At 46.0% G+C, this 114,417-nt stretch overlaps 1 long non-coding RNA gene across 2 annotated transcripts; it reads right to left on the bottom strand.

Moving 5' to 3' along the window:
• Positions 1 to 15,354: 15,354 nt before the first annotated feature.
• On the bottom strand, positions 15,355 to 112,725 carry LOC138062105 (uncharacterized). 2 transcript variants are annotated; one of them, XR_011136124.1, is made up of 4 exons: positions 112,701 to 112,725; positions 24,189 to 24,262; positions 21,428 to 23,001; positions 15,355 to 16,505 (listed from the first exon to the last, which is right to left on the bottom strand). It is a non-coding gene; the product is annotated as an uncharacterized lncRNA (long non-coding RNA). The 2 variants fall into 2 exon arrangements; XR_011136125.1 differs by lacking the exon at positions 112,701 to 112,725 and adding an exon at positions 71,339 to 71,484.
• Between the last annotated feature and the right edge of the window lie 1,692 nt (positions 112,726 to 114,417).

Raw genomic sequence — 114,417 nt, 5'->3', positions numbered from 1 at the left:
CATATAATAGTTTATTGAAAAAAATGACTCATTCAGTTTAATAATGAGAGGACACTTGTGTAGCCACCCCTATTAATTCCAGGCCAGCCTGCTCACATCTCGGAGCCTGTGCTGATTCGGCGCTGGCCGTCTGCAGGCTCGCCAGCGTGCATGCATAATTACTGTGGCAATGCTACTGCATCCATGGTAAGTATCTTCCTGAAAAGCCACCAAAGCAAAAGGGAGCTCAGAGGAGATCTTTCCATCAAGCCAACACAGGTAAATCTAAAGGCCGCTGGTAAGCCAGGCAATGGTCCATGTGAAACAGCTGCATTAAACCTGCCTTTCCTCCCAGGCACAGAGGGCAGGAGGATAATTAAGGAAAACGTCTAAAAGAGCATATGATATTATTGGAGATTTTTTACTATATCCAGCATAGTAGGGAAGCAGCAGTGGTCACCACTTCACTCCTCCTGTTCTGCTGGATAAAAGAAGCTGCTTTCCAGGCTTGGCTTTCTGGTCTCTGAACTGGAAATTTGCTTAGTAAGAAGAAAAGATGCTGGGGAGGGGCAAGGAGGCTATTTTGATAAATATCAGCAACCCCTGGAAAAAATCCAAACGCTTGTGTGGAGAGCGATGTTGAGGTCCTACAGCGCAAAGTATCAAGAGAACTGTCCTGATATTATCATGCGTGTCAGGCTTGCTCACATTTAGCAGATTACTTCGGAATTTGCATTCAGGCAACGTGAGTTGAAATAGCAATCAAACTTGATCAGCCTAATATATAAGGTGATTTGCATAATTTCCTATTTGCATGGGGCTACTATTTAACTTTTTTTTTTCCTTGGATGATCAAACGTACCTACTTCCAGATGAAACACTTCAAGTTTAGAGGATTAACCTGCCTGTGCAGAGCAACAACACTTGACTGCTTGTTATCTGCACAATACGATTCCGCATCTCAGCATTCCCTATTCCTTGTCACAGGGAATTGCATCTCCACTTTCAGGGATTTTAGAAAGAAGTCTCTTAATGATGCTTGCCCTAGAGCCTCCATGCAAAGCTTTTCTCCCCCTGTTTTAGTGGCTGGGCCACATGCAGAGGTAGATGAGGATTTTGTAGATCATGGAAAGCTCGCCTACTTTCATCCAGAGATCCGCAGCTGGACTTACAAGGCTGCCTATTACCACAGGGATGCAGTTATGCATCTCCTAATCATAGAGATGGAGGTGGTTTATCTTTGCCAACATTTCAACTCCCTCTCATATGGGCAGGAATGGAATTCAAACCTGTATCCAAAGGAAAACACTTACTGGGAAAAGAGCAGCTCTGTAGCAAGTCTGAATGACAAAAAGTCTTAGGAGGAACACATTAAATGACTGCATTGGTAATTAAGTTTAGCACTGGCTCTGCTAGTTTTTTGAAGGCCACAGAAGAGCTGTGTTACCCCATCTGCCTCAGTTTCCCCATATCAAGTGCTAGGATGGCAACATTGGCTGACATTACAGACAGTGCAAGAAAAGGGGCATTGCTAAGTGTAATTAACATCAGGTTGCAAAATGTTTTGAGCTGAGTCGCTCAGCCAGTGGGCTCTGAGGGACCCCCAAGGCATCGCTAGAGAACTTGCCATCTCCAGCTGTTTCTGCCACCTGCCCCGTTCCCCGATCAACACAATGTGGATCAACATGGATCGGCCCAAAGCGTATTGCTCACTGGAGAAGGAGGGGGAACACCTCAAACCCCAGCAGTTTGTGGCTCGCATGTCAGCGACGCGCAGCGCGTGTCCCCACCAGCTGCCCCATCGATCCCGACCTCGTCAGCGCCGCCGCGTCGAGAGGGCCGCATGGATTTTCCATTTGTGTCGCTCGAGTGACAGAGACGAAACGGCTCTTTGTCTAACAGGAATTAATATTTAATGCAGGCTTCTTCACACCTGCCATGCGGGCCAGACAGCCTGCGTCTTCCTTCACAGGCAGAAAAGAGTACATTGATCTGTTGCTAAAAATAGGAACTCCACGTTAAAGAGACAACAGCCATCAGCTCCCCAAGCAACGCAGGAAAAGGGTTTCTGCGTCTGCTGTTGCCTGGCAGAGGTCCAAACTATTTTTCTGGTGTAAGGGGCTTTTCATGTATCACCAAAGAACAGAGCTGCTATTTTTAGCTCTAATAAGCATATTTAATTTCCTGCTGCCTCATTTCAACTGTTTTGAGCAACTAGCATTTCTGAACACGTCCCAGGGCACATGGGAGAGGGCCAGTCCAGCATTGGTCATAAGGTGTTCAAAGCCAGGCTGAACTCAGCATTTTGAAGCTGGACCCTATTTTCTAGCAAACTGAAGCAGCGATATTCTGCTGGTAACCCACCAAACTCCAGGATTCAGCAAGAAAAGAAGAAATGGAAATGCTCAAACGTCAAATCTCCTGCCGAAGCTCCTCCTGAGTGCTCGTGCAACACATCATGTGAGCCTGGTCCAGCACCCCCTTGCCTCACGCCAGCTTGATCATGTCTCATCTCCAACAGAGACTGCAGGCTCCTCTGACACAGAGACCATCAAACACAGCCTAGATTGCTATCTGGGGCACTGAGGCACTCCAGGTATGCGAATAACTAATCAACAAAACAAAGATCACTCATTTAAAGGCATTCAAATTGCAGAGTAAGGTCCAAATTCTGCTACTCAGCATCATTTCCAGTTTAAAAAGAGCTGCATTAAGTATATGAAAAGTAGAGTCTCCAATGGGTGATCCAATTGGCTCATTTTTGGGTCCTCATTTATTGCTTCACAAAGAGGTGAGCAGACTGATGTAAAATGCTTCCTTTGCAATTTGCAAATTATTTTGGTATAAACACTCATACGGGTTGCAACACAAGACTTAGCAATAGAGGTCCCTTCTCTTATCTTCAGTCTTTCTCTTAAAAGAAAAAAAAGTTGTCTGTGCAGGAAAAGGAGGAATTTGCATGGAGATACAGCACATGCTATAACATATATAGCAAGATGCAAGAAATACACTTGCCCCTGTGAGGCAGCACCTGCTCCTTTAAAGCAGCTAACAAGGAAAGAAAAGCTCAGGAGCGCTCAGAAACCAACAGGCCCCTCTTTTCTGGCAATCTCAGAGCAAGGTCATTTGATAAAGGCTTAGAGAGTTACACTGCAAATTGTTCCCTCAGATTAATTCAAAGGGGAGTTGAAGCTTTTTGTTTCTTTTCTTGCCTCTGCTGTGTTTTTCCTTTTGTTTTGCAAAGAGCATATGCAATGTCTACTGCAGTAATCTGCTTTTCTAGCCCAGGAGGGAGGAAAAAGAATTTTTAAAAATGGTATTTCAAAGGAAAAGGAGCAATTTTGTTTAAAAACAAAGCCAGAGCAACAAGCAAGCAGGGTAGCATAAGTTGCAGCTTCTGGAGTCGCTTCACCTCTTGCAGCAGATGGGCTGAGGGACCACAGCAAGCCCCACATCATTGGCAGCATTTTCCCAAGAGATGCTTTTGCCATTTTTCCTGCTCCTGCACAGAAAGGCTTAGCAAATGAATGGAGAATGAACACCTTTAACACTTATTTAACTAAAAAAATTTTCCAGCAACAAGAAATGTAGTGTGCCACCTTCAGAGAAAGAGGCAGAAAGGCGCTGGGCACAGAATGAAAAATGCATCTGCCCTGTATTTGTGGAGATTGCCGTTCCTAGCTTTTTTCTCAGCAAAGCTGTGACTGCAACGCTATAGCAGCCTTTGACTTATGTATTCCAGGACACAGACTGGCAGAGCATTAACAACTATAAAAGTTTCTAAGATGGAAAGAGAGGAAAAAGTCCTAATCCAATCCCAAATCCTGAGGGAGCGAAACATTCATAAGGTTTGACACATTCATCAGAGCAAGGAAAATTAAAAACAAAACCTTATTGCATTCAAAAGAGCCAGTGAGAAAAATAACATAGACATCATGTGTTGTGCAGTTTTCCTAGCTGGTTCTGAAAATCATGGCGCAACAGTGACTGTGCCACAAGAGCTGCTGTTAACCCTTCCTGCACAGCCCATTGTACCAGGCACACGGAGACTGTGTCTCTTGTGCCCTGTAGGGACTTCAGGGGAACAGAAAGGAAGGTTAGCAGAAAATGGGTTAATCAGCGTTTTCAACACATGGATGCTTCTTGTGTCTGTTTTCAGAAAAATCAATTTCTCTGCAGGGTGGTGTGGGATTATTGACAGCGTGATACTCCCCGACAAATAAAGCAGACACAGGGGACCGCAGGTAGCCAATGTCTGAATGGGTTTGGTTGATGGAGGAGTTGAGAAGGCATATTAAATATGGTCAAGGAGAGAGGAGGCTGCTGTGTGTGTTCATATGAGGTATTAGCACAAAGTTAGACAGCCAAAACCCAGCCTCTGCTCATGCAATTAGGAACCTGGAAGCCAATTACTTCCTGAAAGCTTCTATGGAAATTGCTTTAACACTTCTGACAATTGATGGAAATATTTGGTAGCTGATTTGGATGTTCTGCTCTTAGTAGGAGGCCACCAGCAGCTGGCCATTGGCAGAGCTGACCAGGGAGTGCTGGGGACACTCTGCACAGGAAGGCCCTCATTTGGACGGCCATCCTCTCGCTCAGGACGAAGGAGCCGGTTCAATGCCAAAGTCCATCTGTGCAATTGGGTGGCATGTGTTCTTCAGACAGACAGAACTAGATGATTTTATTAATTGAACCAATTCCAATTTTCTACCAATATATTTCTATCCCAAAAGTAGACACAATTTCAAAGCAGGGACAGAGCACTCACTTATACCGCAAACACTTTCTCATTTAATGGGCAGAGACAAATAGAACAGAGTTCCTATAAACTGGTAATGGACCTTCGTTTTGAAGATTACTTCATATCTGTTATAACTCCTAAACTGCCACAGTCATTAGCTCATGAATGCACTGGGCTGTACTGTCCACCAGCATTATCTTAAACGGAGACAGCATTCAAAGCAGGGTCTAAATTCACTTTCCATCTATTATTGATTTTGGTTACGACTGAATGCAATGCATATGCTTAACTTTGCTTTATTTGAGAAGTAACGTAACAGCACACATCCTCACATAACTCACTGTCAAGTCTGGGCTGCAAATACAGATCTAACAACTAGACAAATAAAGAATATGGGCTGTTTATAGCTCAGTCCTTATCCTGTGGTAATCAATATGGCTCATTAGGTTTATGAGACAATCATGTCTTCTGCTATTCTGGCCCAGAACCTTTGAGTAATGGCTTGCCAATGCCAAGTAATTATAACGATGTCTTGCAAGTGAAGCAGAAACAACCAAGTAAACTGATTTAGAGCAGTTTAATCGGGCTGAATTTTCCTTGAGCTCTGTGCCTTTCCAATGTACTAATTCTAACTTTATCAGCCTGAACCTGCTCTTTATTAGATATTCTTATTAGGTTTCTATGTTGGGGACTTAGGGAGCGTTCTGCTTTTAGAGTCAATGATATATCAGGCTTATTCTCTCTCTGCTCCCTCCCTCCACTATTGCCTTCTCCTTTTGCTCTCCTCTTTTTAGGCTTGTTCCCTGTTTCTACATGTTGTCACCAGTATGCCTTTTGGCCCACGATGGCAAGTGGTCCATAATCAGCGTCACGTTTGTCCTCAAAGTTTCCTGTCAGAAAAATGACATTTTTTTCCCCACAACCACAGGAATAGTAGAACTGGAAACAAGGGATAAAAAAGTTATACCCTGTCCCCAAAATCCTACAGGGCATCGAACCCAGACATTCCTGGCCAAGGCTATTCCTAAACCACCTTCCTTGGGCCGCGAGTCTTGTTCTCCTATCCAAGAACACCGCTGCTGGTAAGAGAAGGAGAAACACAACAGAAGACACCAACACTGCTGTGACTGCCAAGACAACATGTGTCTAAAAGCAATGCCAGCACTTTTGGCACTGCTGGAATCATTCCTCCTTTCTAGCTCTCTACCTACGGACCGTGTCCATATCCCAACTGCAGGACACCAGCTTGCATGTTTTCACGCTGTGTTGACTCAGGGAAAGCTGCGTGGCTCTTCCAATCCATGAGGATAGCATTAGGTTAGCAGATAATATTTTTTCTTATGACCATGACTGCAAAAGGTCATTTTTGCATTAGGGCACAGACTCCTTCTGAAAAAGGCATTCCTCTGTCAGCAGCTTGGCAGTAAACGTGGGACACTTTGGGGACACAGTATAATGATTAAAGCATCAGCAATTAAAGAGCAATGCAATTAACCAGCACTGAAGTGCTGGAGGTGGTCAGGCCTGCAAGGGAACAACACTCCCCTCATCCTCTGCATACGCTGCATTCCCCGACGCAGATTTTGGACATCAACTTTGTCCCTCTCCTAGGGCTTGGGGTCTCATTGTCCTGAATGGAGGATTTAATCACTCCTTCGTTCCATTCTCCTGGACATCATTTATTAGTCAGAGCAAAAAGGGCATTAGGGAAAGATAACCACAATTCTCTAGATTCAAGGGCGATGCATTCTCAGGGAAATGCTCATAGCTTGCTCACACTGGATTTGAGATGCATGAGTGTTGGCCCAACATTTGCTGCAGAGATGGCATATACCACCAAACTGGGGGAGAGGAGAGAGACTCATGTTTGACCAGTGAATAGTCTCTAGCTATGACTGATTCTGGAGAAGCCTTAGTACATGAGATCTGGAGACTTGCCAAAACCTTGCATCTCATCAGACATACTCAATATTTTATACCACTTCACATCTCAGTTTCTTGTCAGGAAAGCAGCTACTTGGAGCCCTACAGCGTCTGCTGGAGGCAACCTATTCAAAGCCTCTGCTAATTCCCTTTTAAGTCCTCCTCTCTGCAGCTTCCCGTGTAATGCTGGTGCCTATCTCTAGCTCTAGCTATGCTGCAGTTGTGATGTTTGCCCTGAGAAGGGTGAAGTGCTTAATTTCACCACAAACGGGGTACTTGGTTTAATAGCCAAGGTTAACTCCTTTTCATCTCTGAGCAAAGCAGCCCCTCTATCCACTAACAATATTTATCAGAGCAGGGCAGCGCTTTCTATTTTGAGTTTATTCTGCTGAGGAAGAGTTCTGATGTAATCTGAAGGTGATGAGGAAAAAAGGAAGGGGGGGAAAAAGTGACATAAATTTATCTGAGCCATTCAACACCTGCAGAGGGTTGAGCCCACAGCAGCGGCTGGCAGATGGGCAGGATTCCCTGTGCGGGAGGCTCCTCTCCTGGCCGTTTCCGAGGGCTGTCGGCCCCATCCATCCCCGGCCCCGCTCTGCACCGCTGCTTGGCACAACTCCACTATCGCACCCGACCACCTGCCCTGTGGCGTGGGGAAGATACCCAGCTCCTGCCAGGGCTGATAACTGCAAGTATGCTGGGGATTACTACCTTGGCAGGGCTTAAATGTTTGCTGCAGACATAAGCCTTGACATGGTTGATTTTATTTATTGTAGTATAAGTGTATTTTCAAATAAAACAGAAAGCGAACAAACAAGCTGGTTGACAGAGCTATAAAAACCATGCCTGCTCATTCACTCGAGGAAAAGCCTGCCTCAACTAATTAACCTGCGCAAGCCTCGCACTGTTCATAAACAAGCCATGAATTAATATTGTATTTTTTCAATGGCCAACGTATGCCGCTAAATGTTTATTGGGCAGCAAAAAAGAAATACTCTGCTCCCCTTCCTAAGTTAGGGGAAACAAGAATAACACAAGGTTGAGTTGTTCAAATGAGAGTGAAATATTAGAAGAAGTTTTTCCCCTGTCTGCGCTGAATACTTCTGGAACATGGAACATGCTAAAGAAGCCGAGATCTGGGCACACAAAGGACTGAACTGCAGAGGGATTGGAGGAGCAAGCACCAAAACAGTGATTTGCTTTGCACCAAATCTCCTTGTATATTCAGTGCGAGTCTGGATTACACTGTATTTTAGTACAAGAAGCTGAGGACTTGCTTCATTTCAATTACAGCAAAGAAGAGCATAGAAACAGAGTAAATGATGCCATGGATTTGTGGGGAGGCCATCCACGAGACATGCTAGTATCATCTAAGAAAAATACATCCCTGGAAAAGCTGGCAGATGATGAGCACTGGGAACACAGATTTGCTGGCCCTGCACACTCAAGTGTGCCAAATGACTGCTTTCATTTAAGACAAGCCCTACACATTTACCGATCATACGCACATAACAGGAGACTCGAAGAAAAATAGAGAAGGGGCAGAAACACAAATCAAGGAGTAACATTTTTGAAGGAGAAATTATAAATTGCAATTTAATCACATAATCACTTTGACACTCTCAAGCAAGCTAATTTCTTCCCTTGCCTCATTTCACCCACTTGGCAAGATGAATCTTAATGAATAATGTCCTATGAATATTTAATTTTTTGATCAATTTGAATTTTTTCCCCTCATATCCCTACCTGCTGGATGGGTAAACCCATTCTCTCCCTCTTTCTCTCTCTCAGATATACAGAGACCAACAGCTCCCTGTTCAACTTCCTCCCTCCCCTGTTTGTTTGTTTTTTTTTTTTTCTACCTCTCTCTTTCTCAAGAAATGTCTTTTCCTAACAAAACAAGCAAACAAGAGATACAGCAAAAGGAAAGTTCAATATTTATGTGTGTATTTGGCCGCTGCAGCTAAGCGCTGGGCCCCCAGCTCAAGCTCAAGCATCCTTCACTGCAGAGACAAGCACGGAAACCGGCATCATCCCTCAGGGACACCAACTAATCTTACCCTGCGCACCACGGGCTAATTCACAAGAACTTAATTCCTCAAACCCTGAGAACTTTGCAGACAGACAAGCAGATTGATTGCCAAGAATTACAGATCTTTAATGTGAATTGATTATCTCTAATGGTTTTAAAGCAATTTAAATATAACTGGACTGTTCGGGTAAGAATTTGGAGTCTGAGGAGAGGGCAATAACAATCTCTTTGCTAATGACCATCAATTGGCAGCATCTTTGCAGGTAGGAGGCCGGAGAGCCCGACAGTTCGCTCCCACGACCCCTGTCCTTTCCTAGAGCCAGGTTGAGACCCTTCGCTAAAAACAGCCTGAGTATACAGATATTTGGGGAAAGCTGTGGGATCCCTGCCATTGCCATTTTTTAAGGAATAAGCTAAGGAAGTGTCTACTGCAGATCATCTAAGATTAGATGATCTTCTCCCAGAGCAGAGGCTAAATGGCTTACTCAAATCCCTGCCTATTCCATTTGCTGCTTTTCTCTGGGGACTGTTTAATCAATATCTGCCTAAAATTACACAATTGGAGAGATCTTTTCTAAGTTAAAATTGTTTCCAAGCTGGAAATCTGTGCCCTTGACTACATGCGTACCACCTCTGCCTGCGCAGCACCTCACGTCAGCCTGGTCCATAACAGACAGGACAATAATGGTTTTATAACTACCTGACTGACTGACATGCAGAGGTGCTTGGGGAAATGCTTCAGCAGTCAGCCCATTCTCATGGGCAGTATGAGAAGGTTGTAAGGTCCAAAGTTTAGCTGGCAATCAACATGAAAACCATTACCAACAGCACCATTATAGCTCTCGTTATTATGCAAGGTCTTTAGGAACTTGCCTGCCTTGTTACTGAGTTACAGAGACGCTCCCAGACACACAATGCTTCAAGAATACAGTAACTTATGCATTTATATTTTTGTTCACTTATTTTATTAAATGAGACATTCAGTCCAAGTGAAAGAATTCCAGGAACTTTTGGCTTTCTGTTACTCAAGCATCAGGAATGATAACACGCCGTTGGCAAGAAAACCATATTTATTGGACCCTAGTAGGTTTACACAGGCTCTAAAGTGCAGCTTCTGCAATCGCTGTCTGCTTGAACTTGTATTCTGTGGTCTCTCACGCAACTCTTTTAACACACAGGTAATTACTGCTTAATGCAATTTGCACTTTCCATAAATTATCCAGAAGAAATCTTAAATTACAATTTGTAAGCATATTGCAAAAGGTAAGCAACAAACTGTTTTGATCAAGAGGTAAACAAGCCACCAGTCTTCTGAGAAAAAAAGGCACTTTCAGGTATGAGCTAGCACAGATGTGAACTTACTGCATCTTGGCCTTTTTCTCCCAATCACTGCCTCTGCAGTCCTCTTTGGTAACAGACTTAAACATCCACTCTGAGCTCACAAGACACACATGTACTGCCTTTTAGGCACCTCAGGTTACCCAGGACAAGACTTTAATTGTGACCCCCCAAATCCTTTCCACTCCCTTTCAGCCCCCTCAGACACAAACTCACCCCAGAGAAGTGCTTGCAAGCAAGGAGCCAGCGTTTGCAACAGCTTCTCACAACACCCGCAAGCTCCAGCACCAGCCCTAGCCTCCACAGATCCATCACCAGGGGTCCCAGCAAATTTGCTTTACTGGTTGCAAGCAACGAGACAGAGAGGAGCCAAGCTGTGCACCCACCTGGGAAGGGAAAGACTACTGGAAGCACTGCAGTTCCGTGGAGAAGCTTTCATAGCCACATCCCACCTGGGCTACCTGCTCCCAGCTGGCCTGCTTTAGCCTATTGCATGAGCAGAAAATTAGCAAATCAGGAGAACTGCTGCACTTAGGTTCATTGCCCAAGTATTCCAAACCGCCAGCTGGTCAAGCAAGCGATAGGCTTTAGGAGTGGTTGGCACCTGCCGGCATTGGTCTGCTTTGTTTATTAAAACTGACAGTCAGATCACTAGAAATGCAGCCAAAGCACCTCAGTGAATTTAAAAAAGGAAAAGAAAGCCTGACCTGTGTGGTAGAAAAGATTTTAGGCTCTGAGATAAAGCGACAGAAATGAAATGCCAACAGGGTCTCCCATGGTGGCAGGAGTGCCACAGTGGTGCACACCCTCCTCCAGCCATTTGTCATGGACGCTTTCACCCTCTGACCATCCCCAAGGAGACCACTTCAAGCCTCATGGGCAATGGTTAGGATGAGAATTTCACAGAATTCCAGCAATTCCCTTCCCCTGTGTATTACTTGGCCTCACGCACATGCACACAGATCTGCAGCAGGAAAGGCAGGATGGCTTTGCTTTAGGAAGCTCCATAAGGACTCAGAAACAGTGTCACCTGCTCCTGGCTCCACTCTGAATCCCTCTAGGGTTCTGGGAAGTTGTTATGTAGGACCCTCACTTCTTCTGCAAAATGTGACCTTTCTTAGAGACTGTCCTTGCCTTGAAGATCTTGCACGTTAAACTGATTCTGTAGTTCTCCTACAAAGAAGTTCAGATCTAGACTGGGGTTTCCAGGCTGAATAAGCAACTAATGCTTCTAACCTGCTCTTGAACATGCACATATTTTCTCATTATCTTTTTTTTTTTTTTTTAATAGAAATAAGCATTCATTTACTAGCTCCTAATTCATCCCCTGCATTAAAAGCAGCCAAGCTCTTGGCTTCTGACATTCATCATCTCCCTGGTAGCATGTTTGGGCATTTTATCAGGATCTTCCAAGCAGCACAGAGAAGAGCGAGTGACAGTTTATAAACAGAGTTCAGTCCCTTTAAGATGATCAAAGAAAGAGACAACTGCATTTTATCTCTCTCAGATATACTGGAGCACAGAGTTTGTCTCTGATGATGAAGATCCTAAAGCTGTCTTCCGGAGTGGGTACCAGTGGAAAATGGATTGTACAGAAAACCAGCTGGAGCTGGAAGACAGAGAAGTAATTGCTGTGCTTGAGCATATGCTGTTTGGGATAAGTGCAGCCTCATGCATTTGATGGTAGGGATGATCATTACAATTCTGCTGGAATTCCTACTGCATCCAGGAGTAAAGCAAAACAGCCCAAAAGGAGGTTGGGCAGCAAAATCCCTTTGCTTTCTGGTTTCACACCATTGTTGTCAGTTCAGTGACCCTATCTTGTCAGTGTGTGAAAATGAACCCAAAGGAAATGTGAGTTAAACTGTTTGTGATATGCCACTGCCTAAGGGTATCATCGCGTTTGATTACTCTGCATTTAGCATGAATCGAGGTGCCACAAGGTGATCGAGCGGGTTGGCAGTGGCTCAGCCCACCTGAAACCGGGTGCTGTCCTGCTCGGAGCGTCTGCGCTGGCAGGGAAGCAGCGAGGATGCAGCAGCCTGCAGACACTTTGCATCATTGCGGAAATGAAGAACAGCTCCACAGGACATGCTCCTTTCCTGTGTTTCAGCATTTTCCAGGTATGGAGACAGCAGGAGGGAATTTGGACTTAATACAGGTCTTGTCTGCAATAAACCTTTTCTGAACTGTGAAAAGCCGAGAACAGATCTCCATACACAGACCTACACCCCATTCGCCCATCCAGTGGGTGATCATGCCTTCTGTAGGCTAGAAACAGCCAACATTATACTTAAAAGCTTTTAGGAAAATCACTGCAATACATTGGACAGAAGAACAGCTCAAACAGGCAGGCCTTTCCGATCAGTGGCAGAGAGAGCAAAGCTTGGCATAGGATAAGCAGAGATCCGGAATTAATGGGGGAAAAGGGAGATGGGAGCAAGAAGGAAGACAGACTGTCTGTGCAAGGAAGAGTGAGAGTTAAACCACGATGCAATTAGACAAGCCATTCCTGCTGGAAGTGAATGTACCCGTACAGCCTCCCAGACACAAACACATTGAAATCTGCAGAGAACTTGGCCAAAGAAATCTAAATTTGGCAACAGGAGAGAAGTCTTATGACAGAGATTCACTTCAAACAACTCTCGTGTTAAAGAAGAGAACAAGAAGAGAGCCTGTCCTGGAGTCATTTTCAATTCACATGAGTCTTGTAATTCTACAAAGCCAGCTTATTAATAATTAAATAAGTCAGCACATTTTACAAGCTGATAAAACATGGGAACTTCCCCTCCTCATATCCCTTGGAGCCCCCTTGGTGGTGGTTTGGGAGAGATCCCGGCCGCATCCTCGGTTCTGTCCATCCAGATAACCTCTGCTGTCCAGAGCATCTCATCCAGACCAGCTGCCTGCCTCCCCCTCCTCCTCCTCCAATTACCGCCACAGCACATCTCTCAGAGCTCTTCCCCACGACCTATGCCTCTCGACATCTATCTCTCTGAAGTTTATACTAACATTAAGTTAGTCCCGCACAGACTTTGGGGGTGAAGAATAACTTCTGTCTATGAAAATTTCAGTGCGGATTTATCTCTGTGTGATTTTAAAGCCTCATCACTGCAGTTCCTGGGTGCTGCTGCTGCGCTGAATTGCGTTGCTCTGAAGTCATCTTAACTTTGGAGCCTTTGCTGTGCCTCTCCAAGCCGAGCCGAGTTACGCGCTATCTAAAGCATTTTTCTTCATTTGCAGAAGCAGTGCTACTGCTTAATGAAGGATACTGCGTGCTGACTGCCCCTGCTAATGGAAGTCAGTTCATTATAAGAAGGGCTCTTCTTTAAAATACAGCTTCATGCTATGCAAAGACCTAAATTTTACCACAAGGATTTTAATTTGGGATTAACGGATCAGGAAATTAGATCATTCGTTACATCAGTCATTCTGCACTTTGTGTCGCTTTCTGCTCCAGATGGCTTCACTGCAGAGGGGTGGCAAGCGCTGGACACCAGCGCCCGACACCAGCGCTCGCGGGGACACTGCCGGCGGGACGGCGTTGCCGAGCCGAGCAGGGGGGTAACTGGCAAAACATAATTCAAATCCCAAACTCGCCTCTTTGGACACTGTTTGCTAGCAGTCAGTGCTTTCCTCTAACACTATCTTTGTTTTTTAAACTGTTTCCATGACTTTCCATTCTTCTCTATAATTTGCATGCAATTGGTTAGCTGCTCAACCCTTATGTCTTATATAGGAACCACTTACATTACGTGGCGTGTCCCTTTTCCTTGCTGGATGCACCTCTTCCTTAGACTTGTATCTTCTTACTTATGCAAGTAAATTTTACTCAGAAGAGTAATCCCTTGAGACTCAATGAAACTATCTGCAGGCGTAATTATTTGCAAATTGTCTCTATCCATAAAAAAATGACTGCTTCCATGAATGCTCCTGTTACCAAACTAGTTTGCTAATACATTCATAGGGCAAAAACATACAGGAAGCACAGACATAGATGAAACAATTATGTAAAACTTTAGGAGAAGACTCGTAGAAAGGTTTTTTTCATACTTTCACTACAGATATGGATTCAACACAAAAAGTTCTCTGAAGGTTTTTGAATCTACAACTTACTTTTCTGCAGTCCAAATCAGCTTAAATTTCTGCAGAACTTCTGCAACCTGACTAATCTTTGAGGCTTTTAATGACCATGCCTGGAATCAGCAGGCAGGGATAGTTAGTTGTTTGCTGTTGACATTAGATTTAACTGTCTGTTGTTTTATTTTTGGCAACTGGTTTATGCAACAGCATAATTTTTAAGTCAATCTCCTCATAAATCAAAATCAATAAATAATGATGCTCAATATTCTGTAATTGTTTGGTGTATGGGTATATCATAATATGTGATTATTCTTCAGTTTAAAAGTCAGGAAATCATACCTATATATATTGGTATATACATATATATTTGGGTCTCTCTCTGGATATACATGCCTATGCACACACAGACATACACACACACACACACACACACATATAAAGTGAATTCCTGCTTTGTATTTTCATGTCTAGGGCAACATTTAATAGAAGATGTAGCATAATAGAAATCACAGCTGGTGAAGTCATGATACAGCCAAGGTCCCAGAAAGTCAATTGCACTGTAGGAAAGGATGAAGATAACTAATGAGATTTGCATGGAAATAACTGATCTCCTGATGCCAAGGATCACACAGAATGTGCCAGCAGAGAGTTACTGAGGAAAAGGTAAAGGCAGAGGATCAGACTACACCAGACATGGCTGTTGTAATAAGTGTTTCTTTATTCCTTTGTCAGAGGCGGCTACACATGAGACTGTGAATTGGTGGAGATCTGGCTGCATTCTTGCAAAAGCCACTCATTGAAAATTAATGACAGCTTAAGTTTTCAATTAAATTTTAATGTAAAGTCTGTGACTGGTGCAAATCAGCATAGTTCCACTTGTGTCAGTGATTTATGTTAGCTGAGGATTTGGCCCGACGTCTCAAATGAAAGCCCTGCCAAAATATGCTGCAACAGAGATCCTTAGGCCAGATTCTTAGATGTGTTTAAGCCCTGAAAGGTGCAGATAGGCATGAAATCAATGCGAGTCGGGCACTTCTGAAAACTCCATTAGGTGCCTGTCTGCATCTTCTGGTGTTTAAAAATCTGGCCCCAAGTACTACCTCACTAAAAAAAGAAGAAGAAAAAAAAAAACCCTGCAACCTCGAAATCCTCTCTTATTTGCCAGACAGGATCTATTTTAAGGCACTGTTCAGGTTCCAGATTAAGATCTCTGAAGCTTGAAGGTCCCTGCTTAGGACATCTCTGATTTGGCTGAAGGAAGCTGAAATATTCAGGAGGGTAAAAGCCTCTGACCACGAGTCTACGTAAAGTACAAAGCCTAGAGGAGTTGGTCTGTGAAACATAGGCCTGGTTTCTGCAGCTGGCTCCGCGCGCCTTTGCAAGATTGAGCCCATAGCTTGCTCTTTTGGTCAAGAAGCAGATTATTTGGAGGTCAGAGTCTAGGAAAGGAAGATAGGGACTGCTGGCCTCTAACTCTTTCTGTGTCATTGCCAATTTTCAAAAAAGAAAGAATATTATATTTATTTTTGCAGTCGGTATATTTTTGTTATGAAAAGTACTGGCTTTTCTGCAGTCCCTACCCCCTTTGTGCATGCTTTGCCTACTTTAGCATTAGCCTTTCAAAACCTAAATCAACCCTGGGATAAAATCAGCAGTCAGACCTTTTAAATGTTTGAAAAACACCTCTCCCTCCACCTTTGTACAGGTAATAAGATAATTAGCCATTCAAAGACATTAAAAATAATGAATAAGCCACGACTGCCATATTTTAGGTAAATAATACATTTTAATTCACACATTAGCATTGGCGAAGGTGCGGGGGTGGGGGCTGCGTGTCCCCCTTCCACGCCTGGGCCCTTGCACCCCAGCAGGTACCGAAACGCGGCTGCGTCCCTGGAGGGGACCAACACGCCAAAGTGCAGAGCCTGTAAAGCAGCGCCAGCAGCTCTCTGTCCCGGCCCCCCGGGCAGGCCACCGGTGACTGGCTGAGGAATTTTTTGCCCTTGTGCAAGGCGTAACGTTGCTATCGCCAGCATGGTTAAATAGAGACCATCCTTCCCACTCAGACCTTTCAGATTCATCCTTTGGGGGGAGAAAGCAGCCGCACAGATGCCTCATGCTGGATAACATTTCAAAGCACTCCAAGCGATGAGCAATCTTAACTCTTCTGCACGTCTATCAGAGCTTCGGAGCTCACAGCACTTCAGACCACTCATAAAGATGTGGGTACATATGGATTTCAGCGCCCAACTTTGTATCGCCAGGCTTGAAAATACTGTTCTGGGTTCCCAGCTGGTTACAACTTTGGCAAGCAAATGCTTTGGGATTACGCACACAGCTCTGAAACATGCAGTGGATGTTAAATAGACGCTCCTGCTGTATGGCATCTTACCCTCGTTGTGTTACCTAAACAAAGAGCATTTCAAGTAATATTAGGCATAAACAGCAGTTCATGAATTGCAAGTACACAGTAGATCTATGCCTTAAATAAATATTGCTAATGGTTTGTGTTAGTGTGAGTGCTGTTTCTACTAATTTCTTTCTAGGATGAATGAAAGCTCTCAACAAATCTCTCAGAGACAGCCAGCACGTTGCTATCCAAATAACAGCTTGAACCTTCCTTTCTTGCGTGTTTGTGGGGCTTTTATACCAGTGCAAAGCGCCACTCCAATGGTGCAAAGGCAGCAAAAACGTGGGGCCCTTTTCCTTAAAGCATCACTGGGCAATGCCGGAAGAGGATGAGTTTGGGCAAAGCTTCTAAGAACGTCACCCCACAGCTCGGACAAGACGCCCAATGTTTCTCTCTGTTGCGAAAGCCCCGCGATGCCCCACCACATCTGGAACCACTGGAACAGCCCGTGCGCAGAATACGCAATTATGGAGGAGGCAAAGCAACTGAAAACATGCAAATTCTCGCCAGGAAGCAGGCCCCGCGCAGCGCCTGTGCGCTCGCATCTCAGCAATTCATTCATTTGCGGGAGGCGTCGAGCTCTCCTGCAGCGGAAATGAGACAGATTCCCCAAGGAGCAAAATCTCAGCGTAGGATCTCATCCCTGCTATGAGGAAAATGAAAATGAACTGGCTATAAATAAACTGCCATATCCTGTACGTGACACCTGCTGGGAATATTGACAAGGCAGCTTGTTTTGCAGAGGAATGGCAAACAGAACGCAGCGAAACATGCTCCATGCCGGGAAAACTCTTGGCCCGGGCTCTCCGTGACGCTCCTGGAAGGCTTCGGTTTTACAGAGGCATTTGAATTTCAGATCAAAACATGGCACTGCATGGCCAATCCTGAAGCTGCAGCTGTTTTCTCTCCTGGGGGTCCTCGCTGTGAGATTTTAACAGTTGAGGAATGATATTTCTGCACATTTCACAGTGATAACTAACGCCAGGGTAAGAGGGGAGGATCTGCAGTGCTGCACAGCCTGATGAGGTTTAGAAATATGTACTGATCATGACAAAGATATTAGAAAGACAAGAAAATTATTTTAAAAAAGAAAAATTAACAAGTTTTCCTAGTGTGCCAGTTTTCCAGGCCTTCCCTCTGCCTGGAAATGACCACTGTTGGATTTACCTTCTCCGGTGCCATGGACATGGGTAGCAGTGCTCCGACCGAGGAAAAGGCATTCTTCACTGACACAAAGCATGTAAGGAGAAGAATAAAAAGCCCTGAACGCTGCAAAGATCTTCAAGGATTGTGCTAGAATAATTTAGTGAGCTGCAGGGGTGGGAGAGGTGGTCTCCAAGAGCCCAGGAGACAGGAGCTCCCACTCCACAGAGCAGGAGGAGAACGAGGATAACGTGGGCAATTGTCACCTTTACGTTCCCTCTGCACACTGCCCGCGAAAGCACACAGCCCTTCACCATCATCCGTGCCCGGGTATAAACCACCGGTGGCAAACGGGGAACTGCAGCAGGGGAGAAACCTGCCAGATGACTTTGTGCAAGAAGAAGGTTTTGTGAGGAATTCAGGAGGACTTTGTGGCTCCTTTGCATCTCATTTAATAGATCTGTGGCAGGAAACTTAATAAGCTAGGAAGTTTTACACGCTCTTTTTCTTTTTTATATTTAATGTGATCATTTCTCAGTAAGCCTTTCTCAAGAGGTTTTTTTTTTTTTTTTCCTTCTTCTTACTGTTGAAATTCAGCTGGATTGAATCATTATTCCTGATGTTCCACAAGTTCTGTTCTGAATATTTTTAGAAGAAAAAAGCGAGATTTCTGTTCAGGATTTTTTTGTTTATAAATTTTGCATACATTTCCAATACAAAAGCAGCAAAAGGCATTTAACTGAATCTTTTCAAGAAAAGGAACAGCTTGTGATGTATAGAGGAGCAAAACCACTGGGTTTAAGAAGCTGAGAGGCTGGAAGAGAAGGAAGCAATTAAGGGGAAGAAGGCATGTGGAAATGAAGGTCACTCACACTTTACAGGAAACCAGCACATTTACGTATCTCTTAAGCTCCGAGGAGTTGGTGAGTCTTGAGGACAGCAAGGCAAAGAGCCTCTTGACTTGACTGCTTACATTTTTCCCAGGAATGATATTCAGGGATAGTGACAGAAAATGCAGAAAACAGCTTTAACCCTGAAAGTTTATGGTTTGGTGCATCAGGCTGGAAGAGCTGGTTACAACTCATTAGGTGATAATGTAGCTGCACTAATCTTATACAGAGCAAAAGTTCAGGAGGAATGAATCACAGCCGCCACACTACCCAGGATTAACGGTGACATGACAAACTTGACTCATGCTCACACGCTCGGTGATATTCATTAAGCACCTTGAAAAAGTCAGTGACAAGTCATATTTGTCAGAAGCCACCTCTCTATTTTTGTTTCTTCCAGGCTAGTCCTCAGCACTGAGGGCGCCGCACGGCTCTCCCTCCTTGCCTGGACTCTTCTCGGCCGGTTTTCCAGCCGCTGCCCACACGGTCCAGCCGCAGCAAGGACAGACTGCGGGAGAAGGAACACAGCGTAATGGAAAGCTCTGCAGCTTTCCAACGTTACTGCTTCATTTCCCCATTACTTTTTCAGAAGATACTGACTCATAAAAATTTTAGTGGTGAACTGAGCTACCCCATAAATTCACAGGGCTGCATGACTCCAACCTTGGCTGGAAGTAAGTGTCCATGGAGCTTTTGGGTGAATTCTGCAGCATTTCATTGTTCGTATGGAGGAAAAAAAACACTGTTTCAGGATTAGTGGTGTTCATGGCTCATTTGCTCTGTTTAAAAAAACATGTTGCAAGTTCACTCTCACTGATGCTTAGAAAATTTAGACCTAATAGCACTGACATGTGACAGGCAGGATAAGAGTGGGCTGTGCCAGCTTCTTCCAGCCAAGATGGAAGAAATCAATTGCCAATTTTTTTCGACCTTGTGCGACTGCAGCTTTTGCTATCCCAGGCCCAGCTCTCTCCCAGGTTGCAAGGACAGGGATCACGTGGGCCACTAGGTGACAGTACCCACTGCGGAAAGGCTGGACCCCCGGATCCAGCGGGAATTCTAGCTGGGAAGCTGCATCCGTGCTGCCGCTGTGATACAACAACCCATTTCTGTTAGGGGGGCACCGGCATTTCCTGCGCTTCCTGACCAAGAGCAACACCGACCGGCTAAGCTTTACGTGCCCTGGGCAGCATATTCCTGAAGCACTGAGAGATTTAGGGGCCCGATGCATTTTTTTGTCACCAGCATGATTTGTCCTGCCCATGGGCAACCTGCTAGAAAGCAAGTCCCAAACATGCACAGGTCGCGCTATCACTTGGGTGTTGATGGTGACGCACTTCTGCACACACACCAGGTGGGTAGCTGAGGTCAAAACCTGCCCTCAAAATGGAGGTATCCTTAGGGATCCACTTCTGGTCTCAAACCAGTGCTATTTCATGGGGTCAACAAGATCAGATTTACGTGCAAAGCTTCCAATGAACCATCTTTCACATCCCATTACAATTCTTCCTTCTTTCTTTGCAACTATTTTCTACATACATTTTTCTTCTGCCCCTCATGTGTATCTTAGGTAACTGAGGGTTTATCAAACTGTTTGCCCAGAATCTTGATGTGAACTAGTAGAGAAAAAGAGATAGCTGGGCAGATAAGTAAAGAGGAACTGGAAAGCAGGTGAACAGCAACAGAGATTGAAATTAGTTTGAAAAAAAATCAGTTTTTCTCTATCCAAATCTGACCTGCCACTGAAAAAATGCTTTCCAAGAGTAACATGGGACATGATGCTGACACATGAACTGTAGTAATCTAAAACGCCTCCTAATCTTCGGGAAACTGGCTGTTTTTCAGTGAACCGTGCAAAGCAGTTGCAGCCACAATCCCCCTCCGAGCTGCACAGTCTGACGGCTTCACGGCCTGCTGCCCGCCAAACCGAGGACCTCCTAACTCGCCTGCTCCATAACTAATGTTAGATGTGGCCCGGCCTCTTGGGGGAGATGGGAATGAGCTACAAGGAGAGGAAGTAGTGCAGCATGCTCAGTAATGCCAGGTTTTGCTAATTAGAGAACCGCAATATCAAAGCACTGGTGAGCCAAACGGCCGGCGATGAACTCCCATGTAGCAGGATACCAAGACCCTCTTCCCACCCCAAGCATCCTCCTATGGCCTTCTGAAATCAAATAGGGGGAGCAGGGAGCTTCTTCTCCCTTTTGCTTGCCCCTAAGGAAGGGTTAAATCAATCGCAGCTAAAATCACTGGCCCTTTATTAACAAGTGTATGAAATTTAAATAATTAGCATTTTTATGTCACTTGCCATATACAGGGACACCAAAGGGATAACAGGTGCTGAGCAGAGCCATATGGTCCTCTGATTAATAATGTCAAGCAGAAGTAGGCAGAGCATTCAAGAGAAAAAAATATGCAGGTTGCAAAGGTAATGGGAGCTCTCGCATGCCTTAAGCAGTGTTTTCCTTGCATAAGAGAGCTGCAGCTGCCCCGCAAGGCTGGACAGGCGCTCCAGGGGCACTGTGTATCACAAGGACCTCTGGGACTACCAGAGCCCTGGGGAGACCTGGCATCTCCTGCACTAGCAGCAGTCATCCCCACCGAGTGGCTGGTGCGCAAGAAAAGAAGAGTCTCGTGCACAGTCACTCTAACTCAAATCCCCTGACTTTAGCACTGAAGGTCACAGCTTTGCTACTGCTCTTCAGCTGATGTCTAAAAAAACCCCTGTATTTCTACCTTGAAGTGATAAATTATCTACCATACATGCTCGGTCAGTCTTCTGCACTATAACTATCACCAGAAAATCTGGTAGAAGTAGCATACTCTGCTAACAACTAACCATAAAGAACAGCTGTCTCCTGCTAACAAATCCTTCAATAACTTACGTTTTCCATGGTTCAGTTTTCTTATTCGCGGCTGGAACAAGGCTCAGCAGTGCCTGGTGCTGCCCACGTGACCATGGGCAGGGAGGACCTGGCAGTCGCAGCTGAAGCCAGACATTTCCACCATGCCAAGGAATCAGCTGCAGGTGAGGCAGGTCCTGACTGAAGCTGGGTCAGATCTGAAAGGGAGCCGTGAAATGGAGAGTCATGCAGGCAGGACCACTGTCTCTTCCCTTTCTGAGTAAGGTCCTCAGCAATTTATCTTCAGACATGACAAAGGAGCGCACTGTGTTCGTGGGAGAAGGCACGTGTCCCTCTCTATTACTAAAGGACAGAGACATGCATGTTGCTTCTGCAAAACTGCATATTACATACTGCAAAACTCTTGCTAGGGATTTGCTGGGTTAGGGAGAAAGCCCTGTCTCTGCTCTGCTGGAATATGCAGACCACTAACATGGAATCCAGCTGCAGCTAATACTGCTGTTCCCACTGGTGAAAGGTATAGGATTTACAAAGGTGAGGTTTCTGAGAAGGGGCTTATAGCTTTTATTGTTCCCACATCTCCAAAAAAGGCAGATAAGAAAGAAATGTGATTTTCCATCTGCCTGTAAAGGACTGTTATGTTCTCATTCGCACATAAAACAGATCTAGCAGAGAATGTTACAGCCTCAGTGACAACACTCTACAAATGTTAATATGGTTTTTAATTGGAAGAAATAATATCTTACTGCTGCACGCTTGGTAGAGTGCTTGCTGTAGCTACTTGATCCTATCCCTTTTCTAAGACAGCAGGAAAAAAAAAATTACAATTCTGCATTGCAGTCAGGATTTATTTTAAGTAGTGGAGGTACTTGGCAGACACAGATGGTGACCCTCTGTTTATCTCCGGGATGGCAAAGGCAGAGCAGCTCTTCTGCAGCAGGGAGCACCCGGAGCCTGCTCACACCTTCTGGAGGAGGACAGGACACTCTGAGCTGTCCTTCAAGCACAGACCCCAGCCTGTGCTGAAGTCGGCATTGCTGTTGCATCGGGGCTGCTCAGTGCAGCTGCAGATGAGCCTGGGAGCGTGCCCCAGCCGGTTCGAGGCCACACCACAAGCTGCAGCAGCACGGGGCTGACTGGCCGTGGCTACAGATGCTGGTGAAACCTCCGAGACCTCTTCCAGACCAGCCTCCAGCCAGGCAGGCATCCTCCCCGAATTTTAGCTTGCTCTAACTCTCTTGCAGAGGACACGCATGACTTACCCAATGCCATCTGCAGGCAGGATGCCGCAGAGCACAAAATAACCAACCCAGGTGCTCTGAGAGCTGGCGGAGTTGCCTCAAAGCAACTGGTGAATCTCACTGGAAGCTGCTGTGACACCGCTCAGAGGTGGAAGCTCACTGCAGTTTCACTGTGCTGTTTTATCTTGTCAAACAAATCAACCTAAACTCAGCCAAATATAAAAGATAAATACCAGTCACAGCAAACTACTTCACACTCCCTTGCTAGACTCGGTCTTGTGGGCAGAGCCACGTGGCCTCTTCAGGGCTTGGTCCATCGCCAAGTTCTGCTGAAGTTAACAAGGGCTTGTGTGCCTAAGGATATCAGGAAAATAATCTGAATTAACTTTTAAATGTATTAGCTAAATTGCATTAAATACCTTTGTAGATGCTTTTATTTAGAATTAAGGTGCACTAATTTGATTTCATTTACTTCCCTAAAATTCTGAGTAACACCATCTATAGGGCAGTTGAAAGCAATTTAACTAATCCCCTTGAAACTTGCACCTTAATTAGTCAGATGACTTTTCCTGAGCATCCCCATCAGAGAGCCTCAGGGACTCTCTGTAGCCCATGCGGGACTGAGCTCCCTCTCCGCTGAGCACTTTGGGAGCTTTTGCAATGTCCTCCCCATTTCACTGGGGGAAACGGCCTCTCCGTTTCTTCTCCTGCGAGGTGACTGCCTGGCAGGAGAGCACAGCGCAAAGCCTCTCTCTGCTGAGTGGTTTGGGAGGCCCTCACTGCCGAGGGATGAGGGTGTCTCCACTCCCCAAACCACCAGGAGCTCCATCAGGAGCTTTCAGTTAGTCTCTGAAGCTACTTGCTCTTCATATTCATGCCCAGGATGTTTAGATCGGTGAAATTTCAGCTGTCCGCCCTGCACAGCTAGGACATTAACAAGGAGAAGGGCAGAGATGAGAGTGTTAAGAAAAAAAAGGCAACCACTATTTTGGAAACTATCGTGGTGGAGATAGGCTGCAAACAGCAGGTGCACCTCCCATGGCAGAGGAAGATGTCCTGCAGCTGTGGACACCGTCTCCCTGAGCCGCTTTGCCCAGTTTTGTTTTCCTCCAGCTCGTGGTTGTGCAGGTTTCTTCCTGCTACTGTTTGGCTGGTTCAGCTTCCAGCACAAGGTGGGAACAGCATGTTGGGCAAGGGAGTCCTGGGCGCTCCCTTAGAGGAACACCAGCGTAAGCTGCAGCTCAGCCATCACCAGGGAAAAACATTCAATCACTGCAAATCAATTCTGCTTAACCAGTGACTCTCTCTACATCTACCCTGTGTCTTTCCTCCTCATTTCCACCTCTGGCAGATCTGCTCTGGTGACTGTTGGTGCGTCCCTGCGAGCCCTTGCCCCTGTCCGCTGCCAGTCCCGGTGCTGCGCTGAGCCTCCCTGCTGCCGGGCTAGTGGCCGTCTGCCTGCGCTGGCCCAGAAGGCGGCCAGGCTTTTGGGGAAAGCCTCCCTGGGAGGCTTCCTGCCTCCCTGGGAAAAGGTGAAATACCTGAATGATCGAGCTTGTTTAATCCGGAGAACATCCTCAATTAACTCTTCCATCTACCATAGACATTCTTCATCCTGGGGGTAGAGATGAAAGGAAAATTGTGAAAGAAAGAAAACAAACAGTTCTGTATTTTTTCTATTTTTTTTACCAGCCATAGCTGCCCATTACATCATGGATGCATGAAGCTGTGACAAAATGTATTTTAAAATAATTGCAGTATTTGGGGTGTGCAGAGGCCACTGAGCTCGCCCCAGTGACAGCACCTGGCATCTTGCAAAGTCTCTGCAAAGACGGCACCAGCCTTAATGGCGCTGCTGGTCTGCTCCACGTTGTACTATTATTGTGCACCTCAAAGACAAAGCGACCGGTTCCCTAAAAAACAAAGAGAATATCTTTTCTGCATTCGCTCCAGAAAAATAGCTCCCTTGGGGTCACCCTGCCAGTCGCACCCCAGCGCGCCGGCGGTCCCCCCCGCTGCACACGCTCCCGTGCTGGCAGCACTGCTCTGGGTCATCGGGAAGGAAAGGGGTTTTTAGAGAATTACTACGTTGGCTGGAAGTCGCTGTCAGCTGCCATTATTTCCAAGGACAAAGGAAATAATTCCTGACCGGCTTCGTTCACTACGTGGAGCAGTAAAGGCGGCCACATTGTTTTCACCCTTGCTGGAAAAATTACAGTGCAGCTAGTATTTTTAGTAAGAGTTTAATTAAATAGTCAAAATATTTCAGGCTGATGTTCATCAGCAAGTTCAGAATACAGGACAAGGAAAGCAGCTGTGCATTATTTTTCTAACTAATTATATTTGAATCTCTGTATTCAGAGACGGGGGAAAAAGTAAATTATACAGAAAATGCATTCAAGAAGATTTTAATGTTATTACAAACCTTCATTATAATGTATGATCAAGCATGTAAGTGAAAATCTTAGCACCCATGGTAACATATCGATTCTGGCGGACATTAAAATTTCTATTTGATGCTTAAGCAAAATCTAATCTGACTTCTGATTTTGCAAAATATCTTAGGGTAATTAGACATGTTTGTGCTTTATTGATTCTTAAAATGAACATAAGCATGTGGGGAATTGCTAACGCTCTGGATTAAAGGAAACTAGACTCCCTGCTTTGCTAAAGTTCCTGCAATTAAATCACCTTCTGATAACACGGCCCTCATTATTCTGGATGGAAATGAATGCAGAAAAAGCTAAGGGAGTTTGAAGTAATAATGATCATAAAAGTGCTGCTCTAGGGTTTAAAAGGAAGTTTGGTCTCTTGCACTTTGGCTGATCGTTCCCGCAGCCCTTTGGATAACGCTCTCGCCCCTAGGACCAAGCCCCCGGGCGGCCCCGAGCTGCAGATGACGGTGGCAAAGGAGCCGCTTTACGCTCATCCGACTTGGCTGTGTTTTGCCAGCGCCCCGGCGAGGGGAAGCTCCGCAGCGACGAGGCGCAACCCCAGGCGCGCTCATGTCATACCCTTTACCGCCCCTGCGCATCGCTCTCCCTCGGTCATTTAAAAATAGTTCTTCCTGATAAACAAGAGGACGAAAGGACGCTGGGTTTGCTGGCAAGGAGGGGGCCGAGCGCGTCGGGAGCCCATTTCCATGCCCGTTGCCCTGTCGGGCTGCTTCATCACGATGAGGGCTGGGGGTTTCCACCTCTTCGCCTTCCACGCGAAGCCGCTGGCCCCCGACGCTGCTCTCGGGCCCCACGGTCGCCTCGGCCCGTCTCAGCCCTGTCCGCCTCCGCGTCGCGCCGGTGTGCGGGGCTGCACGGCGGCCCCGACCTACGCTTAGCCTCAAGGTAGCGCTGCAAAGTACATAACAAAAACTTGCACCAAACTTTGCAAAAACAGCAGCAAAGCGGCTGTTGTGCCTCCCGGCCAGGAGGGTTAGCAAAACGTGCATTACTCAAAAAAGCAGCGGCTGAAAGATATCTCAGAAGACAGACTGCTATCTCGTGTCTTTTTGCTCGCCGCCATCACCCACAGCATTAAATAAAGTCAGGTGGCCAGAGACAGAGGGGTAAAAGCAATGCTTCTGCATGACATACTGAATTCGATGTCACTTGGCACTAAATAAGCCAAGGCAGATTTAAAAGCAGCACCACTGCTGAAAAAAATATCCTTAATAAAGTAGGTATAAATAACTGTACAGCAACATGTCTGCATGCTGGGATTGTTTATGCAGGTAAAATTTAATAGCAGAGGTGTGACCACATTTATAACGCAGTGATCAGTATGTAATTTCACGAACCCAGTGTGTTTGCTCACAGGAGACAACCTTAACGTTTTTTAAGAAGAGTCATTAGATTTAAATAATAGCCAACACCCAAATATTCAATTGGGGAGCTATAGAACAAATCAACTTTTACTGCTAGGCAAAAAGTAGAAAACCCAATTTCTCAGAAGCTAATAAAAATTTCATAATTTTTTTGAGTCAAATAGGTCCAGGGCTTATTACTTTGTAGATGTCTTCATAAAAACTGGAGCAAACCTAATCTAGACAAAAACAACAGCTGTGAGGCACAGTGTATTTGACCAAGATGGATGCCTCAGAGGTATGATATTCATTAGCTCACTAATTCAAAATGGTAAACAAGGTTTAATTAATTTTGATTTCAAGCTACAATGGTCTGCTGGTCATACATAGGTGTAAGCTTGGGATGCAGCATCAATAACTGAGTGTACAGCTGCAGCAGGAGCGAGCGTTTGCTGAATGATTTTGCACGTTCTGTTGGCATTTCTGCAGGGAGAAGTTTTGGGCAAAGAAGTGGTGGAGCATTACCTCTCCTAACTTTATTTTTTTGCAAGAACATTGCTGGGTGTGAAAGGCTAGCAACACAGCTTCAAGGAGGATTTTCCCTGATTAAGGACTATAGGATATGCTTGAACGTGTGTAAGTAGAAACTAAGTGCCTAATTTGCTAAATTTTATGTCTAATTTGTGCATTCAGTGATGGCGACTACATTTGAAATGTTACATATTTGCATAAGCTGTACCAGTTCTCTGGTGTGTAGTCCACAATAACTTCTATTGTTGCTATTTAAAACAGAGCTTAGATGAAGCAGTTATCAGTGCTTCATTGCAAAACATCTTGACCTAAAGCTCTGATGAAGACCTAATTTTAGAGAATGAATAGTTACTCAACCAGCAAATTTACATATGCAAACACTTACTTATGCTGCCAATTACACATCTGCATGTTCGGCTTCCCAGTTTTACATCCAGCTGCATGCGCAAACGAGGCCTGCTGTTGCATGTGCAGCTTGTCTGAAAACTTGATCCTTTCTTAGTTTCAAGCTTATCCTTTTTTATACCCCCGATGGATCTCCGTTGTTGCCCCTTTCCCAGATCATCCTCAGAGAAACTTCACCCTAACTATTCATTTGTACCCGCGTAAGCGCAAAGGGAATTGGTCCTATGGTCCAAGCAGCCTGAAAAATCAGTTTTGTGTTGCTGCCACTGGTGGTCAGAAAGAGAGAACAAAACATTCCCGCAGGCAAAAATCGGGTGCAAAACGAACACACGCAGGAAGAGCGAAGGAGAAGCAGAAGGCACTGCAGAGCGCGTCCTCGCGGTGATGCATGCCTCCGGCTTCCCAGGCCCTCTCAGGGAGGGCTACGCTCCCTCTCGGCATCATCGCTCATACCTCTTCCGCTGCAAACAAACCAAGGTACCAGCAGCAAGAATGCCCTTCAAGGACAAGCGCTTCTGCGGAAACGCATGCCGTAATTACCGTGATAAATGCCGGGCTAGATAAGGGAGAAGCAGGAGCACGTACCCGCGACACTAGGTGCTCGCTGTACGTGCACATACTAAACAGCATCTCCCTGCGCTCCCCCATGCTGGGCTCCATCCGTTCACCTCGGGCTCGAATCCCTGCCGGCCCACGGCCGCTTCGCCCCGGCAGGGCTCGGCGCCGGCCAGAGCCCCACTCTCGCGCCGCCCGCAAACGCCGCGTATGCATGTAGTACTGTGCTACAGGACACGCTGCGCTGTGCCAGTACGCTCGTCTCCAGTTGCACCTCCTCTTCATTATTTCACTTTTGCTTCCAAAATGAAGTTCACTGAATTTACCTAAATACAACAGGCAGTGAGGAGCACTGCAAACGCCTCCGTTCACCCGAGTGCTGCAGGCTGTGATTAATCTCTTGGTCGCACACACACACACACACACCAAGCAATGCTTTTCCTACTCATCTTTTCATCGTCCCAGAGCCAAAGACTTTAAAGATGAACTCATTTTGGAGCAAACCTCGAACACACAACTTGGGTTTTTCTCCTCTTGGTCCTGTCAACTGCGTTTTGCGAACCAATTCTGTCTTTTTTGCACAGAAATGTTTCTGGGAAAAGAAGAGCTGGGGTGTAAAGACAGGAAAAGCGCAGCTTCGCGGGTGCCCGGCCCTGGCGTTGGCAGCCCCGGGCCGGGGTCGCCCGCGAGCACCGCGAGGAGCGGCGGCGGCGGCGCGGGCTGCCGGCAGGCTCAGCCGTCGCGTCCCGGCGCTGCAGCCCGGCTCGGGGAGAGCAGCTGACCGCAGCTGCTCTTCAGTCTCCGCTTCTCCGGGGCCACCCCGCTTGTGACATCGAGGACAGGCACGGACAGGGCGGGCGCCTCGCCGTGGCGAAAGCCCTGCCAGGCCCCTGCGAGCATCCGGAAACCTGCCCCGTGCTCCCTCTGTGCCCCAGGTACCAGGTGGTCCAAAAGCAAAGAGGCCACAGCTCGGAGCTGAAGCAGCAGCCGACGCCACGCTCCGGGAGCTCAGGCAGTTTCTGTTCCCATGCTGGGCAGAAACTTAGAAAAGAATCGAGTGTCAATTAGAGGGTAGGACCTGACGGAAAAACCCAAACCCCCAAGCTGTAAAACCATCTTGATATGCTCATGGAGAATGAGACACTGTTTTGCATTTCTGGCAGAACCTCCTTCCGCGACCGCCCGCGGAAAGGATTCTCCGTCCTGGGGGAGAACTTCAGACGCCCCGGCCAGGACGCCGGAAGGAAGATCACCTTTGTGCCCAACGTAATTTCCCGGAGAATCGCTCCTCGTTTGCTCTCCATAACGCTAGTTGTGCTCTGCTTCCACCGACGAGCCCCCGGGGAAATCGAAAGCCAAGCAAAGAGCTCTCTGGAGACACGTCACAGGCGCAGACGTCTGTCACCCGAGCTGCTGCGCGGAAGCGCCCCGCGGAGCGGCGCGAAGCGGCATACCAGTTCACAGAGCGAAACATCTGCCTCGGCTGACGTTAGCGACGCGGACAGGGGTTGGGAGAGGAAAGGGAAGGACAACCCTAGCCAGGGCACGCGAGCTCTCCGAGGGCTCCAGCGCCGCAAGGCGATTCCTAGAAACACCCTCGCAACTGGCAGCTGATCGGACCTTCTGCAAACGACCTTCTGCTGGGCGCGTGTTTGGCTGCAGGATGCGAGCGCGCCCTGCTCGGCGGCCCGCCGAGGGCCCCTTGCACTGGTGCGCCGAGCGTCCTTCGCCTCCCCGGACAGCCCTAAACGCAGCTCTTACTTGTCGCTTCCCGTTACGCACGCGCCTTCTTTGTACGGCGTCCGCACCGGCAGCTGCTCCCAGAGGACGTCTGGGAGACTCGGTGCGCCGCCGCCAACCCTGCCGCTCGGCCGTTTCCGCCTCTGACGCGGCCTCTGGACACGCGCATGAATTAACTGAGCTAGCTACAGAAACAAAAGTAAAAAAGTAAGCTAAAGAACTCGCCAAACAATTCTGATCTTTTTTGCGGAGGCACCTCGTTTCTCAGCGCTTCCCTTCCAGGGAGCCCTGGCGCCGAGGGCTGGCTGCAGCCGCTGCCTCTTCTCTTGCGAGCTGCCAAGCAGCTAATAGATACAGCGATTTCCCGGTGCTGGCGGTCAGCCCCGCGGTACGTAAGGGATGCTGCTCTCCTGCCTGTCAACACTCGCTGCCACGTCCCCAGCCCGATGCTGCTTTGGGCAGCAAAGCCCAGTCCTGCAGCCCAGGCAGGACAGGAAGAGGTTTGCGCTCAGCTCTCAGGGACGGACCATTAAAACGTCACAATACGTAACGCCCTGAAGTACTGCATGACTCTCACACACGTGTATCGCAACTCCGTGAAAGGTCCTTCAGCGATACGCCGTTAGCAGGCCATATCCTCACTTTAACCGCAATTGCACGCTCGGAGGTATTTTGTTTCAAGGGCTAGCGGCAGCGCTTACAAGAGCCTCCGAGCGACACTAGGACACGCGCTTGTTTTGTACTGCTGAACTGGAAACGTATTTAATTCAGGCTCAAGGCAAAGTCATGGCTCAAAGCCCTCTGGTGCGCAGCTGAATTTGAAACCAGCTTGCAAAACTCTTCCAGCAATAACCTTGTGAGCGTCTTTTACCCAGAAAACTGCATCAGATACTTTTGCTCAAAGACAGGGCTGCGGGGGACGTGAACGCCAACGCTGTCCACGGAGAGAGGGGCAGAGGCTTCGGGCCGCGTTCCCAGTGCTGCCGGCCCCCGGGGGCCCCTCCAGCTCCCCCCCGGCTAAGGGCAGCCTGCTCTTTCTTGCTCGAGATCACAGCAATTCTTATCGAAATATCTCGTTTTCATCCTAAAGCACCTTTTCCTATGGGACCTTGAAGAATCAAGAGAGCGTCTCCAGCTAGGAGCCGGCGCTGGGGTCTCCCCCTGCCCGATGGCAGCGCCAAGAGCCCCGCGCGGGCTGGACAGGGTTTTGAAGCCAGTGCCCCACGTTTTTAGGGGCGTTTTTCCGCAGACCGCGAACGGCCGGTTCGGGTGCTCCTAGTGACCGAGCTCTGCAGCCCGCAGGCGCGTGGGGAAGCACGACAGGAATTAGCCTTACGTTCATTTATTTTTCCGCTCGCATCACAGATATAAACATATGCATTTTAACCATCACGACGGTCTGGCTAACTGTGGCTAAACAGACAGGACGGACACGCTGCATGCCTTACGCAGAATAATTTGCTAGACTGCAAGATTTCAAGTTTTATTTAAAAATAACCATATTGGAATGAAGCCTATATCCCCAAACCGTAGCTCTGCATTTCCAAGTGCTACGGCCGTATAATGAATACATTCGTCTTCTTCAGACCGTCACCCAACTGGTGGCTGCGTCCAACACAATCTGCTTTCAGCTAACGTCTCTCCTAACGCACGAATCCAGGAGCCGAAACGCGTTAAAAAGGGAACGGGTTCCCTCGCACGCCTCCCTTTGTCCGGTGGTTCAGCTGCCTACTAACAGCCCAGGGCGCAATTAGTTACGTGTAACTGCAGGCACCGTCCCGAGAGCCGCGCGGAGGAGGGCGGCAGCCAGCGCCGATGCCCGCCGGAGCCGGCTCCCGCGGAAACGAGCCGCCCGCCGCCAAGGCGCAGGACAACAACCCTTTGCTTAAAGGATTCAGGACGGTCCTCGTTAACAACGGATGCACCCTAGGAACCGGCATCGCAGACAAAACAACGGTCCAACGAATCGGTAACTCGATAGCGAGCAGTAACCGCGGCCGCTCGCGCAGCCTCCCTCGGAGGCGGCCAGCTCCTTCGCAGCACCGCGACTAACAGTTGCTTCATGTGAAGCTTTTAATTATTCCCTTAATTACCCCCTTTAATTATTCCCCTGCGGGACGGCGACTCGGGGGCGGGCCGCGCTCCCCAGGTCTGAGCAGCGGCTCCCGCCGCAGCCCAGCGGAAACGGCGGCGTTTTGCACGTTCAGAAGGACTTCAGCTATTTACAGCGCTCCCCACAAAACGCTCGGCCCGTGCTTTTTCCTCCCTCTCTTTCCACCCCTGCGTTTTGACAACTACTGCTTCCCGCGCAGAAGCGGCGCCCGCTCCCGGCTCCCCGCTCGCCCGGCCCGGCCTCGCGCAGGCGCAGCTCCGCCGTCACGACTAATGAGTTTGGCCTTGGGCAACCAGCTCCGCTGCTCCCGATTGTTCGTTCTTCCTTTATTTTTTGGACTCTTTCAGCCCAGGGTGCTTCTCGCGCCTCCAACATCAACAACATTAACAAGCGCTGACAGCTCATAAATTTCCCTTGATAAAACAAAGAGAAACAAATAGGAGAACGCGGCAGCACCAGGGGTTTGGGGCCCTGGCTTTTTCTTCCCTTTCCCGGCGTTGGATTTCGCGGCTGGAAGCAGCCGTTTTGTCCTGCTCGTGTCTCTGCTGCAGCCGAGCGGCTCTGGACAGCGCGGGAGGAAGAGGACGGGCAGAGCCGGCAGCAGCCAAGACCAGCGTGCCAATAGCGTCCTGCAAAACCGCCGCGGGGGCCCGCTTGCGGCCCAGCTCAGCCGGGGGCAGTCGGCGCAACGGCGGGGAGCGCCTTGCCAAAGCACGTCCCCGTCTCGCCTCGCCGGCTTCGCCCCAGCACCGCAGCTCGCGCTTCTCCGTCCCCCCTTTCCAACGCCATGCACAATAACGCCTTGCGAGGATAATAAAAGCCTTTGCTGCTGTTTAGCTTAGGAAGCGGGAAGTGCAAAGCGCAAGTTGATCGTTATTACCCTAACGACCATCCGCCGGACCGGCCTTTGCTGCGACGGCCCCGGCCGCCCCGCTGCCATTTTCCTCCTTGCTTTGCGTGACGTTTTGCCCGCCCTCAAAGCATTGAGCAGGCTTGCTTTAGAAAACGAAGGGTCGTCTGCCTCCGAGCCGGGTTTCTGCTCGTGAAGCGGGGCTACGGTTACTGCAGCTACGCAGGGCTTCCCCCTCCGCTCGAGCTGGGCGAGCGCGGCGCCGCCAGACACCGCGGCGGCACGGAGCGGCTACGAGCTGCCCTGGCTTCGCCGTGCTACCCGTTTCATTTACGTAACGTACCTCGGAGCACCTCAGAGACCCCTCAGCGACCAGGGCTCGCTCCCGAGAGCGGACGCCCGGGGAATCCGGCCGAAGCGCCCGCTGGCGACCATCCCCGTCCACCCCGGCGCAGGGGGAGGCCGCACCGCGGCGGGACTCGGCCGGTAACGCAGCCGTCGTCTCCAGCTGTGGCACTGCAGCTGCAGCGCCGGGGAAAAAGCGCCCGGTCCCGTGGGATTCGCTGTGCGGCTCCCGACCCCGGCTCCAGCTCCGCACCCCGAGCGCCAAGAGTTAATCACCTCATCCGCTCCTCATCTGTCTGCGGCTGGTTCACTACAAATGAAGAAAAATCAGTGCACGCTACATCACCCATCATCATATATCACATTAATATAATAGAAGAGGGTGTCTGCAGATCTACTGCAGGCATAAACTGTTTGTTATGAATCTTGTTGCTCCTGGGATTAGTACATTTATCGAAGTAATATGATTTAGGGAGAAAAGTTTATTTCTCACTGATCCAGTATAAATATAATCCGCGTTCAATCTACAAAAGCTTTTTGTTTAATACTTTATGTTCTGCTACAAAGAAAGAGGAAAAATATATCCAGACAAGAAACCCCATTGCATGAAGATCAGGAGCGAAAGCAACAGTCCTGTAAGCCACGATTTACTGATTAGCTCAACTCCAGGACAGCCCCACTTCGACTTGTCCTGTGTTTTTATGAGCGCACTAAAAGCAAACATTTCACAGCGCAACCATGAATCCTGATGTTTGGGAGACAGACAGTACATCTCTGTCAGTTTTATCGGCTCAGAAAATAAAGCGATCCGAAATAGCACATCTGATTAAAAAGAATAAAATCCCCATGTACAGCGAGAGACAGTGGCGCCCGAAAGAGCAGTCGAGGGGGGCAGCACCTTCATCGGTGCTGTTCAGAGGAGTCGAGTAAGGGATGGATTTTGCAGAGAAAAGACTGAAGGGTTTATCATCAAGTACTGTGCCCAAGAACATGCATATAATTAAAATTTTAATGTAAATTATGCACTCCATAAGAATCAGCCCTAAGTGTCAGAGTCTGTCACCTTTCCCTGAGCGTTCAGCCTGTCTCTGTTATTTAACCAGTAATATTCACAGGGGAAGAAACGGGCAGAGTGATTCCTGGGTGAATAGTAATTGGTTTGAACATGATTTCTTTTACCCCAAGGGAGACGGAAGTCACAAATAAGATAAGGCACATTTTAAAATTAATTCCCATGTAATTGCATAATGTGCAGGGGGAACGTGGGCACCAACGGATTGTTTCTTCCATTTTTGCTCAGATGGGGACCCGATTTGCTCATCTGAAGGGACACAGGATGTAAATGCCTTGAAATCATACCTAACCTAGGCCACAAGGAGCCGTTTGGACAACGGAGCAGCCCCTGTTTAAGGGCTAGCACAGCAGCAGCGAATCTGTCACGGGCAGAAATATGCCTCCTTTTGTTAAAAAAAACAATTTTAATAGTTTTTATTTCCTGACAGCAGAAACTCACCTTATGGTGAGAAATTTGAGGTGAAAATGAAGAATATTTCTCCATTTGTGAGCGTACTTACAACTGCACGAAACCCACTCTCTTCCCCACGTGAGCAGTCGCCCAAGTTGGCTGGAGACGCTGTTGGGCCTCTGATGGGAGCTGTTGCTCTGGGGGTGAGCCAGCAGCCCAGGATGGGTGCATACGCGCCGGTGCAGCCTCCAAGCTCAAGCTCCTTCCTCCAAGGTGATGTCCATGCGTGGACGGGAGCAGGAAGGCAGCAGCAGGATGCACCTCTGGTTTCCCAGCTGTAGCGAACAGGAGTTGGCATGTCGCCTTTCTAAAGCTGCAAGCCCACGAGGCTCCGATCTTCTAACATAAAGCCCAGTGGAAACAGAGCGGCAGTGAGTATCTGTAGCCAGATATAATTATGTTCACAAATAATAAACATGGGTATTTGGAACGAGGTGCTATCTACGTGATCTTCATATATTCCTAATGTCACACAGAGCGTAAAGAAATTCGTACCAGTGCATCTTTAAGCTGATCCTTTGGGCAAGCCCTACTGAGTAACAGGTCCCTCTTTGCGAGCATCTCCTTCAGTTAGGGGTCTCCTGTCTTCAACCAAGTTGGCTCTGTTTGCGCTCTCGGACTAAACAATGCAATTGAGGATCTGTGCGTGGTCCACCGGGTAGCTGCAGCTGTGCCCATCTGCTCCAGTAGCTCTGTGTCCGCTCAAGTCAATCAGGCTGCTCTGCTGAAGAGTAGGTGCCAATCAAAATAAGATTAAATGGGCAGCTAGAGAGAGCGAGCAAAAGTCATCTCTCCTGCTGGGAGTCCCTACTGCATTGCCACGATGCCACCGCATGTCTCACTGCCCGGTAGCAACTGCTGACCCTTGCTGTGGGCTCAGAGCCGCTTGCGGCTGCCAGGAGGACAGGTTGCATTGTACTAAATGCCAGGGAGACCAATTAAAGCCATTTGGTTTGTCAACACTTACACAACACACAAATACTATTCTTTGGCACTTCATTTTAAAAGTAAAATCCCTACAGAAAACAACGTCCTGGAATGCCACCATGCATTGGCACCTGCTCCTGCCACCCTTGGAGACAGCTGGGCTTGTGTGCTGGTCATGAAGGCTTCAAAATCATCTCCAGGAATTCAGCTAGTTGGGTATTAACAGAAAGCACGTGCCATTACCCACCGAGCCCTTTTATAAGGGGTCGTAGAAGCCTCTTACGAAGACGCTTAATGTAAAAGAAGATCAAGTCAGCAGAACAAATAGTAAGCAGAGAAGGCACGACAGATGGAGCAGCAGTGGCAGCTACTCAAGGAAGCACAGAAGAGTTGCCTAGAGCTAGAATAGGTGTGAAAGTCTGCTCTGACTTCTGGCAGCCTCCTGCACTTGACCCTGTCCTGCAAGCACAGCACCATGTCAAGGCGAGCAGCCTTTCTGCCCGACAGCGCGGGGGCTCTGAGGAGCGCTTTGCTGGAAACCAAAACAGCCCTCGTCCCCTCCTTCTGCCCTCGTAACGTGCCCCTGAAGTAGAGACATCGGCAATGGGAAACTCGTCTGAGAGAAGCATATTGCGCCAGTATCCAGTCAAAGATCATCCCTAGGAGTGCACTGAACAGAAATTCCTATTTTAAAATGCCCAGAAGAGACTTCTGCCGCTGATGGTTTCTTTCTGTGAATGAGCTAAAGACATCCTTGATGGAATTGGGCCTAACTCCAATGCAATTATTACAGCAAAGATAAGTTGTGGTCCATTCATTCAAAACGAGCAGGTACAAAAACTAACTCATTACTGAGAGGTTTGCCGTTTTGTGTACTCTGACCTAGCTTTTCTTCTCTTCGGTGCTTACATCCTTCAGATCATTGCTGGCATTTACATCTCCTTAGTCTGTGCTCTAACCACATTGCACATCTTTATACTCTCCAATTTCTCCCTTAAGCCTGTATGTTTCTTCTTCATTTCAAGAATCTATATTGCTCCTACATGTACTGTTGGATACAAACTGTCAAATATAAATTTGAACTCTGAGAGATGCAAAATTTTTGAGAAAAAAAAAAAACAGAGTCAGATGTATGTAAAAGCAATTCCTGAAGCCACTTTTGACCCAAAGAGGCATTTGGGAAGGGCAGACAATTAGTTCAAGCAGCAGCAGAGACTAAAACAGCAGCAAGAAGAGGCTGAACAAGTGGCAAGAAGTGGGTGTACCTATATGCACGGATACGTAGGCCTTAAGGGGATGGAGCGAAGGACAGGACATTTTTCTGAACTCTCAGAAACACTTGCTGGCTTTGCCAAGAGCAGATAAATTGAAAGAAACCAACAGGATTTGAAAAGGAGCTCCATACGAGGCAGCTTCGGCATTAAGCTCATCTTGGGAGCAGACGACAGCATGTCGATTATTTTGATCGTGAGAATACATCGACAAAGCCCAACGAGAGGAAGACGGAGAACAGTGCAGATGGTCGAGCGTCAGAAAGGAACGGATTTTTCTGCATAGATTTAGGAACTTGAGGCCCTTTTTTCTCTATTTGTTCAGGGATTCTGTTCAGTGTAGAACAATTTGGGCTGGATGGATGTGGCCTTACAGAGCAATAACTTCTGCTCTGAACAGAGAGGAAAACACCACATGAATAAAGCCCACATGGGCTGAGCAGCCCTGGAGGGTGAACCAACCCCTGCACACATTGCACAGGCGGCAGCAGTGCTGGTACCCGTCTCCAGCAAACCGTTCCCATTCAAGTTACCCTGGAGCTCCAATTGCCATTACAGCTGTAAAGAAGCAGGTATGTGGGGCTGGGTGCAGCCCTCACTTCTTGCTAGGGGGAGAGTGCTTGTTTGACTTTGCACTTGATCTGTAGCAGGATCTCCGGTTCAGACCACAGAGGAGCTCACAAATAACACACATCTCAGATTGCCTAGCACTGCAGGTAATCGATCAGCTGGGAATCATATACGCACATCTAAAATGAACTCATTTAATGTACTCCTAACTTATCCTCCATTTGTAACCAGTGCAGCTTCAGAAAAGCTGTTTGCGTCTGGGAAATAGATCATCAGTGACAGAAGTCAGCTAAAGCTCATTTCACTCATTGCCATTAATTCCAAGAGAATGCCGAGATTCTCCGTTTCTGCTTTTTTTTGCCCCTCCTGCTCATGCACTGAATTTGGTACTCCTGACAACTGCTAGGCAGATGCACCGCTCTGCTTTCTACCTACAGGGCAGGCACAGCCTGACTACTACTAGGCTGGGTCCTTCATGCCGGCCCACTCCCGAGAGGCAAGGTGCAGGGGGGAGAGGTTAGGCTGTGAGCTGCGACCTGGTCACTCACTGACCAAGATCTCATCTCCCCTGCTGGGTCTCGCTCATCATTCGTATTGGCGTAGCTGCATGCCGATCCGGAAGTCAGGGTACAGTAGCCAAAATGCTTTGAACTTCTGTGCTTTTTTGAGTGTCCTTAGCATACTGGTCGGTGGAGTTACCCTGCACTCGTGCTAGCACAACTGAGGTCAGATGCTGCCCCAAAGAACATATTTCCTTTCGAGGTCGGCACATATCAGCTGGTAAAACATAGCCAGGTTGTGCAAACACAACGTGGCTAGCACTGCAGAGCTCTGATCGATTTCAAAGCCTCGAGTGCTGCAGTAATGCAATTACTAACAATAAACTCTTCAAGAATACAGATACTTTCCCAAATAAAGAGCAGTGTGTAAGCCTGACACTCCTCTGATTACGCTCAATCCCCTTCCCTTCTGCACTGTTGGCTTCCCTCCTCCCGCTGCAGACCCACTTGCGCAAATCACAGTCCCTCAGTGCACGGAGCAAAGCCCTCTGTTCGTTCCTCCCCGCCAGCCCCCGAGCCCTCGGGGCAGCATTTCAGCACTTCCCTTATCAGTCTCACTTGATTTCTGTATAACGTTTAGTTTGGAGGTTTTCTCCAGAGGACCGTTTAAGTAGCAATGCTGCACATTCACACTTAACCTGCTCTTTCTTAAGGAGCTTGCTATACTTGAAACGTGCCTGCGCATCCACCGAGATGCTCCTGGCGGAGCAGAGCTGACAAAGTATTTTCCCAGACTACTGACCAGGTGAGACTCTCCAAAGGAGCACACTCCCAAAGGGTCGGGGCTGAGGGGAGCAAACGGGCCCGATTCAGTCTGCTCTGGCAGCATTTCACCATGGACAGTCTCCTTCCACGGGGCACAAGGGAAGACATCCCCATGGCAGCCAGAGCTCCGTTTCCCTCCAGGAAAGCCAAGAAAGCGAGCAGATATTCAGAAGTCCTCAGCAGTCCCCCGCAGTGTGAAAGCTGGTAGCGAAGGTGCGTGCTCTCCCTGTGCGCTTTGCTCGCTCGTCAGGGCGGCACGTCCGCTCGCGTTACAGGATCCAACTGCAACATCTGACAGGACAGCCGGGATGCCCTGCACCGCGCAGCAGCACATGAGCAGATGGCTCCTGTCTAAATACATCAGGAACGCGAAGCAGCATCTACCCACTAGCTAGCTACAAGTCGGGTCAAAATCTTCTAAAACTAAAAAGGCAGGAATAAACTCTGGAAAAATCTTTGTTCCTAATAAACAGCTTGAAACATTACTTTAATACTTGCATTAATTGTTCCACACTGATAGTACAATCCTTTCTAGGAAAAACAGGGAAGTAACGCAGATGCCTCACACCTCCCCACCATGAAATTCTCTTTTTCACTAAGCAAGTCATCAGACTTGACACCTACAGGATAATAAAAGACGCCCTTTGGAAAGTTGTTTGTGTTAAAGTTGTAACTGCTATGCTGGAAAATACTTTCCATTTCTCTTCCCTCAAGCACAGTTCAGGGGATTTTTTTTGTTTTGACCAGCCACAGCTGCCTTTAATAGCTAGGACATACACAGGAGACACGGCCCTCTTGAGCAGTGGCGGAGCAAAGGGGTGAAAATGCACAAGTCCTGTGAATAACTGGGCCCCTTTTTGAGATTTGTTGCTGTTTTTAATGCAACTTGATGAGCAAAGGTGTTGAGAAGCAACAGAAAAGCAGCCATTTATTGTCTGCTTCTGTCTTTTCTCACTCTTCATCTAAAGTTATGCTGAACAAAAGTTGCTGCCAGTGTTTTGGATACATCTGCGAGACCAATGAAGTCCTCAATGACATTAGTGTAAAGTCAGAAAGACGTCACAGCCCACAGGTAGAGCGCGAAGGCTGGGATCTTCTCTCCACCTAGTTTCAAGCTGCAGCCAAGATGATGTCAGGGCGCAAAATTGTTAAAAGATCACTAGAGGTATGAGCTCTCTCTTTTAGTATCTGCATTGATCTATAGTGAATGAAAACTAAATTTGTAGAAAGTTAGACTGTCTGCTTTCTTTTCTCCACCCCTCCAAGATGCTCTTAACAAGACTATAGCCACCACGTGAAGATAACTTGTACTTAATGACTTGGCCACAAGGCTCAAGGAAAGCTTCCTACAGACTCGGTTTTGCCAAATGCAAGGTAAAAAGCCACGCTGGCTGCGTCCTTTCCCATGCTGCCAATTCCCATGCGTTGCTCTCTGTGCACCGAGATCTCTCTGTCTGCGCTTTCTGCTCCTGACTTCAAAGTCTCTCTGCTCCTTGCTACAGTAAAGTACTGGGAGTTTTTGTACCTGTTCATTTTTTAGGCCTTACAAGGCTGGTGGAAGAAATTTTAATTAAAAGCTGTTCTGCTTTTATGTCCAACATGCTTCAGTAGGAAGTACATCTTTGTGATCCCCAAATCACCTACTTAGTATTTCTTACACCTTCTTCTAAGCAGCTGGTGCAAGGCAGCACTAGAATTAGGATAAGTGAGCTGGACGGAAACCGCGTGCGGTATGGCTGCAAAATCCTGTGCTCCTCCATTAACAATACTAATTATAGTAATGGCTGGGTTCCAGCTGATGCTCTAGGAAAAGCAAGATCATGGGCCTAGAGATTAGGGAAAACGTGTTAAAATCTAGCCAGACACCTCCTAGCTGGCAGCTCACGGCCCTCTGCAATCAGTGCTTCATCTAGTGACATTGCAGATGTCTCAAAGGATCATTCCTTGGCAAAGCCATGGGAAGAAAGTTCATAAATTATGACCACAGTGGAGCTTGTGGAAAACCATACATTTCTTTGCTTTACAGGAAGCTGAATGTTTTTCACAGCAATAGCTGCCTTGTTGTTATTTTGCCTTCATTGTACACAAACACATACATCTGAAGGGTGGTTGAACAGGAGAAAAACTAGATCTTCTAGGAAGCAATGGTATTAAAAATGTTTAGGCTCAGAAAATATGCTAAAATTTGAAGTTTTTCTTGCTGCCAAATTTCCACAGGGGCTCCTCACAGAAGCATTACCTTGGCATAAAAAGTATTTGTGAGGTTCTGAGAACATCCAGAGGCCTAATTTTTTTGGAGCGGGAGTCTTAACAGCACCCCAGTCCTAGGACTTGCTTGTTGAAAGAGACTCAGTATGTCTCAGCTTGCTGAAATAAATTTTTCAGCCTTCCTGGACCCTGCAAATTGAATTTCAGGACATTGCCAACACTAGCTGGGACATACTGCAGCTGTCTCTCCTCTCAAGCAGAATTAACGCGATAAGGAAGTGTCCTCCAAAATTTACATCTCCTTTGACCACTCCCTTGAGATTTACAGAAAACTCACTGAGATGCAACTTCCACTGGCTTTATATGGGTGTAACTTCATTGAGCCAAGAAACATTTTCTTAATTCATGTGAGCAACACTCAAGACAGCATCTGGAGTACCTCTTTTCCTTTGAGACTAAAAAAAAAAAAAAAGAAATTTGTCACTTCCGACTACTGTGTTTTATTGCGCTGTTCTGCTTCATGGTCTGCGGTGGGAAAAACTGCCTGTAGCATTGAGAAGGGCATATGAATTTGGCAAAAGAGAAAACACAGGGGAACATTTTTAATACATACTTGAACCAGTACATTACACTTTAAAGTAGCCAAATCTCCAATATTTTGGATGAGCAGCAAGTAGTATAAACATCTACTGAAACCTGTGGCACCTCTGGTCAGCTAAAACCAAATTAGGACTAGGATTGCTCAGCAGAGCCAAGTCTGAAAGCCAGCACCAGGCGGAAGAGAACAATAAATCAGAGGGACAAGGAGCTACCAGGGCCTCTGGGCTGCCCAACCTCCTGCCTCTTCCTGCAGGTCAGCTGGTTGGCTGTAAAAACACCGACTCCAACTGCCCCCTTTCATGGAGGGAGGAATCTCTCTGCCCTGTGCAGAGTTATGGGGAGCTGGGATGGCTTTGTGCTTTCCTCAGGGCTGCTTTAACACCCAGCAGCGTTGCAGGCCCTGAACCAGCTTTATGCCCTGAGCAGGCAAGACCCAGTGAATCCTGGCCAAAGCTGAAGAAACTGCATTTTTCCATCTCTTTTATCAAGGGAAATATTAGATTAAGCAGCAAGAGGGATTCTTTGAATCTTTACATCCTCGGCCTGCACAGCCTCCAAGATCTACATTTCTCGATTTGCAGGTCTCCACCTACACTTTTAGGAGTCCTCACTTAGGACCTGGAGTATGCTTAGTGACCAACAGTGGATCAAATTCCATCACAGGTAAAAAAAGCTGTCAGGTTTGTGTACTGGAACATATAAATTTAAGCTGAGAAACTACTTAATAAATTCAGACCTACACTTTGTGACATTTCCCACAAGACTTTAATGCTGTTTACAAATTCTGAAGAACACCTCAAGTCATTTCTGGCATGGACTTATGATTTATTTCAAAGAAAAATGGGATAGAGTGCGTGGGTCTGTGTTTAATGTGAAAAGGGATTTGGAAATGAAAAGTCAACTGGCATGAACGATTGCAGGGCAAATGTAAAAGCAGTAAAGCATGTGGGTGGTCCCTGAGCATGTAATAGGATATTTGTAAGGAACAGAAACATATTTGAGATTGTAAGGTTTAATAAAACAATTCCGTTTTACTTAATCAACAACATATGAGACAGTTTGCCTTAGGAAATGACAGCTAAGTTCTTCTTTTGAAGGAGAGAGTGGTGCAAGTGGGACAAGGACTGAGAAATTACTGGAACAGCAAGCGTATGTGCGTATGAACCTCCCTCTCCTGCAAACAGAAAGGTGAGGGCTATCCATGGGAGAGTGCTGGGCAGAAGAAACACAGCACGGGTTAGCTGACCTAGAGAGAAAGCTGTGCTGAAACTGAGGCCCAAGGCGTGCAGCCATTTATATGGGAGAAGATTATTCACATACTGGACTCTAGACTACTCTGTATCTAGTAGCATAGAAGCCTAAATTAAATTCCTAGCTGCTTTATCAGAGTCACTAGTGTATCATTTTAAAAAGTAATTGGAATAATCATTATACAATTCCCTTGCATTGAAGCTAAACCTGACTTCTTGTTTCAAAACTTAAGAGAGTAAGTTATTGTTAAAAATTCATAAAAAACACTTAAAGATGAAAGGCTCACCAAAGCATCTACGACTGCATTACCACTCTACAGCAGCTAATGTTGTTTAATTTAGAACAGAAGATACCGTATTTTAATTGTTATACATTAATGCATAGAGTGCCAGGCAGCTGGGCACACCTCTGGCTCAGGACTTGCTACTAGCTTTCATCTTTCTTTTGCCCTGCAAGAGTGATTTTCTTTACACCTTTATTAGCATGCATGCCAACACCAAATAGAGAGGATTATACAGGAACGTGTGTGGGTTTTTTTTTTTTGAGCCCTGAGGAAATAAAACACTTTTGATAAGAAGAAAACATAATAGCCATCAGATGTTCTAGAGATGAATCGAGCAATAAATACCAGCCACAAAGATTAATGCTCAGTTTGGGATGGAAGTAGGCTAGAATCAAGAAGGTTGGAGTAAACAGCAGCTCCAGTGGACCATGACTATCCTCAGACCATTAGTAACACTAACATGCAACAAACCGCAGTCATAAAAGCCAGGATCCCTGTCACCAACTCAGGAACATTTTACCTGGCAGGATTTCACGGCTCAGCCTGGGCCGGTCGGTGCTGCAGCCGGTCCCGAGGAGACGAGACGCTACCCCAGAGGAGCGCACCGCCGCAGCAGCACAGCACAGGTCCCTTTAGGCTCAAGCAGTATCCCAGCCTAACCACAGAAATTGAGCAGTGCATCCCCCTAATGCCTCAGCAGTAGGGATAGTCCAGGGCTCACTAATTATTTAAGGCCTAGATGTCCCCACGCTAACGAAGGCACCCTCCTCCCCCAGGACCCAGCAAAGCAACCCGCAACACCCATCAAGCACACACGCTCCCAGGCGCTGAGCTGAGCCTACTTCAGACAGAGGAGTGGAGCGACTCCAACCACAAGAAGCACCATCAACACTGACCACAGCTCACAGGCACCAGCTCCCTACCACGTTCCCTGATGTGCTGCACAGGGAGAGCAACGCAAGGTCTCCCTCAAAAAACCTTATCAAGTAAAAAGGAAGGAAGACACCAGCTCACAGCCTAGCCAGGCGGCAGTTCCCCCCAAAGCCCCCCCAGCAGGACAGCCCCACCGTGCCACTGTCTCACCTGGAAAGGCAGGTAACTCCAGCAAGCCAGCCCCACCGCCGCCTGCTGCCTCTTGCAGCCTGCCTGGAGGATCATCAGCAGCAGCAGCTGTGAAACCTCTGCCTGCTGGGGAAGGCATTAACCCTTTTCACCTGCTCTAGCCATTTATTTTTTGCAGGGTTTCACCCCTGCCACCAAAAATTTGCCCTTTTAGCAGAGAATAACCTCTAGTGTCCAAGCCAAACAACTTGGTGATGCTTTCTGCAGTAATTACATAATTTAAAACACCCTCTGCAGTCCATTTTCCTTCTAGATCTTGGAAGAATATAACAGACAGAATAATTATTATCAGGACCCTTTTCTTCTCCCCTGCCAACGAACCTCATAACTGACAGAGACTTTAAAGCATGGAGCTGCACTCTCAGGGAGAAGATGAAATGTTGCTCAGAATATAGATTTCGGTGCCAGATGGGAATTACAGCCCTGATCCATCCTCCTCTGTCACTGGAGTCTGTGTTGCTCTGTGGGCTAAATGGAAGTGAATACAGTTACTTTCCTTGTCTTGGGGGAAAAAATGACATTCCATTTTGTCTCCAAAAAATACACATTATTTAACTTATAAAATATTTAATCTATGTAATTAATCCTCTCATGACAGCGCTTTGCACGTTTTTGCTGGCAATCCATACTTTGAATGGCCTATAGTTATAGCTAACTTTGTTTCCTTTTTCTCATGAAATTAATCAAAGGCTTGTATTCTAAATTATTCACGAACTGAATGAAGCCTGTTTGCTATGGCTTCCAGCAAGAAAACTCCTATTTCTTTCATGTGCCAGCAATACGGCAAATCAACTTTTCCAAGGGGGAAAGTATCAGAAAAAAGGCAAACCGCAGTTTCCGGTGGCCGCGCAGGCCTGGACCGGGGCGCACCCCGAACCGCCGGTCCTGCCACGAGGGATCGTTCCCTGCTGCTCATCCGTCTCGCGCTACCGCTTTCCTTGCCAGGAACCTCTCTGGGCCTCTGGGTTTCCTGTGGACGTATTGCTAATAATTCAGACAAGGCAGAGGAACACACGCCTACAAGTTTTAGGGGTGATGTCCTAAACAAAAATAGATCAGGGACCTGAAGTCACTGGGGATCCTTCCTGGGCCTGCAACGGGCACTGCTGCGGCCCTGCAGCGCTCGCCTACCCCTCCGGCAACCGATCGGCTCCAAAGCGCTCGGACCTTTTAGGAGCATCAAAAGCGCAAAGCACCCAGCATCGCCCGCTGCGAGCTTGAAAGGTAGATTTCCTTCGCTCAGGCTAAAAGCAAGCTGCTCTCTTAGGAATCTGCAGCCCTATTCTGAGCCCTGAACACTGTTCAAACTCTGCACCTGCAGAGGTTTAAGGGCTTGGGATCTGAGACTCCTTCCCCAGCATTTCACTTAACCTGCCCAGCACCGCAGCGCCCGGGCCGCTTCTGCTCGCGTCTCCTTCATCTCTTTTGCACAATATGTTTGTGGAATTTCAAAGGGTTGGATTTGCACTCGGTCCCACCGGTGCTGACGCTTACAGAGCTGGCCAAAGACCCGTCTCCCGCCGCAGCTGAGCGGCAGGAGAAACCTGATCACAGGCTTGGTGCGGTTTTGAAGTGCTTTATCAACACTTGCTCTTCTCCGCTCCTGGATGTGCATAAGGCTCTTGCTCGTCTCAGAGTTCAGCCCCTTTGAAGTTTTCACCTCCAGGGCTTATTTCTTTTTTCAGCAGAAAATTCTCTGTATCGCCACGTGTGGAGGAGCCATATGGAGAGTTTCTGCAAGGGAGACATGCTTGCTGTTTCACCAGGAAGAGCTGCATATGAATTTCCTGATATCCTTTTATTTTTCTTACATAAAATATTTTCTTCTTTATCCGAGTGGCCACTACTTGCATTCACCCAGGAACCTTCTTTCTCCTCTGCCTCTTGCCCAGCATCGTTCAGGATTTTAGTGATTCCACTAAACGCTACCAAAGGGAGACCCAGCTTAGATTCAAGGACTCTAGAGAGAAGGTTTTTATAACAGGCAGAACATTTACTGCCCTGTTTCGTACGGGCTCTCAGGAACTTTCGGATCTCATAGCCGCTATCCCCTCCTGACTGACAAATCCTGTTCGCAGGGAGATAAATTACCACCGCTCAGCGCAGAACGGAGCCCCAAAGGGGGTTGGCAGTTCATTAGCTGTACCCAAGAAAATGTCCTCATCTACCCTTTACTGTTCAGACTCTAGTTTGGAACTTATTCTTTGTTACCAAATAATATGGGCAAGCTGATAGAAAGCTGTATTTTCTAGTCATTTCACTGCCCAGCAGGTTGTCCCTTGCTAGCCTTAAAAGCAATGCATCCCAGAGCACCCCTGAATCTAGTCAAGAAAAGGGGCAACGGTTTGTTAGAAAGCGTTCCCAGAAAGCATCTACATGTAACAGTGACAAATCCAGTAAAAAACCTTAAGATGGATAAGTAAACAGAAGGGTATTAGACATGGCCTCAGGAGCTAACAGCTGCATTGGCAGAACACAGTAAAGTTTCACTCTCCTGTATTGCTAATCAGCTTGAAAATTCATAGACAAAGACAATAATAATAAATAAAAAAAACAAAAGCAAACCCCTAATGAAAGCATATCCTGCTGTACAGCCAAGTTCAGTGTTAAGCAAGCAGCTTTGCAGTGCAGTGTTTCGGAGCATCAAAGCATCCAGTGCAGCACTGTGATATAGTTACAGGAAGTCTTTTAATGATGAAACAGACATTATGAGCATCACTGTTAATCAGGTTTTATGGATTTATGAAACAAATATGCACACTCATCTTGGTTAATATTATTTTCCAGTTGGAACATGATTTTAACAGAGATGCCCTGAAATTATACCATTCATAAATAACGTAAGCAATAAAACCTTTCTCTTATCCTCTAACACACAAATGCAAGCTTAAATGAGGATTTAAAAAAAAAGGGTAGAACTTTGGGTTCACAAATAATAAGGCATTTAAAAAATGCCAGCCATCTGAGACCTGGTGGCAAGCTGAGAAAGTCCCTGAGCTTCAAGGATAAGTCAAAATGAGAATTCATTTTTAGGTAAGAATTCATGCCCTTGATTTTGTGGTTAGATTTATATCATTAGGTCGTATTTGGCTTGTTTGTACATGCGAAATACGTATGTGCTCAAACTGGCAAGGGCAGCATATGTACCCACAACGGGTCTCTGCACTTTGTAGAGCTTGAAAGTCATTTTCCTGGTTTCACTGGTCCCCTTTGCACCAGCAGGTTGCACAGAGTTATCTGCCCTTCCCAGTGATGTCTTCTCCTGTGAAGGAACACGCTGCAAAAGAAGCTTTACCTACCAATGCAGCTAAGAATTACAATTATAGCAAGTGAAATAACGTATGCCAAGGAAGATCCAGAGCTCCTGATTCTAGATATGGGTGGAATATGTGACCCGACTGCGTATAGGAGCCTATCAGGAACGATTTCCATTTGTGAACGCTGAGAAGATTCCCATCTCCCTTTGAACCAGGGCTACAAATGTCTCCGTCTGTAAAGAGACACTCAGAGGTTATCCTCCTTTGCCCACTGAATTTTAACCAGCTTCCAAAGGGCTCCTGAATTCACCAGAGAAATGCTCTTTGGAGGAGAGAGAACTGCCGGAGAAGTTCCTCCAGGCTGATGGAGCTGGAAGTTACGGCACTGAGAATACTCTGTCTGTGTTAAAATCCGCTGCTGAATTCATTTGCTATGCATCTTCTACATAATTCATTATCTCAGAGATTGCTGAAAATCAGGAACAATAAATAAAGCAGCAAAAATCATATTTTTGGTCTGTTTTTCACAAGACAGAACACATTTAGAAGAAAAATGTTGTCTCTTTCTTTGCTTAAATTGGCAAAAATCTAACCACAAGCACAATTGCATTTCCAATAGAAAGGCTTTTGATCTTTTGCTTTTAAATTTTTTGGAAGAGTTGGTATGTCTTTTTCTCTTCAGAAGCCTAGGACCAGTTTTAATGAGACTGGGAGAAAGAAAGAAACAAATCCCTGACCTGCGGGGCGTTTCACGGGCTCGGTGCAAACAGGCTTAGGGAAGGCACAGACAGAAAAGCCAATTAGGTTCCACGCAGTCCATCTTCTGCCTTGCTACTTTCCCTGCAGCACATTTTGCAGTATTTTCTAGTAATTTCTTCAGCCTACTTCCAGTGTTCCAGGCAATGAGATCTTCACTTCTGCCCTTTGGATAGCATTGCCTACTAGACTAGGCTTTGGACACTTTTCTTGCTGCATCTTCGATTCATCCCATCTCTTGCTGCAACACGGTCTCACAATCACAGGAAATTCAGGAAAAATCAAGCCGGGAAGAGTCCGGAGAGATCAGGTGCTGCTGTGACTATGGACCAGGGCTGTCCTGCATCCCGGGAAAGGGCAGCAGACTTAGGGAGATGCAGGGAGGGAGAGTCTCCAGGGGATTTGTTTTGGGGGACTTAACCCAAATCTCAGCGTTGTCAGGGTGACAGCCCTTCTTTGCTGGTGGCTGAACATCAGCCCGGGGAAGTACGTTTCCAGATGCGTCAAAGCCCGGGCTCCCCCACCGCTGTGGCTGCCAGGGGCTGCCCCCGGGGTGCTTGTCCCCATCTTCGCCTCTTTTGTACCGCGCGGTGATTGCGCCTTGCTCCCTTCCCAGCAGCGACAGACCCTACCTGGTTGTTTGCTGCCTGTTACACGTGTGTGAGATTGCAGGAGTAAAATTAAAGGTCTATGTGAACATGCACACGTACATTGTCCTTCATCTTGCTTTTTAATCCACGCCGGTTCCTCTCCCTGCAGATGCCTGTCTGGATGGGAGGCAGGCGCACGCAAGAGATTAGAGCCTGATGTTAAGGAAACCGGTGCTGCCGAAACGCAGAGTCATCACTCTAAGCGGCAGCCTGCTCAGCCAGCAAACAAGGGAAGAAAATAGGCTCAGCGGCTTGAATAAGCCCCAGAGCCTGCATTTGAATGTACAATGAGCCGCTCAGTGGAGCTCCATCTGTCAAGCACCGTGTCCCATTAAGATGAAAATTCAAAGGTCTCAATAGAGCAAGCAGATAACCTCTTTTATTCTCCTTTATTAGGGGATGCTCGTGAGGCTGACAGGTCAGGCCTGTTTCCGATGGAAATGTTACTATTCCAGATGCTTTCCTGACGGAAAGGCCACCATTTAAACGATGGCGTATACTTCTTCTTGTTTGTTCGTTTATCTCTTGTGCTTTTAATACTTCTCCATTCCTCAGACTTGAATGTGCTTATTCCAGTGCCCAGCGTTATGCCGCTTGATGCAGTATTTGCTGGACTAACCCCCCTCACATGGGGTTTACCGAGAGGAGTTAAAATCGACCATGGTCCAGCCTCGGCTGCCTTTGGTGGGGCACGTGGGCAACTTAAGCTGTCCCACAAAACACGTTAGTACGGGCCAGTGTTTTGCTCTGAACAAGTCTAAAAGGGCAAAATGGGAACACCTGTGTTATGTCGTCACCTCCATCCCAGGGTCTCTTGGATCTGAAAACGGAGACTTTCAGCTCTTTTCTGAGCTTCACCCCGTGCAGCGTTGTAAGTCTCGTCTCTTTTCCTACTGACAGTTGCTCTGTCACCTCTTGAACATCCAGCCCTGAGTGAATTCAACTCCCTGCTAAACGGAAGGAAAAAAATTCACTTCACTGTTGCCCTTCTTCGTTACAAGGAATAAAATGCTTTATATCCCTTTCTGCTCAGGAGCACGTTGTACAGGTAAGAAAGCCCCAAGGCACCACTGGAGGCAGGCTCCTGTGGAAAACCGTGTTTAGCTGAAAATAAAGTTTTCCATTTGAAAAAGATGCCTTTGCCCAAGTCAATGAGTCAGAAGATATGTGCCTGTTAACCCTTCCCGGTGCTCCCGGGGGAATGGGTGTACGCGCATTGCTGCTCCGTTGGCATGTGCTTTAGCTGCTGCAAGCACCGAATGTTTGCAAAGCATTCGGTGTTTGTTGAAATATTCTCTCTGGAGCAAAGCTCAATATTTCTTGGCTTATCTACTCTTTCTGAGCTGCCTTCTGCTCGCTGTGACACACTTGCTATTCTTTCCCGGGTTGTTAACAGGACTGAACAGCTTTTGTTTATCGGTTGGGCTTCCTCTGCTGCACAAACCCACTTAAGTGCTTTGGCCCCTCTCATACCTTTCGCCTCTCCACTCTGAAAACGTGTCTCAGTGCAGCTGGGATGAAGGGAACCAGCAGACAGTTCCTCTTTCTTGGCATTAGATCTACTGGAGTTTTTTAAAACACCAGCAAACTTTGGGAAAAAACGTTGGCACTGTTAAGAAGCCAGGTTCTTTGGAAAAAACCCTACATTATTCTTCTTGCACTACTTTTAGCAACTCAGGAGACAACTGTTCTTGCTAATATTAAAAAGACCCACAGTACTGCACTACTTTCTTGGACAAAACGCTTGCAGTCATGTATCCAGGCCACCAAAACAGAGGTTTTTCTCTTCAATACAGTGTCATCATGATACCTGTAGAAGATCTCCCAAAATTCTCCCTCTCCTTGACCAACATCTAACTGAACACCAGGACCTGTCATTAAATCCAGAAATGCACCTCACCGGCGCCCGTGCTCAACCTGCGGGAAAAGCAGGAGGCACCACGGCTGCCGGCGTCCGCAGGAGGGAGCGCGGAAAACCGCCTCCGTCCTCGTCCTCGCAAGAAGCAAGGCCAGCTCTGAAGGGACTTCCACTCCCCGCTAACCTGCCTGGAAATGTGCTGCTGCCTCGCGTTTTCAGAGGAAAAATTACGCGGTCTTGCCAGCAGCCGCCAGTTCTTTTTATTGAATTTAGAATCAATAGTGCAGCAAGTGGCTTGGGATGTTATTAATCAGAAAATTGGCATGGAGGACCAGGAGGTAATAGCACTGCAGCGAGCCCACTCTGTTCTTGTGGAGCAGCAGTGCGTGGTTCTGGCTAGTGCTAATTACTCCTCGGGACCTGCCTTTCAGCTGCTTTATAGACACGGCAAACTGTCACCTCCTGGCACTGCAGAACCCAGCTGCTCCCAGTTATTTTCCTGTCATCGTGATTGTAACCTGCAGCAAAATACTATATTAGATTTCCTCAGCCTCAAAAGAAAGAGTGTGAAGGTTGGGCACAGATTTCTCTTGGGTCAAAAACCACTATAAAAATATTTAGGTTATAGGGGCTCCTGCTGCATGTCCTGTTTATTCATCAGAGTTAGAACTGTTAGGCCATTTGCACAGAACTGCTTTTTTCTCCAGAATATTAAGACCAGGCTATAGCCAACAACTGTATTTCCTCTTCTAGATGCTCTCCAGGTCTCGCTAGAAGGGATGATGAACTGCAGTGTCCAAATCTAGAAGCTGCCTGAAAACGCGGCTGGTAACAACAGCCCTCAGTGAGCCCCAGGCACGGAGACGCCTTGCCAGGCAGGGCTGTCTGCCGGCCGCAGCTTCAGACTTGACGCACAGAAACTGTCTGTTTCGTACTGAAATTAGTGAGCGATGCTCAGGGCATTTAAACCTGTAACTTGTATAGCAGCCTCTCTTCAACTCCATCCCAGCTCCCTAAAACGGAGCAGTCGGTTATGTGGGGGCAGTATCAGTTTATTATACGCGGGTCTAAGACAGAGAAGATACAGAGTTCTTGGAAGATTTTCCATGATCTGTTTTCAAAGAATTGACATTTTTTCATTTCGCTTTCTCTTACTGTTTTAAAAATGGCTGTTTGCAGTACCTGTTCAGGGTCAACAGCTTTACTGGTATCTATAAAAATAACACAGAATTTCTGAGCTTCCGAATTCGTGCCGTACACTGTGTACCACAGAAGGGAAAATAACTGGAAAGGTATTAGAACATACTCTAATAAGCTCAGTTCTCCTGCCTGTGACCCTGAAAGTGTGTTTATCTTTGGGCTTGTCGTGAGCACTCGTTATTCCACCTCCACCTTGGGATAAGCATGAATGCATAAATTTACAGCAGCAAATCTCATTTGACTGCATGTAATCTAGTGGTTTTCCGTGGCAAAAAGGTCTGAAATTCTGCACCTGCCTTGCTTTTGCAGAGACAGGATTATGTTCTTATATAATTATTATATCATTGTGTCTAATTGGATTTCCAATGCCATTTATTTCATCATGAGGCTAACCTGGAAGTAACCTCCGAGTGAATTTATTAATCCTAACGAGTTATTAAATTAGTGACTAGTAAACACCAAAGGGAATGCAGACAAACATACTATCATCCCCACTGAAAGAAGTGCTAGGTGTATAAGTCACGGAGGTTTTCCCCAAATCATCCCTCCCGTTCTCACATTTCTCCTCCCTGCCAAAGAGTTGGTCTGCTGTCCAAAGACCTCCAAATTCACAAATCACTGCTTGCCCGCACCTTTCCTGTTCTCCTGAAATAACCTCTGATCTCCTCACAGGTTCTGCCTCATTGCCGATACATCACGGAGGCTTTTTTCTCTTGTACAAATCAAGAGCTCAGGCAGTGGAGGTGAGGCCAGTGGATGATTCTGTCTCTCAGAAAAGACTGGCAGAAATTATGCTGCTATTTCTGTCCGAGAAAAATGGACAAAACATTGGGGACAAATATTTGGTAATTTAGCGCATACCATAAAATGCAGTTATGTGAATACCTGATTCTGGAAAGCATGAGCACAGGCACTTTTGTAGGACAAAGCTACGAAAAAGCTGTTCAGGACTAGGGCTTACGCTTGCATTCACAGCTAAAATTCCTCTCTGCCATTCTGCTTCTTATTTAACCTATATATTTAAACCATATGTCTTTAATTTATTGTGGCTTAATTTGCTGTTGGCTCATGGCTTGGCGCTCTGAGGGTATACTCTGGCAATACAGTCTCCTACGTACTGCTCATATAGAAAAAGTCTCCAGCACAGAGATTTATGGTAGAAAACTAAGAGGTTCCAGCTAATCACTGAAATAGAGGGCCTTTTAGCTAGATGTAGAAAACATTCACAAAACTGTGAAAAATGGGTGCATCAAGGAATAATTATACAGCAACAGATGCGATGTTTATGTAGCTTAACTGTCAAAAAAGGGGCAAGCAGAACAACATGGGAGCTTTTAGCCTGGATCTGGAGCAAACAGCCTGTCAGTTATTAAATGTGCAATGTACATGCATTTTGTGTGAAATTGCTTATTGCACACTTTGCTCAGTTTAGGTTGCTCAAGGATTTAGTAACTGCGCATATATTACACCACCAAATGAAATCCACAGCTGGGTGTTTGTAAAACAGCAATGAGTAAACCTCAAAGAAATACAAAGTTTGTGCTTGCAAGTCTCCAAAATTAGCAGCTTTTCATAGATAAGAAAGCAGAATATTTAATATTGTTCAATATCAAATACCTGTCGGGGAAGCCAGCGCGCGGGGAAGAAAGAGTGAGCGCTGCTGAAAGCCCGGGGTTGGCAGGTCAGGCACAGGACAGGAGGAGGTGTGGGCAGGACTGGGCTGCCTTTGCGCTGAGGGACAGCGTAACGCTGGGGGGACATTTGACAGCAGTGGGGAGCGATCGCTTCTGCTTTGCCCCGGAGCAGGCCAAGGCCCGCACAGGTTTCCGTGCATAGGTGGAAGATGCCAACCGCTTCGCCTCTGCGCGGCACCTTGCAAGCAAAGCCCAGGAACCGCGCCAGGCGCGGGATTCCCGCTGCGCTTCTAGCTCTATCCCTGTCGGGTCCTTAAACTCACTCTGAAATCTTCAGAGAAAGGAAAAATACCCTGACCTTTCCAGCAACTGATATCTAGCAAATGACACCCAGAGCCCTTTTAAATTCACCCTTCCTTCCTGCATAGCAAATGCGACTTCGTGTTAAACTTAATATTTTATAGCCATTCTCATTCAAATGAGCCATTCTGCAGCTTGTCCAAGCTGCTCCGCAGCTCTTTCATGCCTGGCAGGCTATAGCAGGAGCTGTGGCACGCGGAAACGAAAGCGGAGGTGAGGCCGGCACAGCGGCAGCACGTGCTCCTCCAGAAACGCCGAGTTCCTCTCCCCATCTCCCTTCCCTTTTCACCCTTCCTCAGCCCAGCCCGCTCCTCCTCTTTGCGGCGGTGCACGGGCTGCCTGGGACCGACCGCCCGGGGCCTGAGAAAAGCTCAACGCTGCACCAGAGAGAATTGCCTCGGATTTTCTGATATGAGCATTAAAGCGAACATGCTGACACCGTGGGCATTTTGGGGGGTAAAATTCAAATATTACATAATAAAACTTCCCTACAGCAGTTCTACCTGCTCTGCAGAACGCAGGTAGAAGAGACCACAGTCATTCCTAATTAAAATGTGTGATCTTTTCCAATGCATGCCAGTTTTTTTAGGCAAATCTATATTCTTCAATTTGTAGGTTGTTCCCATTTTAAGATTATATTGGCAGATCAAATACGTGATACTGAAGTCCTGTGAGCAGCGCTACTGAAATTTCAGATGCTTTAGATCTCTTCTCTTCACTCAGATTTATTTATTTATTCAAGACAATCTGTTTTCCTGGCAAGTTCTTGACCCTCCTGTTCCATGACTTGCAGAAAACTCCCTCAGCAATGACTGTTTTTAGTTAAAAATCTCATGATAAAGTGGTATCAAGTTCAAGCTCCTCTTGAATTTACATCTCTCTATGGACTGTGATTTTCTCTGCAGCTGCATTATGTGATTTTTTCACATTGCTTCCAAGAAACGGGGCTGTTTTGTGGTCCGACTTACAGCTTCGTTGCCTGTCTAAGCAAGCAAATTCCTCATCACCACTGCTGCTGTGGTTTCTTCCTGTTTTTTAATCAACTGAGTGCAGACAATCTTGTTTTAAGATAGGAGGAGAAGAAAGGTGGGCTACGGGGCTGTCGGGGTTCGCAGAGCTCGTGCCAATGCTCAGCCCGAGGAACCTGAACACAGTGCGTTTTTCCCTTTTTATGAGAATCTGCTTGCTACTTTGGATTCTTAGGGAAAGTAAGTAAATTCAGAGAGACTACGGATGCAAGATGTAACGTGCCCAGCCATTTGTTAAAAAGGCTGCTTTATAGCAGCTATTCTATTCTATTCCCTGCTATTTATCACCTCAGTATCTGATCGCTGTGTAGTGGTGTACTAAAGATGCAATTAGCATTCGCATAGATGTTATCTGCAGCAATACACGGCAATATAACCGACCGCATCCGCCAGCCTGCTTTCTGCCTGGATTGCAGACTTTTTTCAATGCACAGGAATTTTTGATGACCACAAATAATTGGAGTCTCAGATTAATCTAACATATAGCAACGTCTCCTAGCATCAGAAAGGACATTGCTTCGCTATTAGTACATCCTGATGTATAAACATCACTTATTACACTTTCCCTGCAGGTTTCCTGTGCAAACACTGACCTGACTCAAACCTGCGGAGGTTTTTACAGCTTCAGCATCACGTTGCAGAGAAGTATGATTGCCTATTATTTACCTGGCTGAAAGGAGACCTGTAATCAAACCTGTTGTTTACCTGGCTAAAAAAGAGACCTGTAATCAAAGCTACAATTGCTGTGCCTGAGGCAGCTATTTTGCCAGGTGGGGAGCCGAGCTAGGTAGGAAGTTCACAGAGGTGGAGGGGACGGGTGGGAAAGCGCCAAGGTTTCCGAGCGCAGAGTCCGTCTCCAGCCCCCCGGGTGCCCTCCTCCTCTTTGGCTCAGAAACAGGCTCTGGAGGGGCCTTTTCCAGCCGGGGGGCAAGAGGAGCCCACGGGACCCAGGACAGGCAGCATCGTCACGCAAGAGACCCAAGCAGTTTCACCCAGGAGTGCAGATACACAGTTTGCATCGGGCCTGTCTGTGGAAGATTAGCATTGGCTCCACGTCAAAGATTGGCTTAATCTCGTTATGAATATTCATTTGTTCGTATTCGGTGACAGTTTCCCTGGCAGCCTCAAAACTGCTGCGGCCACAGCAGGCCAGAGCCAGGCTACTTCCCCGCGGTACTGGTAGCTCCAGATGTGTGGAAACAACTATGGGGGAAACTCCAGCGTTCAGCAAGTTTATGGGCAACGCAATTTATTTTACGATCAAATTACACCAGGGTAACGCTGCCTTTTGCATCAGACAATTCAGTTCTAGTAATTGCTACCCTGGGGGTCTCTTCTCTTCTCCGTATACCCAGCCCATTTATAACACTAATGGTAGCAATGTGTGAGCAGAGGCACCATAATAGACCTTAAATAGCAGCAACATCTTGCTGGAGGAAAGAGAAGGCTTTGTCTTTGTATTTCCAAGACTTGTTGAGCCTTATGAGATGCATGCCTCTCTCAGCGAGAGCTGAAACTACACAAAAAGTTGTTATCATGAACTGGTTATATCAGATCGCTTTCCCAGTACACCTGCTCAAACTCACTGTGCTACTTACAGATATATTCCTTTTTCATACACAAATGCTTCATACCTGCATTAGTCTCTGCACAGTTTGGTATGTGTGAAAATGTGCATACATCCGCTACCCAAAAGGAGAAGTTTCTGTGCATTTAGGTTGCAAAGAACTAAGGAAAACCTGCAAAGAACTGCGGAAAAACACGAACCCAGCTTTTGTCGTCCTTGTGAGATGTCATGACTGATGTTTCAAATGTGCTAAGTACGAAAGGTTAAAATAGTCTGCTGGGAAAAAAAGTCCTGAATATTTCCAAAACACAAAAAGGCAGACACCCCGCGCTGAATATAGATGTATGGAATAATCTCCTCTGTTGCCCACTGTAAGCCGTAAGGTTACGCTAAATCCCCCAGATGTCTGAACTTGTTCTATTTTTATGACAGTTCTGAAATTGGAAATGAAAATTCTTCATTCTTGCACCATTGCTGGTGGCTGTTCCCCAGCCGGACCCTGTTCCCTGTCATTTCTGCAGCAATGCCCCTTACGATCCCAACCGAGTCCGGCCTGATGCACGGGGGTCGTTACCGCGAGAGGCAGAGTGCAAAGCTGGACAGCATCTCTGGAGGAGCAACACCTACAGGGATGTTTCTCTTTCTTCCCTCGTGTGTATCGCTCCCCTCCTTCCTTTCACTCACTATTGCATTGGCTACCAATCCATAACGTGATTTTTTTCTCCTTGTAACAAATGACTCTGGCAGCCATCAGGACCATGATTCATATGACATAAAGGCTTGGATTGCTTCTTTTTTGGTACGTTTAACAAAATACTTGTGTATAACATCAAGCTGTCCCCTCAAGTAGCAAAGCAGGGAGAATATGGTTCAGCGTTTCTTTTCCTCTTATAGATACAAAGAGCTGAAATGTCACATGTTAAGAATCAAAATCTGTTCACAGCCACCTTTGTTTTTTTTAAAAAAAAGTGTAAATAAGTGTGATCTGAGCATGGTATCACTAAAAACTTGGATGCTTATAATTAATCAAAAAAAATAAAATGTAGTTCCTACTTGAAAATCCATATAACAATTTATTAAAATGAGAGCTCTAAGTCTCAAACTCCATTTTGATTTCTAATTCTCAACTAGGCTGTAACATAACAGAACAGGGGCTGAACCCAATCAAGTGGTGAAGCTAAACAAAAAACGCTATGGACCGAGGACTGGTGTTTTGCTCTGTATCTGCTCAGCCGGATCAGTCCTCATGGTCATGTCCCCCGCTGGGACTCGCAGTCCATGCCAGGCTACAAACAAAGAGGTGACCAAGTGGTGCTGGTTTGGGCCATTAACCTCCTAACCTAAAAGGAGGAATAAGAACCGTCCAGTTCAAGTAATCAAGGACGACAGAAAGGATAACCTTGCTGAGAGGAAGGAGTCAGCAATAGCTGTGCCTTAACAGCATATAACCCCCAAGAACGGGATACTCCTACCCCGACACTGGGATAGGAAACGTCTGTCCCATCCTTGACCTGGGGCATCACTTGCTCTGAACTGTGCCTACAGCCTCGGCATCCCGAACGGACACACGGACACGGGAGCTGCAGTCTGGGAAACGTAGGTCTGAGCAGTGCCTGTCCGAGGCTACCGCACGCAGGGACTGCTGCGGCGGAGCAGGGGTGCAGCAGCACCCTCCGACTCGCTGTTCCTCCCACGCTCCTGCGGCGCGGGCGATGCTACCTGGCTTCCTCGGAAGTGACGCTCACCACTCTGTCCTCAGCGCCCTACGCGGCCCCGCGAGGCTGTGAAGGTCGCAGCCGCAGCTGCGGCATCGAGCGGGATCCTGCCTCCAGCGGAGCCGCACAGATTAATGCCAGCCCGGGCGCGGCAAGTAAGACTATCTGTCTGGGCTGACGCCTGTCAATGGAAAGGGATCTGAACAAATGACGTGATATAATGCATTTTGAAACAGTGTCCTCTGTGCTGAGGAAAGTCACATTGCAAGCTATATTGGAAGCAGGTCTTGATCTATTTAAATAATTTTGCTTGAGGTTTAAAAAAGGCAAGAATTTCTGGGGGAAAAAAGCAACAGCAATCTTTCAACCATCTATATAATTTCCTATGGCTATTCCCCAGTCTCTGAACGGCGCAGAGCGCGGCGCACGATCTTCTCCGTGTCGCGAGGCTAGAAAGGGGCCGAAGGAGTCCAGGAGGACACCTGGGGCCACCGATAAGAAGGACATCTGCAAACACGAGAGCGGGGGAGTTCTCAGCCCCGCCGCCCACCTCGGCGCTGCAGGGGCATCCTTCACCCCCGGGCAGCTGGGCTTTCAACCATAAATCTTAAATGAACTCCAAGAAGAAGAAATTATTGACCAACTTTTCCCAGCAGCCTTTGGCCCCCACCCTTGCAATGCAGCAACGGTAAATACAGGCTCCTCTCCCAGCCAAAGTTGGCTTCGGCAGCCTTTGCCTCGTGTACCCTGCTGTTTGTATTTCACTTTCTCTGGCTGACTCAGTTCCTGGTACGGATGGATACCTCGCATTCAGCGGGGCCCTCTCTGTCTGCCCCTCTCATCCTTCTCTAACTGGCATTATTTCACTCTAGCTTTTATGCGTTTCTTCATCTGGGCTGTTTTCCAACCCTTTTTGCTTTGATCTGGCCCATTAATGTCAATAACCTGTTTTCCGAAGCCTCATTCCAGATGCCTTCAGATCTTTTCTGCCGTCTCTTCTGGCGTCGGCAGCGCAGAGCACACGCGGCCGCGGCCAGAAGTGCTTCAAGCGAAGCAGGAAGAGCAGCGAGGGCCCCGCACGGCGCCCGGCTCTCCGCCGGCTCGGCCAGCACGCAGCTGCCGCGTGCCCTCGCAGTGCAACGTGACAAAAAGATACTGCCAGCCACACAGAACCTCACTGCAATTTATTGATTTGCTTTTAACACTTCATTCCTCAGCAATAATATAAATCAGCAAGAGGAGAACAGTAAATAGCTTAGAGCAAGACTGAATGGACTCTCGGTGTTTACATGCTACAACCTTGGTTTTCCCCAGCAAGGTTACAGCTTGGAGGAGTTACATTAATATCTCACAGCTCATATATTTTCCCTTACTCTTAAAATAGCTTAAAGTGGTTGAGATATCTCTGCAATATATAATATCTATAATGTTCACAACCAGCTGTGCCCGTGCGGTCTCCCCCCGTGACTGCTGCGGCACTGAGCAAAACCCAAACCTGCGAGAAGCACGGGTGCTGTGAGCCGCGCATATCTGGGAGCAGATCATCGACCCGGCTTCGACGGCTCAGGTTCGGCCCCGAAGGCACAGCGGTCCCTAGGCAGATTTGCCCTTAGAAACCGCCGCTCGCTGAGGAAGACACTAATGGAAAAGCTCCTGGTGCCTGCTATTTTCAATACCTGGCCCAAGTAGTATCCTGTGCTCAGCAAAACCCTTCTCCCTAATGGAAAGCATCACAAAGGCAATCTCTGCTCTAAAGCGGAGTAATTGCATAGCCAGTGACCACAGAGGAAGGTTAGCCAAGGGAGGATACAGCCTTAATATGCCGATTTATGGGGTGTGCGAGGAGAAACGCAACTCAGAAATCATCACCACTGCCAAGCAAAGACCGTGAGAAGGAAGCACATCTCGGAGGCAAGCTGGCGTCCAGCCGCGCCGCCCCTCGCCGGCTCCGGGCTGCGCCCGGCGCACGGGAGCCCCTGGGCCGCGAGGGAGCGTAACGCCAGGGCTCCCAAAGCCTGGAGCCGCGGCGCAGGGGCGAGGTACAAGGACGAGCGGAGGTTAGCATCTCCTGGCAGGAAAGCCAGAAGAAGTTATTTGAAGAGTTACAGTGCTCCTGTTAAAAAAAAAATGGAAGTTTTGAACAATAGTCTCCCAAGTATAAAAGGCCACCAATATAGTAAAATAAAAGCATCTGCACAAATAAACATTTTTCTCCTTCCTTTCCTCCTTTCTGTTACACAGTCAGACGTGATACAGTTCTCTTCTATACGTGCTTTCACCCGGGCACCTACACAGCGCACGCATGCTCAGACGCAGATTGTCTTGTGCCTTTAAATACACACCACCTACTTCAATATTGCTATTTGCTCACATAAATCCATTTGGTCTTATTCACTCAAGCCTAAAGGGATTTCCTGTATAAACTGTCATTCTGCTTATGGAGAGGGAGCTAAATATATGCCTAGTACCTGCCTGAGCGCCCGAACGCTCGGAAACACGGCTTTTGCCTCTCCGAAACACCCGCAAGCGCCGCCGGCCGCCCTCCGTCCCCGCGGCTCCTTGGCAGGGCGCAGGCCCAGCTCCGCGGGAAACGCGGCCGGGCTGCTTGCGCCGCTCGCCGAAACTGCTGCTGTACCCAGCACCTTTCTGTCCTGCAGCCGCGCCAGAGCAACAGGAACTCGTGAACAGCCATGCACGCCTGGTATCCTTCTACAGGCTCACCAGGGCGTACGTGAGAAGTGGGACGTTACTCTCAGCCTTTTGCACCTTTCATCCTCAGCTGAGATAAATGTGGAAAAAACACTTCCACTGGAGTTTGCTTGTCCTCCTAGTCTGTGTCTCGGGCAACGGGGGGTTCTGATTTCAGGAGCTCAAGCAGCCTGAAACCTGCCAGGTCTTAAATTTATTATTGATTTCTTGTACTGTCTCCAGAGACAGCTGCAAACCAGCCAGGTTAAAAGCCTTTATTTATGATGCATGACATTTTCAGCACAGGATGCTGACTGAAGAGGATTTCAGGTATAACAGCTATTCCACCACAAACGCGCTGATGTTTAAGTAATAGTCTGTTTTACCATAAAGTCCTCTAATCCCTAAGGGTTGGGACATTCCATATATCATCTCTTAGCACGGTGCTTTATTGCCCTCATTGCAATATAGAGAGAATGAAGTCGGGTGAGCTACCACGGGAAAAAGCTTCCTGCAGCTTTGCTGCCTGTCTAACCCCTCCGAAAGAGCAGTCGGGTCACCCCGGGAGGCTACGCTCCCTCGCACAGCCCGGCCTCACGGACCTGCTAGAGTTAGCAAACGCGAAGAGGAAACAGAAAGATAAGAGAAAATACTAAACAGTGTAGCTCAGCAAAACTCCCGTCTGAGTTTTGGCAAAGATACCTTTGGGGACAATTACTCATTCAGTCTACCATAAAGGAGCAATAGTTACATGGGCTGCTGATTTCTACCTATTTAGGATTTGTCCCTTGATTTAAGTTCAACCAGGTATTTCCATAGCAACAGCCTAAACTTTTGGAGACCCTCATACTTCCAAGGCTCTGCGTCTGCAGCTTGGAGCAGGCCAGGTCCCCGCAGCGGAGGCAGGCCAGGACGTAAGCCAGCGCTGCCGGCAGGCAGTTCGGCCCAGCATGGATCCACAGCAACGCGCTGCCGTCCACGTCCCGAGCACATCTCCCAATCTGAGAACGCATTTTCTCTTCTTGAGCTGTGAAGACTTTGGCTTTTTTCAGGATGTAACGAGATCTAAATGCCCGGTGCTGAGGGAGGGAACAACAGAGGGAAAGCAATCTTCTGAAGAGGAACCCCCGTTCTCTGTGTACCTTCATCCTGATAAATATAGCCCTCAACATAAGTGTTACAAAGGCCCTGTTCAACCTACAACCAAAAGTTACCACGTTCAGGGGTAAAACGTTCTGAGATGCCTTGCTACGCAGGAATGAGGACGGTGACAAGTCAAAATAAGACTTCAGAGCTGAACCTTGAAGAGCCAGTGCAAGAACTACCATTACATATGCGCTTACAGACCGTTAAGCACCTTTCAGTATTTTAATGAGCGTTAGGATTTTGCGATGAATGTTTTCTATTGTGCTACAAGGCCTTTTAATGGCTGTACTGACAGTGAGACACATGTTCGCAGAGGAAACCACTTTCCAGAGAAATAGGGCCCCATCTGAGCAACTTCTACTCATAACAAATGAATCTGATTAGAGAACTTTTTCTTCCCTTTCATCCTGGGAGGAGGAGGATGAAAAAGGATTAAAATGAAAAGTGAGCCCTGGTGCTAGGGAAGTGCTGCTTAGCACATATGCTTCTGGAAGGGATCTGAACGATTCATTTCGTAGAGTGTCAGCACATCTTGAAAAGGCAAAGAGGGAGGTTTGATTGTGCAGATTTTTATTCTACTTCCATTTAAAGCGAAGTGTGGGTCCTGGTACATTTTTTCAGGATTCTTGCAGCACTCACTGCACTAATGTGCCTCTATTTTCCCATCATTTTCTATTTGCCTCTTCCTCCTTGAGTTGGCTGCGAAGAAACAGACCCTTACATTTACACACATTTGTATGCAGAAATAAACAGTAGGATAGGTGTTACTCCCTAAAATATGACTGTGGAACACACTGTAATCTCTATTAACAATGGCACCTGGCAGGTTTTAGAGACTGAAGCAATGTGACTGCTTTATAATTGCCTTTTCATACAAGGATGAACACAAAGCTGTAGCCTCACCACAATGTATTTATTTATCCCGGGTTACATCTGACTTGGAAATGCCACTCTGTTCTCTAAATGATAAACAGCTAATGAAATCTTGCAGCCAACTTCTCTGAAAACACCCCTTGGAGAAATAAAACCATCTTTTTTGCACTTCTCCTCCTGTCACATGCTTCTGTCTTGTTCAGGAAGAGCAAGAGTTATCATCTCTACTTTCTCTATTCCGCTTTTTGCTTTAAGACTAATCACCTGTTTTTGTCAACTTTATATTGACCTGATCATTCCCATTGCTTTGGATGACACAGAAAAAGAATTATTTCATTAATGGGGCTATTTTCAGGCCTTCTAAGACAGCTGTTTATCTGGATTGTCCCTCGCATGCCCTCCTTCTACTTGTCTCAGGGCTATGGCAAGAGTTAAGGCAAAACCAGCTCGGAAGGCACTGAGCACGTGGCACCGCTGGGGAACGAGCCCTGCAGGGATTTGCCAAAGCAGGCTGCGTTTTCTACAGCTCCAGTGCAGCGGCGAGCTGCCATCGCGCTGGAAGCGGGGTGGTCTGTATCTGCGTACCCTCGCCAGTGCGGTGCTCTACCACGGTCCTTCAAGGAGAGCGCAGGTGCCCCCAGGCACGCTGCACGTGGTTTGCTCTCTGAGCGACGTGGAGATGCAAATAGCTATCGGCACGGTGGTTCTCCCACAGACGAGTGCAAACTCCACGTAAGCCCCATCCCTTGGGGAGCTTTTGATGGAGAATTCCCTTCCAGCAGACTCACAGCAGCTTCTTAACAAATGAGTGCCCCGCCGTTAGTTAGAGGTTATATTTGCTTATCTTCTCTAGGAGTTAATTTATCACCTGGACGTGGTCTGTTTGTGGAGCTGCCGGACAAGAAGCCTGTCAGGGCTCCAGGTTCCCAGGACTAAAGTTAATCAATGGCCCAATACTCTTTTGACCATATCCTACAATGCGGGATGGCGGCTCACGTCCATCAGGCTTCCCTATCGAGCAGCAGAGTCATGAAGAGCATCACCAATTTTCTTCAAGTTTGCACAAACTGCAGCTGGGTGTTATTGTTCATTGCATGCAGATATTTTTCAAATCCTGAAGGCAGCAGTGTGGCATTTCAGCCACTTGAAACTACAGAGCTAGATACAAAACACCAAATACAGTGCGTTGCTTTTTAACACTGCAGTTGCACTGTAATTGTACTGTAGGTTTCACTTGAGAATTAGTAAATGACAATGTGTGGTTAATGTTTTTTTCCCCTTCTTCATCTTTGGTTGAGCACTCCCCATTGGCAATAATTTTGACCTCAGACCACGGTACGAGGAAGAGGTAACGTATACATCATTCTCTTTTTTGTGTGCCCTAGAATGGTCGCTTTTCATTCCCAATGTAGGGACAAGTGGTTTGAAATAAAGTAACATTTTTTTAAAATATACCTGGAGCATGCTTGAAGTCAAATGGAAATACAAAATTTTCTTGCTACTGCCACCAAAGTTTCTTTCAGTAAATTATTCAGCTTTACTAAGCACATAAAAAGCTACAAAGTTGGTCTTTTAATGTACTTATATAGCTATAAACTTATATTGCTGAAATAATTGCATTTTAATGATTTTTTTTATCTTCATATAACTTGTATATTTAACAATCACATCAACAGAAAGAGAGAAATGCTCACTGCAGAAGCTTTCTGCTTAGAGATTAGGTGCACACTCATGCCTCATCCCCACACTGCCGACGAAAGCTTCCTAATTCCCTATTATGTGCTCTTAATGGCTTCTGTGAAGATAATCTAGACATTATAAAGTCCTGGCTGGGTATGTCACAGAGCAAACGCCTCGGGCTTTGCACGTCAGGTCTGAAACGCTCCGGCCGCTCGGCACACGCAGGCTCAGTCCTGCCTGCCCATACTTGCTCCTCTGAACACTCTCAAGGAGGGAAGTTTGTCTCTGCTGGGACAAACAGCCAAAGACCTCTGCTCCCTCAAATCCTATGCTGAAGGTTAACGCGGGATTTAGAAGCCTTAGATTGCAGTGAGGTAGCCTTATTTTTACAAAAGAAGAAAAAAAAAAAGAAGAGTTGTGTCCTACTTAACTTCTTTATAAAGCATACAGGGTTTAGTTGGAAAAACCAGCTGGCCCAGGCGCGTTTCGGGCAGCCCCTCTGGAGCATTTCGGACAAGCCCTGCTCCGCGGGAGCGCGGGGCTGGGACACGTCTCCGGGAAGCTGCGCCGGTGTTGGGAAGGAAACGGGCACTTCACACCTTGCTAGCTGCCAGGATCAGGACGAAACGGATCGTGACAACCCCACCACGTCCATCTTCCTAGTTCCTAGGGATTGATGCCCTTCCCAAGCAAAAAATTGAGAAATCCTGTCCCCATTCCACTTCGCAGTGTTTTAAACAGCCTAATTAAACCTTTAATTGAGATTTAATAACAGCTATACAGATATTAATTAGCAAAGGAGTGCTATTTACTAACAGTGCACGGGATACTGTCAACTGCTTTGTAATTAACAAAAAAGACCCATGCAACAAATGGTTAATTAGGGTCTCAGCTGAGCATTCCCTGTAATAATTTCTGGTTATTTAGTGAGATCAGAATTGCAAGTTATTAAACCCAGTTAATAATTAGTTTAAGTGGACATTAATTAGCATTAACTAATAATGAGATTCTCTTTTACTACACCCACTTGCTTATCCAGAGACCTCCTCGTGTTTAACCATACCAAAACGCAAGCCAGATGAATCAGTAATATTTACAGCTTATTCAAATAAATTGCCCAAGTCAGAAGGAATGAATTAGCCGGTAATTCCAGAAAAGTCAAACGTATAATTATCCTGCCATCGGGGATCTTGTCGCGCACCAAGCTCTTTGCCCCTGCCGCTGCTGCTGGCCGGTGCCAGCTCTTCGCTCTGCCCCCGAAGTCGAGAGCGAGTCCCCACTCTGCAGGGGGCCGGCAGGAGGCCTCTGCGCCGCCTAACCCCCTCTGAGGCCCCTTCCTCAGGGTGGAAGTCCAGGTTCAGAACAAACCTCGGAGCACTGAGCCCCCGCCGGATAAGCCGGGCCTTCAAGGGCACGGGGAGCTGCGAGCGCACTCTCAAGTTCCACTGATTATTATTATTTTTTTCTCTTTTAAAGTAATTGAGGTTGATAGGACTCAAGTCTCCCACTGAGCATGTGCTTAAGAGGAAATAGGAATCAGGCCTCCATCTCACGCTGGCTGTCAGGAAAGGATAAGTTTGTCCGCTCTAGGAGCAAAGCTTTACGCGCGGTACAAGCCCATCCCTGGCACTGGCTGCGATCTGGAATGGCCGCACCCTGCTCATCCAACAAGTAATAATAATAACAACCTGCCAGATTTAAATTGCAAGTGCAAATAAAACAATTGAGCACCCTAAACAATGAACTTCAAAAGCTGAATTCCAAATATATCCTTTCTATCTTTGCACATCAGGTTTTGCTGCGGGGGGGCTTTCCTGCTTTTAGTGAGCTACAAAGGTTGTTCCATCACCACCTTGAACAGATCCTCTGTTAGCTTATAATGAATACATTTAATTTGTGTGTTTATTTTTATTTAAGCCCTTATAGGGTGACACACAATTCTCTGCAATCCTTTCAATTCCGGCCCATCGCACATGGGGAAACGGGGCCATAACACAACATGTAAGGAAGAAGTTTTTCCTTTCTGCTTTAGGAATGAATTAGATAGCAGCAGCTATATTTGGAGCTCTCAGGTGCTGTTTTCCATTGTGTTTTGATGTTTTATACATTTCTCTGAGCTGCCTGTCTGCCATTTGAGGTGACTTGAAAGCTATCAAAGTTTTATCATTTTTTCAGGTATAAAAACTCCCTCTCCATCCCCTCCCCTTCCACAGCTTTTCTTTCCAATGCAGTCAAACTGCAAAGACAACCACAAAAATTGCTCCTTTCCTTTCCATAGGATGAGCCTCTTGGTGGCACATATTGTTTAATCAGGTATTAGCTCTTGACCGTGGCATGAGGTGGGCCAGGAGACGAAAGCAAAAGGCTTGCAAGTATTTACATGAGGAAGGGTTAGCCCTGATAATGCTTTGAACTTGCAAAGCACCTTTCATCCATTATCTGGGAAGCCTTGCAACCACTCTGCGCGCTGAGGACTGATACGGGCATTACACAGAGGGGCGGTCAGCTGAGCACGGGGGCGAGTTCAGCAGGTTTAGAGACTTGCCCAGCATCTAGTACACTGCAAGTCGGGAAAGAGCTCAAAGCAGAGCTCAGCGGTTGGGACTCTGGCTGCCTGCACTACAGCCTCAAAAATACGTTGCACAGAAGCTTTGAAGGATCAGTGCGCAGTTCGATCTACTCTCATCGCTGTCTTTTGTCAGAATAAATCTTTTCATAGATATATTTTGGTACATAATAGGGATGATTTTCTTTGCCTTGAATTGCTTCGCTTCTTGTGTTCCTCATTCTCTTGTATGCTTGTTATTTGCTTGATCCAAATCTGTTAAAGCTGGTTACAGCAATTTATCCCTAGTGAATATAAGGGGAGGTACCCACCAAGAACAGGACTCTTTCTGGTGACTACTGGGGCCTTTGATTCGGTACCTATGCTTGGATTTGGACACATCAGCTGACCCCAAATGTTTATCTCTCTATAAGAAGCATTCCACATTATTTCAAACTTCGTATCTTCAATCGTAGCCCACATAAGACGTGCACTTTATTTTTGGGAATTTGGCTGTGCTCTCCTGGAACCTGCGAATGACTGGCGCTATCTCTAACGCATAACTCTTCAGTCTTGACAAACATGGCAATAGCTTTGCTTGTCATCTACTCTTAAATAAATGGAAAAAGAGCAGCCTAAGCTACCCAGCTCCCGGTTTCTATTACTGCCTCTTGCCAATTCCTACAAGTACAGCTAACAATGTTTTAAGACGCATGCAAGTTTGACATGATTTTTTACTAATAACACAATGCTTTTGCACCTGAAACGTGAAAAGGGAAAGGCCAAAAGGGAGAAGGAATGTAAAGCCATAGAAGCCTCTTCCCTCCCATAACTTAAATAACCCTCATTCAATAATGAGCCCATTCAATTGAACCCAAATTCAATAACCCTTACTACTTCTTCCAACATGAGCTTGGAGCAGAGCTGATCACCCATGCACCAGCGTGATGGGGCTAACGGTGCTGACAGTAACTGGATAGTTCAAGTATAAGTGAGCAAAGAATTGAGCCTATTGTGTTTAATCACACTTGTTTCTATGAATCTTCACATTATAACTTTCAAAATAATCTGTTCACATTGAGTTGACGCTCTTACCTCTTTTTCCTGTGTAATTTTACTTAAAGCAGTTTGGCTCAGAGGTGGGAAGAAGATGGGAAAATGTCTTCTGATGTAAGATCTAGCACGCTGTGGACAAGGACTGAATTTTCATTACTTCTTAATGAAGATTAGTGATTTTGATACCACTGATCACATGCATTCCCAGAACATTTGATTAACGAGACCATTTCTAAGAAGAAATAATAAGCCTGTGGCAAAATTGTGACAGGAACAGACAGATCTGTCTGCACTTCTCTCCTCTTTCCTAAAAGACCCCGATTGTAAAGAGATTCATAGAGGTTGTAAACAAAGGGCTGGTAATGGTTTCCTTCCACCCATTTCCTCCCTCCTATTCCCCAAGTTGCTTAAATCATTAAAAATTCATCCATTAGCTGCAGATCTCTTGGTTTGGGGTTGCAGGCTGATAATACTAAAGCCTTTCTGAAAAATAACAAAAGTGATTTTCAAAAGCACAGAAGGGGAATCAGACAGTGGCTCCTGTTGATCATCACAGCAGTCCTGTGCCACTGAAAAAATTGATGCAAGCAACTTGTAACAAGTCTGCACCTATGTGGCTGTGACTGTGATCCCTGAGCAAAGGCCTTTCGTCGTAGACAAGTGGTGGGAAAGAAACAGAAAATTCTGGTGGGAATCCAGAAACGGCCCCAGAACAGCCGCTCCCCGCACACCATCCTCTGCCGAGCGCTTTGCCAACATGCTGCAATGAATCTCCAAGCCAGTGCAGCAGGAGGAGCCTGGGAGCGAGGCAGGTGGTGGTGGCCTTCCTGCGTCCTTGCAGTCATAAGGAATTTCTTTGGTTAAATCCCCTTATGCACTGTCTCGTATCTGACTGAGGGTCCTGAAAGGCTTGCATCAATTCTCACATAAACAAAGATACCTATTTTTACCCTACGTTTTATGTGAGGACCTTATGTTCGGACTTGCAGCAGTGACAACCAAGGGAAATTTTATTTACCCTCTCTTGTACCACAATAACAAAACAAGCCCAATGGGAATTGTCAACACCACTAGAAAGTGGCACAAAGTGCTGAAAGAAATCAGTTCATACAGCGCAGTGGAATTAGGTACCAAAGGGTATGCTGCGCCCATGGGTTTATAAAACACAAGGGGGATGCAACATTTAGGAGGAAAACAAACTCTCCAGGATAATTATAACGGTTTTGTATCTTTTTTAACCTAAGGAATGTAAATATCATGCTTCTGGGTTAAATGCCACCTCTGGATAACCACAGTGGAGAAAGTAAAAGGCAAAGGTTTCTGGCGGCAGCGTATTCCAGCACCCACTGCATGAGGGGTTTTGTAACTCCCTGGGAAGCCGGCGAGGCCAAGTGCTGCCAGAGACAGATACCGCTTTAGAGGGACACTTGTTCTGACCCAGCCTTCCCTGCAGTCCTTGTTTCTGGTGAGTGAGAGTGGGCAATAAAGGTGCAATTATGTTGAGACACAGGAAGAAAGAAGATAAATTATGATCTTGCATTTATATAGCACATTTCATCCCAAACCATTGAGTTAACTGACTGATATACAAATTACATTTTGAGAGATCACTCTATCCATCCCTGACATGCAGATATTTATAACATAATCATTATTTTTTTAAAGCAAACTTACTTATTAATGCAAACCCTACAATTGGGGTGAGCTCTTCTGGGCAAAGATGAATCAGAAGTGACAAAACGCCACAATCTCATGACGAGCGTGCTTAAGAATGAATGGAATAATTTAGTTACTTAGATCCCTTCAACAAGATAAGTTCAAAGCCAAACAGAAAGTGTCTCTCTTCTCTAAGGATTCAAAACAGACTTTGCTAAAATGTAATTAAGTGCTAAGTCCCTTGAAATCAATCACTTTCAGAAACTAACATCTACCTTGCTGATTAGAAGGTGGGTAAGCCAGGGGCAATTAATGCATTACTATGAAAATTGTTAACCATGATAACAACCAGTTTTGATGGGATAATTGCTCTGAGAAAGACTACTTGCTGGTTAATATCAGAAGAAGTGATGTATCTGGAGGAGGGGAATCAACTATGTAAACTGCAGCTAATTAAAAGTGACCTGATTCTTGTTAATACTATATTTGATCAGATGCAAACTTGAATGCAAGAGGCTAATTGGGAACGTCAACACGTGTCAATCCAACGTAACACCAGCTTGGGAGTTTTCCAGCTCATTTCAAACATGAGGAAAAAACGTGGTGGGGGGGAATTAATCTCAAACAAGAGCCAGCCTCTTGGATGTCTGTAGGTTTTGGAAAGTTAAATCCTTTCTCCTGATCAAGCTGCTTTTTCAGGCTGCCGCAGAAGTTAACATTCATTGCTACCTGCCAACTGCAGCCCTAAACAGGTCAGAACTGTTTTGTGGAAAAATGCTTATAACTGTGGTGTAATTTGAGCTGCGAATTTGTCAGCTAAACTCACTTCAGCAACTAGAAATGAGCTCAGTTAAAAAAAAAAAAAAAACAAACATCATGTTTAACTGCTTCAAATAATGTGTTACATTTCTAAATTTTCCAGCATGTGTTTGTTCAGCGTGGCTGAGTGGAAGTGTCAGGGAAAAATGTTTGTTTTTCATACACCCGCAGTTAATGACCAATTTTCCACAAATCATAATAGTCTTACACCATTAGGTTTTATAATTAAGTCCTTATTACGTGATCCTGTTTACTCAGCACACACAGGAATTTGACAGCCATCCCGCTCTTTGTCAGGCAGTCCAGAAATGACTTGTGTTGCAACACAACTTTTATAAATGACAGCTTGGTTCCTCCAATAGAGGACCAACAATCATGACTCCAGGCAGAGAGAGGAAGGCAATTTCAGCAGAAAACATAAAGTAATCCTGACACTTATCCGATGCCGTAACTGATGGGAGTCAGCGTAGCCCTATCCATCTACTTCAGCCGGGAACCCCCGCACCAGCATGCAGCCGTTGCTTAAACCCTGGTGGAGATGCACCATTTACTCCAGCTGAAGGATTAGTTCTGGTTTCCATCACCTCCCTCTGTCCGAGGATGGGGGGACACCCCGTGACTGCCCACGTCCCCAAGAGGCAGTATGCACTGGTTAAATGAGTTGCCCAGCTACAGTGCTGACACGTATCATAACAGGGCATTGCATGCGGTCAGAAAAGGGAGGCTGGAGCAGAACCGCCCGGGTCCGTCCCTGCATGTTTGCTGGCTATATCCGTCACCTACCTGGGAAGAGATCTCATTTCAAGTTTTCCCACTGACTCTTGTTCTGAAATCAATCTTGCCTTCATGACGATCACAGACCAACAGAAGCTTTGCTAGTTGTGTGGGCAATTCACCGGTCAATCAATACTCAACCCAGAAGTGAAACAACAGTGGCAGCACTTCTTTACGGACAACTGAGGGTAGAAGGTGCGGATCACTGCATTAGTCATTAATTGAGCATTATCCTGCTATTTATATGGCTGGACAACTAATGACATAAAAAGCAATTGCAAACAATTTATCGAACAAAAATATCAAACTTATTGGTGTAAATTGTTGGCAATAAATAACCTGACCACCCCTCATCTAATTCCTTTGCTCATTTTCTAGGAAGGTTTTGAGTGGCTGTGCAAGAGGCCTTTCACGGCAGGCAAGGACTGGCCACACCAGGCGCCACGGCTGCCTTTGGGAGCAGAATTCAGGAATCTGCATTCCACTCCTAACCACAGAGTTTCAACCTCTGAGGGATGTCCAAATGGCTGTTTTTACAGACAAAAGAATTAAAATGTCACAGAAACACACAGCCGAGAGCTCAGGATTGCCATTCTGGGCACTGCTGGGGTCCGGGCTGCTACTCCTGCCCCAGGCCTGTGCGTCCAAGACCTCAGCTCTAACCCCCATCCATGACGAACATCAGCAGGACCCCATGGCAGACCTGGACCTCTGCTATTACTTGGTTTGGTGCTTTTTCAAAACTGACTCGAGTCACCTCCGATTCTCAGCCAGAGCATATGGAGCTACACAGGCATGAAAATATGGTGGACCTGCCTCACTGGTTTCACGCCATTTTACATCTTATTTCTGTGGATTCAGAACAGCATAAAGCTGGTGTGGCAGAGTGGAGAAGCTGAACTGGTAGATATATTTACACTGTGTTGTACTGCTCAAGATGAAGCTCAACTTAAAAACCTTTAACTCTTTTTGACAACAAATTAGTTTCAGATCAAGGGCTCCTGCTCTCTCTTAAAACACAATCTTTGCTTCCAAATTATTCCTCCTGCCAGAAGCTGTTGCTAAAAAAAAGGAAATTTTTAATGGTTTGTATAACGTCTTGCTCACTCTCAATTTTCCTCATAGAAAATTCTCTTTGTGACTTCATGGTAGAGACCAACCTTTCCATCACATTAAGCAAAGCAGCCCAGGCTTTTGGGGAGAAGGGGCTGGACCTCAGTTTGAGTGATGCTTTGCAGGACCCATAAACGTAGCATTTCTTGCACCTGAACTCCAGGCTGAGCATCATCTCCTTAGGAGGCGTTCAGCTTTTTAATGTTTTGTATTGATGTTTTTGTCAGCGAGGCCCCAAGGTCAGAGAACCTTTGTCAAGAGTCTGGTACTAAAACTATCCCTGAAAGGTGCTTCAACAGACAAACTCCAAACCCTTACATCTTCTTTTCCATCTTTCCCCCCAAGCCATATTACCATTGATTTTCACTGATACATTACTTTAAATATTCAAAAGCTGTTCCAAAAATGCATATGAACATGTACACCTAGCTGTGCAAGAGCAAAGACCCTTTCCTCTGCATCCAAATGCATGTCAAAAGCCATATGGAAATCACAGTGAGAAGGCAAAAAGGAGCAACAAAATGAATGAATAAGCATTAAGAAATCAAGGCACTGAGTCATAACATGCTGGGAGCTAGCAAAAGGCGCACGACATCCTGAGCAGGAGCAGCAAGAGCCCCATGTGCAGGGAAGGGGGCAGGAAAGAGAAGGTCACGCACACAGGGGAAGGTAGCAAAAATTCTGCCTTCATTGCGTATACTTTTATTTGAAAAACAGAGGAAAGGACAAAGATTTTCAGTAAAATTGAAATTTTACTCGGGCACAGCGGGTCCTGCTCTAGCTCTAGTGCTCCCGAGCACCGCAGACGCGCAGAGCGGCTCCCGCCAGCGCCTCCGTATTACGGTGAAAACATCAATGCGTTAGGCTGGTGCTTAATGGAAGAAGAGGAGCACATCCTGCACCGCAGCTCTCACCACCGCAAAGCGCTGTAAAAACACCAGGGTCTGCGTTTACTACGAGCGCGAGGAGCTGCTGGAAGCTCCCGCGGGCTTTGTCGGGACCACGGCAGGGCTGCTGCGCCACGACAGCCACCTCAAGGCTTCCTTGCTCGACGCTGGGCTGGCTTCACGCTCGCAACCCCAGAGGTGGCTAGCAGCGTTTTGTGCAAGCCCCACACGCGGCACAAAGTTTCCAGTTCCTTTACTTCCTCACGGAGAGGAAAGCAACTTTAGGCCGCCGGTGGTGCCTGTGCCGTGCAGCACACAGCGTGCCACGGGCACCGCGCGGTACGCCAGGAGCTGCCGCGGCCCGAGGATCGCGGGGCGCAGGCCAGCTCCAGGCAGAGAGGCATCCCGCTCCCAGGCTGCATCTCCAGCCCTTGCCTTAAGCAACCCCTGCACCAGCCCGCGAGGCTGCCTGGAAACCACACGTTCTGGGAAGCCAAAGGATGAATTTTATGCAAGTCAGGGAGTATGGGGACATTTTTTCCCTTTTAATTGTTTGCTGCTTGGCTAGCTATTGATTACATTTTTTGCAGAGTTGCTATTTGTTTTTCTTTGCAATATATTGGCTTCTTGTGGCTTTTAATCAACTGTAATTGATTGTAATTACCACTAGCTGCTCTTGAGCCTGCCTGACTTATTCTGTATGTTCAGAGCAGGGATCCACTCGCTTCATACTCGCACGGCACCTGGCCCAGCAGGAATCCCTGCTTCACCCATCTGCCTCCTTGCCCAGCCAAACCCCTTCCAAGCTCCTACGTCAGGACAAGCTGTATCAGCTGAACATGGAAGCAGAAATCAAGGCATTTCTCCTAAAAGTTCCCAATGGCTGTCCGCTTCTTGTAGAGCATGAATTGTCATCCTAGCTCCTCGCTCCACTTTTGAGGGGAACCTGAGAACTTCTGGTGACCTTGAGCATAGTCCCTTATGCTATTGATCCCTTAAAAACTTATTGCTTGCTAAACTTGGGAATTTCAGCAGCACCTAGAGCAATGCTAGGATAAGAGTTCTACTGGCTTAATGATTAATTGTATCCAGTAGAAAATTATTCCACAGGCACAATGATCAGCTTTCAGTGTTTCCAAATGTTAGTTTCTTCTATAAATGGGTGTTAGCAGAAAGCAGATGGCAAAGATAATTCACTGTCTAGTGCACTGTCCTCACCCTATTGTCTTTGCCTATTGCTGTGAACTTCAGTCAGGATATATTTACAGATATCTCTTCAGCTGCTGGATATCTAGCTGTGGCAGGGTGTGATTTATGGTTATTTTGTCTGCAGTTTTAATTGCAAACTTGTCATTCTGTGATTCAGTTTGAGAATAGAAAGATCCCGGGGAGGCTGAGAGCAAGGGGCTAATTCTGGAGTCCTGCTCAAAGCAACAGTTTGCAGGTTCAGCTCTTTCTATTCAGGCAGATGTTGGAAGAGAGCCAGCACTGCAAAAGGACATTAACTTCCCCCAGGGCCAGTCACATTTAGGCCTTTTAATCCCCTACTTCAGCTACCTCAAAGAAGGTCCAACCACCTGTGAACCAAGAGGGTGCCCAAGGCATATGTCCTCCTCCCTTCTAGGACTGCAAGTGCTTTGGAAGTCTTGAAGTTAATTTTGGATTGATAGATGGTCCTTTTACAACACCATACAGATCCTCTCTAGACTGCTCTGGGGCAAGGAGGTTTCCCTGTGGTATAGAGCTACCTGGATAACCCTGTGCCACCTCCAGCCTCAGCCCAGGGGAGCGCACAGACACAGGGGCAGGTGGGAGCAGGCTGCCCACCCTCCTGCCCTGCAGTTTCCCATGGCCACCCAACCTGGATCCGAGCGTTTTGCCAGGAGCTTCTCTCTGAATTCAGCACGTTCTCGTTTCTCTTCAGCGTCCCTTGAGTTAGGTAGTTTGGTCTTGTTTACGGTTCTGCTAGGGTTTTCCAATTAAATTACAACTTGGTCATGTTTCGTCCGTTCTTTGGCGCTTTCCCCTGTGGGCCTCATCCACCGCACAACGGTTTCTGCAAGCTGAAGGCAAAGTCGTTCACACTAGCTACTCCTCTGCCCCTCCGAAACACTGATCATTGAAAAAGCACAAGCAGCTTTCAAACTCACCAGTCAAGATGTCACAGAGATGCTGAAACACGCCGACTCCTTTTTAGCTTGTGAGACAAGAAACCAGCTACTAGAGCAAGGCTTAAAGGAAAGAGGAAGAAAACACTCCCCAAACTAAACAAGGCCAATTTTCTTCCTGGCTGTGCACAGGGCATCAGAACTGATAGGAGACTCTGCTTTCACCTGCTACAGTGTGAAAACATGCAGATGCTTCATTACTTTGATTACTATGACAGCCTATTAAAGATTATCACTGCCATCTGTTCCCTCTGATAGGTGAAGGACACGCTCACTGATTGCTCTGTTGCGAGAATTCAGCTGAACGTGGACTACGTCCATGCAAGTTGTAATTAACCTTGACCGCAGCAGTTCCAGCCTGCAGCAGGAGCTAATGCTCTCTGCAGGACACGCTCACCCAGACTCCACCAGCTTTAACGGGGAGTGATAACCTCTCTTCGGGTCTGCCGAATCACCCTGCAGAATTCTGTAACAGGGATATAGTTTCCTATTAAATTTTCTGGGACGGTTATCATTCTCTATAAAATACTGTGTACATCTGTGGAGTAATTTCTTCCAAGTGCTATTGCATTCTGCAGAAACCTGCTAATTTAAGCTATATGAACAGAAAATCCCCTGGGATACCGTGTGCATACCTGCTGGGCAGGCTGTAACTGGGTTTGAAGTGACATTGAAGTCCGTGGGACCTGAGGCTGGTATGGGGATCTTTCAGGACTAACATTCACAGCATAAGGCTTGACTTGCTCGTTCTGAACGTTGCTGAGTACTCCTGGATGCTGTTATTCCTCATAAATCAAGCCACTCATGTGCCATCTACCTGCATGCATTTCAGCCTACGTGCTTTCTGCTAGAGGAGTCAGTTGCTTGAAAGGAAGCAGAGAGGACATCACGGGTCAAATCAGTAACAGAGCCAGTGAAATACGTTTCTTTCAAGAAAGAAATACAGATCACATCAGAGATTTGTAGAAGGTATGTAATGAAAAGACATAAGAACACTTCATTTCACATCCCAAACTCCAGGAAAAATAAAAACTGAATACTATTCTGTTGTGGACTTGAAAGTTCTTTTTTAAAAAGCATTTCAAAGTTTCTGATCAAACCTTGTTCCCTTCAGTGCTCCAGCTGTAACTTTTTCATGATGCGTAAGCATATCCTTTATGAAATTCAGATTTGACTGCTCCTGAATGTGGAGTTCAAAGTCAAAGTCTTGAAATGCTTGTATATCACAAAGAAAGAAATATTCTCCAAGCCAACGTGCAGGTCTCTCTAAGGCCAAATAGCCTGCGTAGGATGTCCCTCACTAGCGTAATACAAATAGAAGCCTATTTTTGTATAGCATTAAGTTTTGGAGACAATCCAGTGGCAGCTATTACATTCCACGCCGACTTCAGGCTGACTCATATCCTTAACTCATAGATGCTATTGTCTTTATTCAGATTTCCCATTTATATTGCAGGCATCTGACATTGGTTAATTACAGCTTTTTGTCAGTGAATATTTCTTTTGTTTCTCCCCTTTATATTTAGTACGTTTACAAAGGGGGAAAGCGGGCATTAATGAAGATGTCCTAATTGCAAAAATCTGCAGTAGCACTGGAGAGGAATGGAAAAAAAAACCCTTTGTATACTGTAAACAGAGCGGTTGAAAGCTGGGACGGTCTCCTGCTCCAGCAGGAGGTCAACCAGCCCCAGCGCCTGGCATGCTCCAGCTGACCCCACTTGCGCAGGGGGTTGCACCAGGGAGTCTCCAGAGGTCCTTGCCAGCCCCGGCCATCTGCGAGCCTGTGCATGACCCTCGACCAGGGCAAGGAGCTCCTCCAGTCTGAATGCAGGCGTTGCCAACAAGCCAGTATCATACCCGCAGGAAGAAACGGTGTAAAGTCACCTTCTAACTCGCAATTTGCCTCCAACTAGGATAACCGTGACCTGTTAAATAAGGCTCATACAACCCATCACCTCAGTGAGAGGTGCCAAGGCAGCGCGGGCGCGAACGGCTCCGCGACGCCGGCACGGCTTTCCTGCGCCGGGCAGGGGTAGAAAGGAGGGCCAAGGGGCAGGACCACGGAGGACTCTGTCCCGGGGTGGACGAGAGGGAAGAGGGCACAAGAGAGATGAACACCTGATAGAGCTTAGCAGGAAATAACAGGTTTCCTTCCTCCGGGCTTTTAAAAATATAACCTAGACACAGACAGAAATATATTTTTCATTACGTTCTAGGAGATGCTCTTCCTCTCACCAAAAATCACGTGGACGGCTACAGTTTTCTATCGACAAACAGCACCTAGCCTCGCGCAGGGGAAATCTCGGCTAAGGGGCAGCTCGCGCCCCCCAGGCCACGCTGCGGGTTTGGAAAGGGGGGCGCGCTGCAGCAGGGCCGAGGGGCAGGCCGAACCCCTTCTCCCGGGCGCTGCCTGCAAGCGATAACGGGATTTTCAGGATGCGCTCGCAGTAGCGGGGCTGCCCAGGGCGCAGGCCACCAAACCGCCACCTCGCACAGCCAGAAGGGAAGATGATTAAAGGAGCAGCTGCTACGTGCAAAGCACACAGTTGTGCAAAGGGTAATTTATAGAGAAGTAAAACAACCCATGCCTGTTAACTCAGCTATACAAACTGATGGCATAACACCCAGACAGGGGAGGAAACGAATCGCTCTTTTTCACTTGCCAACTGCATGGTTTTTGACGCTCCAGTCGCTACCAGCGTTGGCTCGTCCGCGGCAGCCAGGAGCGAGCCGGAGACGGCCGTCCCTCCTCGCCAACGCTGAACTCGTCCTCTGCGAGAGCCTTGCTCTCCTCTGCGCGCGCACAAGCGCGAAGCGGCTGCAAAGCCCAGACTGCCAGAGCGCGTGCAAGGCGCTTTATTTATATACTCTCCCTGCCTGATCATACCCTGCTTGAAATAGAGCAACGCTTTTTCTTTCCACCAGCGCTCACAAGTCTCACCTACGAGTAAATTCACCCGCAGGTGGTGAAAAAACTAACAGGGCAGCAACCCGCCTGGCGGCGCGGAGCAGCTCCTCCGCGCCGGGGGCCGGGGCCAGGCCCAGGGCGCCCGCTGCCGAGCGGAGCGGGACGTGGCCCTGCAGACACCCCAACGGCCGCCCAGCCCCGCCGCGAGCAAGTCCCTGGCCCTCCCCGCCGCCGCCTGCTCTGCTCCTCTTCCAAAGAGCAAAGACCAGCGACGCCGGCCCCCCTCATCGCGCGCCCGGACGCTATCCCAGCTTCGCTCCTAGCCACGGGGGTAGAGGGCAGAAAAGCAGGGCGAGCCCACGTGCCGTCCTCCGACGCCTGCTGCGCGGCTGTGCTCCAGCGAAGACCTCTCGGTGCTGCTGCGGACGCCCAGGCTCAGTTTCACAGGCACCTTTTGAGCTTTGTACCCGAAACGCACAGGACTCCCGATTCCTCAGAAAGGCATCCCGGGTCCGGAGAGGAGAGAGGCAGCGTTTATTTGCAAGAGCGAACCCAAGTCCCCACTGGCGGCAGCCCCTGAGCGCTCCCGGGCTGGCGCCAGGGTGCTCGGCCGCAAGGAAGGAAACGCATCTCACGCCTGCCACCCTCGGGACGCTACTGCTGCTGGCGCGAAACGGGGGCAAAGGAGCCAAAAGAGCGCTGCCGTGTTACGGCTAATCCTACAGGAATAACAGTCCCGTTAGTCCTTGTTTTTGTTAGCAACAGACATCGCTGCCGACCGCGTGCGGGACTCTCCAACGGAGCAACGCCGTGCTCCGAAGGGAGACGCTGAGCAGGATCATTCGACTTCCTCCATTTCCTTTTACCAAAGACAATCTCCATTTTCTTCTGCCTCTTTTGCAGAGCCAATTTGTTGAAGTGGAGAAAAAGAGAGAGCTTAAAGTAGAGGAGGGAACATAAAGCACCGAATAAGGCAATAGGCATAACTCTGAGAAGAAAAGGGTTTAATGATCAGATCGGCTGTCTGGATCCCATACTATGCCCAAAGTGCGGAGCAGAAATTAGGACTCATCAGGCCATACCTTCATGACAGACCAGCTGGAACCTGCTAAATTTAACAGATTGTAGCAGATTACCCCAGGCAACGATTTGTCCCATAGGTTTTGTCCTCAGCATTACAGATTTGCTTTGCAGCTCTGGAGAAGGCACCGAGCCACCTCTCGCTCGGGCTGAGGGAAGAGGAGCGCACCCTGTGTCCACGGGGTACCTACCTCACCGCTGGCCGTTTCTACAGGGTGGCTCTTAGATTAAAACCTAAGAGAAATTCTTTGTATTCTGTGTTTGCATTGAAACCTGCATCACAACAGAGTTTAATAAAAAGGAAAGCTTTGCTTCAGAGGAAAGAATCTGTAAGGAATAACTTGAAAACTGGAATTGTTATTAAAACAAGTAGGGATTGGACAGATGTTCTTTTTTTAAATCCATAATTAGTTCTTTAATTGGATGTGGTATGGTAACCAAGTAGAGACCATCAGTTAGGAAACTCATCAGAAGTTATGCCTTCATGAAAGAGAATTTGCAGTGCTAAAAGAGAACTGGAAATGATTAATGAGGCCAGGGTGCATTTCTAAGTCCCATCTGCGCTCTTGCAGACATGTGCCACGTGATATGGTCTATTATGACCCATTAAAACTTTCAGTATGTCTGACCCCTACATCAGGGAAGTTAAATGTTCAACATCTTAATTCGATAATGTAAAATTTGCATGGCTCATATCTTGATCTTCACAGCCCACTGAGCTCCTTTAAATGATCTGCAACTCACAGAAATGAGAACTGCAAAGGAAAAGGAAAAAAAATACAGCCTTAACTGGCAAACTTTTAAAGTTCTTAAAGTGGCATGTCCAATGAGAAAGAATAAAGTACAATCAGCAATTCAGATTAACATGAATTTTCATGGCCTTCCAAATGGAGAAGTTCCATAATACAGGGCAAAATCAAATCAACAAAAGAAAATAAATACAAACCAGCTTAACATAGGCGTATTTCTCTGGAGTTGGGTTTCACACACCTGGTTTATAGCCTGACCACATAATTTGGCAAAGAGGCGAACAGAAGTGAAGGATGAGGGGCGAAGGACAAGTGCAGATCTCGGCTGCAGGACGGAGGGGTCCCAGCACGTGCTTGCCCAGCTCTGTCTCTGCCTAGCTGGGCTGCAGGAAGCTCCACGGGAGCTCGAGGACTTGCACAGCCAAGTTTAAGGGAATGCAAAGCAACGTAAACATGTTGTAATTCACAGACAATAAGGTATAAGGAAATATAAGCTTGCAACAATGTTTTTCTTAAGTTCAGGCTCTCCTCCAAATATTGCTCTACACCTTTGTTTTCAGACTAATGTCCCTTTTAATTAAAAAGAGGTGAGGACTGGAGAACAGAGAGTACAGATGCAACTGTCAGAGCTGTCTCCAAGCTGGAGATAATCAGAAAGTTTCAAAGAACAAGGTTTTGATGAAAATCAGAAATGAAAGTGTATGAAGCTTCTTCTTCGCCTGCATTTCAAAGAAATGCTATATTTTTAAGAAAGTATCTTTGCTACTTGGGAGCCCAAACTTATGGATAAAACAAAAAGCACTGAAAAGTTTCCAGAAACAAGGGCAGATAATAAATTGAGCACTAATCTATGATTATACTCACACTTCCTTTATCTTAGAAAGTTTTATCCCAAAAGGAGGGAGGAAAGCTGTATGAAAGGCAATAAGAGAAGTCAAAGATTCAGTGAAGAATGCAAATGCTGTGACCAGTGTGGCTTTCAGAATAACAAATGGCTCATTCCACTCATCAAATGCACTTTTTATTATTATTATTTTTTTAAGACTGGCTTCAGAGTCTTTATTCAGTTACTTGGACCTATTGATGTCTCTTGTGCTGAATCAATACACTTTCCTAGAGAACATGGAGTAAAAATCCATACTCCTCCTGCTCAGCAGTAAAATCATGCAAGCTGGGCACTCGGGTGCCTGAGTGATTGCTTTGTGGGTAGGGTATTAAAACTGTCAAGTGTGGATGCTTGGGTAATAAAATAGACCATTTCCTGTGCCGATCTGCATTTACCCCCTCTTGGCCGCTGACCTGGAACACCATTTGCAGAATGTGTGGGCAAAGCAAATTACCACGCAAGCTCCGTGTGTGCTTTTTACTAACAAATTCATGCTTAGCCCCATTTGCCCACATAGCAAAACCAAAAGTGAAGTTCTGGCCTGGAAGGGGCCACCTCAGGAGGAGCCAGGGCTCACATTAAAAGGCACTGGAAGCATAATTCTCAAGGCTTACAGTGCTACAAGGGAGAGGTGCCCGCAGGCCCACAGCCCAGCCGGCAGCCCCCGTTCACTGCTCCACGAGCAGCGCCCGCCGCACATCACATGGGACATGGGCACTGCAGGACTGACTTATGAACCCATCAGCAGTGAAGCAGCTGCACCCAGACACTCCCCAACACACTCTTTTTACTGCAGTATCTGCTAACAGCACCCAGGGCACATGTGGAAATAATTAAAACTTCGCAGTATATCATTGAATAACCTATTCATAAAGGCAGCTCCATTTATCAAGCTAGCACAGAGTATTTTCAGCAGGGCCTTTGCCACTGGAGAGGGCATTAGCATAGCTAATGCAAGCCTGGCTAACGCACTGGAAGTTATTTGTTTTCTGCTAGCCGAGGCAGATGATGATGACATTTATCATGCTCTGTAGCCTTGCTCTGTACCTAGCTGCAGGGCACATGCCTAATTCAAATCAACAACTGAAAACTAGATGGAGAAAAAGTGATTTTCTCCATCAACATTTATTGGCAACAGACTCGAATTTTGCAGCTATTGGGGAGCACAGCCAAAGCTGATGAAAGCTAGACCTGGTGCCTTTTGTGCTTCCTCACATCAGTCATTGCGCTACAGCGGTGGTAGGAATCCTGTACAATGGCAATTCCTTCCCAGGTTAGGCAAAGTGGGGAAATGCTTTTTTTCTCTGTGACTCCTCTCTCCTCCCTAAGTTCAGCTGACCATGGAAGAGAGAAGGCTGGATGCCTTTGCACGTGCTGGCAACCACCACCCTGCAGTCACTTGCACCAAGTCTTGCAAGCGATAACATACTGTTACTTCTCCTGTCCTTGCATGAGTGGGTTATGTTCTCTTCATATTGTTCAAGGCCTTAACCATTCCGGAGCGCCACAGCTGAATTTTACTTACAGTGGCTTCTTCCTGCTTGTTTTATTGGGCCCTTCACAATATCTAAGTTACAACTGATTTATAAGTTTTGAGCCACTGACAAAAATGACTGCATTTAAGATAGATGCTTATGAGTCTTTTCATAAGTATTTTGTACTTATTTCAGCAACAGTAATGACAAGTCATCTGAATTTTAGTTCTAAAAACAGCAATGAAAACACAAGTAGTACATACTAATACATTATAATGTTGTCCAGGTTTTACTCCCTCTAGTGAATAAGAAATGCAAATCTATAGCAATGCTCAATTTGATTTGCTGCTACTTTTCCATTCTGCCCTGAAGCTCGATTTTGTTGGTTTTTGTTTGACTTGTTTAAGGAGGAAAAAGGAGTCTGAGAAGGTGTATACAATATTTGTAGAGTACATGCAGAAATCCCTTTGAGACAGCTAGAGTCTGAAAAACAAAACAGGAATATATGTGGAATCAAATCCTGGCATACCCTTATTTTTTCTGCTTTATAATACAATTCTAGGATGGACTTAGTTCCGTTTAAACTTTTTCCTTGAATCAGGATGTCTTTTCTTTTCTTTTTCTATATTCCCTTAAGGCTGGTCTCTTCATTTCAATGTCTGCTTCTTCACAGATTCGCAAGGCAGCTTGCTTTGAAACTATTTTACTGCAGGGAAAAAAGCCCAAGTGTTTGATTTCAGTCCTGTTCAAATGCTCCTTCTCACCTGAAGTGAGCATGTTCTGCTGCTGCTTTGAAGAGAGAGATACCAAGCTAGTGCGCTAGAAGCCTCTACTCCCGCACATATTTCTCCTAACTGAAGACAGTTGACTAAACCGTGAATAAGAAACTGAACAATTAGAAACTTACTGAAACTGATCCTCCAAGCTTTGATCTTGGCCCAGTACCATAACTAACAGGAGCCCTTACGCAAGGGGCTCTCCTGTTTCATCAAATAAGATAAAGAAGCTCATTAGAGACAAACATTTTTTAAAGGTTTTTTTTGTTCTTGCAGCTGCAAACTATCTTTTAATTGGCTGGAGTTGATGCAAGGCATTTTTGATGCTTTCATATAGCCAAAGAGTTAGGGAAAAAAAAATAAGTGGAACAAAATATTCCCTTCAGTGCAAAGGTTCCTCTTTCCCAACTGTGGTTTTCAAACACACACTGGAGTTGTTTATATTGCTAAACATACTGTGTTCAAGTGTATATCTTTATGACTGATTCTGAGATCAGATTTATGATAGAATTAAAAACAATTTACATTAAAACAAAAATTGTGCTTGTTCACTCCATTTTATGATCATTGTAATAACACTCTATTCTGGATCATTTCTTGGTTTACATTCAGTACAAGCACATTTTAATGAGTCTATTGCTATGGATTTGAGTAACTACATTGAAGATGTTACTAAACGGCATCTTCTCACTGGCCTGACTGTTCTGGTTTTTTCTTTTTGCTATTTTTCTTCAGTACTTACATTGCATTTAAACATATGAACGTTGGACCCACCTGCAGCACACAAGGAATTAAACACGCCACTGCGTGGCTGGTGGGAGACGCCGTGTTTCATTAGCTAACACAAGGCATTAACCTTCCCTCACTGGCACAGCAAATTCAGCAACGTGGTTTTCCAAGGAGCATGTCAATAATTGATCCTAAAAGGATTCATGTCTGTCTCAGCCATGCTTTCCCTGCCGCTTTTACTCCAACATATGTCTGCAATCTACAGGGGCAACACAAACAGATCAGCCGTCCACACGACTGCACTTTGGAGCTAAAAATAACATGCTGAAGCGAATACATTAAGCTCTGTATGCAAAACGCCTGGTGTTAAGTGTCTGTTTGCACTGCTGATAAAACGTGTGCTGAAATATCCATGGCCTTGATGTCTCGTATCCACAGCACAGGGCTTTGGCAGCCAAAAAATACCACCCACCACACATGCTTAAAGAGCAGGCATATTAATTAAATTTTTCCATTCTCTGTTGTTTTGAAGGTCAGGTATTTGCCTACTGTACCTCAACAGCTTTCAACCTCCAAAACGAAGGTAAGTAAAAGGCAGACAGTTGGGGCTTAGAGAGAAGTGTCTCTGAATAGTCATTCAAATCCAGTAGGAAATTTCAATTAGATCACGCTTATTACTCCTTTGTGTTTACTTTCGGCTAATCTCCGAGCTCTTCAGCTCCAAGAGCATAAAGCAACCTGCCAGCCCTCGGAGCGAGGGCCCGAGGACGCGCGGGCAAGGGGCCGCCGCACCTCCATCCGCCCCTGCAACTGGGCGTTTGCAGAAGGTAGAGAAAATAGTTAACTTCCCCCCCAGCTGTTAGTAATTAGCAGCCACTGAAATTATTCAGGGAGAAGAAATACCCAAATAGAGGCTGCCTTCAGGATTGCCGACAGAAACCTGGAAACACTCAGTAACTAACGGGATTTGGCAGCAAGACTTGAGAGGGTCGAGCCATAAGCACAGACAGACGGGCCGCACAGCGTACGGCACCGGCCGCAGGCCCGTCTCCCAGGCTGGGCAAGCTTGGCATCTCAGCAAAGGACTCCTGATAGGGGCAGAGGTGAGTCCACGGCCCTGGACTGGTGCACACGGAGCTGTTTTCAGGAACGGAGCGCTAGCATTAATGCAAAGCCAGCCACCTCTTTCCCTTCCATCAGTATCTCCAGTCACATAGTTTTTCTATGCATAAGAATCACAGCTCTGGCCTTTCTTTCTCAGTGCAAAAGTCAACCATAAAATATTATAACTACAATGTAGTTCCTTTACTTCAGGAGCTTTGGACAATCCATACTGTCAATATTTGCTGCTTTATCTGGTTTGATTACATCCCTTAATATTTTTCCAAAAGATCCACTGGTTTAAACAAAGTTCACTACGGCTGTTTTACAGTGTTCAGATTTTTTTGCATGAATCTGAGCATTTTCCTCAATTTCCTTAGTATTTGATTTCTTCTACAACTATTGACTTAGTCCAAAAATGGATTAATACCCCATGCACATTTATGAATGTACTCATGCAGATGCTCATATATATATTTATTCACATGCAATGAATGTTCCTATCTGTTCTCCAAGCACCTTTATTAATGCCAAAGGTACTGCTACAGAATCACCACCATCTGGGGGTCTACTGTCTCCACCAACTGCAGTTCCTCATGATTCAGTCTTTCAAATAGGTATCCTCAAAAAACTCTGTGAGGCAACGTAACACTATTATCCTTATGTTATGGGAGGGAACAGATACAGGAGAGTCTGTCTGCAGGGGACAGACATACAACCATTGTCCTCCCCTCCGAGATGTCTGCATCTACTCTGGAAGCTGCACGATGCAGCTCTGCGCCCCAACAGCCAACAAGCCCGCGCTTGCTGGGCAAGAGCGGGGAGGACGCGTCAAGGAGTCAAAATCTGTCCTTCCGCCTGTCTTTTCTCTTCTCAAAGCCTGGTATTGTAAGCTGCTTGTCCAACAAGTTAATGCTTGGCCTAAAGCATTTTTACACCTTGCAACCACCTACAGCGCATTATTACATGTTATTACATACATATTACATGTTACATGCTGTTTACATCTATTAACATTTATTATCTTTTTCTAAACCATTTAGAAGTGGAACATTATCAGCAAGACTCATTTACTGTTTTTATAAAAGTGATTATTTTTCTTCCTCTTCTGTTTTGTTTTTTGCAATAGTGATGTTGCACAGATGTTTGTTTTACATAGGGAAAGATTTGAATGATTGCAAACTCAAAAAAAATCAATTAGAATTTTCATTTAGACCTTTCATGCTGTTTTCCTACATTATTGTGGTGCACTTGCACATAATATGTGGCAGAGCAAATTTAGGCCATGCAGCCTTCTAAGCTGAAGGATGGCCTGATGCTGCTGAAAGCTGTTGGATCTGAATTAAAAGAAAAAGACAAATTCCTCTTTACATTTGACCCTTTTTCATATACCTGTCAGGGCACCATGGATTTAGAGCCTTCCTAGCTTGAGCAGGAGTTTGGGACGGAGTCAGAGCCAACAGTTAGCAAAACCCAACATACATCCGCGGGGCCATGTTCCCTGTAAACCTCACATGATAAATTGACATTTCTTCCTGCATTCCCAGAACAACTCCTGTAGCATGAATGAAGGCTCTCTAGACTTTTTGCATCATGTTAGAGAAATCATTTCTTGTAACTTTATGGAAGAAAACAAGAACTGAAGCAGTGGTTGAAACTCTGGTCCTCAGGAAGCCAGAGGAATTTCCCAATCAGAACAATTTTTATCCATCAACATACCATTGAAAAGGCAACTTTCATAGTTATTTTACCACTCCAGTAAATGTGTTCATCTGAACTGACTAATGCCACTTAGTATTTTCAAACAAACATGTACAAACACACTAGTTACATTTCCTAAAGCTTTAGTCAGAAAAATCTTGTCTCTTGGGTTGTCAGCAAATGTGACAGAAAGATTTAAAAAATAAAGCAAAACCTGCTTTTGACAGCTCATATTAAATGAAAGATGAGGTGAAAAGGAATGAAATAAAATAAGGAATGAGATGACAGAAGGGGTTTTATGTGATAGAAAGGTTTTTAAAGTGGGATGTCTGATAGCCTTCGTTAGTCATCCTTCACAAATAGAAAAAAGATTCACCACTATTTTGTGTCTAATTGCATCTAAGAATTCACATGAACACCGTTGTGAGCTTGCACAGGCCCAAGGGAAAAAGTCTTCTCTGAAGACATGCTCTCAGTGACGATGCAGCTCAGCAGCTTTGTACACAGTCCACTTTGGACACAAGCTTTGGGCCAGCGCGAGCCCTCTGCATCCCGCATGGGAAGGGAAGGAGCTCAACTCTCTCCTTGGACAGAAAAGACTAGGAAACCTTTCCGCCAAGTGGTGTTAACAGCAAAGAGCAAAAGCCAAGAGAGTACAACTTTCCTAAAATAAGCAGCCTCATCCAAAGAGTAAGACTTTCAGGTTACAGCTCATTTGTTACCTCTACAGCAGGCTGATGAAAACATTAACTAGAGCTTTTTCCAGCCCTCCAAGAAAACAGCTCTCCTGACTGACCTGAATGAAACACAGCTTTCAATCAATTTAACAGTTTATAAAACTTAGATAGCACTTCTAAAACACTCAAAAATTCCTTACGCTAATTTGCCCAAATCTTACAATACAGTCCTACTGCACAGAACATCTTTTTCCGCTTGTATTTGACAGTGGGTAAAGATTAGTAAGGCTATAAGGGCTCTTAATTGCTTGGCCTGCTCCTTATTCTTTGTGTTGGTTTATACTGTATTTTGGTTTTTTTTATGTAAGTGCTTTTAAGTTATGACAATGGTAATTATAGCTTACGGGAAGGTGCCTTTTTCGTGGCTCTGGGAGTACGCACTATTATATACATCTGCTCTAAATAAGTGATGCCCCCCAGTGCGGACAGCTGTTACCAGTGTCCTTACGCAGACCCGGTGCCTTTCTGCCTCCCCATTTATACAGTAAATGGAGAAAACAAAGTCAGTGAGACAGAACAAGATGCCAAGGGCATCCTCAGCCCCAGCTGCCCTTTGGTTCCCTCTGGACCGTTTGCCAGCAGCAGGAAAAGCCACGGCCGTAGCAGCCAGGAGCTGTCACGAGCCCATTGACCCAGCTACGCCGTTGTTCTTCCCTCATCTAGGCAATCGGACTATCTCCTTCGCCTCCTTCCTGAATGAAGGATTGCTTTTTTGAGTGTGGCACTGGCAGAATTTTCTGAAGCTGGTTCTCCAATTCTTCTAATTGATATTTCCATAATAAGCTTTTCGCTGGTGAAAGAATTCACATTAAGTAGCTTTTCTTGTCCAATATCTCCTCTCATTTTTCTTCCTTGTCTGTTACTAACATCTGTTGAACAAAATTGATAACAATAGGGGATCCATTACTGTCATTCCAGGGGTGCACCATCAATCCAGATGCTTTAGAGATTAAAATAAAAAATATTCTCATATTCAAAAGGAGGGGACTCAAATGCTACATAGAAATGGTCTGTGGCTAAAAAAATTACATTTTTATGGAAATTGTGATATCTAGTTATTCAACTTATTAGTACATTTCATATTTTCCCCTTTGCTCATTGCTATTTGCTTTTCTATTGTTTATAGTCAATCCATATTAGCCTGTTTCATCACTCAGTGTTAGCTGGCATGAGTCCAGTTTTATCCAGCAAGCATATTAATCTTGACAATGCACCTGGGGTTTCACTCATTCTTACCTTGGCTTTTAACAGACATGTCCCCATGCACTCAATTTATCACCTTGTTTATATCAAAGAGTGAATTGAAGAGTTGTGCACCCTAATAAATCACCTCAATTATCAAACCCAGCTACTTGACCAAAGGCTTTAAACCACTATAAAGTTATACTTAAAAAAACCCTCTATACTCAACTACATAAAGCAATCTTAGCTTGCATTTCATAACGCCAATCTGTCACAGATAGACAATATATCTATATGAGACTTACATGCTTTTGGTATTAGTAGTCCTTTAAAAATTTTGAATATTATAGCCTGAACATGTTGCTACAGCCTTAAGCTTCTTTGCTCCTTATCTGGATTCAAATATCTAAGAACCTCTTACATATGATTAACTGCTCACATATCACCACCCCAGAAACTTTAGCTCTTGGCTATTAATATGCTAAGTTAAGAAAAAGTCAACTGGAACATAAAAGCACTTTAGACATATGAAGGACAGGTAACAATAAAGTTTATCATAGACGCGTTAGCAAAAGTGGGTAAAAATGATACTACAGCAACTGAAATAAAGACGAGTAATCCTGGCAAGGCCCTGAAAGTTTGTATACTCCAAAGCCTGAGTCTCTTGGTTCTGCAAAATAAAACTGGACATCCAAAAATGATTAGTTTTCTTCTGAGTTTCTGCTTAGCAATATCTCAAAACACCTCTCTCCCCCCGGGTGTTTCAGAGCCCTCACATGAGGGATGGCTGCGTTCCAGCAGAAGGGCAGCTCAACATGGGGCAGAAACCCGGGAGGCCAAGGGCGTTGCAGCAGAAGTGCTCACTCGAGTTTGCAGAGCTCCCCAAAGCCAGAGCACTTCCATTTTCATCCAAATAATGAGACAGATGTCAACCTCAATTCATATAGATCTAAGTGCACTTGAAAGAGAAGATCATATCGGGGGCAAGCTGAAGAATCAATATGATTACTAATGAGTACTGGAAAAAGATGACACCTGAACAAATAAATATCCTAAGGAAATATGAGCTGAACATTTTCAAAGAACAACAGCACAGAATTAGAGGTGACTGCATATGTCAGTAAACCACAAAACTAGCTCTTTCCTGGTATATTTGAGCAACTTCCATTGATATCCTGCTCCCCATTCTCTTTATTTTTAGACTCTCATTGGGAATCACCTCATTATTCTGTTACTCCAATAGCAGGAAGAAAACCTGGCACATGCAAGGAGGCAGATTTGGAACTGAAACAGTAACATTTACTGTCACCTTTTCGTCCAAAAAGTTGGCAAACAGCTCTGATGTATAATTGTGTTTCCATTACATTTTGTGTTGGGGGGCACAAGTTAGTTCTCTTCATTTTTGTGTGTAGGGTAATTTACATTTAAATGTTATTTTAGATAGAGTAATCAGCAAATACCTCCTGAAGTGTCCCTACATCTAAATGATGAAGCTGATTAAGTCAGCATGATCCAATGAGACAATTCTACTGCAAAGATTTTTTTTTTTTTTAACTGTTTTAAAAATAGTTCCTTCCTACTTTTTAATGCAAAAATTTACAATGGGGGTGCAGGAGGTGAGGAGTGCAGAATTATAATGACTACTTTTATTTAAGATCACAATTACTTTAACAAATCACCTTCAAAAGACTTAGTCCTTAGCTGTTTGTTAATGATCATTCCATCATCCTCATCTCAGGCAACCGATCCAACTTGGCAAATATTTGGGTTTATAATTACGTTAGTAAATTCCAGATTTCACATCCCTTGCTTCAGTGAGGATGCTGAGATTAACATCAGTGCAAGTTCATTTTCTCATTGAGCATTTGCAGACAATCTGTTTGTTTTTACTCTGATTGAAAGATACCGCTACCAAGGACTTCCATTCAGAAAGCACTTTCACCACAACTTAGGCACGTGGTTAAATCCCACTGCAGGCCAGTTAAGCATATGCTTAACAGCTTTCCTGAATTTTAGACCAGATTCTGATTCAAAGCAGGCTTCACAGGGGAAAAGTAGTCTTTTTGACATGTTTTGAGCAATTTTACTGTCACCACAAAGTGCTTTTTTTCCCTCCCCCATCCAGAGGTTGAATTGTTCCATTTCATTCCAAAGGGATGTCATTAATTCAGGTGTCTATGTTACAAATGTGTATTTTGCTGATACTTTGTGTGTGTGTCATTCAAGCCAAAGCCTCTCCCATGTCATAGTACTGCAGCACAACTATTACAGTCAGCCAAGTCATCATTGAAAAATAATTATCCAAAATGTAATTAAATTAATTGACCAGGGCAATGATTTTGTGGGTCTATGGGGATAATTAAAAATAACATGTTTTGATGCATTTTACTGTACAAAGAACAGTAACTGGCCCTTTTAGTCCTATTCTTCAGTACTGCAGCCACCCAGGTGTCTGCCTCACTGCCCATCCAGAAACAATACCAACTGGAGTAATATATATGCATAATGCACTTTCTTCTTAATGATCTTTATGTGAACAGAACAAATATTTTTGAGGCCTAAGGGGAATAATGACTGAGATTTGCAAAATCATAAAGGCAGGATATAAATCAGTGCAGAACCATTACTGACCAAATCCCTCAGAAAGAACTCATTGCAGCTAATGGGGGATATGTTCAAAACGGATCAAAGGAAGCATTCCCAGATTGTCTTGTTTTAGCTCACTTTTTAGAGCTGGTAGTGAACTCCTGGAAACTGCTGCCAAGGGAGGTTGGAGGGACAGAACATGGAAAAGGAACAAGGGGGTCACAGACAACAGGTAGAGACACCACAAGAAGGGGGCAGGGGTGTGCCCTTGAAGCCCAACCCAACAGCTGGGGATGCCAGGAGCACATGGGGCAGGACCTACAAACGCACATTCCTGACATTACACCTCCTTTTGCCACTGCCAGAGAGAGCGAGCACCAGACAGTAGCAGACCCAGGACATCTCCTGCATTCTCATGGTCTGAGAGTCAGGCCAGGATGCTCTGGTCCTAACAGCAGGTAATACTAGCAAGTTGTTTTCTTTGAAGCCTTACTGAGGGAAAAAGACCTTGCTCTTTTTTGGTAATCTGAAATGCTAGCTTCTCCCTCCTCACCCTCACCTTTTCCTTTTCCAAATGAAAAAATAACACTCTGCAGTTGCTTTTGTTTACACTGCTGTAATAACAGCCACAACATCAGTCCTTACCCACTGAGCTGCTGGAAGATGATGAGGGAGGGAAGCAGGAAAGATGAGTTAGCAAGAAGGATTAGATTTGCTGCCTTGTATGTTTTCTTTGAGAAACAACTCAGTACACCACAACAATAAATCCTTCAGTCTTGGACATAACACAATGACATGTGCATGCAAACATGTTTGTCTGCATGTGTTTTCAAGGACACAGATGTGGCAAACTCCAGCAACACATCCCATGCAGTGGGATATACTGCTAGTGCACTGCTGTGGTTCAGGCCAGCAGCTCACTCACTGATGACACTCAGGAATGGTTGACTCAAGGACATAACAGCAAGGTGGTTAATAAGCTAAAGCTACACAGAAGATGGAGTGGACTAGGGCTGCAGAGCCTGGGCAGGGTGAAGAACTGGTTTCCCTTTCATTCACATGCTCACCACCTGAAGCAAGTCACAACATACAGCCACTGCCCCAAAATGCAGGCATAGACATGCAGCACCCTAGTCAATGCTGGAGCTGAGACAACAGCAGAGGGCAGTGGAAGAAGTGCATATTAACAACAAAGTAGGTCATGGACAACTGCAGGCCCAAAAAAGCCACCCACATGCTAAACCAGCAGTGGGGACAGCTGCCTGCGGTCCAGCTTCCACCTGTGGTTGGCCCATGGGGTCTGCTCTGGGCATAGGTGCCACGCTAGGCTTGGCAGAGCAAGACCTGGGGGCACACTGCAGCAGCACTGGGATCCCCTGGGCCAGGGAGGTCCCCCCAGCCCAGCAAGGGGGGACAGCAGGTGACAAGGACTCCCTGCACATCAGAGACCTTCGAAAGGCACCTGCTGAGGCTGCTACAAAGACATCAAGCCCCTCAGAAAGCAAGTTTGCTTGTATTTCTGTTAGCTTGGACCAACAAACATCTGTGCAGGAGAGAGATGGATGGACAGCCTTAATTAATTGTTTCTTGTGGCATATTCTTGATCATTTGGCTGATATTTCTGCAGTTCATTACAAACTTCATTAAATTTACTTGCCTCGCAGGCATTTCTACCTCATATAATCAGCCTCATTCCTGTCAAAGATAAATTGCTTAAGTGAATAAGCTGATCCTATACAAATGAAGCTTGCTTTGAACTTGTGTTGATAAGTAGTATTACACCCAGACACCAGGCAGGTGGTCTCTGTTGTTTCTCTCTGTGGTGATATGGCACAAAATAAAAGTGGGTGCCACCTTTCTACCTGAGTTGCATTCCTCAGGCAGTATGGAGATCAGAACATATTAGTCTTCTAGCTAAATAAACAAAACTAGCACATTTAGCTTAATCAAAGACTTTGACAGCTGTATTAATATTGAGGCATTATAGCTATTTTCAGAACTTTGCATTTTCACTAGACCAAAAATTCCTCTACTTTTGCTCATGAACATACATTTGTGGCTGTTCCGCAAAGTCAGTGTTAAAACAGGTGAGGGCTAGCTAGCACTCAGCTATTTCTATCATATACATTTCTGAATAAAGCCAAGGATTTGAGAACCAAGTATAGCTGAGGATTTTTTAATGAAACAAGCTTTTGTTAGAAACTCTGTATTATACAAAAATCAAGATGTTTTGCAGAAACCTGGCTTTATAACTACATGGCACTTATGTATAAGTAAAACTAAGAGCTGGATTTCACCTCCATTTTCCATTACTTGGTGTTTATACCTAATATTTTTAGTGATCAACTTCTTTACCATCTTATTAAGATGGTAAAGAACAAACAAAAACTTCAGGTTAAACGCATTGGGTAAGTTGGACCTGTGGTCTACCTACAGCAGCCAGTGGTTAGTAAGAGATTTCCAGGGAAAGAGTATAAGAAATTTGGCAAGCTTAATTGTTTGCTTTAAACCTTCTCTTGCTAGTTGTACTGTAGCCTTCATATTTTCATATTCATAATTTGAGAAACAGCCAATAATAATAATTCATATGCTCCCTACAAGTCAGAACTTACAACCTCCTCAGGTATCACTGCTTCTGTCATCTCTTCTGCAAACAATGAAAGTTTTCCCTTGCAGGGAAACACCCTGTCAACTTCCTCATAACAGATAAGATGTCTCAATCTGGTCTTCTGATTCCACAATTTTATTGTGTTGCCCTGTGTTTTAATAAGTTGCTTTTTATTATGTGAGTCATCCCACTGAAATTAGACCAATGAGACTTTTTAGTATTATGTCATGGTTGGAGAAACCAGAATCTAGCTTTATAATTACAGTTACTATATTGCTTTAAGGTTGATGTGGGTGTAATCTCTTAATTAAGACATTTTTAAAAGTACTTAGTGCTTATGACAAAAAGCATTGAAACTTAATGCACCAACTCAATAACAGCATAACCTACTTTCTTTCAAATAGGAAAGCAGGGAATTATTAGACATCAATGCATCATTTGCTAATGAGTTGTAATTCTATATTAATTTACCTACTAGTTGATTAGATATGAGATTTACCAAATGTGTTGAACTAGTTTTCTGGAACCACAATCTCTAACACAAGAAAAAAATAAGTTATTAAATTTTTCTTCATGGCACATCTGAAATAATTAATTAGTTGGCATTTAAATGAAATTCAAAAGAAATTAGATCTCAGTTGATGACTCAATGTTAAAGTAGCATACACTGTACAAAGGAGCATTCAGATGAAAGCGTTGAGAAAAACAAGAATTTTATGAAGATTAATAAAGCAGAGATGATCTGTTTACTATGAAACACTTTTCTCTGCTTCCTCCTGCCTAGCAGCAGGTAGGAGAGACTAATCATGTTTTTTATACTTTAAAAAACAATATTTTTCAGGACATCTTTTATCCTACCCCTTTTCCAAGACAAGGTTGTACGACTTCCACAGCTCTGACTTTTTTTGTTTCTAGAGCTATTTGTTCTCTAGAAACTTGCTCTGTTAAACACTAAAAGTTATGCAGAACTGTTGTTGTGGCCTTTTTAAAAAAACAATCTATTGTTACTTCAGAAAAACTAAGGGTTAGCAAATTTTCTCTGCAAAAGTCGCAATGGAAGGGCATTATTTTTTAATGAGAGATAGTTCAAAGTTACTTTCCAACACTATATCCCTTTTACTGCTGTAACAGCAGCAGTCACGTATTTCTTATTCTCCTAATGCATACTTAAAAGTTATTTACTGAAAAGAACAGTAATAAGTAAATAGAGAAAGAAAAGTCACAAAAATCTGATTTTCCACAACAGATGCCCCTGGGTTTAGGGACAGTCCCTGGCAAGAGGACAGTGCGCCAAGGTGCTGGGGAAGACCTGCTTCGCAAGCACAGTGCAGCAACGGCCGCCCGTGCGCCGGAGCCCAGGCACGTGCTGTGATTGCTCCCCGGCCCGTCGGATGTTTTACACCACTACTGGATTCAGATGCCAGCAGAAATTTAAGAGTGCAAGTAGCGTGACATATTCCCAGGCAAAGCAACTTTGAAACCTGAAATTCCATTTTCAAAGGTGACGTTATTAAACTCCAGCAGGTTACTCTTGCTTTACAGGAGAGCCTCAGTTTCAACTATTAACTACAGTTAACTAATATAACTATTGTACTAAAAGCATACAATATTAGACCCTATAAATAGTTGATGCACACATGCAGCGCAGTCTAAAACATGTACATGAATCCTTCAGGTTTCTAGCTTTCGGGAGGAGAAAGCTCTGCTGCCTTTACCAGCTCCTACCTACGTTGCCACAGCACTAAAGCAGTGCGCGTGCTCGGCAGCTTCCTAAAGCACTTCCACCCTTAGAGACAAGTGTCTGCACAAACTCTAAATATTAGTCTCATGTTTGTTGGAAGTTAACCTATTAGTTTTTAATCTTACCATCCCTTTTTAAAAGATCTGTTTTCCAGTAAAAAGCATCAAAACACTATCTCTGCTTACCAGATTTGAGGAATTGCAGAACTAGATATAGAATGTCAAAAAGGATCTATTACAACTGAAACAAGTGTTTAAAAATTCAGGTAGATCAGATTATATGCGTATTTTCTTTGTTATTTGCCACTTTTAATATTGTTTGCCATCCCAGCTTATCCTGAAGCACAGATCTATAGTTTCAGAAGGTTTTATGCACTAGTCATTCACTAGGAAAGAATCCCCCCTACCACCAAGGACATTTCACATATTCCTTGCCTGGATAATGAACTGTTTTGAACATTTGCTGCTTTGTTTCAGCTTATATTTTTTGATACCTTTAATGGGTTTTTGTCTTGGGGAAAAGATTGCAATCACATCAAAACACTGCACATTATCTCAAGTTCATCGTAACTTAAAAACAGATGCCAAGAGAAGTGTCAAAATGTTAGTTTACTAATCTTATTCCCCAAGTTACCTATGTAGGCATCCCCCTTCAGTTTTGCCGATTGTAATACACTTGAATTCATCTTTCACTTTAAGGGAACTGACATTTGGTTTTTCAAGACCTGCCTACTGCATTCTGCACAAAGCAGAAGCGAGTTTTAAGTTTTGTTTGTGTCAAACGTCTGTGCCGCTGAGCGGAGGGGGGGACGCAGGATTTCACAGCTAACCCCTGCAGGACGCAGCCCCGGCAGGCAGGCTGCAGGAAGTGCTGCGCAAAGGGTTCAGATGTTGTGTTGCTTCTAGCTTTTGGAACTCAAAGTAATGACTGTTTTCTTTCATTTTGTCCACCTCTTCAGCTCCCAGATGTCTTTGGAGCTATAGAATACAAGCAGGTATTAAGAGAGCCAGCTTAAAACAGCAACAGAAAGCAATTAAGCATTAAAATAAATATTAGCAATTAAAAGAACAATCTAAAAATAATTCTTGCTTCCTCATCTGCAGCAAAGTTAAGCACCTACAGCATTCTTGGTGCTTTGCTCCCTTCCCTAGAGCATTTTGCCATGAAAAGCTGGAACCCCAATGCTTCCCAACACTGAGAAGAACCAGCACTATCAGGAGAAGGCACCAGGCAAGCCCAGCCTCACGAATAGGAGAGCAGCAGGTCGTGAGGTCTCAGGATAGAAACAACAGAAAAGCAAAGACGACATTCCTCACAATTAGTAAGGGTCTTTCTCTACTGAAAGGTGAAATAACCAAGACAAGGGAGCTTTCATAAAAAGGTCTTGCGTATCTGTAACAGCTGCAGCATCAGGAGGACAAACAGTAGAAAAAACGCACGCTATTATTGCCCAGGAATGTGAAGTATTTTTGTTCATATACCCAGAGCTAAGCACCTACTTCCATACATTAATACCTAAATGAGAGATACCTACATTAATGATCTGCCCACACTGTTTCAAATGTCACTGCAGCAGGAAAAACAACAAGCCCCTTTCTTCTTCTAACTCCTGGTTCCTGCATTGCCTCGGCATAATTCTGTCCGCAGCATAAGACTAAACGAGAGCGTGGTGCTTTGTCTCAGCTCAGTGTCTGGTTTTGCATCTGATACATAATTTTCTTGGAAGGGCCGTTTACATGAAAGAATACGTACTGATACCTACTAAGCCTCAGCTTTGGAAATGGGGCCGTTATAAGTACGGTGAGCTCCATGCAGCCAGTCAGCCGTGAAGGCCAACAGCCCTCCGATAGCAGCCCCGCTCCCCTGGGCTCTCAGCACAGGTGCCCATTGCTCCCCTCGCCACTTTGGGGAGCCAGCAGGCTCTGCATCATGCCACAGCAGCAGCCGGGGGAAAATGGCACAAGCATTTTGAGCAGGCTGTGAAATTGTCCAAATCTGCCTATTTAAGGCATTCTATTTTCCTTTCTCATTCTTTCTGCTCCATTTTTTCCCATGGAGGTAAGCTTTGGTCTAGGAAAGGAGACAGGAAGCTTGCCACTCTCCGGAGACGCTAGGTCGGATCAGGAAGACCTTGCTATTTCCCAGCATCTCCTCTCTCCAGCAGCTGATGCTGTGTCTCCCGGTGCCGGGGCAGCACAGCCACCAGGAACAGTGCGTGCACAGGCCACATTGCTTCCTCACATCCATGCAGCCTCATCACCCCCTAGTGCAGCCAAGGGCGGGATTTGAAGACAGTGCCACAGGACAAGCAATTGTTCCTGCCTTGGCCTGGAGGTCAGCTGCACCGCGCTGCCCAGCGCAGAGCTCATGCCGAGCTCGCAGCCAGCTAAGGGGAGAAACGCACACGCTGCCAGGACAATAAAGCTCAACACTGAATTAAAAACCATTGTTTCACCACAGGATTTGAAGGAATGGAAGCAATCACACTAATTGAGAAAACGTGTTTCAGAAAGGAGGCGACTCTTCCGCCCGCTCCCTGAGAAAAGCCTATTGAAGCCACTGCAATCTCCATGCAACAGCTGGACTCCCTTACAAGAAATTTCATAGAAAAGTACATAATCTTATAATCATTGCCTCTGTAAACAAGTCATAATGTCTCAATTACAGTGAGGGTCCCCTGTGCTCTAGTTGCCTGTATATAATATTGCTAATTTAAACACAGAAGAGATTCTCAGAAGTTCAGAGAATTACCTACCTCCCGACAAGCAGAATCTAAATGGATATTTCTGCACTACCCATCTGTTCATTTTATATAATACTTTCACTTTTTTCAAAATGAGATTGTTTTCCTCATCTTTAGATAGACCCACAGAGCTTTTGTAAGAGTGATCTGTGCCATGGACTCAGGGCTAGAGTGAAAGATCCCAGTTCTTCCACTGACAAAGCAGCCTGGATTATTATGCCAGTATTTGTTATCAAAAAAGAAAAAAGCCAAGTCCAAAGTACCAGTATTTTCTCCTTTTCTCAACTATGAGTTGTGGGCAACTCTTATGAGGTTATCAATAAATAACTAAAAACATTGTTAACAGGTACAGAAGCGGACAGTCTTCAGCACTGACATCCATTTGCTAGAGCACAGGCTGCTCATTCGTTCCCACCCCAAACACGTATGGCAAATCACAGAATTGCTACCTTGGAAGCGCCCACACACAAACCCAGCTAGTATTAGAAGATAGACATTTGTGGCAGGTTTTACTTGGCCCCATTTGGGTTAGGGAAAGAATTTGAAAACTTTTTCATTAATTCAGAAGGTCATCATGCAAGATCTGCTTCTGTAAATGTGATGTGCGTAAAAGGGAAAAAGCAAGCTTGTTTCCCAAGTTCTGGGTGCAGGAGTGTTGGGGGCCAGTTTCCAGGCGGGAACAGATAAAACCTGTTTGGGCATTTCCAGCTTACTGACAAAGCAATTACAACAGTTTTCCATTTACTCACCTCCCAGCGAAGCAGGTCTGAACTGTGGCACAGGGAACCTTCATGAACAGAAAATAAAGCAGTTACAGGGCAGAGGGAGTAACCCGCACAAGCCCACAAGTCACGGTGTCACACGCAAAGGGTTCAGATGTTGTGTTGCTTCTAGCTTTTGGAACTAGAAGTAATGACTGTTTTCTTTCATTTCGTCCACCTCTTCAGCTCAGCGTTGAACGCCGTTTTCTGCTTTTGTGCAGCGCGTCCAGGCAGCAGCTGCAGAACCGAGCAACGGCACTTCCGTGCCGCTCTGGGGCTTCGTTTCACAACAGAAAATACACATTTGAAACGTCTGCCAAGAAACTGCTTCCTCATAACAGTCACCAAGATGGTCCCACAAACAAGGAGAACAGCTTTGGAGGCTCATGTCATCCCGGCTGGAAGACTACACAGAGCAAGTGGAAGCACCTGGTGGCAACAGGCATGCAGAGGGCAGGCTCCCTAACCCGGGGGACAGCCCGCACAGGCACACCGGCTTTCTGCTTCCCTCTCCACCTCTTCAGAGGTGTGAGCATAAACAGCCGGCAACAATTCCAACATGAGCAAAACACTTCCAACTCACAAGATGGCCAAACCTGCTTGTGCAAATTTTCCCATTCCCTTTCTGTCCTTTTCTCCAAAATAAGGATTTTTCTGAAATCTGAGGCCCCTGTTCAAAAGCAAAAAATCACCAGACTTTAAACAGAAATAATAAACAACTACTTAACCTCAGACTTGTCTTCCAGCTAGACTCAGCATGGCATGTAGTAAACAATTTCAGACTTTCCGAGTATTGTTTTTTTCACGCTCCATCATGACAGCCTGTGTTTCTTACAGCTTCTGTGGCCGAGCTCCCTCCAGGAGCGCCTAGCAGAGGCGGACTGGATTAATGCAGAGCAGGTAAGAGAAGACACCCTTCCTCCCGGCAGCAGCAGCCGAGTGATCCGTGTGCATTTCCGGAGCCCCAGAGCGCAGCACCCACACAAGTGCCACCCTCGCACACTTGTACCGTACGAGCCTGAGCCCGGGCACTGACGCGGGGCAGAGGCACGGCTTGCCCACATGCCCCACTGCGCGGCCAGGCAGCTGCGTTACCGCAGTGCCACGAAATACAGCGGAGGGCTCGGCAAACAGCACGTGTGACCGAGCAAGGAGTAGCAGCCGAGGGGTACTGCAACAAGGAATTGCCTTCAGTAGGGAGAATTAAACCGAGGAGGTTAAGTCTCGGAAATGTAGTGTCAGGATAGTTTATCTCCAGCCACAGTGAAATCTGAGCTCCCAGCCAGGGCTTTTCCGGCACACGCCAGAGCTTAATGGCCAGCACCTTTGCTTCAAAGGGCCAGAGGTCTCGTATCAGTACGAGCCCTTTCAAGTCTCATAAAAAAAGCAAACAAACATACTTTTAAGCAAACAGATGCCGTTCTCTGTGCATTAACATGGTGCATAAACAGTTTTTCCCTATGCCTCCTCCTATTTCTTAACCTCCAAACCCAAGGCTGGATAAGCTAACTCCTCATTCCTCGCTGTCAGTCCCTACCCTTCTCCAGGGCAGAGAGGAAAGGATATGAGCTGACAGTGTCTAGATTATTTATAAGGATTAACTCCCACGGGGTTCTCTGATGTGCAGCAAACACTTGCTATAATGCCACCCTGTCCCAGTGAAAACCACTCAGAGCTGACACTAATCGGTTGTCCACAGAACAAGGTCCTTTAAACAGCTGAGAAAGCTTGAGCACACGCACCAAGAGGTGGCTTGTGGTTTGCCCCTATTCCCCTGGGGGTCTCATTGCCTTTGCAGGTCTTGCTCCAATACATTAGCAGCAGGTGCTTCTAAATAACATTGGACCACACTGCAAAGCTTTGCACACTTCCTTAGGCAGGCATTTCTAGCTTTTGTATTGACCCTTACATGTATATCAGTATACCACCTCTAAAGCCAGACCACATGTTTTGGTGTAACCACTGCAGCTTTCCAAAGGGTGAGTTAAGGTGAAGTCACACAGCTGTGGGAAGTTCTTAGCACTTTACATGAATATTCCTATCAGTACACAGCCTCAACCCAAACGAGTTTTGAAAGCTAATCAGGGCCAAATGAGGTGGATAATTTGGTGGATATTCCCAGGGCATTTCCTAAATCATTGCAGCATTACACAAAAAAGCAGGGTGTAAAGGGCAACATCTTGGCTGATCTGGTGTCAGATGAACAAGCGCATTGCTTGGTAGATCCCACACATTGCTCATGTTTGACCTTAGCTGCAAATTAGAGCAGGCCAAGAGGACCCTCAGGTCAGGCTTTTCACAGCTGCCAAGATCCAAGCAGGAGCTCTGGAGGCTGCAGCACCTCAGCCTCTCCTGTTTCCTGCCAGCAGCTTGCAGCAGTCAGTCTCCCGAGAACCAAAGTCCTTAATTTAACTGAAGTCATGGGATGCAATAGAGAGGTAATCACTGGATGAAAACTAGCAGCCTGTGACTCACCAGTGAGCTAACAGTCCATTCTGGCTTCAGATACTGAAAAAAGTGTTGCACTTCAGTACCAGGAGACACAGCAGCTTTTTCTTCTGGAAATCAGCTAAACTTCCCTACTAGAGAGAGGGGGGGGGGAAAAAAATAATGCAACTGTGCTTTCTTAGCTCATGTTCAGCCAGCCTGCCAGCTTTGGGAAGAGCATTTCCATCAAGCCTGACCTCTTAGCACTGTATAAGCTATGGGCTAGGATCATCTAGGAGTGTGGTAGGGAGAAGGCAATGCAGTACTCCACATTTTGCAAGCACTACCATCAGTGCTAAAACAATAACCCTCCGCACACACCCTCCTACACAGAGCCCTACCAGCACCAAGCCATTGAAGGCTCAGCAGCTTCTGTGTCAGCAGAAAATGTAGGTGGGTTAAAGAAAGGGAAACATTCTTTTCCTATGAAGAGGAAAACTCCAGCAAATAATGGAAAGATGTGAAACGCCAGGTTGGTGAGCCCTGCAGGGCATGTACCAAGGGGCATTCATAAAGGCAACAGATCAGGGACCATTTCAAGCTACTGGTCTGTGCCAGGCTCCAGCTAATTACCATTATTTCACCTTGAATTTTAAGTTCCTTTTAAAACCAGTGTAAATTCCAGTGCAGACCTTTGAAAAGAGACAAAGCTGGAGGCTGAGGACCCCCAGAAGGGTGTTAAGATGCTGCATGGGCAGCATCCCATGCAAGCAGCTGCCATATCAGAGACAGTGCTCCCAAACCAGAACACGCCTTTTAGAAATGCTCCCTTGATGGTACCTAGAGCCACTATTCATATAGGACTCATTTCAACAGCAAGGAACTGCAGCAGAGGAACTGCACCAGCAGGTCTGAGAAGCGAGGTGCTCACGGATACACTTCACACCGTGTATGAGTTCAGGACAGGGACCCACAGCCCCATCAACCCATTTCACACGGGCTCCTCCCACGCTCACCACCGTAACATGAGGTGGTCTGCCAGGAGTGCATTTCGCAACCTGCCAAACATCTTCCTGGTTGTGTTCTGAGCCCCATGGGGGAGTAGTGCCTGAGGGGAGCGTTTCATCTTGTTAGAGGCTTTTCTATAAGGTAGGTACGTGCAAAACTGTAAAAGGGTATCAGACAGCAAGATCTCCGAGCAGTGCCCTGCCCTTGAACAGCAGCTGTGGGGTGCCCTGAGCTCCCGGAGGCACCGTTCCAGCCCGGAGCTGGAGGTGATATCCTAAGCAATTGCAGGGGAGAAAACCCAGTCTGACTGGGTACACCCAACACAGAGAGCCCCTGTAGGCCTTTCTGGCCATGAAGTGCTCTCATGGTTTGTTCCTGATTTTTAATTTCTTTGGGTTAAGAAATCCAGTCTTGGGAAAGAATTGAAATAAGTTATCATTTGGGCTTCACTGTCCCTAGTCAAGAAGGGTATAAACCCAACAGCATGCACAATGCTTAATGTTTTCCCAAACTCCTTTATATAAAATCATCCCAGAAGACAATCAATGCCACAAATAATTCTTAAGCTTCCAAAGAAAATCAATGTCCTTACCAACAGCAAATGGTAGCTGCAGTTATGAATATTTAACAAACAGTGCTGTTATGAGTTTAGAAATACCTCATATCCCCCCCATTCCAGCCCTGTAATAAACCCCAAGGTCTTGTGGGATTTTTTTTTAATAAAAAGAAATAAAAACCATTAAAGCTAAGTCATTAAGTGCTTGAAGTAGTAGTGAATGCAAAATGCAATCTACACAAGCCATCAGTACAACCTAGCTGTAAGTCAGGGCTGCTTCCTAATGTATTTTAAATTTATTCTTTTTGTATGATAAAACTATAAAATGTTCTTGGCACTGCTAAATAAACAGCAACTGCAGTTCACTTTAGGGCAACACTAGTGCACAAGAACTAGACCAAAGAATAAGTCTAAATGCAAGGGGAGGCCCCTCCTTGCACACATAACTGCCATCACCACAATAGTGCATCAAGGAGAGCGATTCACAGTCAGTTTTCTGTATATTGGCAGCCAAACAAGGCATCCCGCTCCCTGCGTTTGCCTCGGCTCTTGCTCCGAGTGGGACATGGTGGGGTTGTCATCCGTTCCCTGCCACCTCTCCACAGCTGGCACCTGATGTCAGCTCCTCTGTGCAACTCTTCTTTCTCCGTGCTCACCGTTCCGGTCTCACACGCGGCTCCGCTCATCCCTGCTCAGGCGCCCGCTTTCGGAGCGCTCCCGCTCACCCGTCCAGCAGCTGGGAGGGTCCGAGCCCCGGCGCTCAGCTGGGACCAGCGGCCCATGAGCTGCCCAGCTGGGCAGACAGCACACATTGCTCTGCCCAGGGAGGTCACCAGCAGCCCTGCCGTTTACTGGGCAGGGAGGGAAACCAAAGTTCAATGTTAAAGTTTCCCTTAAGTAAATGACTTGATGCATAAATAACCCAGTGAGCTGTCAATAAACACATCTACAAATTCTGCCAAATAGAAGAGTAATTTGGCCTCTGCTTGCTAGTAATAAAGTGATACATTAGCTGAACTCACACAAAACACAAACACCTTCTGATTTCAGTGAAGATTAATGCTAATGTGCCAAATTGCTAGACTAAACCTAATTGCTCATTTTTATCTTCATTAAATGATAAGCAGCAGCCACAGAAGTGATTCTGGTGACCTTGGATTTACATAGACCTTCAGTTGCTAGAAAACCCAACTGCTTTTATTCCTAACACAGTAACTTCACTTGGGGCTGCAGCATCCCACATCTCCTCCCGAGTTAAGCGGAGCCTCAGCCCCGGCAGGCTGCGAGATTTATACCAAATGCAATACAACTGGACTCCCACGGTCTAAGAGAACTATTTTTGCCTCTACATGACAACCTAAAACTGAAGTTTGATTTTCCAAAGATGATATGCTCCTTTTCTTTCACCATTTGTGTTTTGCAACAATATATTTGCAGGAGAAAAATATCACACAGCTACTTCCCATCTCCATGGCAACATCCTGCTCTGGCTTCAATTGATAAATACTTTGCAAATCCCTGCTACTGTAGCTTAGTTGTTGCAAAAATTATACACGATCTCTCACAAATAACTCCATAATCTTTAAAATGTTATCTGGGTAAAGCATAATGGCCTGATTTTAGCCTTTGTTCACCAGAGCTTCCTCCATTTTACCTGCAGTTTTTCAGGCAGCAAATAACTGTAGACATAGAAACGGGCTGAACTATGTCCAAGCAGTGCATTTGCAGGTTTCTCAGATATTTTGATAGCAAAATGGCTTCATATGAGACCACAGATGAGCCCAAGCACAAAATCACACCTACAGTCATTTGTGGTTAGTTGCTAAGAGGCTACAGGCTCAAATCTGTGGCCAGCACCAGGACAAGCGTCATAACCTTCCCCCCCACCCCCCCAAATTAAATTTTTTTTGCCAGTGCTAATACCCACTGTCATGTGCATCCTCCACAATTAACAGGGGAGCGGCATGGCCTAACAGGACACACATGCATTTGCTAAGGCAACAGAGAGCTCTAACAGACATTGGGAAGTACATTAAATTAAATGGGCAAGGCTCAGCTTTCCCTCACTTTGGGAGACTCGGCAGGGACATCGCTGGAAGCATCACTGTTTGGCTGATCCCATCAAGGAGGAAACACCTCTAACTTCTCCTGCAGAGAATACATAAGGGTTTTCTAGCTAGTTCTTTATATTATTTTGACTGTGATAATTCATCCTATAAGACTGAGATCTTTTTCTGGCAAATGGGACTGTGCACAGATGAAGCACCCCAGGAGGGAGGGCAGAGCACGTAACATTTGCTCAAAGATGTGGTGGAAGCAGAAGTCAAACAAGTCAGCTGGCAGCACCCCGTACCTCCACTGCAGCTCTGCTGGGCACAGGTAGAAGGACTGGATGAATAGCTGCCCTCAAGCCTAGACCTGGAGAAGTACCAGCAGGAAAGATGGTAAAGAAACCTGCTCATCTCCTGGGCTCAAACCTGGGTAGGACTGAGCAGAAAAAATGTGAAAAGTGAACATTACCATGTTTGTATTCTCCTGCACAAATCAGGAAAGCAGCAGAAACATCTTGCCCAAATGAATGGGAAGTCCCTGTCCAAAGAGACAGTCCTAGTTATTTGCTGTTCTTTAATGGGATCTACTGTCTTTCAGCTTCAGCCACACTGAACCAGCATGAGCACATCATCCCTGCTGGAAGGGTCCTCCAGGCAAAGTTCAAATGACCAATTAGTGTCTTTATGTACTTTTAAGCTGCCTTTCCAGCTTGCAAAGGCTAACTCAGTAACCTTTAAAAAAGTAAAGCTTATCATAGGATGCTTGCAACACCATCCTTGAACATCAGTGCCTAGTGACAGGGATGTTTTGCTGGGACTTGCTGCTGTTTTCTTAGGCCACGAGCATTTTGATATCTGCAGGAAGCTCTCTAGCATACTAAGTAAATCCTGACCAGGGTGAACCAGCCAGGCCTAAAAGCAGAGAAACACCCCAGGGAAGGAACACTGATTCAAACCAAGGCTTCTGCTTCTTGCTGGTCTCTCCAGAGTGCATTGCATATAAGGGCAAATGGCTGAGTAACTTAAATTTTTCTTCTCAGTCAGTAACTCACAGGTACCAAACATCCACAACAAAAAACCCAGCCAAGACCCATTTCTGCTACTAATGAGTCCTATTACTAGATGTTAGATGTACACATACGGGAAGATAGCTTCTTCCCTGAACAGCACCCAACAGTCAGTACAAATGGGGGAAAAGAAGTCAGGAGGAAAAGGTGAAAAGGCTTGCTGCAGGTTGGTCTGCAGCAGAGCCGAGATCGCTATTTCAGTTTCCTGAATTTCAAGGCGGCACCTTTGGCCCCTTTGCTGTGAGTTTTCAGCAGAACAGGTCAATCGGCTGTTGCTGAAACCTGAATTCACGCAGGCATGACAACATTCAGCCAGACCAGTGCTTCATCTGCCAGATAACCCATCACACATCTCAGCCCCAGCAGAACATCTCAGGAAGAAAGCAGGATGTTCAAGGATTTGCAGAGCACAAGGTCAGGCTGGACTGGACTGACATACTGGAGGTCCAGGGCTAACAGGCAATCGAGTGGCTGCCTCCAGTGACGGGTGCTGTAAAGACTGGATCATTCAGAGAAGCATTAGATTCAGATCTAAAAGACATCCACAGATGGGAAACTAATCCCACAGAAGGGGTAGCGATCCAATTTTTCTCGGTATTTAGTGATCCTCAAAGTTCAAAATTCTTACCTTGTTAATTGGATTTTTCTGGCTTTAGCTTAAAGTCATTGGGTCCTTTTATGCTTTTCTCTGAATAAAAAGCCTTTCAGTACCTGGAGTTTCCTCCCTGTGAAAGTACTTATCCACTGAAATTAAGTTACAAGTTTCTTTTTGATAAGATAAACAGACTGAGCTCTTTAAGTCTATCACTGTAAAATACTCTCTCCAGCCCTTAATCATTCTTTATGAATCTTTTCAGCTCAGTGACATGGCAGCAAAAAGGTAAGAATCAGGAAACAAGCAGAAAATACAAATCCTGCTACAGCAAATAAAGGGACTTGCTATCTGAAGGCATGAATAGTTCAGGATTGCACAAGCGATGTTAAAGTCATCACACAATTATAACATAAAAATACCCCAAAAATCTTTACAGCACGCAGCACTGCTGCTCAGAGCCAGGAAAGGCAAAGCAAGCACAAGGGAGGCTTCTTTATGCCTGTTTATCATAAACAGGCACGTTTGGTGCTTCTTAGAGCATTTGAGCCAGAGTTTCAGTTAGACCGATAAGATGGGTTCTCCTTTTAGTCAAGGATGTCAACACAGATTTCAACACGTTCTTACAAGAACTCTTACAAACACACATCAGGCGCCAGAAGAAAAGGCGGATCTCTATCACAGCGCATGTGAAACCGCACCAGCGACTGCTTCAAAGATTAGATTATAATGAGCATAAACTAGGCTTGAATTAGGCAGTGCGAAGTAGATAGCTGGGACTTCTGCACAGTGTATTTATCCACTTAGATTTGTGTGCAGCATGCAAGACAGCAGAGCGCTGCCAGGATAAGCCAGCCCCGTGAGATCCCACCAGCGACTTCCAGCGCTCTGAGTCCAAAACCAGTTCATCCCTGTCCGCACGACTGGCAGTGGCTGCTCAGGCAGAGGCTAGAGAAGCCTGTGGGCCAGGGCAGGTGCTGAATTACCCCAAACGTCTCACTGAACTGAGGAATAGATTCACTTCTTCATTCTTGTTACTGGGAGAAGGCACAGAGCCTGGCCACGCTGGGCTCTCCTCCACTTACTGACGGCATTTCCACTAGTTATGACAGAGCAATAACCGCTCTGCTGTAACTAAGAGAACCGATGGTAGCATTTGCTTCTTTTACATGTGAAGTAGAGAAATGAGATGGGTCTTTTTAAGCTCTCTTCTAGAAATCCTTACTCCTCACTTTCAATAGCTAGCAATGGTTAACACTTGCAATTTGCATTTCATTTTTAAAAACTAGTTTGTTTAAATGTGACATGCATCAGCATCATTTGTTATATCACTGACCCTTTCACTTTATTCATTGATAATTTGTCAGTTAACTCTGATCAAATACCTCTGAATTGAAGCCATTCACATTAAAAATACATCTCTTTCCTTTTATTCCGTCCTACTGTGGCAGGTGCTACTCGGTAATTCAGCCGGTGGTTATAGAAAGCTGCTCTTATTAATAAAACAGCTAGCAGCCCAAGTGAAAAAAAAAAAAGAACCAGACACAGGCAAAAATCCCTGATGAGAAACGATGGATCATGTTAAAGGCTATAAAATTCAGACACTCATTTACATTTTTGCTGGATTAAGAAGAACTGGACATTTATATGGTTGACAGGAATATCTAGTACTACAGTAGGAAGAACTTTTTTTTTTAAAAAAAAGTCAAAATTGTGTGTGATATGATAAATGCCAGAATCCCCATTTGCTCTGCAAGGCCCTGGAAGACCCAGGTGCCGGGGGAGACCCGAGGGCTCCTGCCAGGGACATCAGCAGCCTCCACGGCGAGACGTTATAACATGGTGCGTTTTTCCTGGTGTCTGTGCACTACCACAAGAAGGAAGCTCAGCCTGCTGAGGCCCTCTCTAATTCAGCTCCTCCCTGCAAAGCATTCATGGCTGTGAAATGATTAATAATGTTGCTTTCACTTGGAAATTCAGTGTTTACAAAACCAAGAGAAATTCACTTGTAAAGTGTCCAGCCCTGGCAGCCCGCACTGTTATGGTCGAGCGAAGAATCGCTCTTGCTGGGGGGAGGTTGGACTGCTCTGAAAATTGTTGATGCTTTAAAACTCACACATTGGAGAACCATATTCAAGTGATGAACTGGATTTTTTTTTCCTGATTAGTATATTGTAATTAATTCTCTGAAGAATCCTTGCTTAGGAACTTTATTAAATCCCACTAAGAATAATGAATTGTTGTTTCCTAATTATATAGTTGTTTCTAGTTTAATGAACTGTATATTAATAGACTTATAGAATGGACATTTTACTTTTAGGAGGGTAATATTTAAAATAGGAGAAACATGTTCTTGCTAATAGCATTAGTCTTTGGTTACATTTGCTTTCAATGAATATACTGGAAGATATTACCCCTCTGACTACAGATTTTGCTCGTTTTGGTAGCCAGTATGCAAAGAAAAGCCAAGAATAAAACAGACTCCAATGTTCAAGGTAAAGCAGCACCGTTCTGCTCTTGTTAACATAGTTTTTCCACAGCAAACCAAAAATTCAGCACCTCTGCAACTAGCTGAATACTTCTGACTCAAATGATCTTACCAAGAAAAAAAAAGTACAATGCAGGACCAGTGCCACTAAAAGAAACTTTCCTTGCAAAAAGAGAAGTCAAGAAAGTTGAAGTTCTTCCAGCCTAAACCTGCTCAAGGGGAGAGGTGTGCTGGGAACACTCGTTTGCCTGCAGCCGGACACCGAGTCCGGCAGCATCACGCAGGGCCGGGCGCACACGGGAAGCAAACCCCCACCGAGACACAGCATCAAGGGCTGAGCTAACCCAGCTGAGGGTCACCACTAAGGCAAGGCAGCTGTGAACTAGGTCTCAGCACTATCCCCAGGCACTAACAAGCCCCCACTACTTTTCTAATCAGTTTTGATCTCTAACCTGCAGCAGATGAGATAACACAACCTCCATGAATAAAAATGGACAGATGTGGGGAGAAAAAAGACAACATTTTTCAGCACTTGTATGACTGTCATGTACTAAGATACAACTAGATTCAGTAATAGACTCCAGCTGTTTTATTCCCTTTGGGCAACGCAGTACCGCCAGAACACACCTGCGACTTGGGCCAGGAGTGTTTATTTTATTGCTCTCACTAAAAATGCATTTCAAGAAACTTCACAGCCACTCAAAGGTTATACTGAATTTTGCCCTTTAGGAGCAAACTCATTTTAAGGCTGGCATCTAATCAAAACGCTCCGGGGGCACTTTTGTGACAGTTGCCTCCCAAGTTCCTCCGCTCGCTCTGACAACAGCGCTGTGCGAGCACAGTGTGGGCTTGATCAATCCCCTTTGGGCCTCCTGAACCCACATGTCCCTTCATGACCAAGCACCATGAGCTGCCTCAATTACTGTAACGAGCTGGAAACATCTCAGAGGCCTTTCCCTTCTCCTTATGGAGATGCTGACACCACAGACCCACTTCTCACTTTCACACAGACCTCTAACAGCCATGGAGATTTCTGGCCTTCGGGGAGCCCCCTCGGTTACAGGGGGCCAAAGCAGTCAGAAAGGCACAGAGGCATCCCGGAAAAGGGCTGAGCGTGGACCACATGCACCAAGGGGGAAGCTCTGCAGCTGTAACACCTCCAACTTGTTTTATCCAAAGAAGTAAACATGGGTTCTCTGCATAAATCCTCTGAACTTTTCCTAAGGGTATTTTGTAGGGCAAAATAGATGTACTCCTAAAATAGGAGCTGCTAACAAAAAAAAAGAATTGCTACAGCTTAAAAAAAAATAAGAGGGCAGTCTTCATCTTGAATGCTAATACATATAATCTTCACACACTGCAGCCACACCACAGATTAATTTCAGCACAGAGATTATGTTAATAAAGAAAAAAGAAGTTGTGATATTGAGTTAGATCAAAGATATTTCATTTTCAGGCACCATCTCTGGCACTAGTCAGTAATGCTTCAAAGTAAAGTCAGAGGTCTCTACAGGGTATTGAGTTGAACAGTAGTCATTAGAGGGAAAGGCAGAAAGTTTAGACCAGAGCATTGTTTGATCATGATCTGACATTAGTTAAAGTAAGTGGCATTTGATGAGGAACAACAAACTCCTCAGACAGTCGGCATCCTCCCTCCTGCAAAGAGTTGGGGCTTTTTCCTTCTTGACCTGGGGAGAAGACCAGGCAATAGGTGCTCGTTCCACCGCCTACGCAGCATGAGCCGATCTGCTCGAGCACAGAGCCAGGCTATTGCTTTTTATTTTTTGTTTACACTGCACTGAAATTTAATCCCACAGAGACAGAAGCCAGGGAGGAGACGGGGGAGAGGCAGGTGGGGAGCGAGGCACACTCGCACGCCGTTTGAAGAAGGAAGAGCTTTCGGCACCCTTCTGCCACGTCTAACCAGTGCATACTCAAAAAGCTGCAAATCATCTAGACCTTCTGTATGCCGAATGAGAGATACAAACCAAAGGGAATGAAAGCATTCCCAGAACTCTGTCATTATGGATATAAAATGTAAAACAAGCATTGCTTCCCCATCCTGGTGTCACTGGCCACGCAAGGAAACCTGGCCAGGCACATGCTGACGGGATTCGCATCCTGGGTGATCCAGTACAGACTCCTCATCACAGCAAACCAAACCTCACCACTGCACCTCAGCTGCAACTGCAGTTTACTGCCCCAAATATAACAACTTCACCTTTGCCTTCCCAGGCTGTTCTAGAGCTGTTCCCTTCGCGCAGGTGGCAGCAATTCCCCATTCACAGGCAGCCCACCCATGGTTACTGGCTTTTATTTCGCTCTGCCTTCCCCAATAGCCAGGGCTTTTCTCTCTAAAACAGCTACAATTTTGGGCATTAGTGTAAGTCTCTTGGGAGGGTACTATATAACTGTAGTGCTGGATACTATATTTATGGCTGCCTGTGCTTTAATAGCAGATCTGTAAACACACTGGGGGATAAGGGAAGAGCGATGGTGCCTCGAGAAAGGGGAGGATGAAAGGCTGCATCTTACCGGCTGCCTAGCAGGAGCACTGCCGGCACCAAACACTTCCCTCACCCCCGCTGCATGTGGCAGAAAGGCCCTTTCCACTCACTTTCCATAACAGATATGTATGTTTAGCCTGAACAAGCACATTATAGATAGAAATGTTATGCTTTATAGTTATGTTACAGCTGAAGAAATTAAGCTTGATAGTCTCTTGGGAGGCTAACATCCAACCAGACCCATATATCACCTCCTCTCTATCCATCTCTTTTTCCTCTCAGTGAAAAGAGAGAGATTTTCTCATACTTCTAGAATCCCCCAAAGGCTTAGCCTACATGGTAACTCCATGCCTTAATATAGTGCCACTTAGAAGGAAAAGCAGAGCCTATTTTTAGGCACCCTCACCATGCTTTTCAGTGAATGCCCTGCCCAGCTCCCTGGGAGCAGCCCCTGGTTTGCACTGTGCCCACTAAGGGCCCAGAGTCCCAGACCCCAGCCAGGAAAGCACAGATACACAGAGCGAGGCCCTCCTCTTCCAACAGGAAAGGTTCTCCTCTTTTTCAAAACCTCCTTAGACAGAGGTAAAACTAACAAGTTTTTGGTATAAAGCAAAGAAAGAACTAAAGGATGCATTGCCCATCTTGTAAGAAGCATAACAGAAATCAAAGAAGCCTTTTCTTATCAAAGGAGAGGTTTGAAAGCACTTTAAGCAGTCCTTTACATGGAAAGAAAAGCCCACCGACCTGCTGCAGCAACTGTGGCCATCCCACTCCAATCCCAAGGGAAACTTGCAGCAGCCCAGCACGTGGCTTTTATAAGCGAGGGGGCAGACAGGCTGGGAGGAGGTAATTTCTGAATTGTTTGCAGGTGAGCTGCCCTGCTCTGCTCCCTGGATGACTCAACAGGCAAGAATGTAAAGTCCTTCCTCATTCACCCTCCGAGAGAGCTTTATACCCTGCAGAGAGGGTGCACAGGGACCAAGGGACTCCCAAACGCCAAACGCTGAGATGAAGCGTTACCCTGATGGAGGACTTGCAACTCAAGGAACTGAGTCCAAAGCAGGAGACACACCGCATCCAGTGAGGTGCAGAAAGTGTATTTCTGTCCTCTTCCCCATTACCATGCTGGGAAAGTACTCACATCTTCCCAATCTCCCAAAGTCATAAACTCTCAATCAGACTTGCTTAAAATAAGGAACAGAGAAATGTCAACTGTGGGAGAACTTTAACAAATTACAGAACAATCACTTAGCCCTTGCCAATATTGGTTAACAATACTTAACTCAGACTCCGGCTAATTTAAAAGGAGTCATTCTGTTCGGGCACAGCTTTACCCCAGCCAGACTTCTGGTATTTTAAATAACATCAGTCTTAGTACAAACAACGTGAGCAGCTACCTTTACAAGGAGAAGATGCATGTAGATGTCTACATTTGCCAGTTCTCCAGGTGTTGCTGTGGATTAAATGAAATGTTTTGTCATAAAGGCACAGCACATGTATCTCATTACAGGGCTTCAACTGTAGAAGAAGCAAAGTCAACACTGCAAGGCTGAGGGAAAAAGCACACAAAGGACCCAGTTCTCTGCTGCTTCCTCGCCCGTGTGCCTGCTCCTGCCGCGGCAGACTGCTGCCGTTTGACACGTTAGCATTTACACCCCCTTCAGGCGTCTCGTTCTGCTTTTGCCAATGAAAACAAAGGCAACCTGAAGCCAATGTCCCATTGTTTTGGTTTTGCCATGGCTGCAAGGGCAAGATTCAGTATGGCAAAAGTAATATGTATGCTAACATTTTCAAATAATTTTCTCTTTAGAAAAGCACAAGGAAAGTCATGCTTCAAGAGGCAACAGCACTTTTTTCCAATTTTGTTTTTTTTAGAAAGCTCAACTAGTATTTGCCTTGCAACGTGTAAGTTTGTGGCTGCTCTGTATTGCTAGGAAGTGTTATGATTTTTAATTAGCAGGTTTTCAGTGTTTCTGACTTAGTGTAATAACAAACAAGAAATCACAGTTAAATTAATAAATCAAGTTTCTCTGCCGTTGGGCAGAACTCAGAATGATTTTAATATGTGTAATTATGTTCAAGGATCTTGTCAATCACTGTGTCAATACGAATCTTGTGGGGACTTCTGAAATCAAGAGAGAGCTCCAGCTGGGCTGGGGACAAGCATTTCGTTATATGCTCTTCTTCACCCTGTGTGCACGCTTTCATATGATCAAGCGCTACTTTATAACGCCCCAGCCTTGCCCAGAGGCTGCATCCAGCCTGATGCTCCAACTGCATCCTGGCCTTGACTTCGCCCGGGTCCCCCTGCTAGCCCAGCGCGGACACCGCTGCCTCCTGCCGGCTGCGGCCGCCCCACCGCGACCACGGCAGCCTGGCCCGATCCAAACTGCTCTCCGTGCGCGGCCCAGCAAACAAGAAAAGGCCCCGGATGTGTTATCCTAGAGATGATCGAGCAGAA

The sequence above is a fragment of the Struthio camelus genome, chromosome 24, assembly GCF_040807025.1.
Source record: "Struthio camelus isolate bStrCam1 chromosome 24, bStrCam1.hap1, whole genome shotgun sequence".
Classification (NCBI taxonomy): domain Eukaryota; kingdom Metazoa; phylum Chordata; class Aves; order Struthioniformes; family Struthionidae; genus Struthio; species Struthio camelus.
The sequence above is the reverse complement of the archived record's forward strand: the minus strand, read 5'-3'. Positions and strand labels throughout refer to the sequence as shown.